The 142,409-nt window shown below is 30.3% G+C and overlaps 14 protein-coding genes across 24 annotated transcripts; 9 read left to right on the top strand and 5 right to left on the bottom strand.

Moving 5' to 3' along the window:
* The first annotated feature begins 11,203 nt into the window (after nt 1–11,203).
* Nucleotides 11,204–13,833, top strand: LOC126678150 (probable terpene synthase 6). Its single transcript, XM_050373042.1, has 6 exons — nt 11,204–11,551; nt 11,652–11,925; nt 12,017–12,389; nt 12,469–12,687; nt 12,811–12,949; nt 13,128–13,833. The coding sequence occupies exons 1-6, from the start codon at nt 11,294–11,296 to the stop codon at nt 13,677–13,679; spliced, it is 1,815 nt and encodes a 604-aa protein (XP_050228999.1). The 5' UTR covers nt 11,204–11,293; the 3' UTR covers nt 13,680–13,833.
* Nucleotides 13,834–21,215: 7,382 nt separating this feature from the next.
* LOC126664882 (uncharacterized) lies at nt 21,216–24,291 on the top strand. 2 transcript variants are annotated; one of them, XM_050357490.2, is made up of 4 exons: nt 21,216–21,608; nt 22,912–23,010; nt 23,133–23,284; nt 23,835–24,291. In XM_050357490.2, the coding sequence occupies exons 1-4, from the start codon at nt 21,399–21,401 to the stop codon at nt 24,217–24,219; spliced, it is 846 nt and encodes a 281-aa protein (XP_050213447.1). In that variant the 5' UTR covers nt 21,216–21,398; the 3' UTR covers nt 24,220–24,291. The 2 variants fall into 2 exon arrangements, with proteins under 2 accessions (XP_050213447.1, XP_050213448.1); XM_050357491.2 differs by having other exon boundaries at nt 21,219–21,587.
* A 5,788-nt stretch (nt 24,292–30,079) lies between these two features.
* On the top strand, nt 30,080–33,996 carry LOC126665063 (increased DNA methylation 1-like). 2 transcript variants are annotated; one of them, XM_050357759.2, is made up of 9 exons: nt 30,080–31,513; nt 31,605–31,746; nt 31,830–31,921; nt 32,152–32,375; nt 32,470–32,556; nt 33,001–33,100; nt 33,183–33,357; nt 33,496–33,628; nt 33,743–33,996. In XM_050357759.2, the coding sequence occupies exons 1-9, from the start codon at nt 30,149–30,151 to the stop codon at nt 33,903–33,905; spliced, it is 2,481 nt and encodes an 826-aa protein (XP_050213716.1). In that variant the 5' UTR covers nt 30,080–30,148; the 3' UTR covers nt 33,906–33,996. The 2 variants fall into 2 exon arrangements, with proteins under 2 accessions (XP_050213716.1, XP_050213714.1); XM_050357757.2 differs by having other exon boundaries at nt 33,183–33,390; nt 33,743–33,995.
* Nucleotides 33,997–35,660: 1,664 nt separating this feature from the next.
* Nucleotides 35,661–39,840, top strand: LOC126659772 (uncharacterized). The gene is made up of 10 exons (XM_050353110.2): nt 35,661–35,766; nt 36,029–37,002; nt 37,332–37,416; nt 37,525–37,620; nt 37,714–37,866; nt 37,988–38,095; nt 38,221–38,340; nt 38,758–38,883; nt 38,973–39,056; nt 39,502–39,840. The coding sequence occupies exons 2-10, from the start codon at nt 36,044–36,046 to the stop codon at nt 39,625–39,627; spliced, it is 1,857 nt and encodes a 618-aa protein (XP_050209067.1). The 5' UTR covers nt 35,661–35,766; nt 36,029–36,043; the 3' UTR covers nt 39,628–39,840.
* A 3,043-nt stretch (nt 39,841–42,883) lies between these two features.
* LOC126664914 (uncharacterized) lies at nt 42,884–44,890 on the top strand. Its single transcript, XM_050357536.2, has 2 exons — nt 42,884–44,296; nt 44,548–44,890. The coding sequence occupies exon 1, from the start codon at nt 43,140–43,142 to the stop codon at nt 44,256–44,258; it is 1,119 nt and encodes a 372-aa protein (XP_050213493.1). The 5' UTR covers nt 42,884–43,139; the 3' UTR covers nt 44,259–44,296; nt 44,548–44,890.
* A 3,722-nt stretch (nt 44,891–48,612) lies between these two features.
* LOC126653497 (probable cyclic nucleotide-gated ion channel 5) lies at nt 48,613–56,303 on the bottom strand. 2 transcript variants are annotated; one of them, XM_050347405.2, is made up of 8 exons: nt 56,160–56,303; nt 54,987–55,067; nt 54,090–54,678; nt 53,077–53,289; nt 52,114–52,418; nt 51,793–51,904; nt 50,050–50,286; nt 48,613–49,422 (listed from the first exon to the last, which is right to left on the bottom strand). In XM_050347405.2, exons 2-8 carry the CDS (start codon nt 55,037–55,039, stop codon nt 48,730–48,732), a joined length of 2,202 nt encoding a protein of 733 aa, XP_050203362.1. In that variant the 5' UTR covers nt 55,040–55,067; nt 56,160–56,303; the 3' UTR covers nt 48,613–48,729. The 2 variants fall into 2 exon arrangements, with proteins under 2 accessions (XP_050203362.1, XP_055960316.1); XM_056104341.1 differs by lacking the exon at nt 56,160–56,303 and adding an exon at nt 55,596–55,874.
* Nucleotides 56,304–56,813: 510 nt separating this feature from the next.
* Nucleotides 56,814–61,548, bottom strand: LOC126665937 (1-acyl-sn-glycerol-3-phosphate acyltransferase BAT2, chloroplastic). 2 transcript variants are annotated; one of them, XM_050358872.2, is made up of 7 exons: nt 61,427–61,548; nt 60,820–60,851; nt 59,483–59,549; nt 58,619–58,795; nt 58,130–58,536; nt 57,910–58,011; nt 56,814–57,618 (listed from the first exon to the last, which is right to left on the bottom strand). In XM_050358872.2, exons 3-7 carry the CDS (start codon nt 59,541–59,543, stop codon nt 57,403–57,405), a joined length of 963 nt encoding a protein of 320 aa, XP_050214829.1. In that variant the 5' UTR covers nt 59,544–59,549; nt 60,820–60,851; nt 61,427–61,548; the 3' UTR covers nt 56,814–57,402. The 2 variants fall into 2 exon arrangements, with proteins under 2 accessions (XP_050214829.1, XP_050214828.1); XM_050358871.2 differs by lacking the exon at nt 61,427–61,548 and adding an exon at nt 60,958–61,130.
* Nucleotides 61,549–64,814: 3,266 nt separating this feature from the next.
* Nucleotides 64,815–68,099, bottom strand: LOC126665693 (APO protein 2, chloroplastic). Of its 2 annotated transcripts, XM_050358571.2 has the most exons (4): nt 67,860–68,099; nt 66,842–67,203; nt 65,724–66,547; nt 64,815–65,111 (listed from the first exon to the last, which is right to left on the bottom strand). In XM_050358571.2, exons 1-3 carry the CDS (start codon nt 67,989–67,991, stop codon nt 65,725–65,727), a joined length of 1,317 nt encoding a protein of 438 aa, XP_050214528.1. In that variant the 5' UTR covers nt 67,992–68,099; the 3' UTR covers nt 64,815–65,111; nt 65,724. The 2 variants fall into 2 exon arrangements, with proteins under 2 accessions (XP_050214528.1, XP_050214527.1); XM_050358570.2 differs by lacking the exon at nt 64,815–65,111 and having other exon boundaries at nt 65,533–66,547.
* A 5,860-nt stretch (nt 68,100–73,959) lies between these two features.
* On the top strand, nt 73,960–81,038 carry LOC126664768 (NADP-dependent glyceraldehyde-3-phosphate dehydrogenase). The gene is made up of 8 exons (XM_050357312.2): nt 73,960–74,199; nt 74,757–74,950; nt 76,915–77,043; nt 78,094–78,213; nt 78,360–78,496; nt 79,221–79,755; nt 80,494–80,610; nt 80,721–81,038. Exons 1-8 carry the CDS (start codon nt 74,055–74,057, stop codon nt 80,832–80,834), a joined length of 1,491 nt encoding a protein of 496 aa, XP_050213269.1. The 5' UTR covers nt 73,960–74,054; the 3' UTR covers nt 80,835–81,038.
* Nucleotides 81,039–85,070: 4,032 nt separating this feature from the next.
* Nucleotides 85,071–88,989, top strand: LOC126674038 (sister chromatid cohesion protein PDS5 homolog C-like). Of its 3 annotated transcripts, XM_050368441.2 has the most exons (10): nt 85,071–85,194; nt 85,391–85,547; nt 86,026–86,229; nt 86,523–86,704; nt 86,964–87,090; nt 87,188–87,394; nt 87,596–87,796; nt 87,864–88,085; nt 88,158–88,280; nt 88,646–88,989. In XM_050368441.2, exons 2-10 carry the CDS (start codon nt 85,431–85,433, stop codon nt 88,679–88,681), a joined length of 1,419 nt encoding a protein of 472 aa, XP_050224398.1. In that variant the 5' UTR covers nt 85,071–85,194; nt 85,391–85,430; the 3' UTR covers nt 88,682–88,989. The 3 variants fall into 3 exon arrangements, with proteins under 3 accessions (XP_050224398.1, XP_050224536.1, XP_050224466.1); XM_050368579.2 differs by lacking the exon at nt 85,071–85,194 and having other exon boundaries at nt 85,244–85,547; nt 87,269–87,394; XM_050368509.2 differs by lacking the exon at nt 85,071–85,194 and having other exon boundaries at nt 85,244–85,547; nt 88,636–88,989.
* Nucleotides 88,990–102,936: 13,947 nt separating this feature from the next.
* On the top strand, nt 102,937–106,447 carry LOC126664815 (bHLH transcription factor RHL1). The gene is made up of 7 exons (XM_050357376.2): nt 102,937–103,594; nt 103,670–103,765; nt 103,845–103,997; nt 104,127–104,192; nt 104,543–104,608; nt 104,715–104,783; nt 105,729–106,447. Exons 1-7 carry the CDS (start codon nt 103,094–103,096, stop codon nt 106,104–106,106), a joined length of 1,329 nt encoding a protein of 442 aa, XP_050213333.1. The 5' UTR covers nt 102,937–103,093; the 3' UTR covers nt 106,107–106,447.
* Nucleotides 106,448–112,553: 6,106 nt separating this feature from the next.
* On the bottom strand, nt 112,554–113,377 carry LOC126677554 (uncharacterized). Of its 2 annotated transcripts, XR_007640544.2 has the most exons (4): nt 113,217–113,377; nt 112,982–113,119; nt 112,703–112,918; nt 112,554–112,584 (listed from the first exon to the last, which is right to left on the bottom strand). XR_007640544.2 is itself a non-coding variant. In XM_050372232.2 (3 exons), exons 1-3 carry the CDS (start codon nt 113,298–113,300, stop codon nt 112,793–112,795), a joined length of 348 nt encoding a protein of 115 aa, XP_050228189.1. In that variant the 5' UTR covers nt 113,301–113,377; the 3' UTR covers nt 112,611–112,792. The 2 variants fall into 2 exon arrangements, 1 of the variants encoding a protein (XP_050228189.1); XM_050372232.2 differs by lacking the exon at nt 112,554–112,584 and having other exon boundaries at nt 112,611–112,918.
* Nucleotides 113,378–116,976: 3,599 nt separating this feature from the next.
* LOC126661664 (AP2/ERF and B3 domain-containing transcription factor At1g50680-like) lies at nt 116,977–126,677 on the top strand. 3 transcript variants are annotated; one of them, XM_056104339.1, is made up of 4 exons: nt 116,977–117,628; nt 117,828–118,509; nt 118,632–118,684; nt 125,511–126,677. In XM_056104339.1, exons 2-4 carry the CDS (start codon nt 118,474–118,476, stop codon nt 126,568–126,570), a joined length of 1,149 nt encoding a protein of 382 aa, XP_055960314.1. In that variant the 5' UTR covers nt 116,977–117,628; nt 117,828–118,473; the 3' UTR covers nt 126,571–126,677. The 3 variants fall into 3 exon arrangements, with proteins under 3 accessions (XP_055960314.1, XP_050211484.1, XP_055960315.1); XM_050355527.2 differs by having other exon boundaries at nt 116,977–118,070; nt 118,360–118,509; XM_056104340.1 differs by having other exon boundaries at nt 116,977–118,509; nt 118,635–118,684.
* Nucleotides 126,678–137,975: 11,298 nt separating this feature from the next.
* On the bottom strand, nt 137,976–139,777 carry LOC126656362 (CBL-interacting serine/threonine-protein kinase 6). Its single transcript, XM_050350918.2, has one exon. It carries the CDS (start codon nt 139,414–139,416, stop codon nt 138,106–138,108), a length of 1,311 nt encoding a protein of 436 aa, XP_050206875.1. The 5' UTR covers nt 139,417–139,777; the 3' UTR covers nt 137,976–138,105.
* Nucleotides 139,778–142,409: the final 2,632 nt, after the last annotated feature.

The raw sequence follows: 142,409 nt of genomic DNA, 5'->3' as shown, positions 1-142,409 counted from the left end.
TTAATTAAACTAACCAAATATTTTTAATTATTTTATTTATATATGGGTTATTTGCATATTAAATCCCAACGTTTCATTCTTTTAGTAACTGAATCCCACTTTTAAAAATTTGCATTGTAAATCTTTTAATTTTTTGATATTTTATAGTTTATAGCCGAAACATCGCCGTTTTGTATGTATTTAATACTTTTATATTTGGTGAAAACGGTTAAAACTAGAAAATATTAAAAAATTAAAAGAGTAGTTGTGCGATGCAAATTTTAAAAGATAAAATTAAATCGCTAAAAAGATGTCAGATATGCAAAAATTCCTTTATGTTATTATCAATTTAATTTAATTAGTAAACTAATTTAGTCAGGTGTACCTAGAGAGAAAAAAAAATATCTAAAGACAAAAAGTCATTTTTCTTCGATTTCAAACGCAGGGGACGGTGATTTTCGGCTTTTAGCCGGATATCATCGTCTCTTAGCTTGTTTATTGCTTTATTTCTCTTGTTTTTTGAATAATTTGCTCCGCCCTTTGGAGTTTTATGTGATTTTTGTGAGTATTATTTGATAATTTGCGTTCTCTAAATCCTTGGATCGTTTAAATTTTTTTAGTGTTTGTTCAAATTTCAGATTCAAATTCTTAAAGATTCAAGCTGTTTTAATCGCTTGAAATATATTAGCAGCGAAGTAAGAGATGAATAGAAATTTTGAGGTGCAATTGGTGTTAGGGAATTTTCAACACTTGAATTTTTTCTGGATTATTTCACACTTGTGAACTTTGTGTCTTTCAATTTCTATTTTTATTTCGTTTCTTATCGTAGATTGATTATAATGTTTCAGTTTGTTTTTAATTTTTATAATACAATCTACAATATACTTTAATGATTTAGAATGTAATCCGTTTTTTTATCTTAATATATTAGTTTTGGTTTAAAAAAAAAACTAATTTAGTCAGCAAGACAGTGACATGCACGACTAAACGGAGTTGCCGTCTAAGACCATCTTATAAATCCATATATTCATGAAGGCTATCATATTTTGTCCCTAATTTCTTCATTCCATTGGTGGCATTCCACATATTAAACTCATGGTTATTGAACATCTGGGCTGCATCTAACAATAGATAACCAAGATCGTTGAGATTTTAGTTGAATTTAAAAAGAATTTCATATGTCTGTATGTCTGTTCGTCCGTTTACCGGATGACCTGACTTGATATGATTGGTTGGTTCGGTTCAAAACTATTATTATTTTTTTGTTACTCAATCCTTTTTATATAGGCAATTTTTCATTTTTGTAACTCTTATAACTCATATTATAATAGCTACATTTTCTATAAAAATGAATTTCATATTGATAGATATTTAAAACAATATCCTCTTGTTATCCCCTTATTCTCTTCTTATAAATATAACCTTTATTTTCATTAGCTAAACACACCGAAAACCAGAGCTCTCTGAGTTAAAAAAATATACGAACAACTTTTGCTGATAAATTGAACAACGTGCGCTGATTACTTTTTTACGATTTTCTGCTGGGAGTGTACTTCGAACAGTGATACACAGTGCAGTGATTATCGTTTATCATATTAAAATTTGAGTGGTTATTTTAATATAAGGACGACGTGGTTGATAGACTGTCTTACACCTCTGAACAGAGCCACACATGTTAAAGAGAGCGATTCAATCTGCGACTTAGTCAAATTATTTCATTGGTAATTGATTCCAATTTTCCATAAACCGTTTGAACAAATTATCTAATTATTATGTTATTTGTTTGAACAGTTACAATAATTTTAAGACGTTTTCAATCTGCCATGAATATCAATGGATCTACTGGCTTTCAATCTACCAGTGTTTTTAGCAACCGTGGTAAATCCCATGAACAACCTTTATCTTTGCCATGTTTAATTATTGTTTTATTAGCAATTTTAATTATTTATATTTATCATATTCGAATTGCTTTTAAATATTTTATCACTATTTTTTTATTATTTGTCCTTCATGGAAGGTATTGCATATTAACATTGTTGCTATTATTAATATTTTATTTACTGTTTTGGATTCTTTATGGAAGATTATTTTTATGATCTTTATTATATATATTAAAAGATCATTCATTGATTTTTTTATTATTTCGACTTTGTTTTGACAAAGAGGCCGCGAAACAAAATTTTAATTATGAAGTTTTTGCTATTTCATACAACAAAACTATTAGAAAGTTCAGCAGTAAATTGAATTTATATAAAAATATTGTGAAGTAGGAATCATATGTTAGAAATAACATTTAGCAATTTGTGAATTACAAATGTGATAAACCATATCATATAACACGCAAGTGTCGGAACAAACTTAGTTCTAAATCACACCCTGATAGAAAAGCCGTTCACGACTATGATAATATCTAAGGTCAACCTTATTTGTAGATCAGATGGGTATGTGGACAGACACTGGCGCTTCACGTCATTTCTGCCAAAACCGTGTTATGTTCAAAACATACATTTCTACTAAGAATAAGGAAGTGTTGCTGGATGATTACCACACCACTATCGTTGTCGGATTTGACGATATAGAACTGAAGTTTTCTTCATAAAATAATTTGATATTGAAGGATGTGTTACACACTCCTATGATGAGAAAATAATAATTTAGGCTTAGGTTTTCTCCTTAGTAAGGCGATATTTACTCAAACTATAGGAGATGATGTTTATACCATTATCAAAGATGATCTACTTATTGGAAAAGGTTTTGCGGATGACATGTTCAAATTAAATGTTGATTTAAATAAAAAAATTCCATTTGTTTATATGTTAGGTGATTTTAATATTTGGCATGTTAGACTCTATCACGTTAATAAAAGGTTTTATAGTAAGAGTTTTTTGGGTTTAATACCTAAAATGTCTTAAAATGATATTGAAAAATATGAATTTTGTAGTCAAGCAAAAATAACTAAAACGTCACATAAATCCGTTGTTAGAGAATCTGAACAGTTTGATTTGATACATTCTGATAGATGTGAACTTGATGGAATATGAACTAGAAATGGTAACATTATTTTATGTGTATCTAATGAAGAATATAAGTGATGCACTTGATATGCTTAACTTATTTGTAACTGAAATTCAAAATCAATTTAATAAGAAGTTTAAAAGATTTAAAGTGATAAAGGAACTGGATTGAATTGAGTAAGTTCATTGTATTTTATAAAAATCATATGACATTATATATGAAAGGATTGCAACTTATTCATTTTAAATGAACGGTTAAAAAAAAAACATATAAAACATTAATTGAACCTAGTTTCTATTTTATTAAATTATGGTGCTGTTTTTTATTGGCGGGGATAAAGTTTTATTGACCGTATGTTATGATAAAAGTCCTAAGTTTAATAGTAAAACTTCGCAGTATGAGATTTTGAATAATAGACAACCGAACTTGCTTTATATGAAAATTTGGGGCTGTTTAGCCTATCCTGATCTGAAAAAATAAAATTAACAAGTAGAGTTTATAATTTTTTTTTTATTAAATATGTAGTCAATAACAAAATTTATAGCACATGTGATATATTTTTTTGAAAATATTTAGTATATCTAAGTTCTTAAATAAATAATATAAACATTTGAAGACTTGGATTAGTAGTTAAGTTTTTATGATAACTTATGAGGTTGGGGTTCAATTCCCAACTCTCTCAAGCTGTATTGCCTGTTTAAAAAATGGCTAATAATAATAATTAACTCTTGTTAATAATTAAAGTAGGTATATTTTTGATATAAAAAAAAAGTAAACAATATAATAAAAATAATAAATTTAATTTTTTTTAATTTTTAAATAAATTCAATTTTGACAATGTTTATAGAACAAATAGCCGTGTTGCTTGTTTAAAATCTGGCTAACAATAATAATTAACTCTCGCTAACTCCCGTTAACAATTATAGTAGGTCTATTTTTGATAAAAAAAGAAAGGTAAACAATATAATAAAAATAATTTTTTTTAATTTTTGTATAAATTCAATTTTGACAACGGTTATAGAACAAATAAAGTATATATCTATGTATTTTTTTTATAATAATAATGATATTTCATTAATAGGTAAATAAAAGTACAACTTGATCTAAATTTAAGATAAACATTACATTCAAGAAGTACATAAAGAGTAGAACATCAGTAAAATAACAGAAATTTATACCTAAATTTTTCAAACGCGTTGACGGAGCTCTTTGGATGTGCAACTCGGCGATCCGCCCGCTACACTCGGTGATTATTTTAAACCACAAATTGACTCTTTGGTCTTTGTATGAGTCCGATTGATAGAATAATAGAAATAAAAGTTCTCTTGATAATACTTTAAATCTACACCCCAAGATAATTTTCATGAAGGATTAAAAAATCCCATAAAGGGTAATAACAACTCCACAAAGGGAGATAAAAACTCCATAAAGGAAGAGAAAAAACACAAAAAAAAAACTATGATTTAAAATTAGGCATAATGGCAAAAAAAACGCAAACCTTTACGAATTGTTGCAATTTTATCCAAATCTTTTAATTTTTGCAATAATATCTAAATTACATTATTTTATTGTAATAATATCCAAATTGCATTTTTTATGTGATTTTTTTTGAGTTTTTTTGCCATTTTTTAGAACTTTTACTATATTATTATACATCAAAAAATAATAATAGCATATTATCTTAATTGAAAACAACAAATTTAGCCATCAATTTGACTATTATTGTAACAAAAAATACAATTTGGATATTATTTCAACAAAAAAATGCAATTTGAATATTATTGCAAAAATTAAAAGGTTTGGATATAATTGCAACAAGTCGTAAGGTTTGGTTTTTTTACCATTAGGCCTTATTGAAAGCAAATACTATAATAAAAGAGATTTGAGAGTTAGGGATAGAGGTGGCCATGGAACCGGTCAAACCCGGAACCAGACTAAAACCGGCCCGGAACCGACAAATGGCGGTTCTGGGCCGGTTCCATATTTGTTTAACCGTGAACCGGCGGTTCCGAGTCGGAACCGGCGGTTCAAAGGTCGAACCCGTTAATAAAAAATATATATTCTATATTTAAAATATATACTATATCTTTATCATATAATATACTTACTTTTGCAATAAAATATATGTTATATTTGTTTTAGTTAAATTTTTGGTTAATAGTTTAATTTTAAAAAAAAATCTTTAATTTCTTGTAATACTATCTCCGTGAGTAATTTTATTGTTAAATTTTATTTTTTAGTAATTAAATTTTAATTTAATTTTTAATTTTTTTTCTAAACCATCCTAAACAGGAACCGTCCGGTTCCGAACCGTCATGAAACCGTCCCTTAGGCGGTTCCGAGCCGGTTCCACTTTTTCTTGAACCGTGACCCGGCGGTTCCGAACCGGAACCGCCGGGTTATGAACTGTGGCCACCTCTAGTTAGGGAGGTGATTTTAGACTAAAAAATGGCCAAAATCACCTCCCTTAAAAATATGCGGCTAGGATTTTTTTAAGTTGAGAGAGTTTGGGAAAAGAGACAACGCTTATATATCTATGTAATTTAACAAATTAGAATAGAACCCTATTTAAAAAATTAAAAACAACAGAAACAAAAATAAAAGCAGAACATGTTTAATCGACTATTAAAGTATTTGTTTTTTCAGAAGAAACACTATTAAAGTCTTAGTCGTGAGGTATAAGTCATTTTGGTGTACTGGTAGAAATGTCAATTAAATAATGATTAGAAGTAGTGTTGTTAAGTTAATCAAACTGTGGCCCCTAAATAAATCAACCGATGGGGTAAAGTTTTCAAAATAATTGAACTGAAAATGGGGGTACATGAGGGTGTAGCACTCCTCAACGTACATTTCTCGGAAGACAGGAGTTCGACCCTACTTTTTGTTAGTGGACTTTTTAAAAATATCATTTTAACTAATTTTTAATACTGATGCATAACACTAATTTTTAACGAATTTTAACTATAAGACGTCACTTTTAAAATTTTAATATTCAAATTAATTTCCACTTAAACCGTGTAGGTCCATTACAACTGTCAATAATTTTTTTGTTATATCATAATACAAGACTTCTTTGCGCTAAAATAAAATCTACCAACACAAATCCTATTAAAAAAAATGCTATACATCCTCATCTTTTTTTTTTTCACTCTTACCTTCATTAGTTCTTATATCTCTTATAGTTGCCACCTTCTATCTCAATCCGCTGCCGCTATTCGCTCCCGCTATCCGTCACCGCTATTTGAAAGTGTCAAAATAGATTGCCGATTGTATTCGTGTTGTGTCGATCACTCTACTAATATAATTAGTGTCAGTATGAACACGACTCATTCAACTAATTGTAAAAAAATCTCAACTCTAGCACAATAAAATTTTAAATGAATAATAAGACACGACATGATTAATATGTTAAAAGATAAAGGAATAACACGATTAGTACAAACTAACAAGACAGGACTAACACGACCCACTTAACCTGCACGGTTATGTAAACTATATAAAATATAATTTTAATCTCAAATTTATCAATTCATACTCAAGTTTTATATTTTAATATAATTAATTTTATATATATATATATATATATGTAATATATATATATATATATATGTGTGTATATATATATATATATGTGTGTGTATATATATATATATATAATATTAATATAATTGTATTTAATTTTTTATAAATATTAATCCTTTTATTCTATATTATTATAAATAATACTCCATAATATGTAAACGAGTCAGGCGGGTTCGCGAATCAATGGTGACATTACCATTTATTTCATGCATGTCATAAATGGATTGAAACATTTTTCGATATGAATTCGCTAAGCCTCAAACGGGATTGCCAAATTTACGTATTAGGTAAATCGGTTTACCGTGCCATGACACATTTTAACACACCGCCGTTAAATTTTGGTGAAAAAACTAAAAAAAAAGTCTTACCTCGGTCAGGGCGATGATCGATCAAAAAATATCTCAGTTCAAGGCTTAGCTCGATGAGCCGATCTTAGCTCCGCTAGCCAAAGGAGTTCTGTTCAACGATTGGAGCACAAACATGCTTAACTCGTCGAGCAGGTATGGTGCTCGATCCAAATCTCCAAGATTAAAGAGTCTGCTCGTCGAGCTGGCTGCAAGAAACAAGGCAAAAATATTTCTTCGCGCTATATCAAGTGAAGTTAGATCCGAGTTCAACTCGAACACCTGCTTGACACGTAAAAAAACCCTCGAAAAGTGAAGTTCAAACTTTAAAACTTCTATAAACAAATTCAAAGTCAAGGCTATTAATTTATGCTTTATTAGTTTTAGATTTTTGTTATTCTTATCTTAATTTTTTTTAGATTAGATAAGTATTTTATTCAAGCAATTTGTGGATACTTCTAGTTTAGTGGATTATTTTCAGCAAAATTCAAGTTTTATTTTGCATCATTCTCTCTTTAATAATACAATTCAATTTTATCATGCTTTAAAATTCTTTTAATCTAAAGTATTTTGAATAGTATGAGTAATTAAATTTATATTAAAATGTAATAATCTGTCTTTTTTTTATTTATGGAGTTATTGTTTTTAAATTTAATGCTAGTAATTAATTGATGCTAAATATTACTAATAAATAAGGAACAAAATTAATTAATTACAAAAGATACTAATAAACAGACAAGTAAATAGTTTGAGATGAAAGTACCATAACTTGCCTTTTGTGAATTTTATGGATAATTTAAGCCTAATGCTTTATTTATAAATAGCTAGTTATCACTATTTAATGGTGTTTAGTTCAAATTAAAAGTTAATATAGCTTTCTCCCATTAGTAAATTACATTTATACTCCATTACATGAAAATAATTAAAAAATTGATAGATATAGATTACGAATCAACTTGATTAAAAATCTCATATGAAACTAAAATTATAAATTGTTTATCATCATTGTTAGTTTTTTTAAAAGTTATTTGTGTTTTAATTAGATTAAATTAAATAAATTCTCAAACCCAAATTTGTTGCTAATAAATAATTGACTAATTGGTTAAATTATTAAATACAATCTCTATAAGATCGATATTCTATTTATATTATATCATTCCAATAGCAATTCATACACTTGTAAATTCGCTTATCGCTTTGGCGTTTCAAGAAGCTTTGAGCCGGAAAAAAAATGTAAGTTTGTGTTTATTTATATTAGCTTTTAAAGGAAAGACAAGGTTATTATTGTTATGTTGTTGATCAGATTATCTTAGTTTATTATTAAATGTATTGAATTATTTTTCTGTACAACAAATTTTAATGTCCGTTTTTTATGTTGGGTTACTGAATATGATATCCTCGTGGTAGGCTGGTTTCATCAAATCTAGAATATAGTTATAGCATTTGGGCAGGAAGTCTTTGCACCAGGGTTGCCCATTATCTTGGTAGAGGAGAGATTTCAAGTCTGCTCTATTTATATTCGATGTTTTTGTTTCTCAATGAAGTTTTTTAATTAAAAAAATAGCAAATTATTATAAAGCCCATCACATTTGGCATCATTCAAATTTTAGTCCCTCCCGTTTGAAAATTAAACTATGTGGCCCTTCACTTTTTCTTTCGTCAACATTTTAGTCACTCTATTCATTTTTAGTGTTAGTCAACGAAGTTAAAGGACTTATGGGTAAATTAATTATTAAAACTGAGGGACGGAATCGTTGATAAAAAACAAAAGTGAAAGGTGAAATCGTTGAGAAAAATAAAAATGGAAGACCATATAGTTTAATTTTTAAATAAGAGGGACTAAATTGTGAATTATGTCAAATATGAGGGGTGTCATAGTAATTTGCTCTTTAAAAATATAAAAGTAATACTCTATTTGCTCCAATTTGATTGAGATAATAATTTTTTTGAGTATTCTATTCTAAGTAATCATTTTAATTTATAAAATATGCTTATAATATTTTTTATTCTCTTCGATTAGTATATTTTTAATAACTTTATAAAAAATAATATATTTAATTTAATATAAAAATATAAAATTAAAATTAAATTCTCTCCCACAAAAATAAACAAAATTTGATTAGTATAACGATTAAAAAAAGTAATTAAATCTTTTTTATATTGTTAAGTTTTCATTAATATCAGTATTTTAAAAAACAAACTAGTTTTCAAATCGATGAAGCCACCTATTTTTAGTTCACTCTCTGGCTGAATCAATTAAATAAAATTATATGAAAAAATAATTTTTTAGCACAATTCGTAGCTCAAATGTCGGTTCAATTATCGGTTCAACCAGCTGTGAATATTACTAGAAAATCTGAATATAAAATTTTTAGTAAAATAAATATTCCCTTCATCCCATTCTAATTGAGAAATTCCAATTGTACATTATTTAAGAAATTTTAGTAATTTTATTTTTATATCCTCACATTATATTAAACGCATCATAATTTTTTAAAAATATATTTTTTAAATACATTAATTAAAAAGGGTAAAAAAAATAGTGTAAAAAATATTCTGTAAATAAAAATTATCGATTAGAATGGGACGTCCAAATAGAAAATATATTCAATTAGAATGGGACAGCGGGGGTATTGAATGCATATCCAGCAATCATACATTTATGGAGTCAAAGGTTTGAAATTTGGGATCGATTTCTTAGGATATTTGAGCAATGATTATGAATTGAGCAATAATTGTTATTGGTATGAACATTCAAGACAAACTTAGAGGGACAAATTCATCTTAAGATCCTATATTTTAAATTTTTATTTATCTGATCATTTTAAATTTTCAATCTTTATCTAGTCGTCGTATTGAATTTATTTTAAATTTTTAGGTCTCCTCAAAGATAAAAAAAATGAGTGTGCAAGACGCTCATCATAAGACGCGTGTGAGAAAATTTAATACTCGTCTACTTGATAGGTAATGATTGTTGTTCGTTTTGTGAAGTTCAAGAAACTCAAAATCATATTTTGCTTCATTGCTATCTTGCTTATTCTGTTTGGGTGGATTTTTTTTGGTATGCTTGGTGTTTCTTGGACAATGCCTAGCAATTACGAGGATTTCATGATCCAATGTCGTTCTATTATTTTGAAAGGCCTGTATAAAAAACTTTGATATTCTCTGTGAGACTTGGTTATTTGGGAATTGTGGAAAAAATAATTTTTTTTATAACGTGCATGCAAATCCGGATGATATGGTCTTCACTTGTTTTAATAAGGCAATTTTCAATTTCAAATGTTATAGTCCTAGTTTTTCCTATTTTAGTTTGGATTTCTATAGAACTCGAAGTGTATTATGTTTCATCGGTTGTAATTCCCCTTTTCAAAGTCGTAGTCTTTAATGTGCAATTTCGTGTGTCATTTTTTGTGTGTAAACTTTTGCATATGGCGTTTTTCTGTCACTTGTGACTTTTAATATAATTCTACATTCATCAAAAAAAAAATACTCACCTAATTGAATATGTTGGTAAAATATGTTACAACTTTAAATTTGAAGGAGAAATCAAGTAAATAAAAAAATCTAAAAGTACAAAAATTTATTTAAGTAAAACAATTAAAAGAGAAATCAGATAAATAAAATTTTGAAATATAAATAATGAATTATTTTTATATAAAAATTATTAATCATTTAACGGCGAAACGAGCGAATGTTCATAATTTATGTCCATAAAATAATCTATTAAATAAAAATGCATAGTACGCAAATTTATTGAATAAGTTTAATAATATATTTTTTAAAGAATTAGGTAAATAAAATTTGAAAGTAAAATGGAATTTTGGATGGATTAAGCCAACTTATAGAGTTTTTATTGTCTACTCAATTGTTAAATTATTTGCATCTGAAATTTCAGGGTGCATATGAATTGGTAAGGGGTTTTTCTGGTTTAAGCGAGGTCGCGGGTTCTAACCGCACTCATGTATGCATCCGTTTAAAATTTGGAATTAGAGTTTGCTTCCTACAAGAGAGCTACACTGCTCGAGTGAGGATTAGTCTAAATGTGAAAAATTTAAAAGTGCCGTCTCATATCCGTTCAAGAAACCTCACGAACTCTATAAAAAAAAAAATTGCATCCGTCATCAGTCAATAAAATCAACTATTATATGCCAGCTTCAACGGTCAACTAAATCCAACAAATTAGCCATGCTATGTTTCTTTACTATTTGCTCTTTAATTTCCACAGCGGCAAAGTTGATATTGTATTTCACATGCTATAAATAAGGCATCAGTATTGGTGCTGGTAATTAAGTTCAGACTGCAAGCATAGTTTATATTGCACCATTTTGCAAAACAAAACACAGCATTCAAAACCAAGTTTTTTTCTATCGAAAATGGCATTGCAGCAAGCAACTTCGTTCGCAAGCTTCAGAAACCAAATTTTCTATCCATCAAAAACCATTCACTCTGCAAAACTGGGTGTTTCAAGTTCACCATTATTTATCACTAAAATCAAATTATCTTCCTCTTCCTTGACTAGAAAATCAGTCATCAAGGCTCAACAAATATCCCACGAAGAAGATCGTCCACAAGTCAGTTTTCCGCCCACTATATGGGGCGATAGCTTCCGTTCCTTCTCTTTTAAACAATCGGTAAGCACCTGAGAAGTTCATTCATCGATATTTGTTCTTATAACAATTTAGTTCGCGATATCCTCAGCGTTTATTTGCTGATCACTGGTTGTGTGTGTAGGAGTACGAATCGTATAACGAGCAGATAGAAGTGTTAAAACCAGAAGTGAAGAGCAAGCTAATTTCTGGTGCAGATGATGCTTTTACAAAACTTATTTTCATCAACTTGTTAATTCGGCTCGGGTTATCATATCATTTTGAGGACGAAATAGAGCAGCAGCTAGATGAACATTTTGATGCTCTCGTGGCTCATGTTTCGGATGAAGAATGTGATTTACACACTGTTTCACTCGTCTTTCGAGTTCTCAGACAAAACGGTTACAAAATCACTTCTGGTAACATACACTAATAACAATCTTAGTTAATTATTACAATTTTAAGCTCATAAAGATTGAAATTAATTAACATTATGATGGATTTCGACAGACGTGTTTAACAAGTTCAAGGACAGTGATGGTAAGTTCAAGCAAAGCCTGGCGACGGACATAGGGGGCGTGCTGAGTTTGTACGAAGCTGCGTTTGTGAGCATAACGGGAGAAGATATTCTAGACGAAGCTATCGCTTTCACGAAACCCGTTTTGGAATCATACTCGAATACTAATGTTAATGTCTTCGAAAAGCATATAAGAAATGCATTGAAACACCCTTTCCATAGAGGCATGCCGAGAGTTGAAGCCAGACAGTTCATCTCTCTGTACGAAATGGACGAGTCTCGCGATGAAATCTTACTAAATTTTGCCAAGTTGGATTTCAATCGAGTACAATTAGTGCATCAACAAGAACTCAGCGACCTTTCAAGGTAAAATATTAATGCAGTTCTAACATTTTTTATGTTAGACATGAATATTATTTTAACCACACAATGAATTACATTTCAGATGGTGGAGTGATTTGGATTTGGTGTCAAAATACCCGTTTGCAAGAGACAGAATTGTGGAGCTCTACTTCTGGATGATGGGAGTATTTTTTGAACCTCAATATGGCGGTTCGAGAGTACTTGTTACACAAATTCTGATTTTGCTGTCAGTGGTGGATGATATATACGATGGATATGGTACACTTGATGAACTCAAATGTTTTACCCAAGGAATAGAGAGGTTTGTCCGATTAATTGAATTTTAATTCTATTTTTTGGATTGAAATATAGCTATTTGATACTTTTTAAAACTAAGTTAAAAATGCATGTCGTATTTAATTATTTTTTGATTAATATGTAACAGGTGGGGTACTAGTAGCCTTGATCTTCTACCTGAGTACATGAAAGTTCTTTATAAAGCTTTCATAGATCTTTTGGACCAATTTGAAAATGACATGAAACAAGAAGAAAGAGCCTTCACAGTTCCTTATGTGAAGAATGAGGTAACCTTTATAATTTTTGTTTTTTTTTTACTAAATTAACAAATAAATATATCTTTTTCATAGTATAGAGAAGATGATGGTTTGAAAGTTAATTTTTGGAATAAAGTTCGAATATTCTATAAAATATTTTTTGTGTTTTTTCACGTTATCTATTTGTTTGTAATTAATTTTTGAATAGGTAATTCAAATAATCAAAGCGTACATGAGTGAATCTCAATGGTACCATGACGGTTACGTTCCATCACTAGACGAGTACATGGAGGCAGCATCTTGTACGGGCGGTATCCCTATTATAATTGCAGGATGCTACGCAAGGATGGCACAAGTTAAAGGAACTAAAGAGTTCGAATGGTTAATAAAAAATCCGAAAATTATGAAAGCTTCGGGAGCCATTTCTCGTCTCATGGACGATCTTGTAACTCATAAGGACGAACAAGAAAGAGGTTCGGGACATGTTGCATCCTCCATCGAATGCTATATGAACCATCACGGAGTTTCCGAAGAGAAAGCCACCGAAGAGATTAAAGGGATGGTTGAAGCGTTATGGAAGGAAATGAACGAGGAATGTTTAAGGCCTACAGCTCTACCATTGTCCTTACTTATGCCCATTGTTAACATTATTCGTGTGGTAGAAGTTTGCTACAGATACTGTGATGGCTACACGAACCCAGAGTACGTCAAGGAATATATCAAATCGATGTTCGTCCAACCAATACCAATTCAACAATAGTTTTAAACTTTTTAATTTTTATGTTATTTAAGTTTTTATATTTTTCTGGAAGTTGAATTCAAATTGAATAAATTGATTGTATTAGTTCTTTGATTATCAAAAACATTAAGTGAAATTATTGGTATTTATGGAAATTGAAACATAAATTTAGTGATTTTTTTTGGTTTTTTGTGATGAATTAAACATTTTATAAATAAATTATTGTAGAACTATAATTTTTTTGTTTATAAAATTGTTCTATTATTATATAATTATTTTGTCTTTCTTTTATTCATAGATTTGTTTATTTATTTTAATACTACTGATTTTGTAAAGAACGAATTGATTTATGGTGTATTTGCAGTGTTTTTATTAATAAGTGAAAGAGTCTCTTATGAATATAAGAGCTCACTGCTGATATTTATATAGCAATACAAAGATATACAAATTACACTAGTATCCATATGATATCTATACATTGACTAAATATATATCTTATTATCCCCCCAAAATCTGTGCGTTGCAAACGCCCAGATTGGAACGCATAGTCTGAAAGCGAGCGGTACTGACGGCCTTTGTAAAAATATCAGCAAGCTGAGCATCGCCGGAGATGTGCAACACCTGAATACCACCCCACATAACCCGTTCACGAACAAAATGAAGGTCGATTTCAAGATGCTTGGTGCGAGCATGATTGACTGGATTTTGAGCGAGATATGTAGCTGATATATTATCACAAAACACTTCTATTGGAACATGAACAAAAATAGATAACTCCTGCAAAAGATATCGTAGCCAACATATGTCCGCTACAACAGCTGCCAAGGCTCTATATTCGGATTCTGCACTGCTACGAGATACCGTGTGTTGTTTCTTGGCTGTCCAAGAGATGAGATTATTGGCAAGGAAGACACAGTAACCAGTCGTTGATCTCCTTGTATCCGGACAACCGGCCCAGTCGGCGTCACTATATGCTGACATTGTATGCAAGGAACCAGGTGATAATTGTAAACCACAAGATAAAGTACCTTTTAAGTAGCGTAATATCCTCTTAACCCCTTGCCAATGAACTTCCAAAGGAGTGTGTGTAAACTGACATACTGAATTAACGGCATAGGTAATTTCAGGTCGGGTGAACGTCAAATATTGTAAGGCACCAACTGACATACTGAATTAACGGCATAGGTAATTTCAGGTAGGGTGTATTTATATTTTTGGAGTATTTCTGCCGTTTTTCTAATATATTTATGGTATATTTGCAGTATTTGTGGTGTATTTGCAGTGTTTTTATGATATCCACCATAAAAACACTACAAAAAGACCAAAAATACATTATATATATATACTATATAAACACCACAGTTACACTAACAAAAACATAATAGATGCACTATAATACATCATAGTTACATTAAAAACACGATAAAAAATAAAAAAAAACACCAGAAAAAAATATATAAAAAATAGAATAAAATATTAAAATGTGAAAAAAGGTATCAGTGTGAACTTAAAAAAACAAGGTATTTTTTGTAAACAAAAAATTAGAAAAATAAAAATAAAAAAATAATGTAAATTTATAAATAAAATAGAAAATAGAGTAGTGTAGGAAATTCCCTCTAAATATTATTCATTTATATTTTATTATTAATTACTTTTAAAGTTTTGATTCTACTCTTCATGGGAATATACGTTAGACCTAAAAAATTAAAAAGAGAAAACAACAACTTTTTCCCTATTTTAGAAGTTATATTTTATCTTACATAAAAATTCAAAAATCATTTATGTTAAGATATATTTTTTTACGTTATCCTTATTGATAGTAGAATTTTTGTAAGAATTATTTTAACCTTTTTTTATCAAATGGTAAACGACTCATAAAATCTCAATTATTAGTTATAAATTAGGGGGACAAAATTTGAACCTATAGCCTCTCAATGTATTTAGAGGTGGCTTAACCATTTAAATTAGGCCCACATTAGCTTATTTTAACCTAATTAAAAATAAAATAAAATTATTTTAAGAATAAAAATAAAACTTTTAAATGAAACATCGTGAAAAGAAAGAAACAAAGTATCAATTCATCAATTGCAGTTGACATAAAATATCAAAAAGATTATTTTTTTTTTAAAAAAAAACTGGATAAAAAAACCTCAACTTTTGGTGTTTCGTATCAAAAACATGCTCTCCAGTCGCACTCTCGGAGAGTGAAACACACTCTTCAATTCGAAATGATAAAATATTTTAAAAATATCTTTTATATTTGTTCAAGGTCTAACTATTTTGAAATGCAAACTTTCGCATTTTTTATCAACTATGATCAAGTTTTATAATTTTTACAATTATGTCCAATTTGACAGTTTTTTTTTTGCAATTATCACCAAAACCTTATATTTTATTTTTTAAATCCAAACTTTTTAAATTTTTATCAACTGTGACCAAACGTTTATATTAATCTTTTTTATAAGTTAGACAGTTTTTTAAAATTTAGGCGTACTTGATAAAAGATGCAAAAGTTTGAATTTTAAAAATAAAATTCAAAATTCTGGTTACAATTGCAAAAAAAAAAAGCATTCAACTTGGACATAAATAGAAAAATTTAAAAACTTGGTTGTAATTGATAAAAAATGCAAACATTTGGATTTTAAAAATGAGACTTTGTTTAATTCTTCAAATTTACACTTAAAAATGTTTAAATTTCAATTCTTCCCCTATAATTTTAAAAATTTAAATCAAGAACCGTTTTATTTAAATCTTTTTTGGGATAATTAGGCCTCACTTGGTTCATAAATGTATATTTTCTGGAAAGTAAACTTCCTTGAAAGTTAATTGCTGAGAAAATTAGTGTAAATGAAATGAATATTTTTTTTTACTTGGTTTACTTGCTAACTTCCCGGAAAATTACATTATAATTTTAGTTAGTTAAAATTTAATGACAATATTAGTCTCAATAACTAACTAGACTAATAAAATATAGAGAGATAATTGTACTTTTTATCAAGTTAACTAGGGAAATTCTATTTACCTAGCTAGGTTTATTTAGGAAAGTTACTTCTCTAATCCAACGGAAGTTAAAGTGCTAATTTTCCGAAAAGTAAACATATAAAGTGAATCAAGTAAGAATATTTTGCTATTTCCCGGAAAGTAAAATTTCCCTTTTCCATTTACCCTCAAACAAGCGAGGCCTTAGATTAAATAGGGTCTATTTAAGTTTTAATTAGGATGCTAATTAAAATTTTAATTAGAATTAATTTAGATTAATTAGAGTTAATTAGAATTAGTTAGAGTTTTAGTCAGATAACCCACCTTTTTTTTTGTTAGAGTTTTTTTTGAAACAATTTACTAAAATTTGGGCCTTTTTTATTTGATTTTTTTATAATTAACTTTTTTGATATTTTAATACTTTATACCAACTTTAAAAGAAGAATTTGATTATTTAAAAAAAAGTAAAACTTCTCATATGAATGGAAGGGATTACGATTGATTTAAGTAACAATTTGCTCTTTCAACTTTTAAATAATGGACAACTAACACATAAATTAATTTATAGATAATTAATTTCATTTTGACATTGTCCCTTTAATTTATAAGCTAATTGTTTTCAAAATTAACAATTTGCTCCTTTAATTTTTAAGTTAATTTATCAAAATAAAATTAATTATTTATAATTATTAAATTAGTTACTAATTCTTTTATAAATTAATCTATGTGTTAATTGTTTTAGAGGATAAAATTGCTACTTAAATAGAAGGGAAATTCTTACCTAGTTCCGGTACATGAATTTTCCATGCACCTATCCAATAAGGTGTTAGAAAATCTAACACAATTTTCTCTTTCTTTCTATTATTTTTCCTTTCTTCTCATTTTTCTAACACCTCATTGGATAGGTACATAAATTTTTCATATAACGGGTCTAGGTAAGAACTTCCAATGAGGGCAAAAGTGATATCATGGAGGGAAAAAAAGAAAGATAAATGGATAGAATTATGGACCAACACATGGATAGGTCCAAAGCAGTCTAAAACGAAGGAATAGGGGCAAAACTGACATTACAATAGAGCAGCATGCTCAGCTCAGGTGATATTTATTTGACCTACAAATAGATGTAAAGCCGTACAAGGAATCTTTTCCTAGTGACATATGCATATGAAACATCGTCCTACTTTTTGACCAACGAAATTTAAGAAATATTTATTTTTAGGATTAATTTCTAAAAAAATCACAAACTTTACACGAAATTTCATTTTAATCATTATTTTTAAAAATTATCATTTAAAGACACGGATTTTTATTTTATTTCAAATTTACTACCAAAATAATATTCGGTGTATTTTATCTGATTAAAAATTCCTAATTCTATATACTATGACTGAAAGATAATAAAATTTGATGTTAATTAATAATTTGGGTCTTTCATTAATGGTTTAGTGAAGATTTAGTCAATAAAAATACACTGAAATAATAAATTTAAAACAATATGAAAGTTCGTACCTTTAAATGGAAACTTTTAAAAATCATGATTAGAATGAAATTTCATGTAAAGTTCGTGAATTTTTTAAAAATTAACCATTATTTTTATAAGGATATATTTTTTTTTGCCAATAAAAATATTTTTTCATTTATGTCAAATAATTATAAATGTAAAAATTTAAAAATAGTATTAATCATTTGGGTCAATAAAATATCAAATGTTTGTAATTTTTAAAATAAGCCAATTTAACTCATTTTGAGACATTTAAAGAGAAAATTAGTCTGTTTTTTTAAAATAATAGTAAATTATACCTCAACAAAGAAAAAATAAAGAAAATACCTCATATATTTAGTATTTTTATTTATTTTATTCTATTTTTTTTTATTATAAGAATACTTATTTTTTATTATTTTTTACTTTTAACATTTTAATTTTATTCTAACATGTGTATCTTTTTTTCTTCAGATCTCTCTCTCTCTCTCTCTCTCTCTCTCTCTATTTTTTCTTCGTCTTTTTCTTCATTTATTTCTTTTTCTTTTTTGTCACGCCGTTGATGTTCCTTCAACGATCCATCATTACTTCGCCGTTGCTCCGCCTTCGCTTTGTCTTCACCTCGCCGTTGATTCGCCGTTCTTCCACATTTTGGCAAAATTTTCTTAACTCGTGGTAATTATTATAATTTATTTTAACTATCAGATCTAAAAATTTCCTCGAATTTTTTCAGTTTAAAACTTGAAAATCTGTATTAAAAACGATTTTATGATGAAAAAAAGGATTTTCTGCAGAAAACAGCGTCTGATTATCATATCGTTATCACTATGACGTTATCATAACACTGCAGAGAAAAACAATTTTTTATCAAAAAAAGTGCTTGATTATCATTTTGGTATCATTAAATTAGCATGTTTGTATCATTAACGTTAACATATCAATATTATAATATTATACGGTTATGGTAATAATATGATAAGGTTATGATAATAGTATGATAAAGTTATGATATAGATATGATAAAGTACGTCATGATAATATTTTTTGATATTGTTGTGATAAATTATATTGTGATAATGTTATGATAATAGTACATAAGTTTATAATAAAATGTTACGATATAGTTATGATAACGTACGTCATGATAATATTTTATGATAAAATATATTATGATAATGTTATGATAATTTTTATAAAAATAGGTTATGATAATAGTATGACAAAATTATTGATAATAGTATGATAATGCATGAAAAATAATTTTTTACAGAAAAATTATGATAGCGAGATGATAATACCACTGCTGCTTTTGTATTAATATTATGAAAAAATTCTGAATTTTTTTTACAGATCGTTTTTTATTTGCATATTTTTATATCAGAAGTTAAAATAATCAATTTTTAATTAATTGCAAGCTGAAATTAACATAAATTATTAAGAATATCTATTTTTGTCGAAAAAATAATTTTTTTTATGCATAAATTTTTTATTGTCATATTTTAGATCTAGATCTGAAATAGAAGAAAAAATAAATTGCGAGAAAAAATAATAATGAAACTGATTGTGAATATTAAAAATTAAATTTCAAAGACATTAGAAAAAGAAAAATGAGAGGAAGTAAAAAAAGTGCAGAGAAAGAGGAAAATAAAGAGAAGAGAAGCGGAGGAGAGAGAAAAAGAGAGAAAGAAAGAGAAAAAAGAAAAAATAACTGCCAGGTCACATGTTTTTATTTTATAGTAGAATCATTAATTTTTTTGACACTTGGAGTAAAAACATAAAATCATAAAAAAAAGTGATGTAATTTCTTTAACTTTTCCATGTTGAGGTATGAAATCCTATTATATTTTTATTTTAGGTAAATCTGTAAAACATATTTAAAACCTTTTCTAACTGATAGAGTCTGCTTTCTGAACCAGTGAATAAGACCTGCAAAACAGGGTAGAAGCTAACCGGACGGTGGTTGTCCGATTAACTCTCCGATGCTAAAGTCAGTTTAGAGTTTTGAGCAGCGTTTGAGTATATGAATATAATTGTGTTTCTAGGCATACCTCATGCTCCTTTTATAATAGATGAATGCATATCTTGTAGCGTCATAGTAGGTAAGTGAATCCTACTTGTAGGAATTGATTCTACTTTGTAGGGATTCACCCTGATTTGTCGTGATCTACCTTATTCAGACATGAGTCCTATTTAGGAACGTCCTCCTAAATAGTCTCGTCTTCCTAAAATAGAGCTTATCTTTTCATGTTGGAGACTGTATCCAAATGGGAAGATACTTTGAGATATTATATTAGATTTGGCGATCTATCCAAATTCTGGATTAACGCGCTTTGGGCGCATTCTAAGGGATTCGGTATTCGTCTTATTGAATGATATGTCGGCGGATCCTATGGATTCGGCCGTCTTTCTTATATATCCAGCTCTTCCATTGGGAGTCCGGTATCGCCTGAGAGTGGATCTCATGTAACTCGGCTCCATTGTAACTAGTGTAGGATTCGGTATCCATCGTTAGCTCCCCCGCAAGTGAGCTGAAGTAATTAGTATTCATGCCTTAGTAGATTTTGGCTCTTTTTGAAGTTGAGTCTTTTTGTATTCCGGGCGAGTCGCTTCATATGTTGGTGAGTCGCTTTTCTTCTCTAGTAAGACTCTTTTTCCTGCCACGTGTCACTATTTAATGATTTGACATAAATATTCCTCGTATTTAAACTCTTCATGTTTCTATTTTCTCTTTTCACTTTCATTTATCTTCGAAAGTATTCTCATTCTTCGATTATCTTCTCCTGACCTTTTAAGATTATTCCGTTTTTCGTTTGCTCATTTGCTTTTCCAGATTTCAGGTATGTTTCTTTTCGTTTGCTCGTTTGCTCATTTGCTTTTCCAGATTTCAGGTAGATATTTTCTCAATTTTTTTTTTCACATGTGTAACGCATAATTGGTTGGTGTAAAAACTACATGGCGCAACTTTTTCTTTTTCAAAACTATAAACCTAGTTTGGATTGATCTTTTGTGCTAAACTTGGAGGGCAAAGTGGACCTTTATTGATTTATACCAGACCTGCCATAATTCTTGTAGGAGCATTGGTTTTCGGACCATCAAATTGGCAGGTTATCCCATTCGATCTTTATGATAAATATAAAAAACAACAATTGACTTGTATTTGTCATCAATGAGAAGACTGAATATTTATGGGAGATGGCAACTTAATTTGGTGTGGGAGAGGGGTTATCTATTTTGAAGGCAAAACAAAGAGGTTTATTTGAATTCATTTCAGTTTCTTAAAAATGGTTCTAAAACTACATAACTCAGCTGCAGCAATGTATGAGAGCAATCATATGGAAATGTTAATCTCGCCATCGAAAGAAGCAGATGGTTTTGGAGAAGCAATATTAGGGTCAGATCTCATAAGAAGTGAATTGGGAGCTTATGGAGAAAAGCTTTTAGGATCAAGCTCAGCTTATTTGCATACCAATGTAACTCTCCATTATCACAACGTACCCATACCTTCTTCTTCTTCTTCTTCTTCTTCTTCTCTATATCGGTGTTAACGAAGCTTTTTTTGAAAAAATAAATTTGAGTTTTGATGTTTGTGGCAGGATTTGAGCCCATAATACCGTCTTACGTACAATATCTTTTGAACTATATTTTTAGAAATGTTTTTTGGCGTTTTTGTTTTCGTGTTACATTTGTGCTTCATTTTTCGTATTAGATTTTAATTTTAATTTTTTTTGCGTCCTACATATAGGTATTTCGTTTTTGTTTTTGAAATTCAATATTATAACTTTCTTTATAAATATCATTTTTGCCATTTTTATTAGGAGTAAGCAAAAATACCAAACGGCCAAATAATTTAATTCAACCGATGACTTTCTGCCGGTTGGGTTCGATTATAAGTTTGGATTCGGTCAGTTTGGTTTTGATAAAAAAATGTTGTTTTCGGTCATCGGTTTGGTTTGAGTTTTGGTTATCTAACCGAACTGACCAAATAAACCATAACTTGGTTTCTTTTTGGGGTAATGTCATAAAAATTTACTAATTTTACATGTTTTATCATTTTAATCACGGCATTTAAAAACCGTCATTTTCATACAACAACTACCAATTTTTCTCAAATCCATACACCGTTCAAAAATCCGACAAAAGTTGCTGACTTGTCACTATCTGCTTCGTTATGACCTGTCACTATTTGGTTGCCAACTCAACAATTTTCACCTGATTTTTGACGGTGTATGAATTTGAGAAAAATTAGTAGTTCGTGTATGAAAGTGATGATTTTTAAATGGCGTGATTAAAATGAGAAAACATGTAAAGTTGATGAATTTTATGACATCAACCCTTTATTTTTTTAAAGAATTTGATTTTTTTCAAATTTTCCCTATATTTTTATTGGTTTTAACCGAACCGATTAAATTTCCGACATATTTGATTTGTTTAGTTTTGAAGTTTTTTCTTTTTTTTTTATTTGCTCGGTTCGGTTTTGGTTAGGATTTCTTATTCTGTGGGGTTGGTTTTGATTAGGATTCGACATTTATAAATTTTCGGCTAAATTTTGATTGAACCGACCAAATGCTCACTCTTAATTGTTTTTTTGTTTTTGTTTTTTTACATTTTTGCTTCTTTTTACATTTTAGATTATAATTTCAAACTTTTTGTCTTACACATCCATATTTCTTATGTTTTAAAAATTCTTTTGAAACTCTATATTAATGATTTATTTGTCCAACAGAATTATTCTTTATAATTTTTCATCTTACATTTTTGCTTCACATATGTTTTAAATTGTAATTCCAATCACAGGTTAACAGGTATTTGTCCAATCCTAAGTATTATTTCCAAGTGAATGATCAGTATGTCATGAACAAGTTGAAGATAATCTTGTTCCCATTTCTACATAAGGTATGTAAAATTCTTTATTTTCGTTTTTGACCTAATTGTTGGAAATTGGAATTAATCAATCTTCTAATAAGCTATAGTAATTAATATAATTTTAAGCTTTTATAGAAGTTAAAGTAATGCAGGGACATTGGATTAGAAGCAGTGAGAAGGTTGGTGGTGAATTTTGTTTCAAGCCTCCAATTTATGATATTAATGCTCCTGATTTGTACATTCCATTCATGGCTTTTGGTACCTACTTGGTTCTTGTTGGCTTCTTTTTGGGCATCAATGGCAAGTAAGTTTTAGTTATCTATACTTATATATAAAAGCACGGATTGAGGACAGACACATTTATGTTAGTATCCTTTTCACTTATAAAAATTTAATTATTAATTAAAAATTATTAAAATAATCATTAAAATTGGAATACTAACTAAAATAAACTATTATATTAAGATAAATTAGAATACTAGACAAAATAAACTACTATATTAAAATAATTGTATAGAATACTAATTAAAATAGATTACTTTGACTATTTAATGATTATTATTTTAATTATTTTTTAATTGTATAGAATTTTAAATAAGGTAATCTATTTCAATGAACTAATATTTTAATTTTTACTTTATATTTTCTATTAAAATTATCTATAATTATCGTCAATAAACTTTTTAAAGCTTAAAGTTATATAAAAGCTTAAAATTATATTAATTAATATAATTTTTAAAATCGAGCTAAAATTAATGAAATTAAAAGTTTGAGAAATTTTAATGAGTAGGAATTTGTACTAGTAAAAAAATCATATAATTGTAACATCTCATTCAACTCTCCATGTCTTTCAGGTTTAGCCCCGAAGCTTTAAACGTGCAATTGACAAACGGTCTACTTTGTTGGTTATTCCAAATTCTCCTCCTTGAAGCAACAATACATACATTAGGCGACGGTTATGTGCCCTTACTTGATGTTGTCGCGTATAGTGGATACACTTTTGCGACGGGGTCGGTGGTCGTATTGGCAAGGTTCGCTTGTAGATACTGCTTTTATACGGTGACGATATGGGAATGCTTTTGTATGGGAATGTTCTTCGTGAAGATATTGAAAAGGATTCTGATTGCAGAGATGAGAAGCTTTGAGAAACACTCTAGCAAGCGTCACTATATCTTGCTTCTTGTTGCTATTGCTCAAATGCCATTGCTCTTTTGGCTTGGCTATGTTGATGGTGTTTGAACTTTTCCTCGCAAAAGCTTTTTAGTAAACCTAAATTTGTTTTAATATTAAGCTAATGGTGTTAAAGATTAATTTTAGTGTTATAAATCATAAATTAATCTGATTTGCTATTTTTATAAGTACGTATTTATTAATTACAAAAACTAATTAATTAGTTTTTAGTATATTTGGAATATAATACTAAGAGCATCTTCATTGCATATGTTATATTTTGTGCTATCTTTAGCGTAAATATAGCAAAATGCTAAATATAGCACAAATTTTAAATTTGTAAATACATATTGTTATATTAAATAACAAACTTTAAATTTTGTATTTATATTTATTTTATATGCAAGAAACGTAAAATATTTATAATTTCAATTTCAATTTAATATTTAATCTCATTAGTAATTACTGTTTAAATAATAGAATATACATTTTTAATACATAATTTTAATAGAAAAATATTATTTTTAAATTTAAATATTTATAATGAAGGCCAAATGACTAAAAAAATGTCAAACCTTTCATGAAAATTTCACAAAAGTCCAAACCTTTCAATTTTATCCAATTTGTCTTGAAACGCATGATTTCGTTTCAATTATCTCCAACTACACAATTTTACTTATGTGGCGCTGATGTGTGGCATGCCACATCAGCGCCACATAGGCGCCACATGAGCAAAATTGATTTGAATCGTATAAGCATTACTATTATTTAATTGTAGAATAATTGAGCTCTCCTCAAATAAATAGATTTGAGCATTAATGTCACAAATATTTTTGTTTCCAACTGTATTACTATCTTTAGTAAAAAAAATCATGATAAAATAAATTTTAAATGTATTAGCATGTGGGTCCTTAATTGTTTTTCCTTATTTACATCTTTTTTTATAAACGAGAAGTTTCCTTGTTCAGTCAGGAATCATTTAATTAACACAAAACAGGAAAATTATATCCCATTCAATATCAAACACTACTTAGCCTTAGAGTTAGATCATCTTTACTAGTGTATTCCATAAAAAAAAAATCTTTAATAGTATTTTCGAATAAATTTAGTTTTTTAGAATTAATTTTACATTTTCGGAATTAATCTATCTATATATTATATAATTGAGAGGACCAACGGAGCCTTCTCATTCATTCTCACCAAAAGAAGCATTCTTATTAGTTTCCAATTTTACTAAACCACTTATTTTAATTTAATTATTTTAACTAAATTATTATCATAATTTCTATTTTACCTGTTAAAAACACTATTTACTTTTACCACTTTAAATTTTCCATTTTATATCCAACTCTTAACCCCTAAATTACTATCATAATTTCTATTTTACCTGTTAAAAACACTATTTACTTTTACCACCTAAATTTTTCAATTTATGTCCAACTCTTAAACCCAAAAGAAAAATCGAAGTTAAAAATCTAGCAACTGGTGATTAAAAAAAGTAAAAATCATCCAATAAAGACTAAAACAGTTAGTCATAAATAACCCATAACATAGCATGTGAAATCTTTGAAATTAATCTATTTATGTCGTTTTATATTGCATGCTAGCAAAACTATTTATAGACCTGTGAATTTCGGCTTCCAATGGTACTCACAAACTACCAAACAATAAAACTCCAGGTAAACCTTTAATTAGACCATATTTGCTTGCATATTGAAACATTGAATTTATTATCTGTAAATGAATTCTCAATTTATTAACCATCATAAAATTACAGTGTCAAAGTTTCTTCTAACTGCATATCATAGTATTCTTTTTTTATTCACAATCCCCTTTTCTTGGCTGAATGTACATATTGGACCTTCACGTTTGGTTCGGTTTTCAATTTGGATAATAAGGAACTTTTTTTCCATAAAGGTACTTAACGTTAGTGACTGACCAACTCAGTGCTGACGTATTAGGTTCGATGGTTCACATTAGCCAGTCAATAACGGACATCTTGCATTTTAGGTTCGGAAGGTCCAACGTGAAATATTTTTATAACGTTAAGCACCTCCATCGAAAAAAAGAAGTTTATTAAGGTCCAAATTTAAAACCGAACAAAACGAGAGGGTCCAATCTATACATTTAGCCCTTTTTCTTTATTCCATGTGCGTCGGTCAATGAACTAAAATAAAGTAAAATAAACCAATATAATTTCTCATAACCAAACCGAAATTGAATTATATAAAAATTGAACTTAAATAATAATATATCAGTCGTTTATTTGAAATTTTCCTTCAATAGCTTCCTTCAGAAAAATTAAAAATTACATTAACCAACATGTCTTCAAGTTTAACTAAAATCATGTATCAAATTGTGTTAATGGCATTGCCCATCTTAGCAGGTCTTTTTCCAAAATGAAAATAAACTTTTAATATAATTTCCATTGCTACTCCGATGTAGTAGAACTAATCTGTGAACTTAAACATTATACATTTTGATCTGATAAAATTGCCAGTTTAGAACATGTTTCAGTTTTGGTTTGAAAATTTGCTTAAATAATACAACTATATGATTTGGTTTGGAAAAATGATTTCAGTTTATGTTGCCTTTTATATTATTTTTTACATTGTCTTGCTTATTAATTTAAAATTAGTGCGGAATCATTTCATGAACATGTTGGATGAGACAAGTAATTTATTGTGAGGCTTTAGATTTCTCATTTCCCTTATTTTGTAGATCATAATTGGAGTTGTGTTATATACGAAACTATCAATAATTATTTTTAGAAGAAGATAATTGATCTAATTGTAATAGCCTTTGAATAATCATTTTCAGAACGTCGGTAATTACTTTCGGAAACATTTGGGAGCTTTTTAAACATTTCACATAAATTATTTTCAACTAATTCTTACATGCTAATTTTCTTTGATTGTCGTTTATTCGGTCTCTTTAGATTTCTATTATAATTGTGATTTTTTCTTATATGAACGTAATCATTATTTTTTGATTAAGCTATTTTTGATATTATCTCAACCCATGTAACTAAAATCTGTAACTATATAATTGAGAGGACCAACGGAAACCTCACATTAATTCTCCCCAAAAAGAATTTTTTCATAAAAATTATTATTAAAAGAATGTTACTATTAGAGATCATCAATATTTTCGAATAATCTATTATTAACATTAAAAGAGATTTTTATTTTATTAGTCCACATATTATGAAATTTTTTCACATTTTTTATATATATTTTTTAATAAATTATTATTTAAATAAATTATTAATTTGATTCCGCGTAAATACGCGGGACTTACGTCTAGTCTATATCTATATCTATATATTATATAATTGAGAGGACCAACAGAGCTCTCTCATTGATTCTCACCAAATAGAGAATTCTTATGAGTTCCCATTTTTATTAAACTACTTATATAAATAATTTTTTTAATTGATTATATTATAATTTTAAAAGCAAAATCTTTGCCTAATAATTCTCTAAAAAAACAAATTATAAACAGTAAATACACATGTGAATCAGTAATTTTAACTGCTTATTTTTATTAGATTAGTTTTAAGAGTTTTGATTTATATAAACTCATTATATATACAAGCTATTTAGTTAAATGAGGTTTTAATTTTTATTAATAACCTTTTTACGGCAATAAACTACTGATATAATTTTGTACAGACTTTAAAGATATATACACTATTGATTTTTGAAAAAAAAAAATTATTAATGTATATTTTTATTGTAAATATTATAGATTAAGTAAAACTATCATCATCACTTTTCTATCTAAGTGATCAAATCTGAATTGGTAGTTTCCCTTATTGCATTAATTCTTAGAGTCCATTATAGAGATTCAATAAATTAAATCTCTAAAATGAGTCTCCAAAATTAATTCAAATTTAATTTTAAAATTGTCAAACTCTTTATTTAAAATAATTTTTAAATACCTACAAAAAACTTATAAAATATTAAATTTAAGAAAATAAAGAAAGATAGATATCGCCGAAGATTTTTTTGGTGGTTTTTAATATAAAATTAATTTAAATTTTTTTTCTTTTCATTTTGCTTACCGAGTTGTTGGATTAAAAAACAAATTGATAGTAAGTAATAACAATGAAAACGGCCGCAATCTATTGGGCCAAAATCATGTATTCAAGTCGAGTAGATAAACATCATACAAAACATCATACAAATAACATTCCATATATTTGTACTGTTAAATTCATCTTTCCTTTTTAATTTAGACATATCTGTACTATATTGCATTAACGAGGAAAGTTTATCATTAAGGTTCCTTTATTTATCTTATCTTATTCATTTTTTCCATTTTCACATTAATAATTAATACAGACTTTATGATATAAAATAATGAGTACCGTAAAGTATCATACATTGAAATCTTTGATTCATCTAATTTTTTCAATTTGATTATTACTAATTCACCTAAGCAAGCGAGTGTTGAGATTGTGGTGTATGTGTGTGTGTGTGTATATATATATATATATATATACCATATAATTTAATCCGCCTGAGTAAGCGAATTTAATTATGTAAGAAGAATTTTGATTCGTGCTTCTAGATATGTAAATTATATTAAAACTATAGAAACTCCAATATTATCTTTATTACAAATTTAATAATGTTCATATAGTTAAAAAAACATCATAAAAAATTATCACTTTAGACGTTTTGTCGTTTTAATCATGCCGTTTAAAAATCGTCATTTTCATACACCAACTGTCATTTTTTTCAAATCGATACACCGAGTGAAAATCCGGTGAAAATAGTTGAGTTGAAACCAGATAGTGACATGTCAGAACGAATCGGATAGTGACACGTCATCAATTTTCACCGGATTTTAAAACGATATATCGGTTTGAAAAAACCAGTAATTAGTGTATGAAAATGACAATCTTCTAAAGGCGTGATTAAAATAATAAACCGTGTAAAGTTTGTAAATTTTTATATTATCCTAAAGACCAATTTTTTTTATAGTTTTCATGTCATTTGAATCATATGTTACAATTAATAATTTAAAAGCTTACCCTTTACGATGTAAAAGAAATTTTGTTATCAATTGCAGAGAAGATAAACTTATTTAAAAATATTAAAAATATCATTTATTTACTTTTAACATGTTATTCGAATTCTACGTTAAAAGTCAAAACAAAAACTTGCCTTTTATAATATAAAATTGGATTTTATTATTAATTATATAAAAGAGAATGCTTCATCACAAGAAGAAATTGAAAAAAAAATACTGAGAAATACATAATGGTTTTTGGAGAGATCGGTCCAAATATCCAATTAATATATTTTATAGAAGTGAAAAATTTAAAAATAAATAAAATATAAATATGTTATTTCATTGAAATATCATATTAAACTAATTCAGGATCAAATATACCAAAGGTAAAAAAAGTATTTTGGAGAGATCAATCCAAAAATCTAACAAAAGAAATTTAGAAGTGATTTTTTTTTAAATATAGACATTTTATTTTATAAACATATCAATTATTAGAATTAATCTAAAACAGAATAAACAAAATACAAAAAAATTAAGAATTTTTATTATACAATTTTATTAGTTTTAAAGATAATGTAAAATTTTATTTTATTTTTAGATCCAATTTTATCTACAATTAGTTGTATTAATAATGTATAGAAAATAATCAATTACCATTCATGGTAGTTAAATTCCAAATAATATGTAATATAAAATATTTTTACCTAAATAAAATAAATATAAAATAAATTTTGATATAATTATTTTAATATAATAATATTATATTTATCGCGCGCAATTGCGCGGGTATTCGACTAGTTAAGTCATAATGTTCGGAAAAAGACATTTGTTTTGAACGATGAGGATATAAAATAATCATTGGACTCTAACTAAGTTGTTATAAAATTTACAATTGTTAACTCTAGACTTTGTTTGTTGTATCTTAAAGCTATATTGTAGCGCCATAAACCCTGCAATAACCTCCAAGCTTTCTTCCATGAAACCTCAAAAGCTTTCTTCCATGGAAGATGATTTAGTGTATATTGAATCTGAATACTGCCCTGAGGCAATCACAGAATGGTTCCAAGTTGGTTTATTTCAAGACAGAGCCAAGATTCTAAAGACCAATAGAAAAGGCGTTGTCGGAATTATGACCCTAAGAGCCAAAAAGCATCTCTCCGCTTTAGGTTGGACTTTCAAATTCGTTAATCACTGCGGCCGACGCGAGTTGCGGTATATATCCCCGCGAGGTAAACAGTATAATTCTCTTCGAGTCGCCTGTAAAGAGGTCATTAGTAAAACTGATAACCCTGACACGAAATCTGCAGAACGGACAAGTTTTTCGAGAAAAGAAGTTTCTTGCTTAGTTCGTCAAGAACCCAGATCAGATTCTGATAAAATGTTATCAAAGACGAAGAAAATAAGAAAAATAAGAGATTTTGATGGTCCTGACACGAAAATTGCAAAACAGATCATAGTTAGCGAGAAAGAGCCGTCAGGAGGTACAAGTTTGTTGAGAAAAGAAGTTTCTTGCTTAGTTCATCAAGAACCCAGATCTGATTTTGATAAATTATTGTCAAAGACGACAAAAATAAGGAAGACTAGAGGTTTTAATAATCCTGACACGAAAGCTGCGAAACGGATCATAGTTGGCAAAAAAGAGCAATCAGATACAAGTTTTTTGGGAAAAGAAGAAGTTTCTTGCATAGTTTATCAAGAACCCAGATCAGATTCTGAAAAACTATTGTCAAAGACGACGAGTAAAAGGCAAATTAGAGGTTTCGACAGGAAAACTGCGAAACAGATCATAGATGGCCAGCCAGAGCAATCAGGCAGAATTTCTTGCTTCGTTCATCAAGAACCCGTATCAGAATCTGAAAAATTCTGGAGGAAAACTAGGGGTTTTATTAAAAGAGTTCAGCATCAGAATGGGGTAACTGCTATCTCTTCGTGTCGAACAATCCTGACATGGCTGGTCGACAATAATGTCTTATCGGTAAGAGAAAACGTATACTACTATGGAAGATTGGATATGCCTGCAATGGCGAAAGGGTGTATAAGTGGCGGAGGGATTAAGTGTAATTGCTGTGGTAAAGTGTATACACTTAATGGTTTTGAATTTCATGTTACTGGCAAATATTACAAACCAGCTGCTAATATCTTTCTAGAAGATGGAAGATCTCTGCTACAATGCCAGATGAAACTAATACATGATGACGACGATGATGACTCACCCGAAAGATTGATGAGTAGGAATCGGAATGAGAATGATGACGTGTGTTCTGTTTGTCACTATGGTGGTGATCTCATTTTATGTGATCAATGTCCATCCTCTTTCCACCAAAAATGCCTCGGTTTAATGGTAACTCATTTATTTAAGACTTAATTGCAAGTAAAATTATGAATTACAGCGTGTTTTACAATTTTAATTTTGTTTTTCTGGAATTGTACAGGATGTTCCTGATGGAGATTGGTTTTGTCCGTCATGTTGCTGTGGAATTTGTCACCAGAACAAGCTAAAACCAGAAGATGAACATTCTGTGTATAACAATAATTATAACGGAGTTATGAATTGTGCTCAATGTGAGACTAAATGTTAGTCAACTTTCCATCCTGTTGAACTACTTATCAAACATTTGGTAATATCTGTCATAATCGCCTTTGCCTATTTGTTGCAGATCATATCGGATGCTTAACGAACGGATCAGCAGAAGTTAGCTCGGAAAAGTCAACTGAAGAAAATTGGTTTTGCAGCAAAAAGTGTGACCAGGTACCAAAAAATTCTACCTGATTAACTGATAAACTTAGTAATTAGCGTATATCTCTGAATCAGCTTCGATTTGCTAAATTATAGGCGCCGTAATTCCAACTCAGTCAAAAGTTATGACCTGTTAAAGTTTATTGCTCAGAATGAAGCCTATTTTCTATTTTGTCTTCCCATTTGCTCGTTCCAGGAAGATCTGCGAAAATAAAGTACTAATGATTGTGCAATTCGTGCAGATTTTTGCCGGCCTGCACGAGCTTTTAGGAAGACCAATTTCAGTGGGAATGAACAATCTTACATGGACATTGTTAAAAGCCAATAATCATAAACCTGACGATTCTGAAATCGACAACTATAGCAAGCTGAAAATCGCACTTGATATGGTGCACGAGTGTTTTGAACCAGTTCAAGAACCTTACACCAAGGGAGATATTCTTAAAAATGTTATTTTCAGTAAAAAGTAAGCCCTATTTTTACAGAAAATAATCGGTTTTTCTTTGGACAAATTTCCTTTCTGACAGGGAAACTAATTCTTGTTATTTCAACATTTTCAGGTCGGACCTACACCGTCTGAATTTCCGAGGTTTCTATACAGTTCTCCTGCAGAAAGATGATGAATTCATTACAGTGGCTACAGTAAGGTACTACAATCTGCTAGACATCAATTCTGCATTGCACTAAAACGGAAAATGCTCGAATGGAAAAAACGACTAAACTATATATTTCTATAACAATATGTTATAAATGTAAAGGTTCAGAATTTTAATAACATTTTCGTCTTTAAGAATGAAATGTCGAAATGTAGGACATGACAAGTTTCCGTACAACATATGTTATCATTACAATGTCATGAACTTGAGATTTCAAGGATTTATGTTGCACTAAAACGGATAATGTTTTAATTTAAATGGAGAATGACTAAACCACATTTTGTAATATTTTATAAATAGAAAGTTTCAGAATTTGGTTTTTATTTCTAAAAATGAAATGTCAAAATATAGGACTTGGACAAGTTTCCGTACAACATATGTTATCATTACAATGTCCTGAACTGGGGATTTGACTGTGTTTTTGGCTTGTTGAAGGGTCTATGGAGACAAGGTGGCAGAAATACCGCTCGTCGCCACTAGAATTCAGTACCGCCGACACGGAATGTGCGGAATACTAATGAACGTCCTGGAAAAGGTAATAACCTCCAGAAGTGTTTAATTTTCAGGAAGAGTGAAGTCTAATTTATATTCTAAATAATTGTTTTTTGTTAATTCAGAAGCTGAAGGAATTAGGAGTCCAGAGAATGATTTTACCAGCTGTTCGTAGCGTGTTAAACACATGGACTGGTTCTTTCGGATTTTCGAAATTGACAGAAGCGGAGAGATTGCAGCTTGTAAAGTACCCATTCTTGGATTTTCAGGATACTGTGATGTGCCACAAGCTGTTAATGGGTTTCCCTTCTACAGAATCAAGTTTATCACCAGGTTTATTCAATAACTTCATTTTAAAATAAGGCCTAATGACTTGGAAAATCTAAATATTTGCCGTTTCTTTATCAATGCTGACATGTTCTTGATTCCGTTTTACAGAAGCTGAGCCTGTATTATGCATTGATGCTAGTGGAAATGGTGATAACACAGAACTTGGTGTATTATGTGCTGTCTCTGAAGTATTTCAAGCACGAGAAATTGGAAGCGAAATTGCCAAATGCCAGGAATTAGAGTAAGTCTCTTGCTTCATTGTGACAAAATTTCCGTCACTAATCCGTGACATAATTTATATCTCTCGGAAATGTAATTACTGAATTCTGAATAGTGTGTATCTCTATTCCGGCAGGTTTTCTGCAATTCATACGAGCAATAGCAACGGAGGAGCAGCGCTTATTGACCCAGGAACCGATCCAGGTGAAGCCGGTCTAGATTGCACTACAGCTTACTTGGAAAAAGTATTTAAATGTTACAAACGAAGAAAAACAAAGATGATAGCATGTGGAAGCTGAGGTTTAAAGTTTATTCCAGGGTTGCCTACGAATTCTGATGATTGTACTGCAATGTGTCTCATTTTAACTCTCTTGTAGAATTTTTACTCATGTAAATAAATTTGTTTTGTCTATATAATAGGTTCAAAATTGATATGTATTTTGAGTGATTAACATGTGTCCGACTATGTAAATTATATTTTAAATTTGTATTTGGTTATCTATATCTAGGTAAAAAAATTAGCTAACTCTCTAAGATTTTATTAAAAATTATTATTTAACTCTGTTCATCAGTTATCTATTAATAAAATTATATAATAGCAATACTAAACTTTAGATTATTTATTGATATGGTATAATTTTATCGGTGTGGCGTGTAAATTAATTTGAATAAAATTTTCCTACAACCTTGGTTGTAGGAAACTCCTACAACTATTGACATGTCACTTATTAATTGGCTTCTTTCAATATATTTAATATATTTACAAAGTTACATTTTTAGTTCTTATATTTTGTTAGAAGTTATATTTTAATTATATAGAGTAATTTTATTTTTTTATTTTTCTAAATAATACTTCTAAAATTATAATTCTTATTAACATTTTATCATGAATGAAAGATTAAATTAATAAAAATTAACTCATATATTAATAATAATATAGTCTAAATTTTAATTGACTATTATAATAATTATTTAAAATCATTTAAGTGTAACTTATCATAATTTTAAAAAATAAAAATGGATGAAATATATGTTATTTTAAAAAAAAAATATTAATAAAAAATTTTAGTTAACTAATTTAACAATCTTTATTACTTCTATTTTTTAATTTCATCCCAACTATAATTTTATTATATGTAACACTATTGTCTAAAAAAATAAAAATATAGAGAAAGATTATCAATTGGAAATAAATAATCATATTATTGTCCAATTTACAATTTTAGAAGTCATAAGTTATGTGGACAGTTTTATATAAAATATAGGAACTAAAAATGTAACTTTTTAGATATATTAAATATATTGAAAGAGGCCAATCAATAAATGACATGTCAATGGTTGTAGGAAAATTTTATTTAATTTATAATGTCAATATCTATAACTTAATTTTGCTGTGTTGTGATTTTATTAACTAATACTACTAATATATATTTAGTATAAATAATCAATTTTATTAACAATTACATTTTATAATTTAATTATAAAATGGATTGTGAACTGTATAAAAAATAAATCAGTTAAGAAAATTAATTTAATAAATATTTTTTTATTAGGTATTATATTTTATAAATTTAAAGTTAAATAGTCAAATTAATTATTTTTAAAAAATGAAAAACTGAAAAAATTATTTTTATTAAAATTATAAATATATATTATTTTATTTGACATTACAATTTTATATATTAAAGTAAAATCAAAATAAATATTTGAATTCATTAAATATCAAATCTATAGAACTATTTTTTTATATATATACTCATATATCACAAAATAAGTTAGATAAATAAATGGTCTGATTATGTTTAGATTATTTTCTATAACAGAAAATTATTTTATTTTATTCATTATTGAACGTATATAAATTACTTTCATTAATAAAAAAAATTAAAAATTAAAAGGCAACCTCTGATTTCCAAAAAAGAAATTACAGTCTTAAAAAATAAAAACTACTGTATATGTAACCGCCCATGTTAAGAAATCGCGGATTAGTTAAAATTAGGTCAGCGGTCAATATTACCGGCCAAACACCTACATATAAATATCCAAAGCATTACCAATTCATATTTTTATTCTATTTTTTTTTCCTCTTTTGTAAATTAAAAAAAAAAAAAACCTTCTCTCAAATTTCAATTAAGAAAAGAAAAAGAAAAGGAAAAAAAGGTAATTATGTTTCATCTTAATTCTTCGCTATTTCCTAATTCCTTAACAAATCGTGATCTCTATATTCTTTTAATTCGTATATGCATATTGATAACGAATTTTCTATTTGATTATTCAGTAATCTAGTCTTGATTTGTGATTTCTGCATTTCTATTATCGATTGAAATTGGGGATTTTTTTAAATTGTTTAGGTTTATCGGTTAAAATTTTCAATTCTGCGAGTTTTTTTATTTAATTGCAGGTTGTTGTTGTTGTGTTTTAGGTGTAAAAATCAAAGATGTTAGAGCAGCTGTTAATTTTCACTAGAGGAGGGTTAATCCTTTGGACATGTAATGAGCTTGGAAATGCTCTAAAAGGATCGCCGATTGACACTCTGATCCGATCCTGTCTTTTAGAGGAACGATCCGGTGCTGCTTCTTTTAATTATGATGTTTCCGGTGCTTCTTATACCCTTAAATGGACTTTCCATAACGACCTTGGTCTTGTCTTTGTTGCTGTTTATCAAAAAATTCTCCATTTACTGTATGTCGATGAGTTGCTCGCTATGGTTAAGCTGGCGTTTTCGGATATTTATGATCCTAAACGCATGGAATATAATGATTTTGATGAAACTTTTAGGCAGCTTAGGAAAGAGGCAGAAGCTCGAGCTGAGGAGTTGAAGAAGTCGAAGCAAGTGGGTAAGGCTTTGAATGATAGCAAGAAGCAAGTGCAGGTGAGAAAAGGCGGATTTGATGGAGGAAATAAGAAGAGTGTATCGAATGATGCTGGTGATGGAGATGGGGATGGGAAAGGGAAAGCTTATAAATTGGAGAATGGTCACTCCAATGGTAATGTTGTTGATAATGAAAGGTCTAGAGCAGGTGTTGTTAGTGCTAACGGTAAAGAAAATGCGAGTTCTAATATTTCCGCTTTTGATGTAAGTAAGCTTCAGAAGCGGGGTAAAGGTGCAAAAAAAACTGATACTGTTATTAGTATGGGTCCTAAGGTTGACCCAAAGAAAAAGATAGCGAAAAAGAATAGAGTTTGGGATGATTCGCCCAAAGAGTCTAAATTGGACTTTACAGATCCTGTGGAGAATGGGCATGAGAATATGGAGGTTGTGGAAACTAATCATGGTGAAAGCATGATGGACAAAGAAGAAATTGTCAGCAGTGACAGTGAGTCTGAAGAGGAAATGGGAAAGGAGACCAAGCCTGATGCTAAGAAGAAGGGATGGTTTGCTTCCATGTTTCAGAGGTAATTTCTTACATTTTTCAAACTAAAGTTGTATGTTTCTTTGATCATCATGTGGTCGTTTTAATTTTTCCACTAATTATTCCATTATTGTTGTGGTTCTTACGCAACTCCTTTGGTGGAAAACACAGAGCCCTTCCCTTGATCCATGTATGAACTAAATCTATACATATAAGATTGCCGATGTTTTGAAGAGTTTTCTGTGAAATGATGAATTATTTCAGTATTCTACCAAATAATTAGCAGATGCCAGTAGGAACAGCTACTAGTGATATTTATTGATGAAATTTGTTGTTTTTCATCCGATTTGTTTTTTTTTTTTCTTGTCTCAGTATTGCTGGAAAGGCAAATTTGGAGAAGTCAGACCTGGAACCAGCTCTGAAAGCTCTCAAGGATAGGTTGATGACCAAGAATGTGGTATGTTTCCTTGTCAACTAGGTTTCCTGTGCATGATCTCCTTCTGTGCTAATTTTTATGAGCTGCACCCCATATGCTAATGAAGTTTTGTTCTTCTTCATATCATAGGCAGAGGAGATAGCTGAGAAGCTTTGTGAATCAGTCGCAGCTAGTCTTGAAGGTAAAAAGCTGGGATCTTTCACGAGGATATCTTCAACAGTACAGGTTAGTTAAATTGCAAATCAATTGTGTTTCTTTTTGCTTCTTAACATTTTGGAATTGGCAATAAGTTGACATCCCATGGAATTATGTATACAGACTGCAATGGAAGAAGCACTTGTTCGTATTTTAACTCCTAGGCGCTCTATTGACATACTGAGGGATGTTCATGCTGCTAAGGAACAAAAGAAACCATATGTTGTTGTTTTTGTTGGTGTCAACGGGGTTGGGAAATCCACCAATCTTGCTAAGGTTCATCTGATCTCTCTCTCTATACATACATACATATATATATATATATATATATATTTTGCTCATTTGAAGATTTTACCCATTAGCCTGTTTTCTCAACTTGTTAATTTTGCATTTGCAGGTTGCATACTGGCTTCAGCAGCATAATGTTAGCGTTATGATGGCTGCTTGTGATACATTTCGGTCAGGAGCTGTTGAGCAACTGCGTACTCATGCACGTAGACTTCAGGTACAAATTTGCCATTTTATCTTAACAGAAGCAAGGTCATCTGGGCTTTGTTCCCGTAGATTGTTTGCTTATATGATTTTTTGTTCAGAAACTGTAAGATAAACATGTAAATGTTTTTGTGGCAGATCCCTATATTTGAAAAGGGCTATGAAAAAGATCCTGCTATTGTAGCAAAGGAAGCAATTCAGGAGGCTACCCGCAATGGTTCTGATGTGGTTCTTGTTGATACTGCTGGTAGAATGCAGGTATGTTGTGGGATTAAATTTTAGCTCAGGTTGACCTGTAATTAGTATTTACAGGTGTATATTCTGGTTGATGTCCAACTGGCTCTCCAGCCAGTTCTTAAATTTGCTTGATGAGGAAGAAGATTTCAATTCTTTTTCCTCTTACAATTAGCAACTGAAGTTATTCTTAAAATGATGAAATTATACATGACTGGATGTGAATCTTTTAGCAGCAGCATGTTTATGGAAATATCCTGATCGTATAACATTATTAAATTTTATCCTCGTGGAAATCCCTAGTTAGTTGGGATTATAGTATGACTAATTGAGTTGAATTTAGGTAGGTAATGAGTATATACCTTTCATGCTCATATGCTTGTTCATTATTTTGTAACTGTTCTTATTTTTCTGATGATATGCATGTGCTGTTTGCTTTAGGACAATGAACCATTAATGAGAGCTCTCTCGAAGCTTATTTACCTCAACAATCCAGATTTGGTCTTGTTTGTTGGAGAGGCATTGGTTGGAAATGATGCTGTCGATCAACTGTCGAAGTTCAATCAGGTTCAGTCTTTAGTTTAATTTTAAAATATTTCATTTTCCAATACTTCTATTCATATCAAATTTAACAAGTGACCTTTGATTATCTGCAGAAATTAGCTGACCTTTCTACTTCACCTTTCCTAAGATTGATAGATGGGATTCTGCTAACCAAGTTTGATACGATTGACGATAAGGTATAGAATCCCATGAGTAACAGTCAACACTCCCTCCTTTTCATGCTTTGTTTTAAGGATTAAATGAAAAACAAATTACGAACTTCATCGTGTTTTGCAATTACAACACTAACTTCAAATCTTAGCTAAGTCAAATATAAACTATCAATTCCTTTGCAATTACCGAGCAATATTCTATCAAAACAATGCTGATTGAAACACCAACAACATATTATTATCAGCATCCACATCAATATTTTTTTGTCGTAAAATTATTCGGTGTTCCAAATGCAAACGATTGATAGTAGTTTGTGTCTGATATTGATAAGATTTACAGTTTTGTGTTGTAATTGCCAAACATGCTAAATTTTATGATTTAATTTGCATTTTACCCTTGTTTTAATATTCTTCTTTCTGCCGTGCCTCTCTGAACTTTTTGTCCATTATTCATTTTTGGGTAATGTAGGTTGGAGCAGCATTGTCAATGGTTTATACCTCCGGTGCACCGGTCATGTTTGTTGGGTGTGGACAATCCTACACGGATCTCAAGAAGCTGAATGTGAAATCAATTGTGAAGACGCTCCTCAAATGAATGGTGGTGTTTTACCATTAATCAATGTTTTCTTTTGGGTGAATGAAGTTGTTTCCATTGTCATGCTTTCAGTTCTGTTATGAACAGATTTCTGCCAAACTTCTGTGTTTGTTTGTTCCATTCTAATTTTCGGATTTGTTAAAAGGAGGCGAATCGGTCACTTGTCATTGTAAGATATAGCAGTTTTCAATAAATTTGGAACTTCTGTTTTAATTATCTTGTCTATTAGTTCATGTAATGTTTGATGGATCTGATGATAAAATTTTATATGCATAAAATATGTAATGATACAGCACTGAAAACTTGAAATAGGAAACTCTGAAATAAGAAACGGAAAAATAATACTATTTTTTTTATAAGAATTAAGTTATGAATATAGATATTTGTTGTTAATTTTTTTTCATAGATATGAACAATTATACTTTTAAATATGTCTTTGTAGAGAATTTGATAGGATAGAAAATTAGCAAAAACGGAATTAAAGAAACTGAAGGAAAAAAATAATAAAAATCATGTATTCGCATAGTTGCAAATGCATAATCCAATTGTTTAGTCATTGTACGGCAAAATGATGCTTTTCTTTTTTCTTTCAGATTTTTCACTAAATGAATCCGTTACAAAAGAAGATCTGTTTATAAACTGCAATGATTTGTAACTTTGCTCATCCACTCCGTTCAAACAGAAACTAATTGAAAGTAATTTTATATAAACACTGAAAGCAAACTGAAAAATTAAATACTTTTTATAATTCAATACCAAATTGAATTTATTGATTCAATTTACTTTTTTTTTTGATTTGGTTCGATATAAAAGAAAAGTAAAACAATCAAATATAGAAACATAATCCTTCACATCAATGCACTCAAAATCCACCCATAACTATCATATACCAAATTTAACATCTCATGATCTTCATCTTTTTATGGTATTAGATGATTTAGCACAAGTTACAAATATAAATCATAAATATACATGTTAGCTATAAATTTAGTAGCAACATTTTATAGCTTGTAGTGCCTTATTCTCTACAACTTTCATCATTTTTTTCCATTTGATTTCAAGTTAAAGTTATGGTTAGGCTGAGAATTTTGATAGCATTTTTGCCTTTCATGTTGATGCTATTTGCTTTCTCTGAAGCAAACAGAATTATCCTAGTTGGAGGGAAACAAAATGCATGGACGATCCCATCATCTTCTCATGACACCCTTAATATTTGGGCAGAGAAAACTCGTTTCAAAGTTGGAGATACTCTCTGTAATTTTCTTCTCTCTAATTTTATTTTCATTTACTTGTTTTCTTTTTCGTAATCAACATTATAAATGGCGGCAGAAATTAAAAATAAAAGAAAGAGTAGAAAAACGTTTAGTCACTCTAAAAATAAGGCTCTATGAGATGATTAAAGAAAATAATAATGTCGAAAAGGATAGAAAACAGTTGAAAACATCCGTGATTGATAATGATCGGCGGCCAGAAGAGTGGCCGCTCCGCCCTTTTGATTCCACCTGTGCTTATAGACTATTAAAAATCTCAATCGACATATTTTAAATTTTATAAGTTCCAATTAATTGTATTTGGAATTAAATTTTAAAAAATCTTTTTGGAATGCAAGAAATTAGTATTGTCACTAAGCTATTAAATTTAAATTGTGCATGATAAATTGTCGCCCCTTTATGAATTTTTTTTATTTTTGTTTTAATATCATTAAATTTTATTTTTATTTGATTACAAATTTAAATTCGTCCCTAATTCCATTTTTTATAACCTCTTATCAATCTAACTTTCTATTGTTGTTTTTTCTAGTGTGGAAATACAACCCTAAAATAGACTCAGTGCTACAAGTTACAAAGGAGGATTATGAAAATTGCAAAATTTCAAATCCAATGAAAGAAGACAAAGAAGGGCATACAATGATTGAATTGGACCATTCAGGACCATTTTATTTCATTAGTGGAGCTCAAGGAAATTGTGAGAAAGGAGAAAAATTAATTATAATTGTTCTTTCTGAACATCATTGGCCTAAACATAACACTTCAACAGAAACCACACCAGCAATTGCACCAGCTCCCAGAAGTGAAGTTCGTGGATTGAGAAGTGATGGAATTTTATTGGGTGCTTCATTGATGATTGGTTTAGGGTTGATATTAGTTTTTTAAACTTCTTTTTTTTTGGAAAAAGGTGCAAAAATGACCTTCATGTATACCTCATGTATCTTATTGGCACTTCATGTATTTCAGATCTCAAATATGACCCCAACGTTGCGAAAAAGTATCAAAAAAACACAAAACATGGACGACGTTAAACATAAATGTGTACGGCCTTAAACGGAAATGTTAACGGAAGGGTCATTTTTGACACTTTTTCAAGACGTTAGGGTCCTTTATGAGATCCGAAATACATGAGGTGCCAACATGAGACACGGGCTATACATTAGGGTCATTTTTGCACCTTTTCCCTTTTTTTTTTTGATAAAAAGTGATGGATGCATTTATATTTCAAGAATTGTGCTTTGCATATGCATATATTGGAATTTATGGTTTGTATTTGATTTGGCTTTTATCTATATGAATTATGGTTATGAAGTGTTTTAATTTAAATAAGATTTATTTGTAATTATTATACTAATTTTGATAAAAATAATTATATTTCTATTAATGAATTAATAAAATAAATTTTAAAATATGACCGAAAGAAATAACGTGTTAGGAATTGTCCATATAAAATATTTTTAAAAATATATTTTATCTTAGTTTAGGGGGTTATGTTTTAGCGTTTAGAATTTAGAGGGGTGGCTGGAGTTTATGACCGGAAGCGGGGGTCGCCTCCAGTAGTCGACGGTGAGCGGTGGCCCATGGTGATGGACGGATATATATAATGTGTGAATATTATATATGGGTGCTGGTGTAGGACTAATAAGATATTGACACGTGTCAATATATTATGAAATTGGTTGCATACAAATAATTATATGAATGCACGTGTATGATTAATAAAATGTTGACACGTGTTAATGAATTTAAAATTTTACAAATATTTTAGAGGAGCAAAGTAAATCGAAAATAAATTAAAAATAAACTAAAAATAAACCAAATTTATTAAATATTTTAGAATATCTGAAAATATTGAATGTAGTTTAATTAAAGTTGTACCGAAAATAAACTCTTATAAACCAAAATAAACTAATTGAGACGTAAATCAAATTTAGTACTAGTAAAAATATAATTCATTATAATCGTAGCTCTTTCAAAAAAAAAAATTCTACGTAGCCGGTCTAGATAAATTAGTCCGGTGACTCACCTTTCTGCAAGTGCTGGGAAAATCGGAACTACGTCGTCGTTTTAATTAGGAGGAGTGAACCTTGGGATCTAGCTGGTTCAGGTTCGTTAACAAAGTCGGCGACGTTCCCGATCCCACCAGCTTTAAAATCAAATCAAACCTAAAATTCCCCAAAATCAAAAACTCAGAGCCACCAATTTCACAAATCCACAAAAACCCACTTGCTTTCACACAACAAAATGCAACAAATCTTCCTTCAATTCCCAAACTCTGCTCTACAAACCCTAACCCTAAATAGCACACAAACCCCAACTCTCCAAGATCTCAAGCTCTCTCTTTTCCCCGATGACAATCAAAATCTCTCATCTTTCTACTTCACTATCAATGGAAAACCTCTCTGCGATTCAACCCTTATCCCAAATCCCCAGATTACCCCTCTTTCCACCCTAATTTTACACTCCCGTCTCCTGGGCGGCGGTGGCGATGGCGGCGCAACGGGTGCCGAGTCACGTGACTGTTATCTTAATATGTATGCAGAGAAAAAACCTGATAAAGTTGACCCAAATGAGCAAAGACTCTCGAAGTGGCTTAATTGTGCTTTATCCAATGAGCCCTTAAAGCAGCCATGTGTAATTGATAAGCTTGGTAATGTTTTTAATAAGGAAGCTTTAGTAGAGGCTTTGATTGGTAAGAAATTGCCTAAGGAGTTTTGGTATATAAAGGGTTTGAAGGATATGATCAATATTAAGTTGGAACCAATTCCTGGTGAGAAGGAGGGGTTGTATAATGCTAGGTTTCATTGTCCCGTAACGGATTTAGAGTTTCATGGGAAGTATAAATTTTTCGCTTTGAAGAAATGTGGCCATGTTCTGAGTGCTAAGGCATTGAAGGAGGTGAAATCATCCGCTTGTTTGGTTTGTTATAAGGAATTCGAGGAATGTGATAAGATTGTGATAAATGGAAGCGATGAGGAGGTGTCGGTTTTGAGGGAGAGATTGGATGAGGAGAGGTTGAAAGTTAAAGATAAGAAGTCAAAGAAGGTGAAGAATGGGGAATTGGGTGTTAATGGAGGAGATGACTATGTTGGTTTGGATTCGTCGCGGTTGATAGGTAAGAAGCATGGGATTGCTGATAGCAAGGGTGTTGAGAAGGCTGTTGGTAAAGTTGAAGGGAATGACAAGGTTGAGAAGGTGAAAGGGGCGACCAATGCCGGTGGTGCTCTAAAGAAATTTAAGGCATCTGATATAGCGCCTGCTAATGCAAATAAAGAGGTGTATGCATCCATTTTTACTTCTTCCAAAAAGAAGGATTTTAAGGAGACATATATGTGTCGGTCACTCCCACTCGGTAGGAACTGATTGTTGAAGGTTCATAAGTGCATAGTTCCCTTTATGAGGTGATGCTTTTGCTTGTCCTTTTTGAATTGTATTTTTAGTTTTATCATTTGAAATAGAAAGCGATATTCTCACGTCTAAAACCTACTGTTGGTGTACTGGCAAGTAAAATTAATTACATGTAATTGTGTTGCTGTAATGAATTATTACATGATAAATTTCTCTCTCTTATTGCTGGCTCATGTCAGTTTGATTGCAATTGGTTATATATATCTCTATCTGAAACTACTTTTCTATGATCAACTGTATTTAGGAAGAAGTGACTCAGAAAATTGGATGTCGATCACATATGCTGAGGAAAATATAGACAACTGCTTTGATTTGATTTTTTTTCTCTTTTGCTGATGTTGGAAGGCCTGTTCTCGAATTGTGTTTAAACAAAGAAAGCATTTATTCAAAAGAGGTTAGAAGGCAATAAAAATGTATTATATGTGAAAATAGTATTGAAACATAAGAGTCCTTAAAAACTTTTGGTGCGAATAAATGATGTGCTAATTTGTATGTACTTAAATGGGCATGTTATTGCATGCACCTTTCAATTTAATGATAGAGCTAGATTCTCTGGAAGAATTTCGAGAGCTATTTAGTTTGCTGGACCTTCTCTGTAGCACACTATTTGCACATTCTGTGATGGATGAATTTCTCCTGCAATCATTTGCTTCTTTCTTGGACTAACTCTAAATGGACCTGCCAGCTGATATCTCATATTTTGAGATCCATGGGGTTTTGTATCAAATTTCTGTTCTGAATATTGGCGAGAGCCGTAGATTCCCTCTTTTAAGATTGTCATACATTCAGATGTCTAGTAAAATTTCAAAACATCACCTTTCTAATTACATGTGTAACTTGCTGATTCTTTCGGTTAATTATTTCACTTTTGAAATATTTTGTTACATTCAGTCCTAGTCGGTGCATTGGTTACGGACCAGTTATATAAATGTCTCTGATATTCAAACAACCTTTATTTGTTTTCTTTTTATATATAGAAATCAGTAATTTGTTTAATTGTTTAAGGATAAGGGTGATTTGTTCAAGTATAAGGATATTGGCAAGTCTCTGCTGTACTTTTGTTGCTGATTTCTTAAATGAATCGATTAGTTGATCAATGGATCGTAGCAGCAATAGATTATCTTTGAAAATAAAAATATCTTATGGAAAGAATGCAATTGCAAGATTTGTTTCACTTTGGTTTCTCTTCTCCTGTTTTTCCTTCAACTATGAGACCTACAATTTTTCAATGCACGACGGGTTAGATATTCCTAATAGGTAGTTATTTTCTCCCCAGCAGATGGCAAGTGAAATTAGTCTATTTGCAGTGCTGGGTGGTCTCATGCGTGTGCTGACGGCATATATGAGAGGGTATCTGTTTATGAATTGTTCATCAGTTGTCTCTCTTCTGCATAATTATGGTGGTTTGCTTTCTGTTATCCAGTTTCACCAAAACATTTGCTTGGTCTTTCCTTTTTTAAGTAATGTTTACCCTTTGTTTTTGTTTGGACTTTGGTTAGATAGTTCCATTAGTTTTCTAGATTATGTTCTGGATGCAAATTTGATTCTTGATATCCTAAAGGTTTAATCTTCCTTCTTGTGGATACCACTAGGGTGAAGATTCAAATGTAGCACGGAAATTTTTTTTAGTTCTAGTTTTGTTTTCATTTCTACAAATGCTTTTGAAATTTTTATATTTAAGCCATTCTTGTATAAAAATTGAAACATAAAACGGTGATGTTTTGTTTTAGCACGAGTAGCTAGCTTATAATTATAAAGTTTGGAAGTTTCACAAGTGTTTTCGAGAAAAAAAATAAACTTCTGAAATGAACAAAAATGAACTTTCGAAATGTAGAACTCAAAAGATTCTCGTGCAACATACCTTCATTATAGTAAGTTTCCAAAACAACCACCTTGCATACAAAAAGATATCACTTCTATACGCGGACATGAATAGAATCGCAAATAATTAAACTAGAATAAGATATCACTTTTATTACACGGACATGAATAGAATCGACAAATAATTAAATTAGAGATAAGTTTAGTGCTTTCATAAAAAGAATAATGAAAACTCGAAATTGAAATCTCGAAATTCAAAAGGGAGATGCTATTAGTTTTTCTTGATCTTGTTCCATGGAAAGCATATGTCATATTCTTCTGTATCAGCATTCAAGGCACAAGGACCTTCTTGTTTTACTATCCAGAAACAATCTTGGCATGAATCATCATCTCTGTCAGCTATGTAAATATCAAACCAATTAACCCCTGGAGATCCTTTCCATTCAAATCCACAGAAATACCAAGTGTATAAAAATGGATGAAACCGAAACTCAAAAGATTGCCCCGAGCGTAGAAATTGATCCTTTAAATCGTCGTCTTTGGATTTGCAATGAAGGTTGAGATCCAACTTTCCATCTAAATTATTAGTTATACGAACTCGAGTTTTCGTTATGAAAGGGAGGGCATTGCTCGTCAAGATTAGCAATACGAACATCAATAGAGTATACTGTCTGCTGAAAGAATTCATTATTTGTACGATATTATTACAAACTATAATGAATTTTATTTTATTATTCAGATTTTATAGGTGATGTACTTTTTCTTTTTGTGCTGTCTTAAATGGTATATATAATTTTCATTAATGAATGGTGATACATTATTTGCTTAGTAGATTTCTTTTTTGATATCATTACTTAATTCTGGCCAAGTAAAACTAACATTTTCATTCTTTAAGGATCAAACATAATGTTTAATAACAACTCATAATCTAAATGATTGATAAACTGCTTTATTAATTTAACAAATTTTTACCAGAATTTGATATCATTGGCATGGATTAACCTATATTTAAGGTTTTATTTTTAAATGTAATGGCATTTATTATAACTCAGTGAGGCTTCTCAAGAGTTCTTGCACTATCTTTGGATGAAGTGAGAAAGAATGTAAAATTAAAACATTTTTGTTTGATTTTCATAAATTAACAATTGCAAACTGACAAGAAAAATAGTCTCAAAATTGACTCTCTTTAATGAATCGATATATGCAACTTTACTTCAAATTAGTCGAAGTTTAAAATGACATTTTAAAAAAGTCCCTTTCGAATACAATCGAAGGGAAAAAATGAACATTTCGTGAGATTATATATTTTTTTTGTCAAACGTGAGACTATACTTAGAAAGTAAGTTTATTATTTGTTTTTCTCGATAGGCAACGAAAAATAAAGAATTTTTTTTGAATAAAGAGTCAATCCGGTCTTTGAACTTATAATCCAATATTAAATAATTTATTCTCATCCATTTTAATTAATTAAGAACTATAATTTCTATTTGGCCTAATCACTCAAAAACCCCTCACCTTTAAACTTTTTTTCAATTCTACCCCGACGTTGAAAATTTGTCAATTTTACCCACTTTTAAATTTTCCGTTTTCAATTGTACCCCAATATTTTAATTTTTGTTAATTTTTTTACTTAAATGATGAAATCATTCAATTAATTAAGTCTAAACATGAAATTAAATTCTTTTTTATTCAAAAAAGTACAAATAAGCCCTTTATTTTTAAAAACTAACTAAAAACCATAATCAAATTAACACTAATTTAAATTCTTATTTAATTTAACTAAATTTACATAAATTTTAAAAATATACAATTAATATATGCGAGACATGTAGAATATTTTAAACAAATTTCCAAACGCAAAAGACGTTAATTTAATTTTTCAGGGTACAATTGAAACACAAAAATGCAAAATAGGGTAAAATTGACAAATTTGCAACGTCAGGGTATGATTGAAAAGGGGCTAAAAGGTCGGGGTTTTTTAAGACATTAGGCCTTTCTATTTCTATGTCAATTAAGGATAAACTTATACAATATGAACAAGTTTAGAGATCAAATGATCAAATTTTGTCCTTGATCAACCAATAAATATAAAATAATGTTCTAGCTAAAGAAAAATATTTTCTTAAATGATAACCTGAATTATAAATTTAAGGACTAAATTGACCATTTGCTCGAAAACTTTTCTTACATATAATATATAATATTTCTTTGGTTAAAAAAATTTGTCTACATAATGACAAACATGAGGAAAGTATATTAAAATCTGTGCTATAAATAATATATTGTATAATTGGAGGAAACTAATAGAAGAAGAAGCATCAGGTTCAATTTAAAATTTTCGTATTTAAATAATAAAACACTAAATTTTATATAATGTGCATACAATGACTGAAATAGCGGGAGTTCAAATGTACAAAATATTTGATTAGCACATTTTGCAATATGAGTTAAGAAAATAAAATTCCATCTACAGAAAGATCAAAGAGCCTAATAAATAAAGTCACTAAAATTAACAATCTGATTCACAATATAGAATATGTATTTTACGTAGTATTTGGCCATGCAAGCACATGTAATAAGATTATGAACTTCCATAAATTTAAAATCAATCAGCATCTTCAACACTAAAATCCGGCTCAGGCGGTTTCTGCAACTTCACCAATTCCCTAGCAGTCTTTGCATTCCTATTACGATGAACACCGCGAAGAGCATTGGCTGCGAATCTGGTAGCCAAAAAGGTGGCACCTATACTATATCCGCTAGAAGTGCTCCGAGTTTCATCTGCTTCTACTTCGTCCTCTTCTTCTTTCCGACGAAGCTCCAAAGTCTTCCTTTTGGAATAGCGTCGCCATGCAGCTTGAATAAAGCAAGCGGCCCAAGTTCTCCACTGCTGTGAGTAAAATCGGAACGTGTGCTGAACCTGCCTGCTGTGAAGACGCCTGAACTGACTAGCCACAAACTTTAACTCTTCCGCTATGAGTGCAAAAGCCTCCACTTCCGTTAATGCCTTCACTGTGCGCGTAGAAGATGGCAGATTGGCACCGGATTTAGGATCCAATGCCCAGGTCAAAAGCTCCTCTCCACAGAAATCACCTTCCTTTAGCAAACTACGGTTAAAGAAGCCGCTCCTTCCACCATCTGTGGTTACACTCTCAAGTCGACCACGTATTATAAAAAGCATTTCATCAACTGGGTCTCCTTCTCGAACTATGTAAGTATGCTCTGTAAATAAGCACGGTTTCAACCGCTCACAAATGGCATCAAGCAACCTCTCATCCATATTATCAAAGAGAGGAACCTGTAAATGTCAAGATGCAATTAACAACTATGAAAACAGTATGCAGCAAGCACCAACTATAATCCAAAGGATCTTTGGTCCAAAAAGGGAATGGGCAAGAGTGAGCTTAGCGCTTGCTCTGAGAAAAGATTGTCATTTCGGTGTACAAATTTATATGGTACGACCAATTAGACCTAGTTTCATCCATTACGTCAAATAGATCCAAAAGTTTATAATTTCAGGTCACATGGATTCAATTTTAATTACTATTCCATCTCGATTTGGAGCAATTTAACATGATTTCAAAGGTTCATCATCTTTATGAGATGACCTTTGTTTTTATATATTTATATATTGTTATCTTTGGCAAGAAAAAAACATGATTTTAAAAAGTTTTGGGTCTATTTGATCTTAGTTGACAAATTGAATTATTTAATTTTGTGACACAAATCTGTGAACCGGAGGAATGATCCTTATTTTGCAAAAAAGGCATATATAAGAGGAATTCTTTTCCTGTTTCTTCCATTTTATTTGTTCCTCCAAGAGAATTTTGACTTAAAGCTTCCATGAAAGATGAACTGAAAAAATCTGGAAGCTCAAGTACAAATAGGCAACAAATAAAGGGCAACAAATATCAAGAGAACTTACCCTCCTCACCAACGCCAAACAAAGATGCCGTTTAATATCCCTTCTAAGATCCTTTGGTAGGCTCTGAACCAAATTCTCTTCGTCTACACCCCGTGTTTCTAACCACTTGTATTGGTCATATCGCCTTACCCGTTCCCTAAGGTCTTGCGGAAGCAGTCGATGATGCATCCATTGTTCTGAGTCACGCCTTTTCACTCTCATTTCTTCCAATCTAATTGTAAGCGACTGAAGATAGGTCTGTAACAATCGCAGAACATTGGAAATATTAGCCCTGCTCAACGTACTTCAGGATTCATAATTTTTTATTAAATTCAGGATGAGTTCACAACAATTTTGCAACTCATTCCAATCCGAAATAAGTAACACAAAAAAGAAATCAAATGAAATAGTTTTCCCTTCATCTCCCCAGTTTCCCATGTCATCTAAGTTTACAAAGACACAATAGGATTATTTCAAGAATTTCTATTGTTTAAATTTAGTTGTCTAGATTACTTGGATATACATTGTGTTCTTCGGAATAGAATTATATGAGCCACTCTAGACATTTCAGATAAGACCTGAATGCTGGTATACTAGCTTAATCCCTACATAATTGGTGTAACAGCAGATGAAGAAGAAATTAACAGCATGCCTTTGCTAACTTTCAGATAGAATAGAGTTGAATTCCCATCCTAGAAATCTAATAGTAATAACATCTGCAAAGTGAAGACATATCTATACAGCTTATAAAGCTGGCTATGAGGATATAAATCGTTATATGAAAAAACAGGACATTGTTTATCTTATTAAGACTCGGCAAATCTACATCGATCAAGAATTTTAAATTTAAACCAATGAATAGATTTTAATTCAAACATAGTTTTTTTATTTGATAGGTAATATCAAATCAAAATCAACTTTTTAAAATTTCCTCAAATCTATGTAAGCACTTTCGCACAACATCAATTTAACTTTTATCTTTTTATTGATACTCTCTTAACTGATTTTCTGAAAGTTCTATCCTTACAATTTCTTTCATTTTTCAGAACTTTAGATATCTAATACATTATTTAGTATTTGATATAAATGATTAAATTTATCATCTTCCCAAAACTCTTCATTTTTGGTAAGTTGTACTATTTTTTTTTTCACTTTAAAGTTTAATTTAGTTTATTATATAGTAATAAAAGTTTAAAATTTTGTTCTAAAAAAGTTTAAATTATAGAATATCAATTTACATATGTAAGAGCATACATCTTAAAAAAACAATTATGTAATAAGTCCTGCACTGCACTATTACGTTGCAATGATTATGCTAAATTATTACATGCCAGATCACTAGTGGAGATCCCAAGTAAAGCATGTGACACTTGGAGTATTTATAGAAGGGGTAATGTCATAAAAATTCACGAACTTTACATGTTTTCTCATTTTAATCATGCACTTTAAATTTTCTCATTTTCATACACGAACTACCACTTTTTCTCAAATTCATGCACGGTGCTGAGGTGCCACGGCTCAGTTGGTGTAATTCATTGAGGTGGAGGTCATTTTACACCAATGAATGAGTGCCACCTCAGCACCGTGTATGAATTTGAGAAAAAGTGGTAGTTCGTGTATGAAAATGAGAAAATTTAAACTTCATGATTAAAATGAGAAAACGTGTAAAGTTCGTGATTTTTTTTAACATTAACCCTTTATAGAAAGAAAGCTGACACTGGAGTTTCCATATTAGAAACACAACCAAAAATAGTCCCAATTTACCTGCATGTTCCCAATCAGAAGTGCAAAAAGGATTAGCCCAAGAATAGCTAATCCTATGGAAAATATAACCTCTCCTGGATACGTGCTGGTTTGAAGCCCCTGGCCAAGTGTGCTGTGAATCAGACAAGGAAAATGTATTGAAGAGTCAAAACATCAAATTGTCACTATGAGAAAATTTTCAATTCGTTAAATTTCTCAAAATGCTTGTAATACCGGCAAAAGGCCCGTGCACACAATTTTAAAACATTATCAGTAAGGACATGCAGTTTAGATAAGGAATAATGCATGTCCAATAAATTAACAATAACATAAAAAATTTACCTCAGATTCTGGAGTCCCCACCATAAGCAGTAGCAATACTTGGAGACGAACTTCATTGACGATGCAACTCCAGATGTTAAAGCATTAGTATATATTCCATAATCAAATGGTCCATTATCATCTTTTGCTTCACAGCTTAACTTAAGAACGCTACTACTGATGTTGGCCCAGGAACCATAACCATCCATGAATTGATTGCCACAATACAGATATTTTTTATTGCACTGATCAGTACGATTGCAAGCCTTTTGCCAGCATGTGTCCTGTCGCTCTACAGCTAACAAATACCAGAATGCACCAACTATCTGCAGAAGTGCATAGAATTATTGTTGAACGAACATAAAGTAGGGAAAAAAAGGATGTAGACCATAAGAAAGCACACAGTCCATGTAACCAAGAGAAGAAAAACAGATTAATGTTCAAAAATTACAACAAAAAACGTTAAAATAAAATGACATCCTGGCATTTGATTCAAACTCAAAAGCAAAAGTTTTCATCATCTTAGTTGTTTCTCAGCCTATATCCTTTGAGAGCAAGAAATTAGTTGATATTCATTAATTCTCTGACAGATAAGTAGGGATCTTCTAGTTCGCTTGGGTGAAGTTGCAGTAAAAAAGAAAAATATTGCACGTAGCTATCTAGGTCGAGTAACTCTCCAGTCTCCAAATGCACTTGATAAGTAAATAAATGACAAACAGGTATAAAACAATACAAACATAAGAGAAGAGTGGCTATATCCATACTACAACATATCACAACAATACGATTTAACATAACACTGCATAAGTGATAAGACATAGCAAGGCCATTCAATGGTACACCACAATGGCAATGCATATAAATAGTGAAAAACACAACGAGAACTACATTAAAGCCCACATCCGAGAAAAAGAACAAGCCATTGAATAACTAAAGAAAAAGTTTCAGCGATGAGACGAGGCTATCCAATCAAACAGGACTTACATGACTAGCAAGCATGTACATTAGCAAATAACAGGCGGCACCTGCCCAAGCCGTTTCAGCAAACACTCCAGTTGTCCTTTTCATTTCTGTAAACAATGGGAAAACTCGAGAAAACCTAGGAATGTATTGAAGCAAGATAATCAAAAGCAACGCCTGTTTAGTTGGCAGGACATCTGAGCCTTTTGACCTCTGAAGAAATCTCCAAACGACAATCTGCACATGAGGAGAAAAATAGATAACAGAAGTCTTGCAACTAAGATACATCTGAATGCCAGCACAACAAAATTATAAAGCTCTTTTCCTAACACTGTCACCTTCTGACTCAACAATAGAAATGTTCCAAATGCATTATGCATGAATGTTGGACATAGAAAAGCATGCCAAGAAGTTCTCGTCAGGTCATCCGACACTAGCCTCCATTACAGGCAAGTATAATTGGATGGGAAATTGTGATTGCATTGTGCCACCAGAGCTCCCAAAACATAAAAAATAAAACCCTCGGGAAAAGCATACCAAAATATGTTAAAAGATTATAAAATGACTATTATGAAACCAGGCTTTAAGCCTCAGATGAAAATCAGAGTTAAACCAGGCGTCCAACAGTAAAAACATAATCCTCCAATCCCAAAATTAGTGCTGTCTGAACATTAGGAACATATGGAGAAAGTAAAGGTCATATAATAACACCAACTCCGAAAATTATTCCTAACTTAATTTAGGTAAAAAGGAGGAAACTGCTTCTGAATTTGAATCTTGAATTAGCGTGTTCATGTGATTCTGATGGCCACTTGGAATTTAAACAATCATTAGAAAAAGATAGATAGTGACATAGCAGATGTTTTCCATATGATTTTAGTTCCTAAACAGTTCTGCCTCTGCAACTAAATCAACTATAATCATCACACAAACACACAAAACGAGAGAGAGAAAAAGGATGCACACATACAAAGAAACACATAAATTATAGAATGTATGCTGTGCAAAAAGATAAACAGGTAGTACAATTATTAAACCTGTGGTAGGGGAAGGATAGAAAGAAAATCAATGATGAAATACTGACGCAAGTATCTCTTGGCTATTTGTGCAGGATCTATCACAAGTTCACCTCGCCCGAATACACGAGAAGACGGAGCTATATAAGCTGTCCGAAACTGAAGGGCCATACGAATAAGATAGAAAGCATCAATAACAGTTCTCAAAGTAGATGCTGTAATTGCTAATTTTCTATCTATTCCAAGACAGTTTGATGGATCATTAAAAACCGGAAGATAAAAGAAAAGAGGGTCCACCGACACTCCCAAAATACATGATATGACGAATAATCTGTTGCACAAAAGGAGAAATTTGTCTTGAGGATCAAAAATCTTCTTCTCGGAAACCTTAAGATCTTCTGGAAATACTGCCCTAGACACCCCAAATCTAAGTGACCGACCAATAGACTTAAGTCCTTCGGACCCTTTTCTAATTCCTTTCTTAAAAGATCTGGAGGTTGTTGTTGTACCGGTTCCCTGACCAGCACGCCCAAATCCTTCTATGCCAAATCCACATTTTTTACCTCTTGCATCAGAAGGTGATGATAATCTAGAGTCCAAGTCGTCCAACCTAAAATATAGGAAAGCAACACAACTCAAACACTTTCACACTCTAAAGCACATTAGATGAAAAACAAAAAAATCCCTGATGAGTTTGCAATGAAATCATAAAAAAAGCATGCGCCCCTAAATGAACTTGGTAAAAAATCATCATCTGTCATATGTGTTCACCATTTAGGTCTTATTGAACCAGTAGAGAGCAATCAAATTGACAAAACGGTAACAAAAGCAACCTTTTTGGCAATCGGCCATAAAGTTTTCATTGCTTTGCTTCCAATACTACCAAAGTAAAAACGAAATGGAAGGTGCCTCCATTACCTAACAAACTTCTCCCTCTGGCCACTCAAGTATTGGGACTTGTAATCGAACATTTTACGCAACTGAATGTTTAAACATTACCTGCAGATATCAAAAGCAAAGTTAGAATAGAGTGCTAAAAAGGGGGAGAAAATATCATCAATTTCAGCTACGATGCTAATGACCAGGCTACTGACAAACAAAAATCAGACTCAACCTCTTGATCGCCAAATGATCATGGTAATGAGATGCAAAGTTCACAAGCCTTCTCAACAAAACATCCAATAATCAACAAATAATAGAACATAATTATTTAGGCCAAACTAAAAATTGGCAAATGGTTGACCGTATCATGCACCATAGTTATGAAACAGGAAGACAGCTGCTACAGGCTATATATGACTCCCAAACTTATAGACCACCAACCAGAATGTTAAAATTTCCTCCTTAATCCGCTAAAAAATATTTAAACTAGGTTTAGTTTATCATTATACGTAAAACTGTCATGCACAATAGGATCACATATCAGCCAGTAGGCAAGAACTATAGCACCAACTCAAGAGAAATCAATCCTTGAATGCAACACCAACAGGAGAAGTGGTCATACATTCTTCAAGTAAATCAACTTACAATTAAAACCTTCTCGTGAATGAAGCACATGCTAAGAATGTAATCACAACTTATCCTCGATGGACCAACAGTTACAGCCACATACAGGGGCAGAACTACCCTTAGGCTAGGGTAGGCTTCAACCCAGACTAGGACCGATTTTGTTTTTTAAATAAATACATTTATAGTGAATTCAGGGCTAGATGGAGGTTAAGCCCGGGCTGCCAGAAAAACTAAGTTCACCTGCTGCACTAGATCTTCAAAAAGATAAACTCAAAGTAAATTCTCTACCTTTTACTACAGAATCTCAGAAACAACATGTAAATTCATAGGAAAACAGAAAATACCGCAGCAAAAAAAACAGCAGCAAACTTTCCTTCAAAAATTACAATAATTAATCCAAAAACTTTAAAATTTCAAAGCAACAAAAGCCACCAAAATCACCAAATATACTTAACATCCAATAAAAATAACTTAAAGCAAGAATAAGCAAATAAACACAAAACCCAGATGAGAAACACAGAAATATGCAGATAAAGAGCTTGATTATAGATTGATCAAGTGAATAAGATAGAATGAACTTACAGTGAGGAATTTGCGCAGGGATTTAGTCAATTAATTGATTCATGAACTAAGTTAAAAAAAGAAGAGATGGTAATTAAGGAATAAAAATAAGTACATAAAAGAGTAAAGATATGTATTAAAGTGGATGAAAATAAACTGAAAGTAGTAAATGCGGAGAAAAAGTACTTTCTTATTTTACCCGAAATATACGTGCAAGAGTCAAATATTGTCTGATAATTCATCAAATTACGTTATTAGGCCTTTAAATTTGGCTGCTACCCAAACAACTCCCTTTTCTTCAAAAGTTTTAAGCTTTTCTGTATTTTTATTTGATTGACTTGCATATTTTTAGAATAAATTTTAAAAATATTAAAACTTTGCAATGTTCATATTTCATCAATTATAAATTGATTATATTTGTTTACATTATAATAAAAATGGTGAAATTTCTATGTAAATTTTAGAGTATGAAGTGTTTTTGGATAGAAAAAACATTAATTAATTAAATTAAAATATTTTTTAAGAATACATTTTCTCTTCAAATTAAGATTATTTTAAATACAACATATTTTTTGACAAGTTTTAAATACAACATCCACTTCAGTTTATCTGAACAAATTTAAAATTTATATATACAAAATTCATTTCAATGAATATTATAATCTAAAATATATATTACCATACAAAAGCTTTGCATTTAAGAAAAATACATATACATCTATTATTTTTCTGTCAGTGTAACTATATCTACACCTAGAAAGATCTAGTTGATATTCTGATATATGTGAAATTTACCTGTACATCCATCACTAAAATGAGGAGCTTATTTGAACAAAATTATCAGTTATAATCCAAAACCTATAATGTGTATTCCAGTCCTTTTTCAAAATGTCTGTGATTCTAAACAACTTTTTTATTTACATGTTCATGAAACTCTACAGGCTGAAGCCACATAGAACTGATCTCAAGATTCCTGCCAAACCCAAAATGCTCATTTCGTCCATAGAGTGACAAAATGAACTCATGTTTTATCAGTAACCGGCTTTTGATTGATTTTATGCTCTGCGTCATAACCAAGTCCAACAAGATCTATGGCTCACAGCCCGGAAGCATTCTGTTCAGTAACAGCCGCTTCATAACCAAATGTAGCGGAAACAGAAGTTTCAATCTTAAGAAAAAGCTTCAGACAGTTTCATGCAAATTTTCTTGGAGCCTAATCACTTCATGCCATTTTGAATCAGGCAGGACTGCATCAAGATGATTTTCAACTTTGCTGATCAAGCACACTTGCAATTGTATTCCTGACTTGGTTGCATAAAATTTCAGAATTGCTTCCTTCTATTGGCTTGTGGATAACAACTTTAACAGACCCTGGATTCACGATACTCTCCATTCCCACAGGCATGATTTTTCCAGTCCCCACAAGAGTAATAGGGACTACAGGCACTCTCGTTTTTGCAGCAACCGTAAATGCGCCTTTCTTCACATCAATAGATACCAATACAAAACAAAAGAGAAGAACTTCGGTAAAATAAATTTCTAATATTTACCAATATGATTAAAAATTACACAAAATCAGTTTCATCCTTTGTACACGTGCATCCGATCAAACCTTAAAAACATATGTTTAATTTGGTTATGAAGAAAAAGAGAGTGAGTTCCTTTCTGTTTCTTGTTTGCCATTTTAAAGGATTAGCAAAACTAGCCAACTTTTGTTTAGAAAATCCTCCAACCCAAAACAATAACAATCAGAATCCTAACATGAATTTACCTTGAAAACGCCCAATTTACCATCTATACTACGCGTCCCCTCAGGAAAGAAAAATACAGAGGCCCCTTTCTTTACTAAATCCATGCACCTTTTGAAACATTCCTACACATACAGAGTCATTCAAGAGTTAAAATTTCGAATGCAAGTCAAACAGCATAAATACATCAGCACGAAGAATTCAACTAAGTCTACAAAAATGGGAGAAGGGGAAGTAGCTTACCAACTGACTTCTGCTATCCATTCGCTTCAAAGGAACAACACCCATCATAAGCATGGCCCACCCAATAATAGGAAATAGAAATATCCCTGTTTTGCTGATGAACTTAAAGCTTCTTCCAAGGGTGAGAAGTGCATATATGTCTAGAAAGCTCTGATGATTTGAAACATACACGGCAGGAGCATCAGGTGAAGGTAGATTCTCCAATCCTTCAAACTCAATTTTACAAAATGGAGCTACAGTTATCGTTGCCCAGAGTTTGGCAATGAAAAATTGTGCTTTTCTTTGATATCGATCCACCAAGAGCACAATAGGGTGTTGCACCAACATCAGAATAAACAGAAAAATGGCAGAAATTGCAGTGACAGCATAAAAGCATATTCCCCTAACTTTTGACCCTAATTTAATTTCTGCACTTTACATAAATGTTAAAATTAGCATAAGGTTGAAAGGGCAAGAAGGAAAATTTCTAAAGTGACTCATAGCACAGACCTGATAATGGATAGGCAGACTCAGGGATCGCACTTCCCACAAGCTCAGATCTCACAACTGTGTTTCTTGCCAGCTTATTCTTTTTACGTTTACAGTCAAAATGTGACCAACTGAGCTTCTCTTCCCATGGTACTCTCACATGCTTCCTTACAATGCATGAAGAAGCATCAAGAAAAGCTGGAAAAACACGGAAATCGATTTTTTAAATGATTAAAAACTGATCAATCCAAGGGATTAAAGGACTGCAGGCATGAAAGGTAACAAAAACAAGCAGCATTTGACTGTTAAACAATCACTAAACAACCGTGGAAAGATATTACTTTAGAGATTCTAAACTTATCTGCAAAATATTTTCAGACAATCATTTATTTGCAGACTAAATTAAATTGTTGTCTTCTTTTGAATTCAAATATCATATCAAGATAAATGAACATATGTGTATGACCATGACAATGTTGTCACCACCACAACTAACATAATCCCATGACATCATCTTCCAAAATTAACCACCAATACCTAATCCAGAAAATAATCAAGGGAACAAGGACATACACGCATACAAAATAAACAATAAATTCATATTAAGAAGGGATAAAAAGTAGTCCTCAAAAAGAGCATAGAAAATAAACCTTCTTAGATAGAGCAGTACATACTAATAAATAGTCCAATCACATTTCATGGTATTATTACCAAGTAACAAAAACAGTATTAAATTGCTCCCTAAAACAAATAAGCAAGCAACAAGAACCAAAAATGAATTATCTCGGAAAACAGGTTGAAACTTGACTTAATCAATTGCAGAAGATCAGGCGGTGGAAAACTGTAAAAGCTCATGCAATTACAAATATAATGATTTACAGCTACCTGATTTTCTCAGAGTTACCCGCTCAGTTGATGAATATCCAACATATAGTCCTTTATGCATAGAGAACTGCAATTAATAAGATGCAAACAACTAAATCAAGGAGCAAAGTGCAAGAGTACAAAAGGACAAGATAAGTTGGTAACCTGTAAGATATCACCAATCCATGACACCAATAAGACATACAAGCAAGACCATAAAGCATATAAACAAATACAACAAAGAGAGAAAAGAGAAGCCAATTGTACTTTATATGGCATAAGGTGTTGATGTATTCAACGAATGTTAAACAATAAAAAATTAGAAGCGGAATAGAAGGTTGATTAGGTGTTAGAAGACATGTTATGCTCTTCCTTTCTAGCCCCATTCCCCTATCCCCTTAAGAACCGATCATCCCCATCTTCACCCGCAAAGAAGATAGAGATTGATAAGAAAGCTTGTTTTATTTTAGTTGATATGTCCTCCGTATGTCTTTTAGATGATTAATTGTCTAAACAAGTTCTTAAACAGTTCCATTGAACTTTATTCAAAACAGAACATCTGAATCACTTTCGCTCAGAGTAACCAAAACAACAATGACATACCAACCATTAACCATGATGCCTCCACAAAATGCAAAATAAATATCATCTCCGAATTCATTAAGCAAGGCATCCGGAGTTGAACATATTCCTCCACTCACCCCATATCAGAAAAGGAAAAAATAGAAAAGGAGCAGAAGAAGAATGTTTCCATGAGACAACAAGTATCAAAGAAGCAAAAAAAGAAAGAACAGGATAAGTCTGACCAGACAGCACTACACAAGCAACTATGAAAAAAAGATTTAAAAATAAAGTCTTGAGCCTAATCACAATTATTCTACTTAACCAAACCTCATGTAGTTCCTCAAGATTTTTTCTTTCTGATGGTAGTTATTCAAATGAATGAAAAAAAAAATCAACATATCAGAATCACAGCCCTACTAGTTCATGTATATACAACTAATACATACATTAATTTCCCAAAATTTTACTTCATTTTTTGTCTAAAACTCTAAACCAAAGAATACAAACTTATAAAGAAACTGCACCAAAAAAAATACTAATATTGCAATCATGATCATGAGGTAATACAGGCAGCCATTATTTCATATTAATACAAAGTTATACAAAATAGAAAAAAAAATTCAAACTTGTAACCAGTACAAACTTACATAAGTATTAATGAACAAGCCACCAACTAAATTGACATGTAAAAACACCAGAAATCCAGCTAACCAATCCAAAACAGAATATAAAAAAGAAAACCCATTTCCCTCCAATTCCCAAAATTAAAAAAAATGCGGGTTAAAGAGAAATACCAGTACTGAAGATGACAAAGGTCTTCCATAACCTGCAAAAACAGATATTTCTTGGATCAAAACAAATTAAAAGAAGAAATGAATCGAAGAACAAAATCAACTATAAAATGAAAAGGAATAAATATACAGAGAAATTACTTGGAGAAAGAAGATTGTTGTAATAATGGTGGACTGGGTAAGAACTGATTTCCATTTGCAATTTTGAATGCAATATTTAGAGAAAAACTAAAATTTCTAAATAGATGAGTAAATTGTTTTATTTATCAAAAGAAAACTGTATAGATGATAAAGAAAGACTGCAGGTTTCGAGGTGATTCGGTTTCTTTTTATGAAGGGAAAAGGTTTAAATATGCCCCTCGTGTTTAGCTCGAAGTCTGAATTAGCCCCTCGCAACAAATTCGGCTATTAAGCACCCTTTAAACACCTTTATTTAACGAAATATTGAACAGAACTGTATAACTAACGTTGAACCTTTCAAAATTTTGTCCATTTAAATTAAAACTACCAACATATTATCAAAAGTTTAAATTAGTCTAAGTGAAGTTGAGATAAGCTATTTAAAGGCATTTAAATTGGATTACAGCGCTGAGAATGTCTTCTCCGATACCTGGTAATCTGAAGCTGTCGACTGTTGTTTCTATGGAGTAGTGGTGAAGGAGATGAAGCTGTGACGGAGGAGATGCAGCGGTGATGGTGGGGTGAGGGAGCTGCCAGTTGTTTTTATTTTGTAGTTTATTATTTTTATTAGGCCTAATGTTTTAAAAAAAACTCGACCTTTTATCCCCTTTTCAATCATACCCTGACGTTGAAAATTTGTCAATTTTACCTTATTTTGCATTTTTGTGTTTCAATTGTACCCTGAAAAATTAAATTAACATCTTTTGCGTTTGAAAATTTGTTTAAAACATTCTCCATGTCTCGCATATATTGATTGCATATTTTTAAAATTTATTTAAATTTAGTTAAATTAATTAAGAATTTAAATTAATGTTAATTTGATTATGGTTTTTAGTTAGTTTTTAAAAATAAAGGACAATTTGTACTTTTTTGAATAAAAAAGAATTTAATTTCATGTTTAGACTTAATTAATTGAATGATTTCATCATTTAAGTAAAAAAATTAACAAAAATTAAAATATTGGGGTACAATTGAAAACGGAAAATTCAAAAGTGGGTAAAATTGACAAATTTTCAACGTCGGGATGGAATTGAAAAAAAAAATTAAAGGTGAGGGGTTCTTGAGTGATTAGGCCTTTTTATTATGCTTAAAAACATTAATATTAGATGCCAATGCCAATACATTTCATTCATGTCAGCCTAAGAATCACGGAAACTTTGATAAAGTTGTGTGTTCCGTTTCGAAAACGTTTCAAAAACCGGAAACTCTCAGAAGCTCCCGAAAACTCAAAAGGAAACGTTTCGAGACGTTTCGGTAAATAAAAAAAATTAAGCACTTGTGACAAATCTAAAAAATTCTCGAACAAATAATTATTTTAATCAATTAACCACAATTTCTATTATTCACATTATACACAATAAAATTTATCTTTTTATTTTGAATTGGTTTAATTATGTTTGCTTTATTTTATTAACTGACATAAATATATAAATAAAATTTAATGTATATATATAGCATTTTATATTTTATAATATTATAAATATAACCCTATGTTTTTATTATTTACACGTTTTTCTGACATTTCGTGTCTTTCATTTTAGAAAAATGTCGTTTTCTTGTGTCTATTTCGTATCGTCTCCGTTTTTGTTTCCGTGCTACATAGATGTCAGAATTTGTTTGGCCACATAATCTTAATTACACGGTTCTTTTCAATATTTTTAACACCGTTTATTAGAGGTGTTTAATTTGGTCTCTTTTAAAACGTGAAGGGTATTCTTTAGCCAAATTTCCCATGAGGGGCTAATCCAAACTCCAGGGTAAACATAAAGGGCATTATTTAAACCTTTTCCCTTTTATAAATTTATCCTTTCAGAATCTGCAACTGCCACTACTTTTCGCAGCGAAATTGTTTTGTATCGTCGTTTTCTCTATACGCATGTGTGCATTTTTTTTTGGAATTTTCTAGAATAATTATTTACCTTTCATCTCCTTTTTTTTTTGCTTTAACGTTCGCACCCGCACTATATTTAGCACAACAAGTCAATTAGTATATGCGATAGAATTTTTTTAATTATTATTTATTTTTTTATCATTAAATAATCCACATAGTTAACACAATTATTTACTTGTACGAATAATATGACGCAATGGTTATGTTATACAAATTTTTTCATGTAAAGTGATTGGGATGAAGGTTATTTTTCCTCTACAGTTAGCAAAAATAAATAAATAAAAAAGTTCAAACTTATACTAATATCTATATAAACTGTTATTTGTTATATCCAAATCTACTCTATATAAAAACATACGAATAAATAAAATACATTTAGTTTAATATTTTTTGAAAAACAAAATAATTTATTCAAAATACTAACATGAAGGTTATGTCGGGTGGTTAAATTAGATGTCATAGCAATAGATTCTGATATAACAAATTAGTTTGCAGGTTGTAGATTGATCAGTGAGAGTATTTTATTAGCGAAACACTTTTATATTATTAATAGATTAATAGATCAAAATGTTTCATGTCAGATCATCGAATTTAGTTTTTAAATATTTTTTTAATATAATTGTAAGTGTTTCGGATTCGATTTTATGCAATTTGATGAATTTAAAAAAAAAAAGTTGAACAACTAGGTAGGATTTGTTGTGGTTTTCATCCCACCAAAGATGCTCTGAATCATAAAAAAGTGATAGATAATTCAACTTTTCAAGTATGTACTTTAGCTAATGAATTAATCAGTCACCTTCTAGCTGGGTGTTGGATAGCTAAGGATTGTTGGAATCGATTTAGTTTTGCTCAAATTCTTAATGACGATGGTGATATAAAGGTTTGGTATTGCAATTTGCAGTCTGCCGCGATATTTATCCTGGCCTAAACAATACGCGTAGTAATGCTATCCGGAATGCCCCTCCGACTGGATGGATCAAAGCCAATGTCGATGCGGCTGTTTTTCCAATGGCAGTAAATGGAGCCATCAATTTATACAAACTCGAACAAGAAGGATTCATGGTTTTTTTCAAGCTAGAAAAGCAGAATCAGTTGCTATTAAGGAAGCACTAAGTTGGTTTGAAAGTTCATTTCAGATATTACTCAACCATTCAAGCATGGAATTGATATTATCATATATGAGTGTGTTATAGTTTGCCTAAGCAATTTTTTTATTTTATTTTTTTTATTTTATAAGACGATATGCAAACTTTGCTATGCATTTGTTAGCTCAAACAACCCATTCAATGACAAATTAATAGGAATGGTGCAATAATGTTTTCTCTATTTTCTACAACCGTAATTGCTTTGGACTTGATTTAATAAAATTGCTTGTTTCATAAAAAAAAAATCAACAAAACATATTGTAAACCCTAAACCAAACATTACAATTTTCATGAATTGTCATCATTGGGTCAAGAGATATGTATTGAAACCAAATATGTGTACAAATCAATACAACATAAAACAATAACAATAATGTTCTATACACTAAAAAATCTAATAATATAAATATAAAAAATTCAGAAATTTCAATTTTTTCCCATCCTCCCTTATAGTTAAAACAATATATATAATCCACTAGATGAAGAAAACTGTAACAAAATAAAGGATTAATCACAAAATAACAAAAAATTCTAGCATATTTAACATGAAATTAAATTTTAACAATTTAAAACACGAACTATCAATTTCTTATAATATATATCATCGAACAATTTTTTGATAAAAAATAATGGTGTAGACTATATATATATGTGTGTATATCATATAACTGTTTCATCTTCCACGTCAATATTTTTTATCAAAAAATTATTCGTTGTTTAAAATTCATAAAAAATTGACAGTTTGTGATTTACATTGCTAAAAACAAACATTTATGTTAAAATTGTAAAAAACACAAAAAATTATGATTTATTTTGGAATAATAAAAAAATAACAATAAAGATAAAAAAAAGAATAATTTTGAAGGTGGTGTTCTATTTGGTAGGATTGATGTTAGAAGTAGTAGCAACTTTGGCAACATCTAATGCAGAAGCTTCAGGTTTTTTCTTGGAATATAAAGTAAAATAACCAATAGTAGCAACAAAAATAAAACCTCCCATGGCCATTCTTATTGGACATTTTGGTAAACTCTTGCGTTGATGAAGCACCCCTGTTGGATGTTGAGCTGCTTGATCTGGACCTGCCATTTTCTCTCAGCTTTTGTTTTATTGAAGATGTTTTTATTATTTACTTTTTAGATGTGTATGTAAAGAAAGATTGTGAATTTTTAAGCATGGAGAAACAGTAATTTAAAATAAATAATATATATATATATATATATATATAAGGCTAGCAAGAGAAATAGGAGGTGAGTTTGAAAGTTTCAGAGTTGACTAGTTATAAGAGTTTTTCATCCACAAATGAAAATATCATTAACTCAATCATTGTAGCTTAATTGGTACTAGAGTTGTTTTCGGACATATAAAATTAATTTTATACTCCAAAAGTCAAAGATAAATTGACATTAACATTTTTATATTTTGATAAACTATCTTCGAGTTTGGCATTTTTAATGTTGACGGTCCGCGCAGCTAAAAGCTTGCTAGCCATGAGTTTAGGTGTATGAGGAACTCGAGAATTTCATGTTAATGCTTCAGAACTGTATTTTCACTCACATGCCATAGACAGGTGAAACATACAGCTAAATCAGGTTAAATAAACCACATTCTAATGCTACAGCCCATCTATTGCAAAAATGTGTATATTCTACATACAGTTTACTATCAAATTACAAGGAGGTGAAGAAAAATACCTCAAACAACCATATCGGCTTCGCTAACACTGGAGGGTATCCCAATATCCAACCGCATGGTTGATTTGTACTCTTCTGGCACAACTGCACCAGCTTGAATGCAGATCTCCACAACAGCAGGGGCTTGTCCGTAGAAGTTCCTGAGCTCCCGTTGCAATGGCTCATTTACATTAGGAACATGCCACACATATCTAGGTGGTATCAAGTCGTTAAGCACAGCCGCCTGCCAACCATGTTGCCCATTTCGCTGTTGGTGCTTGTGGGCCCCGCAGTTCTGCGCCTTGTGCCCGCTGGGTCCGACATGCACCTCCGGACAATATCCACAAACCCTCACAAAGTATATCCCCATTAGCCTCTTGGCTGTTTTCCTCATCTTCTCCCATGCTCGTATTGTTTCATCAGCAATGAATTTTACTTCTTCATCAGATGGAACTACTATTTCTGATTTGGGTATTTCCATTAGTAGCGGCTTTTCATACTCTGGAACAGGGTCCGGTAAATCGCTTTCATCCGCGTCCACAAATTCATGCTTACTGATGCGGATGATAGGCTTTCTTCTCCTCTTCGTGGGATATTCAGGAATATTGACACCAGCTTGGATGCAAAGCTCTAATACAGCGGGAATTCGAGGGATTGAAAACCTCTCCTCATGAGTAATACGCTTCTGTAGGCGGTCAAAGAGGTGGTAGGCTTCTATAGGCACAAGTACATCTTCAATAGCTGCCTTTATCCACTCATGATTGCCCTTGCGAAGGGTAGCATATTTACCTTTACATGACTTGAATGGATGTCCCAAAGGTCCCACATGGATTTCATTACACCACCTGCAAATGATAAACAGTAGCCGCTCTATGACTCTTAACTTTCATTTAAATTAGCAGGTTCAAGCCTCAATTTCGTGCCAAACAAATATTGCAAAGAAGTATCTCATAATAATGTGATCATTACAATACTAGGCAGATTTTGTTTCATTATGATGCTAGAATACGGTATAATAGCAAGAGGTGATCATAGGAAGTTCCACTTGAGCAAAATCATATAATGATAGGTTAAGATGAGATCATAATCCCGAGCCAAATAATAATGTTGAGCAAGACAGAGTGAAGGACGAAAATTACCCGCAAGCATGAACAGGAACCACTTCCAACAATTTTTTGAGATTGTTAATCAGTATAATCCTTGAATTGTACAAATCATAAGCAACTGGTACAAGACTCTTAATAACCATGCCATTCTTCGGAGGAGGGACTCGCCCTCTTGGTTGGCCTTTCTTGTTCTTGAGCCTCTCCTTGAGTCTCTGCCTAGCAGCTCGTCTTAATTCCACTATCGGTACAGGAAAAGGTTTCTTCTCCTTCCTTGAATAATAACGCGGAAAATCAGAATTTTGAGGTTGTTCACTTGCAATGACCAATGCATGTGGTTGCCAGAACTTTCTTCTCGAGATAATTACAGACTTCAGTTTGTGTTTAAGTTTGATGCTCTGCAAGCCGACAGATTGAGAATTAAAGAGCACAAGTAATTTAGAAAATGTATAACATATCACAAATTTCTGAAAAATTTTAATCAACATTCCCCAGCAACACCAATAAGCTCAAACTTAAATTAAGCTACTTTCATATTCAAATTGCAATATCCATTATCTTAACTTTAAAAGCGCCTAGCAAGAAGCATAATGGAACACAACAAACACTAACAAGATTCAACTTGTGCTTTCTTGCACTAAAAGACTGGGTAGCACGGACACTTCATTCAATCAATTCCCGTTTTAGAAACGTGTCGGAAACTTGGCCTTTCAACTACATTTTTTTACATATAAACCTTAAAATAACACCGTTCCGCAACATCCATGTCCAAGTATCCTGTTTTCCCGTGTCCGTATCAGTGCTACCTAGCTAAATGAATATATAAACCTTGACAACTTTCTTTTACCAGAACCAATCCATTAATAAGTTCAACTTCATTCACATGTGAAATTGTATTACCAAATTAACACATCAATTTAAAACTGAATTTAAAATAGTGTATCCACTTCTTCATTCTCCCATGAGTCATACTTGGATACGGAAATTCTCACATAATCCGATACTATTAATTACAATTTACAACAAAATTAAATGGAACTAAAAGATTAAGTACCTGGAAAAAATCAAGAGAGCTGAGAGCTGGGTAGAGATTAAATTGGAGAAATTGCGATTTGGGTGTGCATGAAACCATACAAGCTTCCATATTTGAATGTGAAACCGTCAATTTACTGCCCAACAAAGGCATAATGCACCCGGGGAGGGGAAGTAGTTATATAGCAAATTAGTAGTAAATTAATTATTTTTTAGAGAGAAAAAAAAATATGAGAGTTGAGTTCATTAGCCAGTATTCTGGGAAGATAGAATGAAGGCTAAAGTTGCATAAGGCCATCCAACTTTTTGGTAATGATAAAAAATATCCCTAAAGAATAATGTCAATTGACTCAATTTCCTTCTTTCTTTTTGGTTAAGAATGGGAATACAGGGCCATTTTAATGAGCCTGAACCCTTCTTCCAATCTAGCCTGCCTGCCCCACCATAATTTGGATTGGGCCTGCTTTTTAAGTTAGGCCCAGTAACCAATATTTGATGGAAAAATCACAAATCCAAAACAAAACTAGGAAATTTTACCCAACTATCGGAGGAAAAAAATACAAAAATAATAACACGGAAAATAATTTTTAAAATACCTAAAAGTATTTACAAGAATATTGAATTAAAAAAACTACCACAGAAGTTAGACGATGAAGATTTTTGATGATTTTTTTAATTCAAATAACATCATAATTAAAAATTAATGTTAATCTGATGAATCAGATGTTGAGTTTGGTAGATTTCATACTGTTGCGTTTATGTGATATGAATTTGAGATGGATTTATGTAATATATTTTAGATGCATCTAAATAGATATTATATTATTATATTCATGTCAAATAAAAAAAATCAAATGATTTTACTCGGAATTTATGAAAATTTGAGAGGATTCGGTTTTAAATTTAAATGAAATAATATTTGATCAAACTAGTCTAACTGGGTAATATACAATTCGCAATGAGAAAGGTGGGCAAGTTGGCGGCCAACAAATATGTGCCTTCCATGACATGAGAAATGTTTTTTGACACAACAACGTCGGACAACCTAATAGTTCAAAAAATAATTACAATAAGACACAAATATAAAAAAATCAAAAATACGAACTTGGGAAAAGAATTTTTACGGATGGCGCCAAGTGATAATCACTGAGTGACAATGGCGGTCTATAAGTTGGGTCTGATTTAAAAGAGATCAACAAACGTCCGGAAAATACCATAAGAAAATTTTATTTTTTTGTTTCGACGTTCAAGTTAATATAGAGAAGAGAACGGAGAAAGAAGAGAAAGAGATAATAAATGAGAAAAGAATGTACCTAGGGCTTTACTCTAAAAGAAATACAAGAGATCGGGTGATATGTAAGATTTTTCTTGTAAATCCTTATAGTGATGGTAAGTTGTATTTTTCTATTATAATTTGAAAAATGTGTCAGATGTGTGTTACATGAAAGATATTTGTTTGTTTAAAAATATTTGTGATCATCTACCTTTTTATTTAAACATTGTCCAAACTATTCCTAGCTCGTGTCAAAATATTTATTTTGGACCGGGTTATCTTTAATACGGATCTTAATTTTACAACGATCTCAGCTATTCTTTACTCCTGTTTTTATATTTTTTTTTATCGTGAGTTTATTTTTAGTTTAGTTATTGATATGGATTTAGTTTTTTTTTACGAAGATATGGATTTAGTTTATTTTAAAGGTTTAGTGTCAATTTTAATATTGTCATTTATATTAAATTATTTTTATTTAAATTCTTGTAAAATAATTATTATAAAATGTTAAATATATTTTATCTATATTTAAGCTAATATAGATTGAAAATAATATAAATGAATAAATTGTATTTTATTATATCAATTAACATCTTCAATTCAACTAATTTTATTATTAAGTGTATGATGTCAAATTGCTTTTTTTTTATTTAAATGATTTAAAGATGGAGTTAACGAGATAGTAAAATGAATGTATCTTAATAAAAAGGAAAATGTTATTCAACCCATCATTTTGTACCATCTTTTTTAACCCATTTCACGTGGCAGTATTTAATTTGTCCAATTCTCCTGCAAAAGTGAATATGTCAAAAAACAACTTTAAATGCATTCACTATTTAATTGTCACGTCAGACGGATTAAGTAAGGTGGGTTAATAAGAACTAAAAAGTGTTATATAGCATTACTTAAGAAAAAAAAGTAAACGGATTTACATTATAGCTTCATTTTTTTATAAAACTAAAGTAAAAGCCAAAGTTAATATGTGGTGGAGAGATGGAGAGTTTACGAGCATGGTGAGATATTTGTAGCAGTAGACTGTATGAAATGGTGCAGCGTGGTCCATAAATAAAAGTTCAATTTGTTGCTCATTTCCATAGTTAAGTAAGGTGTGGTCCAAAAAATTAAAGACGAAGAGACATCCATCAATATGTTTGTGGCTCTCCATCACTGCCTTAGCCACCACCACCGCCACCTACTTTCCCATGTTTTAGCTAACCTTTACATCTTTTGAATTCTAGCCAACTTTTTTATATTTTATATGTAATTATCTTTTTTTTAAGGGTTAATGTCATAAAAATTAATCAATTTTAGACGTTTTCTCATTTTAATCACGTAGTTTAAATTTTTTCATTTTCATACACGGACTATCACTTTTTCTCAAATTCATACACGGTGCAGAAGTGTCACTGCTCCATTGGTGTAATTCGCTGAGGTGGAGGTTATTTTAGACCAATGAATGAGTGTCACCTCAGCATCGTGCATGAATTTGAGAAAAAGTGGTAGTTCGTGCATGAAAATGAGAAAATTTAAACTGCGTGATTAAAATGAGAAAACATGTAAAGTTCGTGATTTTTTTTGACATTAACCCTTTTTTTAATATATATACTTTTTATATGTAATTGGAGAGGAAGAGCGTGTGCAAGGATTTGAACTCACAACCTTGATAATTTACTGTCCAGCACTTATAGTGTTTGATATACAACTCGTTTGTCTTAATATATGTTATTTGGTCCAAGCAATTGCCAGGGGCATAGCATTTTACCAGTTTCGTGAAAATAAATGCTTTGTTACAAATTTATATTTTTTTTTAAGTTTTATCTGAATAATACTTAAATTTATAAATTCAAATTCGGTGTAACTCAGATTCTTTAAATACTAAATCTAATGCACATATATTTTAAAATTCAAATAATATAATTTTTTAAGCCCTGTATGTGGGATTAGTAGAGAAATTGAGAGAGTTAGCTAAAAGAGTAAATTTATACTATCGTTTATAATTTTAAATAATTAGAATATGTATAGGTATAGGTATATTTGGAGGAAATTAGTTAGACTATATTTCAAGTAGACAGGGTCCAACATTATCTTTGACACCCATCAATTGGTTAAAAAAAAGGTTTGGCCCACATATTCATCACGTTTTTGGATTGGTATTTTTTTTGTAAAGTAAGGAAGGAGGATACATTAGAATAGTGGCACAACATTTTATGTGGAATGGTAGTAATAAAAGGTTATGGTTTTGGTTAGATTTTAGTCACATATACCAACACTACCACAACTTTGGGGATAAGGAATTTTTGGTATTCATACGAGTCATGCCCTCTAAATGAGATGCCCACAACGAAATCATCACAATCTAATCTAATCTTGTGTATACATTAATGTGGTATGTTCATCTAAGTTTGGAAGTTCCAATTATCTTTGAATATCAATGATGAAGTGGGGTGCAACAAGCTCCTATCTAATTCACATGTAAGATGGGAATTTACGCCATGCCTATGTATTTAGGATGCGTAAAATCGAATCAAATCGAATAATTAAATAAACAGATAAAATCAGTTCAGTTTGATTTGATAATATGAAAAAATAGTTTTTTTTATTTGATTTGATTTTAAAAGTAGAGGAAAAGTTAAATTTTGATATAAACCGAACTGAAAAAACTAAATAAATTTTTTAAAATAAATTGATTATTTTATGGTAGTTTAACATTGATTAAGTAATTAAAAAGGAATTTGCTATTTATAAAAAGAAACATATGTATGTTTGTTTTCACGAGAAATCTATATAAAAACTAAACAAGAAAAAAAAACAATCAACAACATAAATGAGATGTGATTCGATCAATGGAATTTACGTTTACGAGCAAAGAGAGTTTGATTCTATCATGGAAAAGGTAGAGTTATAATGACATAATATTTATGCTAAAGCTCTTAATAACACACTTCACCCGTTCTCAAACTGATTTAAACCTTAAAAATGTTTATACTAGGAATTATAGTCAAACCCGCTTCTTAGAACTGACTAAGGGAACACTTATCTATCTAATAGCCCGTTTGAAAGTCGGCCCTTTTTGGGTCACCCAGCAGTAGAGATAATCATCTTTTCTCAACAATTTTCATCTCGACAAACATATTCAATGTAATCGAGTCTTGAAATCTTTTCAACAATCGCATAGGCCACGTAGTACATCAAAAATAAATTCTCCATTTTAACTTGTAATTTTTTCAAATAATTAATAACAGATCTATAAATGTTCCATTCCCTTATTTTTTTTTGCTACAGGGTACATGAGGTTTCCTGAACGGGTTTCAACTATGAGACGACACCTTAAAGCCTTCCACATTCAGACTAATCCCCACTCGAGCCGTGTAGGTCTCTCGCGGGAGGCAAACTCTGATCCCAAATTTTAAACGGCTGCATACTCTGATCCATTCCCTTTAGGGCCTCATGGAATGCAAGTATTTATTAAGTTCAAAATGTTTAAAACTTTTTAATAGGCGACGATTTTGTCAGCATATTTGATGTATTAACTAATGGGGATATCTTCTATATAAGAAATTGTTGAGTGCCTTGTCAAAGAAATTGCTAAACCAGCTAGAGATGCAGTCTCTGAGGTATTGTGTGAAACCTTATAAAACTAATTCAAATTCACTGTTTGTACAAAACTTTTTAAAATAAAGTGAAGACATATAAAACTTTTAAAAACTTTGTAAATAAATTTAAAACTAAATCGCAATTAACTCTTATGAATTTGAAACGAATTAAAATCGTATGAAATCTAATGAAACTAATTGGAATTAACTTCTATGTATCTTAATGAGACATTGTAGAAATAAGTGCGAAACTTATGAACATATGAAACCATTTGAGATTTAACTTCTAATAACTAAATAAAATTTTAAAAAAGCATTTAGATTGTATGTAATTAAATTATGTATATACAAACAAATATCAAATAAAAAAATATAAACAAATCAGTTTACGACGTTTACTGTTAGCACCAAGAAGAAATATCACACCACATATTAATTCATAAGCAACCAATAACAAAATTGGAAGTCTAACCTAATAAATCTAAAATCAAACCATAAAATTGAAAATAAATTGTAAATTTTAATATGTAAATTTTTTTAAAAAAATGCACAAAAAGAGAAAAAAAAAATTGATGTCGCGTCATCATCTTGAATGTATCTTCTTCAGTAATAGAATTAAAAGTGACAAAAATAGCATATACAATATTTAAATATAAAAAGATGTGTGGCTTTAGCAAAAAAGAAGAAAAGATAGAATATGAGAATTGAAAAGAAACAGAAAAAGAGAGAGAAAAAACAGACTTTGAAATAAATAAAAATAAACAAATTAAAAAGATAAAAATAAATGAGGATGCAGGAGTTGAATAATTATCTTTTGTGATAAACATGATCAAATTATTAATTTTTTTAAAAAGATAATAAGAAAATGATAGAGAAAATAATCGAACTATAGCCTTCTCATTTTTTATTTCTTTCAATTATTATTTTTTTTATTAAAAAAAAAAAACATCCCACAGTATTAGTATTATATTTTTCATTTTATTTATCTATATTTTTTTGTTTTTGAGAAACAATAAAATATTTGGACAACAATGGATGGAGAATTATCCACTTGTAATGCCAATACGTACAAGTAAGTCATGTCATTTTGAACTTGTTTTTTTTCTCGAAATATGACAATAATAAAATAAAACAAGAAGAGTGTAAAACGACAAAGCAAATAACAATGAAACGCAAAGCTAACATGGCACGTTTAGAACCACCAACTAACAAACTTTCTTACAATCCAAACAATGGCTCACCTTCTCCTTATATAAACTCACACCACACACTCCCTTTTACTACTTCACCACTACCGATCTGCTCCTTCACCATTTTTGTTCTTTAAACTCGTCCATCCTCTACTTAAAACATGGCTGGGACTGGAGTTTTTGCCGAGATTTTTGATGGAGAAGTGTATAAATATTATTCTGATGGAGAATGGAACTACTCAGCTTCTAAAAAAACTGTTGCCATTATCAATCCTACCACCAGAAAAACTCACTACAAGGTTCAAGGTATATCTTTAATATGTTGCATGGAATTTTTCTGAATTTTACGTTTTGGAATTTCGAGGTAATTGATCCTGGAGGTACATTATCTTTCTCTTTTTTTTTTGCAATTTCGTCATTAAACTTTAAGTCGTTTCAGTTTAGTTAATTTATAATTTTATCTTTAAGAGGTTTTCGTCCAAAAATGCATATATAATAGCCGGATTTTACTTTCTTTTACTTAAAAACTTGTCTTGTATGTATAATTTAACCTAAAAACTCTTATCTAAAAAAATTCATAAATGACGGATTATTAAGAAAAATCTAATAAAATTCAGTTGTCATATATGCATTTTAGCTAAAAAAATCTAATTTAAAATAAAATCAAAATTTAAAAATCAAAATAAAAGAAATTAAAGTTTAGTCATAAAAAATGCAAAACATTTAATAATTTAGATACCTTCATAATCAATTTCTGCATTATTTTTTTCCGGTTATTGTGGGAGTTCTTTACAAATTCTTATGTTTACAAGTTCTTTTTGTAAAAAAAAAAAAGTATAATATGGTGACTGTGGTTTTGTTAGCTTGCTCTCAAGAAGAGGTAAACAAGGTGATGGAATTAGCAAAAAGTGCACAAAAAAGTTGGGCGAGAACTCCTCTTTGGAAAAGAGCAGAGCTGCTTCACAAGGCAGCAGCTATTCTGAAGGAGCATAAGGCTCCAATTGCTGAGTGCCTTGTCAAAGAAATTGCTAAACCAGCTAAAGATGCAGTCTCTGAGGTACTATGTTTCCCACATTTTCTTTTATATTTCCTAATCAAATCCGAACCAAAATGATCGGTATTAGCGGTGGAGCTAGCCGCTCAGAGAGGGAGTTGCGCGCCTGCCATGATTAGAGTTGATTTAGAATTTCCTCGGTTATAGTTTGCCATAGGTGTGGGCAAAAAAACCGGTCAAACCGATTAACCGAACCGAAACCAAAAAATCGAACCGGAAAATGTTATTAACCGATCCAACGGTTTAGGTTTTGGATTTCTAAAAACCGTGGTTAACCGGTTAACCGGTTTATATATATATTCATATATTTTTAATAATTAATAAGATATATTTTATGATCTATAAAATAATATGGATTTTATAATATACATGATGGATACCGAATCCTATTGAAAGTATAATGGAGCCGAGTTACAGGAGATCCACTCTCAGGTGATACCGGACTCCCCCTGAAGATCCGAAGATATGAAGGAAATGCCGAATCTCTTTAGATTCAGCGACATAAAGACCGAATCCCACGTGATCCGCCGAGAGCGCATCAAGTCCGGGATTCGGATAAACGACTAAATATGGAAATATTGTCCTATTTGGACACAAACACTACATATGGAAGGATAAGCTCTACTTTAGGAAGATACGACTATTTAGGAAGACGTTCCTAAATAGGACTCTTATCAGATTAAGGTAGATCACGACAAATCAGGAGAATCCCTACGATATTGCCGAATCCCTATAAAGTAGGATTCACTTGCCTAATACAACTCTACTAGGTATATTCGACTACTATAAAAGGAGCACGAGGTATGCCTAGAATCACAATTACATTCATATACTAAAAACGCTGCTCAAAGCTCTAGACTGACTTTAGCATCGGAGAGTTAATCGGACAACCACCGTCCGGTTAGCTTCTACCCTGTTTTGCAGGTTCACTCACCGGTTCAGAAGGCAGACTCCATCAATACACAATAAAATCTAAATATAAAAATATATTGACAAATATTTTATTTAGGAATATTTATATATTTTAAGAGAATTTATATATAAAAATATTTTAAAAGAAAAATGTTTTTCTTATTAAAATATTTACTTAACAGAAATAGTAATATTTAAGTCTATAAATAGTAGAAAGTGGACGTGAACAACACCACAAACAATTCAAAAAATACAAACCTAACTTTAATATTACTCATAAATTATTTGTAAATAATAATAGTTTTAAATATTTGCATTGACTCAACTATTCATTCATAAGATAGTTTAGATTTATATTTTTAATATAATTTGAATTTATATAGTTTTTTTTTGTTTGCTAAAAAATCAAATAGAATTAAAAAATTTATCTTTTTTTAATGGTTATATGGTTAAAAACCGCAAAACCGAACCATTTTTTATGGTTAACTAATTTACCGGTTAACCATTTAAAATTTTAGGTTTAGGTTTTTAATGTTAAAAACCGTATTACAATAGACCGGTTTACAAATTACCCTCATGGACCGGTTAACCGGTCCATGCCCACCCCTAGTTTGCCACCCCAATTACATTTTCTAGCTATGCCACTGATCGGTTCGGTTTATTTATATAATTTTTTTAAAAAATATCAGTTCATTGCATTTTAAATTTTAATTAAAAAAAGTACTTTTTATAGTAATATAATTTTTCATGTGTTTAAATGCTAAAATGTATGTTTCAGAAAAAATGCTAAAATATATATAATCATTAAAAATAATCCAATATTTAATTTCTTAATTTACTATTTTTAAGTTTATAATTTTTTATTTTTTATTTTGAAATATTAATACTATTTTATATTTCGATAAAATTAAAAACCAAACCTAACCGAACTGAATTGAACTGCCGAATGCGCTTTCTCAGCTAGTTTCATTGTGTTATTAGTGTATTTTTCTTGAATTTTGCATAATCATGAGAGGAAATACAAATAGTTGTTGAAATGTTGTGATTTGTTGTAGGTTGTGAGATCGGGAGATCTAATTTCCTACACAGCTGAAGAGGGAGTGAGGATTCTTGGAGAAGGCAAATTCTTGGTTTCTGATAGTTTTCCTGGAAATGACAGAACAAAGTATTGTCTCACTTCTAAGGTATAACAGCACTATTTACATTTACTTATTTGAGTCTTTTTTGTTATGGTCAGTTTTAAAATTGATGAGTTATGGGGATGATGATGAAAAATGAATGGATGAACAAAACAAAAAAGATTAATGTCCATTGTATTCATAAGGTAGATAGTGCCAAATTAATTGGTTAATGATGTAAGCCTTACAATTTCCACACTTGCTAAAATAAACAAATCTAACAAATTTTGCACCTAAATTTACTCCATATATGACCCTCATCATTACGGGTGTGCTCTCCGTTTGTCCTTAATCGAAAAGTTTATTTATTTTTTAATTCAAATCAAATTAATTTTTTAAAAATTAGAAAGATTTAAACTAAATTGAACCAAACTAGTCGATTGGGTTGATTTTTCCGATTTGACCATATCTCTTCAGCTGGTATTCAAACTTAATTGAATTTTTTCATGTCCAAAATTAAACAATCAAACTATACTGAATTTGACAATTCGACGTGAATTGATTTCCATACATCTATAAAATGTTATTAGACTGGTTCATAGTCAACTCAGATCAATCCAAGGTGGACTAATTTCAACAAATATTTTCTATGGAACAATTTGAATTTTATAATGTAAAATTTCTGACCGAACTATATAAATCCAGTTATTAAGTAAAATTTAAATAATACTAATAAAAATCCTTTCAAATTGAGCTGGATTTGAACTTACCTTAAAAACTTACAAGACCAATTAGTTTTAGTTCTAATCCATCCAACTTCGGCTCATGAATATGTATATATATAGGATATGAAAGTTGCAAGATGTAGTGCAAAATTAGTATAATAAGACTAACCTAAAATGGTAATCATCAAATGAGTAATGCTTAACCATCCTCTTTAATTCATCTTTTTTAATCCACCTGATATGAATTAAAAGTTGGTTTTGAAATATACATTTCTGAAAGGGATTGGACGAATGAAATACTATTACAGTAGGGACATTTAAGGTGATACAAAATGGTGAATTAAATAGCATCTTCTTTATCAAATTAATTATGATTGAATTAAAAATTCAGGTACCCCTTGGAGTGGTGTTAGCCATTCCACCCTTTAACTATCCAGTCAATCTTGCTGTTTCAAAAATTGGTCCTGCATTGATTGCTGGAAACTCCATTGTCCTCAAGCCTCCAACTCAGGTAACTTATTTACAGGATAAATGATTCACAGAGCCACTAAACTTTTAAATTAATTCATTTTAGTCATTAAAAATTTAATTTGTTTCATTTTAGTGACCGGAATTTAACATATTCTGAATTAAATGATTAAGTTATTTTAATTATAGGGTGCTGTATCTTGCCTGCATATGGTACACTGCTTTCACTTGGCTGGTTTCCCCAAAGGATTAATCAGCTGTGTGACTGGTAAAGGCTCTGAGATCGGTGACTTCCTTACTATGCATCCTGGTGTTAACTGTATTAGGTAATTACATTTCTTTATTTCTTCATCCTTTTCTTATTAAGGAGTATCCTTGTTCTACATTGAACCTAACGAAATGCTTAAGCGTCAGAAATTAGTACATCAAAATTATATTTTGAAATATTTAATTATCTTTTTGTTTTCATTTCGGGAACATTTCTAAAGCACGGAAACGCCTGGTGGCCATGTTTCATCCGTTCCGGTTGTTTCGGAAACGGAAATGCTGGGAGATCGACACAAAACATGTTGGGGCGCTTCTGCAATTTTAAAAAAATGGATATTTGTTTCTAATTCAGAAATGAATTTCCTTTACACAGTGAGATTTTAAATATAATATATCATTACATAGGCAACAGTCTTAATATGAATTTAATAGCATAATTTTGTCCATTTCAAATTAAAAAATTAAATCTCCCTTCTTAAATTTTTTATTTTACCTTTTTAAAATAGCTATAAAATGTTTAGTAGTACTACTTTATATTTTTCCCACCTTATGAAAAATTTATAAATCTGCCACTAATTTTTTCGATCATTCTTTCCTTCTCGAGCACTATTCTTCTCATCTACATTTTTCAATATTCGCAAATTTTTCTGCATTTCGTATCCTTTATTATCGAAAATACCATTTTTTGGTGTCAGTTTTATTTTGTTTCCGTTTCTATTTCCGTATCACTTAGTTTAATATTGTCAACTAGAATGTAAACTTCAATTATTACATTTTGCTCAGTTTCACCGGTGGAGACACAGGCATCTCAATATCAAAAAAAGCTGGCATGATCCCACTTCAAATGGAGCTCGGAGGGAAAGACGCCTGCATCGTCCTGGACGATGCAGATCTCGACTTGGTAGCATCAAACATTATAAAAGGAGGATTTTCATACAGTGGACAAAGATGCACTGCAGTCAAAGTTGTTTTAGTAATCGACTCAGTTGCTGATGCTCTAGTAGAGAAAGTCAATAGTAAAGTCGCAAAATTAAGAGTCGGACCGCCGGAAGACGACTGCGATATTACTCCGGTAGTTACGGAATCATCTGCCAATTTCATTGAAGGGCTTGTTAAAGATGCTAAAGAGAAAGGAGCTACATTTTGTCAAGAGTATAAGAGAGAAGGCAATCTTATTTGGCCTTTGTTGTTGGATAATGTTAGACCGGATATGAGGATTGCTTGGGAAGAACCGTTCGGTCCGGTTCTTCCGGTTATCAGAATCAATTCTGTTGAAGAAGGAATTCACCATTGCAATGCTAGCAATTTTGGACTTCAGGTATGTTAAATTATGCTTATTCAGATTTACCCCTTTCTCAATCCTCTAGGCCTTATTTTATTGGGAGAGTGTTGTGTCGTCCGTCTTATCTCTGGAGTTTGAATTAGGGGACCGAATGAAACTGATACATTTAATTTGGTTCGGGTTAAAAAATGATTTTTTGGTCCGGTCCATTTTAAAAGTTAAAAAATGGTTGAATTAAGTTTTGGTGCAAAATCAATAAAAAAAAGTGAACTCATTTAAAAGAATCACCAAATTAACTAGTTTGTATATTTAAGCTCTGTTTGGTTTGTATTTAAAAGGGAAAACATTTGATTTGATTCGAATCTGTTCGATTTGAATTAAGAGCGCAAATGAGCTGAGCCGAATCCGAATTAGGTCAAGCTGGAGTGTGTTGCTCGAATGATCATTATGCCAAAAATAGAAAGTCACCTTATAAATTTAAATGTAAATAAAATAATTATTCTTTTATTACTTATTTAATATCGAATCGAATTAAACTAAATTAAATGTAATAAAATAAAAGGAATGTATATTTTTTAATATAATTTTAGGTATATATTAATTTTGATTTCAGATAAAATTTAAATCGAATCTATTATTATTTATTCATTTTTACTAAAAATAATAAAATAATTTCATAAATTATATTATTTAAAATTATAGAATCCATTAGGCCAAAAAATAGGCACCCTCTTTCTCCAAGTTTGATTCTAATACATTATAATGGAACAACAGGGCTGTGTATTCACAAGAGACATCAACAAAGCTATAATGATTAGTGATGCAATGGAAACCGGCACAGTTCAGATCAACTCTGCACCGGCTCGCGGGCCGGATCATTTTCCTTTCCAGGTCGGTCATTCATACTTTTAACTAAAAATATGATTTCGATTTCGATTTCAATATGAGATTTTAGACAAATCGTTGTAATTAGAAGTAAGTGAATGATTTGTTGATGACAGGGTTTGAAAGATAGTGGGATTGGATCACAAGGCATTACCAACAGCATTAACATGATGGTTAAGGTGAAGAGCACTGTTATTAACTTACCAAGCCCTTCTTACACCATGGGTTAGTACTTAGTACTTAGTATTATCCATTTATTAGACACTCAATAATCACAAGTGTTATTTGTAGCTAATTAGTATGCTTTTCGGACCAAATTTGTCTTCAGACTTGTACTTGTGTGCTGTTTTCATTAAATATCAAATAGCTAAGAGTACATTTGTGAACTAATGGTCTTATATACATCAAGTGTGGGACATCTTACCTGGCTGGAATTCTTATCTACAATGGGTCTATAACGGACCTCTCTTGCAACAACTCCGCTTTTCTTGAAATGTGGAGTTCACTCGTCTCAGAGCGGTGCATTATAAAAAGATCTTACTTGATCTCTTCTGGCAATATTGAAATTTTTACATTTTGCCTCCAAAAAATTACTTAAAATTGCTAAAATTTCATTAAGGTGAGGCAATATAATTTGTCAGGATTCTAACAATATTGAGGACTTCGCTAATTAGAGTTTTTTTGTTATAATGGAAAAGAAATCGAATTTTGGACTTGAATTATAATGTTCCTACCACTGGACTATATTCAATTACTTATTAGACTTGATATATAGTCTGTCTAATAGGAAGAATACTAGCGTTAGATGGCGAGTTATGAATTCAATTTTTGCCAGTTCCTACGATCTAAATAAATAAATAACATGTGGGTGACTATGAATCAATTGATTTATGAAATGATTGTTAAAGAGTTTAAAATTACTCTTGGTTGGAGGAACTTTTAAATCCTTATTTTATGAGTTGACATTTGTCTTCAGGTTTCTCTTTAAAAAGTAAAATCTGAAGAGCAAGCAAAGGGAAAACAGTAGCGGTTAATCAGTTTAATTATCTATATATAGTCCCATGCTTGAGGTAAAAATACGGCCTCCTTGTTCTGTTCTGTTTTTACCTTTTCTGTGTAGAAGAGTGACAGAAGCTGAGGATATGTTTTTTTACTATTCATTTGGAGGCATAATAAGTCTTTGTAAGCTACACAATTAGGACTAATATAATTATATTCACCGCAAAAAAAAGATATTTTTTTTATCTAAAAAGATGATGTCATGGTACAAGACCGATCAAGATGGTTTGAAATTGGTAATCGGATCTCTTATCCAATTATGATTCATCATAATGTTACAAAATGAATGTTTGTCATGAGAAAATACCATCATAATATTGTAAAATGGACCTCGCCATGATAAAGTGCCCATCAATGTGATTTAAAAGTGTCTTTTTCAATTAAAAACGATCAACTTAATTTAGAAGCAGTAAGAAAAAAAGATTGATCGGCCATAATATTTCTCAGGGGAGAACGATTTTAGGACATTTTGACAAAATGACAATATTTTCTTTTGATTGGCAATGATCTTATACATATACTGATATACATAGTATAAATAGAACAAAAAATATACTACAGTCGACCCTCTAATAGTTAATATTTTATAAATTAATAATTCTAATAATTAATAGAAAATTAAGAGAACCAACTTCGTTCCACGTCGGATAATTAATAATTCTATTATTTAATAATTAATAAAATTTAAAATATATTATACATGAATATTAATTATTAGAGAGATTTTTTTAAAAGAATATATAACAATTGATTATTTATTTGAGGCAATACTAATCTTAATTATAAAGTGGAAGTTAAAATACCATCAGATTATGACTTTCTTATTCTTTTGAGAAATTTTAAAAGAAGTTATTAGATAAAAAAATTAAAGTAAGTAAAGTATCTCTAATATAAAAAATAATAAAATTATTTTACTTTATGAATACAACTTCTTAATAATTATTTTTTGGTTTGATATCAATTGATATTTTTTAAATTGAATATAAAATTGTTTCTTTTAAATTGAGTGATTGTAAAGTGTATTTGGTTAGTTTTTTTATAATATAATATTAATATTAGGTCTATTAATGTAGATGCTTTAAAATATCTTTTATGATTTTTTTATACAAATTCAATAAATTAATAATTCTAATAATTAATAAATTTTTGATCCACCATGTGTATTAATTATTAGAGGGTCGACTGTATATTGAACAATATTTTTTAATTTTATTTTGGTAAAAAATACAAAATTCGTAGTTTTTTTTAAGTGCACATGAATCCTTAAACTTTTTTCAGACACAATAGAACCTCTGTTGTTTCAAAACTGAACAATTAAACCCTCTAAAAATTTAAAATGGGACAAATAAATTCTTTCATTAAATATGAAAGTTAACAGTGCTAGACTTATTAAGAAAAAAGTTCAGAAATGACCTTAAAATTTATAATATATCTCAGATTAATCCTTCAAAGGTTTTTTTATTGATAAAAAATTTAAATTATAGACTCAATTAATATTTTTTTCCCTTTTTGATTAAAAAAATTAAAAAAACGACCTCTGGTGAGCAGAGGTCGTCTGAGAAACCCAGTTCTCTGATGAGAAAATTTTTCTCTCCTCCGATATGTTCTCTAAGAGAAAGATCGGTATGTTCTCCAAGAGAATATATCTGATCTGTACTCTTTGAGAACAGACGAACCGTTTATTTTTAAAAAGACGAAGGTCTATTCTGGTAAAAAAGAGCGGAGGTCTATTCTAAAACAAATAACAAAGGTCTGTTATGAGGACAAACATCAAAGGTCTATTATGAGAACAAACAGTGAAGGTCTGTTCTAAATATATCTTTGTCTATTTTGAGAAATGACCCAATTGCACATTTCAAAATACGTATCCATGGATTCACTTTAATTTTTTTGACAACATTTCAGCTAACACTCCAATATTCCATGAAGAACCATGCATATTGAATTGGATTGTCATTCTAATTATAAGAGGATTAAAGGAGGCATCTTCAAGTTCAAACCATATGTTCCGTTTAATCAGCATCAATAAAGCATTGAGTCCGCAATCGTTTAATTAATTGCTAAGTAAGATTAGCATCTACAATATCAATACTCGTCATGAAGGGGAGTGTGAAGAGAGGAATTCTTTGACTATTTAATACAGAGTTAGTATTTGTTAAAATTTTAGTTAGCTTGTTTTGCCCTTTATTTCAGTTAAACTAAGTTTAACTCGAAAAGACTTAATTCTAATTTAAATTCGGCTCGGTCTGTTTACGTCTCTAAATACACTAAAGAAGAAGTATTTCTTCGACTTCTTAATTCTCAGCACAAAACGATACGTCTTTACTCAGGAGCAGACCATGTCCTTTCGGCTGAGACAGCGATCACAAGCTTTGATTTTTTTTCAAAATATATGATTATTACTATTAACCCCTTTAAAAATAATTTCGTACAAATTAGCTATTATATATCACAATTCTAAGTTCTGCTAGTAAAGGCATGCCTTCCATTGAAAACAATGTTTGTAAGTCTAAAAATGTTTGTATAAATCTAATTCGTCATGCAGGATTATAAACTATCTACTCCCTCCGTCCCGTTTAAGAAGTCCCATATTCTATTTTGGGATGTCCCATTTAAAAAGTCTCATTACTATTTTTAGAATGTTTTTCCATTGAATACCCTATTTTACCCTTCTTTTAGTCATCTTAAGAGAATAATTTGAAAAATTCTACTATAATTAATAGGGGCAAAACATGAAAAAACATGAAAAGACAAGAATAATAAATGTTTTCTTAATTTGTGTGTAAAAGCAAATGGGACTTCTTAAGTGGGACGGAGGGAGTATTAAATATAGGGTTAATTTCTAAAAGAATCACGAACTTTATACGAAGTTTCATTTTAATCATGACCTTTAAAAATTGTCATTTAAAGGCACGGACTTTCATTTTGTTTCAAATCTATCATTTCAGTGTATTTTTGTTGACTACATTCTTCAATAAACCATTAATGAAAGACCCAAATTATAAATCGACATTAAATTTTATTATCTTTTAGTTAGAGTATATAAGATTAGGAATTTTCGGTTCGATAAACTACACCGGATTTTATTTTGGCGATAGATTTGAAACAAAATGAAAGTTCGTGCCTTTAAATGACAACTTTTAAAATTCATGATTAAAATGAAACTTCGTGTAAAGTTCGTGATTTTTTTAGAAATTAACCCTTAAATATATGATATGTGGTGTAACTAAGTATCATATTCACTTAATAATCAGTAATATTTTAGTTAGAACTAAATATTCTTTGTTAATTATACATGATATTTAATTTGTGGCATGCATTAAATGGATAATAGTCGGTCATACTTTGGCTAATTAAGTGTACCAAAAAATTTCTCAGGCCATTAGAAACTCTGACACAACTCGCTTACCGAATTCCAAATTTCAAACTTAATTTTTGTTAAACTCTACTGGGAGGGATCCGTATTTTCCTTTTTTTTTTCCATTTTTCACCAATAACAAAAATACCTGTCACCTCAAACAAATTAAACTGGTAGTATTATTAGTAATTACATTTTTGTTTATATTTTTTTAATTTCTGTAAATTCACGTGTTCCTTTTTTACCAGTTTCTAGGAAGTTGAAAAAGAAAGTAGATTAATTTTCTTTTAGAGTTTACTTGCAGAGCAAGAAAAACAATTAGGACTACTCTAATCAACGCTATAATTGTTCTTGACTTTGTTTTCACAGAGTCCATTGCTTTCGTTGATCAAAAATTGTGTGGCGGAAAATGACGGCATTAACGGAGGAGGAGAAAAAGCTGGCGGAAAAAGTTGAAGCGGCTGTAAATCCGTTTATTTCACCGCCAATTTCAACTTCTGTTGATGATCTTCTTCTTTTGCTTCATGTAATCAACCTCCAAACTCAATCTTTTCTTCTTCTTTTTTACAGTAGCGGTCATTATGTCAAGGGTTATGAGATTTTGAGTTCAAAGTCAAACCCTAGTCAATTTTATTTTAAAATGTCAATTTATTTTGTTATAGTTTAATTTAATTAACATCTTTCTTGTTTTTTTTTTTTTTGTTATTTGCATATAAAATATCCAGTTTTGGCAATTGTAGCAATTTAAGCACAATTTAAAATTTGGCATAAAAAAATCCAATCTTTTATTTTTCGGCACTTCACGTTCCAAATTATATGTCGTTTTAGTCATTGGAAACCGTCAAAATAACACTGTTTTGTGGAAAAACTGTACATTGGTGCCGGAAAATGCCAAGGAATAAAAGTTTAGACATTTTTGTGCCAAATTTTCAAAGTTGCGCTTAAATTGCTACAAACGTGGAAGGTTTATATTTTCATGCAATTTTTTTTTTTTTTGAATTTAGAAACTTGAAAGTTGTTTATCAGCAGTGGAACAGTCACCATCCAACTGTGTGCAAAAGGCATTGAACCCTGCAATAAAGGTATTGACAACTAAAAAGCTTATAAATCATTCAAATGTGGATGTTAAAGTTGGTGTTGCAGCTTGTATATGTGAGATTCTGAGAATTACAGCGCCGGATGCTCCTTATGGTGATGAACAAATGAAGGTATTGTCATTCAATACCACCATTATATGATTTCTAATTGGCATAACTGTGCTATGAATTTTATAAGATTGTGCACTGTTTTAGGTAGCTTGGACACTCCATTCAATTAACGTTTCCTGATTTTGAAACATATTGGAAACTTGTTATTTAGACATGAATTCCATTTTTAACATAGGAAGCCTTAAAAAAAAGGTTTCCCCGCATCATTGTCGTGTTTTCCTATGTCCATGACCGTGCTACCTGGCTAAGGTTATGGAGATTTAACTTTGGAATGTTTGATTGCTCCCACACAGGAAATATGTAAGTTGATTGTAGCGGCTTTTGATAATTTATCTGATATTTCAAGCCCCTCATACAGAAGAAGAGTTAGCATTCTCGAAACGTTTTCAAAAATCAGGTTATGGATTGTGATGCTGGATCTTGAATGTAATTCTTTGATATTGGAGATGTTTGAGCTTTTTCTCAGAAATGTGAGGTGAGACAATTATAGTAATGGCCATTCTAGTTTCTCAAAACTATCTCATAAATACAAATTGTTTTACATGGTAGACTTATTGTTTTAGCTAGTGAACCGTCAGTTCTGAAATCATTTCTTATGTTCGAGTAAAAGCTCATATTTGATGTTTCGTCCATAGCGGACTTTTTTTTTCCCTCTTTTTTTGCTTGGTTTCTTTTCATGTGGTTGTGTAATTGAAAGTATGCTGATTCATGAGAGGGATGTGCACCATTTTCAGGGAAAACCATCCTGAAGTTGTTTTTTTGTCCATGGGGCTAATTATGATCATGGTCTTGGAGGAAGCTGAAGATATTTCACCAGAGCTTCTATCCCCTATTTTAAGCAGTGTAAGAAAGGGGAACCAGGTGATTAGCGTAATTTCTTGTTCATATTATCTTTTCTTTACAATCTTGTTTTGACGTAATGATCAGATAATTTAGTTTCTTTTGCTACACCATCCAGAGTGTTCTGCCTATAGCTCAGAAATTAGGCGAGAGAGTGATCGAAAATTGTGTTTCAGAACTTGTACCTTACATGTCTCAGGCAGTGGAATATATGGGCTTTCCTTTAGATGATTATGATAAAGTAATTGCTTATATTTGTGCCCAAAATCACGAGACTCTGAATCGCAATAATGTCTTTCGAGATAGCAGGGCTCTGAAACATCAGGTATGCATCTTGTCATGGCTTGCATAGAATAATCTTTCATGATCCTTGTTACTTATCTTCTTCTTCAAATACAACTGAAATTTTTGATTGGACAATTCTTGGATTTCTCAGACAGAACCTAATATCTGCTTCGTTGAAAACCTTTTAGTTTAGTTCCATACCAACTTTTGGTTCTTATAACTTCAAATTTCTGATATGTAGGTGAGCCAGTATGGAGAACTGGTTGATCAGGATTTAGGTCCTCCATGGTTGGAACCAATGCTAAGAGCAAGCTACTTTGTACCTTGTTCATTTCATAAGGGTTCAAGTAAAAATAAATGCAATCTGTTTTGTTTGGATTGTATGGGCAATGCACTTTGTTCTTGTTGTTCGATCAATCACAAGGATCACCGCATTATCGAGGTATCTCCAAACTATCGTCTTTTTATGTTTGGCGTACAGAAATGAACTGATTGATGAACTGGTGCAGATAATGCAATCTTCAAACCACAATGCCGTAAGAGTAAATGAAATACAGAAGTATATGGATATATCACGTGTGCAGACTTGTATTACTGGTAGATCCAAATTTGTGTATCTGAATGAGCAGCCTCAACCAAGATTTGTAAAGGGTGTCACTGCTACCTGTGAGATTTGTTGCAGAAGCCTGCTTCTGCTTGATTGCTTCAGATTCTGTTCTATTGCTTGCAAGGTAATTTCTATTTATCATTGTACATTATACAAGCTTTTTTTTCCCCCAATTTAATTTAGTGTAGCTTTCTAGGCTAAGAAGAGTTTTGATCAAGAGATTAGCAATCCATCTTCAGTCAACAAATCTCCCAAGTCTGAACTTATTAAGAGAAGTCCCACAAAAAGATCCAAGAATGGTAGCGATAATGAGGATAAGGTAAACTTTTCAGCCTTCGGTATTATAAATTTGCGGTCCAAAACATTTTTTCTTCACCAAATGACGCCTGTTTTAACTGTTTTTAATGAATGTTTAATGAATGAAACAACACCGAACAATGCTTTTGGCCAGATATGTCGTAATATAAAAAGTTGAATCTTTTTGTGCCATGTTATAAAATACGTGTTTAACCCCTATGTTCATAATTATAAATTATAATTATGAAACATTTTTGCAAATAGAAATAAAACCTCGAGATCGTAGGACTCGAGAAGTTTCCGTGCAATATTATATGATTGTGATGCAGCCTGCTTCTAGTTTTGATGCCTCTGATATTATGATTCACAAATTGTAGTACGTTGCAGAAAGCTGAAGGATTTTCTGATTCCGAAGACATTTAGGACTCGTAGAAGTGAAGAACATCGGATGTTGAAGGTTGAAAGCATGAGCCAAGGGTCAGTGGTTAACTAGTAACAAACTGAATGTGTTCTTTAATTTTTTGGTAAATCAGCAGCAACTCTAATGAAAATAGAGTATTCTGGCACTGCAGCCTAAAAACCAATTAGGCTTTTTGGCAACCACTAGCCTCATTTCAATTTTTTTGTATTCTGTTTGAATGAAAATTCTACAGGTTTTTCGGCTCATGATTGAGATGTATCCTCACTTTTAATTAGATGTTTAATATTAAATTTTACAGCTTCATTAACCATTTTGATTTTTTGTATTATATGTAATTGTTATGTTGCTTATTTCTATTTGAATTATAGTAAATAAATTTGTATTAATTAAATAAGTTCAATGCACCACATTAAATAGGTTAATCCAATAACACTTTTAAATGAACATACTTAATCGTGTAACTCCTGTTAAAACTATATCATCTTTGAGTTTTATATATCAAATACAATTTTTAATCATGTCATGCTTGTATTAGGCTAATCATGTTATAAAAGCAAATTGACGTGACTTATAAATGATACACATACACGAAAAATTGTATATGCATAAAAATACTCCATTCGTTTCTATAGAATACTTCACTTTCTCTATTTCGCAAAATTCTTGTTCGTTTTAGTAAATAACAATTTTATAATTAATTTTTTTACATAGTTTTCATTTAAAATCTATTAATGAACTAGTATTTATTACTCCCTCCGTCCCGTAAAGATAGAAAAAGCACTCATTTTACAAGAATTAAGAAAGTAGTTACTTATAGGTAACTTGTGATAGTTTGTCTAAATTACCTTTTGTAATCAATTAGTTATGTACATTTTCCAAAGCCACTTTACTAAATATAACACTTACAACTTCTTTTTGTTATCTTTTTAAAATATGTATTTAATGTTTTATGATAAGCATGTAGGGGTATTTTGATAATTTTTGACTTAACTAACTCCACTTTTTCTATTTTTATGGGACAAAAAAAGGTGGTACTTTTTCTATCTTTACGGGACGGAGGGAGTACTATATATTAAAATATGTAAGAAAACAAAAATTAGTGACTATATTAACTAAGGTTACGGTAGAAAAAGTAAAAATAAAATTAAAAAGATTAATTTACTAATTGTGTTTTTTTAAACCGTCTTACAGATGAAAAAATTTGACGACTCTATAAGAATAGGCAAGTAACTATATAATATTTCAACGCTTGCATAATTTTGGATTATAAAGGGATATTATAACTAGACACTCATATTTTAACATTATATTTTTATTATTATCTAATGCCTATAACATTAGTAGACAGGTCTTTAAATTAGTACTCCTTCCGTCCCAATAGAGTTGTCCACTTTGAGAAATATTTTTGTTCCAAAACTCTTGTCCACTTTGAAAAGGTAACTAACTTTTTCACTCAATTTTTCTATATTACCCCTATTTAAAATCCACTAATGAATAAAGTGAAAGTAAATTGCAAGTGGACCCTATATTAAATAGGGGTATGACAAGAAAAGTAAGAAATGTTTTACAAAATCCATAAGTAATAATTGCTTTTCTTAAACTGTATGATAAAGGCAAAGTGGACAACTCTATTGGGACAGAGGGAGTATTATCTAAGACATACCTAACTCTTATACAATATCTCATCGTATTTCATTGTTTAACAATCTTAATTGTCTTTAGTTGTAGGTTTAAAGGTGAGTAATTTTATATTTAAAATTGCACTTTTGCTTTAAGTTTTATATGTAGGAGAAGTCAATTTGTGGAACCCATTTTGGTGGCTATGTCAAAGTGAAAACTTATGCCTTAGTTTTATTTATTACTCTTATCAACCTAATCCCAAACCCATTTTATGGCCCCTCTTAATTAAAAACTCTTAATAAGTTAATATTTTTCTAAAATAATGCATCCAAAGTTCTTGATAAACTCTTGATTATTTAATGTTATAATTGATCCCTAAAAAAATCTAAGTCTAATGATAATAAAAAAATCCAAATCTTTATAACTTGTTGTAATTTAATATAAAACCTTTAATTTTTGTATTAATAGCTAAATTAGTGCCCAAACTTGTTATTTTCAATTAGAATGTAAGACTATTATTATTATTTTGATGAATAATGATACATTAAAAGTCATAAAAAGTGGCAAAAAAACTCAAAACTACTCAAAAGATTTCGCACAAAAAGTACAATTTGACTATTATAATAAAAAATTATAATTTGGCTATTATTATAAGAATTAAAAGATTTGAATTAAATTATAACAAGTTTTTAAAATTTGGATTTTTTCACTATAAAGCCAAAAATCTACCATGCATAGTGATATTTAATTTAATATGTTTTATTACATCGTATGGTAATACTAATAAGCTACATTTGATCAATATTATTTATATAATAGAATTATAAAATCAAAAAAGTTTAATAAATAAGTAATATTTGTGGAAAAATTTTCTAACTTAAATTCTACACACAGACTCTATCAAATTATAACACATCACTAATTAAATGACGTCCTTAAAATGATATAATTAATTGAATGTTTAACTATTAATGATGTAGTATAGTTTAAAGTAAAATTAAAACTTTCTCAAGTTCGTTTCGGGAAGTCAAGTTTATTGAATTTACATTATTTTTATAAAATAAAAAATACAGATTAAAGAGTCTAAAATAATTTAAATAAATTCATACGAATGACCATTAATTCATAGAAAGTAAGACTTAAGAGGACCATTATCTAGATATTTTTTATTTGACCTCGTACACTTAATTGGTGTATAACTGTTAAGTTCGATAATACTCTCTCCATCATAAAAGGAGTTGACTATCTTTTTATTTTCAAAAATTTTGCTATTTTTAATAAATCATAATTTTCAAAATTAATCGTCCTATATTTTTCTTATTTATAATTTATTAATGAGCTAATATTCATTATTATGATTATATTAAATAAGAGTATAATAGAAAAAAAAATTGAAAATTGAAAATTTAAATATATTGGTGCCAAAATTTCAAACTTTTACATGGTTTTGTAATTTAAACCAAACATAATTTTTATAACGTTGTCCCAATTTATCTTTCTTCTATTCAATTTTTTAACATCGATTTAATTTCACCCATGTTAAATTTAATGGTGCCAAAATTTCAAATTTTTAAGTGTTTTTGTAATTAAAAGCAAACATTATTTTTGTAATGTTATCCCATTTCATCTTTCTTCTATCCAATTTTTTAACATCGATTTAATTTCGCCCATATGAAGTGTCACACTGAAATTTCCAATTATGTGGTTTACTGGTGCCAAAAAACCAAATGTTTTCAACATTTTGCAAATTTAATTCAAATTGATAATTTTGTTGTAATTTATCCAATTTTTTCTAATCAATTTAATTGTTTCAATATTCAGTTTAATTTATATACTAACTCCGTAATTAGCAAAATTTATTTTTTAAAAATTTCAAAATTCAACTCCTAATCTAAAAAAGTCAAAATCTAATTTTAAATCTAATTTTCAGTGATTGAAGCAAAAAAAAACAGTTTTAAACTTAAAAATGGACAAAAAAGTCAAATAATACAAATATGTATGTCCTGAGGGTAAATCTGTTTACGGGCGTGGGTACCGGCCCGGTCCGTCCAGGTCCGTTCGCCTTGAGCCGGATTTAGACAATGATTTTTGTTCTCAAGTCCGGCAAGAACCCGAGCCCGAAAAAGGCCTGTCATATTATGGGCAGGCTTAGAACAAATATTGTAAGCCCGTTCAAATCCGGTCCGATCGTAAAAATAGTACTTTTTTTATCCGATATATGGTTAACGGGAGTTAGTTATAGTGTTAGTATTACTTTTTAGAAAAGCATTTTTAATTCAGCCCACTGGCTGCAGAGGGGTGGGTGAACCCACACCCCCTCTGGAAGTGCAAATCAAGTGATACCAACTGGGCTATCACTTGTTTGCAAGGTCAGGTTTATGTGGTATATTTACTGGATTACTAAATACCACCTCTTTTTACTACCCGTCGTCCATACACTTTACCGTTTTGCCATTTTTCCTATTTCTATACAAAACTAAAACCTCTCAATCCATTCAAACTAAAACCATATTCTACGTGACTGTTTCCGGCTGCGATCGAAAACGTCGGAGCCGGGTTTTTACAAAATAAATAAATAAATATATAATTAATTATTTTTTTGTAATTTTAATTATTTTAAAAACTTAATCGATTTAATATTCACTGAATATTAGTAGTATGCCTTAATATTTTTTCATACGACGGGTAACGACTATCGACATTCGGAAACATATTTTTCCGATTTTTCCAAAATAAAAAATATTTTTTTTTAGTTTTTTAAGGGGGACGTCTCGGAGGGACATCCCTCCCACAAGAAGGGACTTTCCATATGGGAAGTCCCTCTTTGTATGGGAAGTCCCTCCGTAACGTCCCCCATAGAAAATAAAAAAAACGTTTTTTTATTTCGGAAAAATCGGAAAAATTTATTTCCGAACGTCGATAATCGTTACCCGACGAATTGTAATTGTTGTCCGTCATTTTAATCGACTTTTTGCGTATTTGTTCGAATGAGTTGAGAGAATATTTTGGTTTTGGTTTTGCTAGAAGGGCGAAAATGTTTTTTGTAGGGGCGGTTTTAAAGTAAAAAAGGGCGGCGAATAGTAAAACCCTATATTTAAAGTCCAAACCGGACTCGGACTGTGCTCAAGTTTGCCTGTAAAAAAGTCAAGCGGGCTCAAATCCGACGAATGAACAGGTCTAACTGAGGGGGAAAGATTGGCATAAGTAAATTGATTAGAAAAAAAAAATACTATAATGAAAACATCAAATTAGATAAATTTACAAACTTTGAAAATTTTGAATGAATTTATAAAATGTTAAAATGTTGGCTGCACCTTTAGACCTTTAAATGGAATGCCACATAATTATTTTTACATTAAATGCTAGCATATCATGTCATGTTGGTAAAATTAAATTAATTTTGTAAAATTAGATAAAATTACAACGAAAAGTTAAAATTGGAATAGTATTATAAAGATCAAAACTTTAGTTTAAATTATAAAAATACGCATAATATTTTAATTTTTAGCACCAATTAATTTAATGTTAATTATATATTTTTAAAACTGTTCTAAACTGAAAATAAGCAATTCTAATAGAGGGAGTTGTCGTATTGTTATTTTGCCAGATCATAAATTTATTGTTGAGCATATTACGCTGTCTGAGGTATAACATAATTAACAGTTTGATATTTTTTCTTTTTAAAATCCTACTTAATCGTCCCTTATTTTCAATTCCGTTAACTACTAATCTCCTTTATCAATTTCAACACTCACGTTCAAACGATCTGATACCCACCTTTAATTTTGTGAATGATTTGATCCCTCACTTTAAATTTTATAAACGATTTGATACCTCACTTTTAAACAATTTGATATCTCAGTTTTAATTTCGTCAAATAATTTAGTCCCTCAAATTAACAAAAGAGTCTCAGTTAACAAAATTAAAACTAAAAAATTATTAAATATACTTTTTAAATAAAAAATATCAAACTGTTAATTATAATTTACCTCATGAATCTCAGCGTATTTTTCTCTTTATTGTTTAATAAACTTGTCCTTTCTCAACCTACTCTTGTTGCTAACCAAACATTATATTCTATTATTGATTTTAATAGTAATATTTTTTAGATTACCAAATTCCAAATTGATTTTGTGAATATGATAAGAAGATTGAGCTGATTTTGCAATTATTAAGTGGGGTTTACAGGTTGTAGAATTAACTACTCTTATTATAAAGACCCACATCAAATTCTCTCTTCATCCTCTTTGTCTTTAAAATTAATGACACAAATTATTAATAATACAAACCATAGAGTTGACTTTAGTTTCACTTATTTATTTACAAATAGGATGTATGGGTAAGTATTTGCTGCTGTCACCCCCACCAAATATAATTGTCATTTTATTGATTAAAAACAAAACTCTATCCGTTTTAAATTTAGAGTTAGAATTTTACCTCACGCAAGAAATTTATCTGACTTGAGTGGGGAATAATTTGAATGTAAAAGGTTTAAAGGAGCCGTCTTATAGTTGAGACCCGTTCAGAATACCTCATGATAAATCTAAATATAAAAAAATAGTCCCTTTTTTAAAGAAATTTTCTATTATTTTTTAAATATTTTATTTGATCCTCCATTACCATTTTAGATTAAATTTTCTAAATAAGTTACTAATATTTTAGATAAAAATTACTGGATAATTATTAATAAATATAAATATAAATTTGTATTCTACTAAAATATGTGTAAAATATGATAATCCTCTAAAATTGGTCAAAGAAAGTGACCGTGAATGTATATGTTAGTTTCTTTCATATAAGATTCAATGATCGTTACTTTATGTGATAAAAAAATCATTTAATTTTTTTTTTCAAAAAGCTTATAAAATGCTAAAAAAAATTCATAATACATATTGTGCAAAATTATTGTGTTTATGAATACTATCACTTTTTTTCTATCACTTTTAAAAAAAATTAGTATGAAATGAATAAAAAGATGAATTGTAGAATCAATCAAATTAACATGGGGAAATAGCAAAGGGTATGATGCATACATGTGACAAGAAATGTAAAAAAATAATTCTGATTCTATCTTAGCCATTTTTGGAGTTGGCATAGAATAGTTTTTAATATGATTGATTGACTAAAATGGAATTGGAATTGTAATCTTTGTTCTGGCATTTGGAACAATTATGAAACCAAATCAAATTGAGGTGATCTTGTAAGAATTAAATTCATTTGCATTCTTGTAAACAGTTTTCCTTGTAATAAAATTATTTATGATTCTTTTAAGGGTATTGGCGAGATAAATCCCAACGTTTTACCTTTTTAGCGATTTAAGCTTAACGTTTAAAATTTTACGAAACAAATCCTAATCTTTTTAATTTTTGCAAATTGTAGTCCAAGTTCTAATTTTAACCATTTTGTCATTTCTTTAGGCTACAATTTGTAAAAATCTGAAACATTGGGATTTTATTTGCAAAAATTTAAAATGTTAGAATTTAATATACCAATAATATGGCTGTCACATAAGCAATTAATGGGCTTCGGCTACAAAATGCAATTGAAAAGGTTATAATTTATTTCATAAAATTAGAAACTTTGGGCTTAAATTGTAAAAAAAGTGAAACGTTTAGATTTATTTTACCAATACCCCTTCTTTTAAATTAACATTATGCATAACTAAAAAAGTTAATGCACTAAAGATAAACAACATCATCAAAACATCCAAAAAGATAGAAATATATAAGACTTTTTTATCATTTGGAAAGGGGAGAATTTAAAATTTGATCGTAAAAGAATAATACCTAACGCTTATAACATTTGACCTATAACTGATTTATATAAATATAAAAAACTTAAATGCAAATAAAATTATAAGATACAACATATTTTATAATTTCAACACAAATGATTAATTGTAATAATTTAGAATATAAACTTTTAAATTTTTATAATTTGAAGCGTTGATGAAACATTAATCAGTATTGATATGTACCGTCAGAATTCAAAAGCGAAAGGCATCATAAGCTGAGATATGACGTTCACTTCAACAACAATTTGTTATATTTTAAACTAGTGATTCGAATTTAAAAAAAGTAAATTATGAATTATGAATTTTCGAAATATATAAAAAGTTACAAAATACACTATATTTTATAATTTTGTTTTCATTTAAACTAATGCATAATTATAAAGCTCTTAGCTTTATTCTTATGCAACAAAGTTTAGATATTATGATAAGGATGGATTATGTGTCTATGCTTGTGCATTTTGTAGATATTAAAAATCTTATATGAAAATAAGCAAACTCCTACTAAGATGTCATTTTCAATCCAAATTTTAGGCATTAGTATAGCTTAGATTTAATTAAATTAGCTATATATCTTTATAAAGAATTAACCCATACTAAAAATTGATTAAACACAGAAGATAATCATGTTTATAAATTGATTAATGGAATAGTAAATCATATGTGTTATTTTGAGGTGTAAAGAGAGGCCTATTATAAGAAGGAAAAAGTGGAGAGGTAATTGGTACAAGACAAAGACTTGTACCTACAATTAATCCTTTTGCTTTGCTTACATATATTATGTTGTTTAACTTCTTTCACTAAACCTATCTCTAATCACATCCAAAACAAATTTAATGATCAAAATATTTATGATAATTTCATTTTGGAATTGTCTTTATCTCCTTTAAATCAATCAACTCTCTTGGTCAGTGATGTAGATTAGTAAGTTTATTGTATTAACATAGGAAATGAATGGAAAAGATAAAATATTAGTTATTAATGTAAAGTTAATGGTGTTTCTCTCTAACTTTAATGTTAACTCTAATTTATTTTAAAATTCATGTCATTTCTAAACAATTAATTGTTATATATACTTTGGACTAAAAAAATTTAGTAATATTCGAGAAATGTTTCCCATAATAAGAATGAATGTTTGATCAATGGTAGAGAATTTAGAATGTAATACTGCAATTACTTTTTAAACAAATCAACTGTAATTAGTGTTAGTTAAAGATAAGTTTTATAACATTTTACAAAGTTTAGCTATACAACACATTAGCTTTTTCTCTAAAAGAAAAACTCCAACCACCTCCATATCACTCTTTTTTTTGCTTCAAATTTTTTAAAGGGGCATCCATGATTATTTTATGGATCGGCGATGATTTTTTTCGTCACTTTAGTATTTTGTTATTTTTATTCAATAAAAATAAATTTAAATCTGTTACTTTTTTTTGTGGATTTTTTCTTCTTCATGGTTGTTATGCTTTCTTTTATAAAATCTTTTATATTATTCTTAATGAATTTTGTAAATTTTGTTCATGGATATATTTTTTTTTTTTGGTACAAGGGAAAGAGGCAAACGCCTAAGACGGACTAAAAGTTAATGCTTCTACTATAAGAAGTGCCATATAAATCATGCAAGATCCAAGGCACCAGACTAGAAGGAGGGCTATCATGATACGTGCAACCTATAATATAATCATCGCTCAGCGACGCCAAATGATCTGCCGCGAAGTTGGCCTCTCGAAAGATATGGCTAAGCTTAACTTCCCAATCTCTAGAAATAAGCTCCCGAATAGCATTGACAATATTCGAAAAGTGAGCAGCCTCATCCATACTGTAAACTTTATCCACAGCCGATTTACTATCAACTTCCATGATGACTTTCTTCAGACCCATGTTCCAGGCCAGCTGAAGACCCAGAAGCATCCCTCTATACTCAGCCTCCAAAACCGATCCTTCTCCTATGGTAGCTGAAAAGCTCGCCAGCCACACTCCCATGCAACTCCTAAGTTAAGTGGAGATATGAATTATTAATTATATATTTTTATTTGTGATACTCTTTTAATTGAACTCATTTAAAGACCAACTCATCTATTTATGTTTGAAATATCATTTGATTAGTATAGCAGATAGATCGTCAAGTTGCACATTCAAAAATTATCAATGTCTTTCAAAAATATAGATATAAACTTTCATTATTTGTATAAAATTTTCATTTTCGTTCTCCTTTTTGAATTGTTTTTCTGCATAATTACTGGTCAAGTTGTACTTCTATTACCAATGGGGGTTGGTCCAAGTGGTAAGCTGTTTGATATCGCTTAAATAAGGTCTCGGTTTCGAGTCTTGTGAATGCAGAAAATTCCCACTGGCAGACTCACCCACCATGCCAGGTGCGTGATACGGGTCGGCTCCGGATTAGTCAGGGAGGAGTTATGAAAACCGGATGGGCTTACCAAAAAAAAAGTTGTACTTTTATTTTTGTATTAGTGAAATATTCATTATAATAAATAAGGAAATGACATAAATGAATAAAACTGAAACGAAAGTCACTGTAGCGATAGTGATGCAGTGAAACTAATTAGAAGACCTTAAAAATACTACTATTAAACTTTATGAGTCACATTAAAAATATTATGAAATCCTCCTTAAATCATTAAAGATAAAACAAATGTACTTATATTTTATCATCAATTCATTAACTGTACCAACTAAATGAAATTAACAGCTCAGATATCTTATAAAAAAATTTAATATTGAAGTTAAATTAGAATTTTCTTGGGAAAGTTCTTGTAGGATATCAACATATCATCAAATCTTTCTACCTCTCATCTAGTTGGCAGAGCTGAATTAATTAATTTAAGTAATTTTTTAATGAGGGAGAAAGAATTTGCTGAAATTATAAAATTAATTTTAGAGATTCTCTAAATTGTGAATTGATCATAAGATTATGATACAATGTACATAGTTTGTAAACACTTTAGATCTCTTTGTGCTTCTTCTGTCTTAGTTTCAGCAAACACAATTTCAAGCACATATAATGGAACAAGTAACAAATTATTTTAATTAAACAATAGAGGTCTAATGGATCCTGAGTTATACGATTGCAAATCGCTTATATTTATTACAAAAGTGATAAATTTTAGCTAAATAGATGAGTGTGATTGTGTGGATACTCGAATTTAAAATTTACACAATTAAATCAATTTTTAGATAGTCTATTTTTTTTTTAAATGCTATGATTTCAAAAAATAAAAGCGTTTTTTTACTTGTAAAGATATTCTCTAACCATGCATATGTCATACCTTATTTTTCTTTCATTTTCTTCGAGATTTTGGATCATTTGATTATATTTAATGAGATTTTTTTTATATGGTTATTTAATGTTTGTGCTAAGTTTTCCTTTGCATTTACTTAGTTGTTACATTAAATATATTTATAAATGCAAGTGTATAGTGGGGCAGGCTATGGGCTGATGTAATAAACTACTATAAACTAAACAGTTTTTCATTGGATAATCAATCGAATCAAATTAATGAGTTTGATTGCTGTATGTATGACTAAAAGTTTATACTATAAGACAAATATTCCACATATGCAATTACAAGTCAATAAAAATTAATAGGCGAAATAAATTTAAATATTTAAAATTATGATAAAATTAATGAATATTATCACATCCTAAATTAAAATTAGGATATATCAAAAAAATAGCTTTTCAAATTATAGTGTATATTGCCGTGTTTTGGATGGATCTCGACTCTGAATGACGCGTGTAAAACTTACACATTCAGATTAATCTTCAATCGAGTTAGGTAGGTTTTTTACAAGACAAAATTATAATTTTGAATTTTAAACGATTGTATATATGAACATAATTTGAATCCATAATTTTATCTAAGTTATGAGAATAGTTTGAACTTGTAATTTTATTTTAAATCAAAAACTCTTAATTATTATGTAAATGATCAAACGCACACAAATATATACATAACTGAAATCTACAATTATTGTGTTTGGTGTAGTAAATCCATAATTCATATAGTTTTTTTTGTTTGGTTAAATTTATATAGGTTATAACACTTGAAGGCTTGACCCAGCTGGCCAAGTTCTAATGATATGTGTATGAGGTTGAAGGTTCGACCCTCAACACTCACGGATAGTGTGTCTATTTAAAAAATGTCTAACATTAACTCCCGCTAACCCCCGTTAACAATTAGAGTAGGCTATCTTTGACAAAAAAAAAATCATATAAATTATATAAATAGAAAAAAAAATCTAATCAATAATAAACAAAATATATTTTCATTTAACCTAATTTATGATAAATTGATTTACATTTGGAAAAAAATCATTACAATATCTATCTAATTTTATCAATATATTTAATATGTTTAACACATTTTTTTAATATTTGCTAATTTATCAAAAACAAATTTAAAATATTATTTTATTTATATTTTTTTTAATTTTTATTTGTTGATTGGTTATAAGACTTAATTTTAAGAATATTTCTATTGCAATGCTAAATCTATGACAATATTAAGATTTAGTATTTAGAATAAAATTAATATTTTTATTATAATATTATATCGTATATTAAATTTAGTGTCATCATCTAAAATAATTATAAAATTATCATCAATAATTGCAAGAAGTTATAAAATTAAAAATGTATCATTCAATATAGTATTTTATATCAAAGTTAAAATTTTAAATATGTGTTATATTTAATATTTTATTATTTTTATGTTAATAATAGAACAAAATATAATGTAAAAAATGGTCTAAGAATCAAAGTTTCAATTATAAGAACAAGACTGTAATCATAAATTTAATTATTTTTCATTTGATTTTTTATTTTTTTAATAAATATTTTTTTAATTTAGAAAATTTGATGAATTTTAAAAAAATTATTGTAAATTGTGAGATTTGCATAATTTGGGTATTATATTAGAAATATGTTTTATAGTAATTCATTTTTTTAATTCATCTTCTATTATTCTCCTTACGTGGCGGTATTTCGTTCGTCCAATTCACTCTTAAAAGTGTATAATTTAAAAATCACCTTTTAATTTTTTTGATAATTGAGGAGGAAAAAGCGTTTTTTGGGAGATTGAGTGCACGACCTAACAATTTATTGTTTAACATTTATCCCATGATCTGTCTATAGCTCATTGATAAGTTACCTTTTAATACATGCACCTTTTTATTATCACATTATGTGAATTTAAAAAGATTTGAATAGCAATTTGCCTCTTCAATTTATAAGTAACGAGCAATTAGCATTTTTTTTATGAATAAATCAGTTATAAAATTAGTAGTTATGGTAATTATGACAAATTAGTTTACAAGTTGAGAGGATAAATTGTCAACTTAGGAAACTATTAATTTATAAATTGAGGAAATAAATTACAAAATTGAGATTAATTAACTATAATTATTATTTTTATGATTGATTTATCTACTAAATTAATTAAATTTTTAATTATTTATTGTTTATAAGTTAAAAAAGCAAATTGCTATTTAAATCATTTTAAAAATATGAATTATATAGCATTTCTCGTTACATCATTCGCTTAAAAAGCTTTGAAAGTGAAACTTACTTGAATTGGCCGACCACGCTAGACTTTGGACTTCATTTTGAAAATTGGTACCCTTCCGCTCCGTAAGCTCCTGCGTGGACTGCACTTAATATTTTGTTGCTGTTGTTGTACCTATTTATATAAAATATTTATCAAAGTTTTCCATGAGGAATTATAGAGAATTTTATTTTTTTAATTTCAAACTCAGAAAATGACAAATCTATAAATATAATTTACAAAACCACAATTAGGAATTATAGAGAATTTTATTTTTTTAATTTCAAACTCAGAAAATGACAAATCTATAAATATAATTTACAAAACCACAATTAGGAATTATAGAGAATTTTATTTTTTTAATTTCAAACTCAGAAAATGACAAATCTATAAATATAATTTATAAAACCACAATTAGTAGAAATAGAATAAAAAATAATTTTTTTAATTTATATGTAAAAGAATTGTGTTGAAAGAGATATATATATATAACACTTGAAGGTTTGGCCAGTTGGCCAAGTTTTAATGACATGTGTATGAGGTTGAGAGTTCGACCCTCAACACTCACGGACAGTGTGTCTATTTAAAAAATGTCTAACATTAACTTTCGCTAACACCCGCTAACAATTAGAGTAATTTTTGACCAAAAGAAAAGAAAAGAAAAGAAAAGGATATATATATATATAATTTTTTTTGCATTAAATTAAATCATTGTAAAATTTATTATTTAATTGAATCTAATATCCAACTTTTTCTATTTTAAAAAGTCGCGGTTTTATCAAAAAAATTATTTAAGTCTATAGAGTTCATTTAATAATAAATGATAAATATTTTATATAAATAAAATATGCTGAATTGTCTTTTAATTCATAGATAAAATTATTTTTTAATTTTTTAAATTCAATTATTAGCTTGTTTACTAAATTATAAGTTATAACTGAGTAAAATTATTTAAATTTGTGGATTGAATTCCTTCTATAAAAGTTTTTCTTTCCAATAATTAAAAGAAAATGTCGAAAATAATAAAAACTTAATCTTATAAGCAAATTACTACGATTTATTTTTCTTGAAATTTTTTAAAATCAGAGGAAAGAAAACAAAATAGTAGCTGAAGGTCACAACAAGAGAGGTCACACAGAAAGTGGGGAGGACGCGCCTTATGTTTTTGACTAGAATGAAAGAAGAAAACTGCAAAAAGAAAGGAAAAAGACTTTAATAACCCTGCTACGCCAATACACAAAGCTACAAAAGGAACCCAAAGGAAACAAACAAATTTAGCTGAAGAAGTTGTTTAATTATACAAAACAATTCAAATTCTTCTTCTTCTTCTTCTTTTGCCATTTCTACTTAAAATAAAATTGAAGAATGAAAATTTATATATAATCAAACTCCTCAGCTTCTTCTTCTTCTTGTTCCTCAGTTACAAAAAGTCAATAGAAATGCAAGGAATAAACTCTTTACTAAACCAATCATCGCCTTCATCAACGACATCAACCTCTCAAATCCCTTTTCATTATCAAGACCTGCAAAATCAACAGATCCAAACCCCTCATTTTCATCCTTCTTCTTCTTCTTCAAATGATGATTTTCTTGAACAAATCCTCTCTACTATTCCTTCTTGCTCTTGGCCCGACCTTAAGTCTCCATGGGACCTAATTAACCCTACCACCACCTTGCCGCCCAAACCTAGAGGCTTATCCGACGAAACCCCGCCTCCTAATTCTATGGCGGACGCTACTAATGGGGGTTTTCATAACTTTGACGACTCTGTAATTTTGGCGTCCAAGCTTAGACAGCACCAGATCAGCGGCGGAGGACCTTCTCCTGCAGCTGCTGCTAAGCTGATGCTTCAGCAGCAACTGATGATGGCCGCCTCTAGAGGTGGCGGGCTGGGTCAAAACGACATCGTGGATGGGTCCTCCTTCAAGTCTCCCAGTCAGGTAACTAATTTTCTTCATGAACAAACAAGTTTTTGTTGTAATTTTTCTTATTATAATATTGAATTTGTTGTTTAGGGTGGAGATGGAGTGTTTAGTGGGTTTAATGCTGGATCTATGCATGGAAACGGGCAATCGTCTAATCAATCTCACCAGCATTTTCATCATCCTCAGGTTTCTATTTTGCATTCATTTGGTCACTAAAAAAAGATTCAGCGTCAGGTAATAACTAATTCATGATTTTATGCTCCAGGCACAGAATTTTGGCACTAGTTCAGCAGGAGGAGCCACTGGTATGAACCACCCTCAAGCTAGTGGGTCAACCGGTGGTGCACCAGCTCAACCCAAACAGAGGGTTAGGGCTAGAAGAGGTCAAGCCACTGACCCACATAGCATAGCTGAGAGAGTATACTTTTTTTCTTTTCCTTCTACTTTTTTTTCTCTTTACACTTTCTTGGCAACCAAACAAAAAGTATGACTTTGTGGGTTCCACTTTGATTCCATCATTTAATTTTATTTTTCTTTGGATGGACAGTTACGAAGAGAAAGAATTGCAGAGAGAATGAAAGCTCTGCAGGAACTAGTTCCCAATGCCAACAAGGTAAACCCTAATTATTTTATTTTAGCAGTGATCCTCTATAAACTAAAACTGGTACACATTTAAGTAGAGGAGCACGTGTCAAAATATTATTAGTCTAGTGTAACAAAGAGAGTGGACAGGTGTCCATGAGGGAGAGGATATAATTTAGATTAGGGCCATTAGGCGACTGAGCTGTAGGACTTGGAAGAAAGAAAAACGGTACTTTTATAATGGTCCGTAATAACTGGCTTATATATCGGGATATTTTGATAAATAGTTAACAGATAATTACATTAATTTATGATAAATTTACGTGATTAACAGATAATTTCTCTAATTAATGATAATTTTACATTGGTGGAATATGACAGACAGACAAGGCCTCAATGCTAGATGAGATCATCGACTATGTCAAATTCCTCCAGCTTCAAGTCAAGGTTCTTACTTAATTTAAGAAATTAAATAATAATAAAAATTATGGAGCAATTCATATTTTTATACTAATAATTATTTACGTAAAAATGATTAATTTGGAAACTACAGGTTCTAAGCATGAGCAGATTAGGCGGTGCAGGTGCCGTGGCTCCTCTAGTTGCTGATATCTCTTCTGAGGTACTACTCATTTCTAGTTACTAATTTTTGAGTTCCATAAAAACTAATTTAATTCATTGTTATAATCTTCAATACGATATAGGTTAATTTACTAATCACTATATCTAAGCTAAACTATATGCGACAGTTAAAAACTATGTAGTCAATTAATTTTATTATTTTTGTATTATTGTATTATTGTAGTACTATAAATTTATAAGCTATATATATTTTTATAATTTGATTACTTTTTATAAAAGTTGATAAAATTATATACCAGATAATGCTTTTTAACAATTCGATGAGAATTTATTGAAAATTGATGATGTGAAAGTTGGAGTTGATCATATCATCCGCACGTAAAAGTTGGGTGTTTTGAAATGATCCTTCCACATCATTTAGAAAAATTATTAATCCATATATCAATTATTCATAAAAAAAATCCATATATCAATATGTCCCTTCTCCTTGTTCTACTATCTTCTCTATCTTGGAAAAGAAAAAGAAAAAAGAGAAGGTAATTGGTGTGTGTATTTATTAATTTTTATGAACTTACTTAGATTGTAAAACTGTATATAATTTGTGAATTTAAGCGTAAATAGCTTTTAATTTATATAAGAAAAGAAAGAAAGTTGTAGTATTTAAAATGAATTTAGTTTGATTAAAAAATGTGAAACATTCCATAAGAAGAAAGTAGAGTGAATGACAAATTGATACATGTGAAAAACGTAAGCATCATCACAATTCCAAAAATCCCAACCTCATCCCTAATCCATCATTTGAAAACAAAACCCTAATCTCAATCACAAAAATAAATAAATATAAAACATTAAACGACAAACAAAAAGCAGCACGCGTGCTCACTTTTCCAGATTCCTCCCTTCTCTGCACCAAACAACTTTTATCTGAACATACCAAAAGGATGTCGTTTATTAATTTTGTCTCTTCATCTTTGTCGTTTTACAGGGAGGTGGCGACTGCGTTCAAGCCGCCGCCACTGGGTCCCATCCCCGTAACAACCAAACGCCGTCTTCTAACGACAGCTTAACGGTGACGGAACACCAAGTGGCTAAACTAATGGAAGAAGACATGGGTTCAGCTATGCAGTATTTACAAGGAAAAGGACTCTGCCTTATGCCTATATCGCTTGCTACTGCTATTTCTACTGCCACGTGTCACACCAGGAACAACAACACTAGCAGATTGCTCAATCAATCCAACGCTGAAGGACCTTCCTCACCCAGTGTCTCTGTTTTGACCGTCCAGTCAGCTACTATGGGTAACGGCGGCGGTGGTGGTGTTGACCCTTCTGTTAAAGATGCCGCCTCTATTTCCAAGCCGTGAGATAACGGAATATGCTGACTCGTCCCTTTTCTTTTTAATACTATAAATTTCAATTGCATTTTAGTAAATAATGAACAAAGAGTGTGACGTGTAGGATTCAACGGCCTTTTCAAAGTCTACGAAAATAAGGGGTCTATTTTCGTTTCTCTTTTTAATAGTATAAATTTCGAAAGAAATAATGCTCGGTACGACGCCGTATTTCCGTAGACTTTGAGTTGAAAGCTGTTAAGCTAACACTACCCACCACCAAGACGAAGAAAGAAACAATATCACCCAAAAATCCGATAAATATTGTTATTTTTATTGTTCTTTTTTTAATATAGTAATTTTATCGGTTGTTAGGTTCTCTTTTTATGCTGCAATTTATTATAGTAATATTAATAAATTTTTAATATTATCTGTCATGATGTTAGCTCTTAAAGAGAATCATTTATATAAAAAATTAACTTTAATAATTGTTAAATTATTATGGATCGAATTGGGTGTTTTTTCTGAAAAAGGTTGGTAGATTTCCCTTTCTGTGTATAAAATTAACATTTATGCTTTTTTAGTTTGATGAATTTTGTTTTGCTTGTCGAAAGTTAATTGCTTTGTGTTTAAATATTAATTTAATCAGACTATTATTATAATTAATAAAATAAGATGAAACAAGTGGATTAGATTACAAGTCTGACGGTTTTGGGGTTTTCTTTTTGTTTTCTATTAAAATAGATGAATAATTTGGTTAAAATTGTCTGTTTTTATATGTGGTTCGTAATATGAGTACTATTATGTTAGCCGTATGAGGAGAATTCTGAGGTAGACCGAGTCTAATACGTCAACCGTAGACTAAACCATTCATAATACAACACCTCATTAAAATGATGGCAATATCGTAATATCACCATTAAGATTTAAATGCATTTATTGCACAGTTATTACGATATTGCCATCATTTTGATGAGGTGTTGTATTATGAGTGGCTTAGTCTACGGATAACGTGATAGACTCGGTCTATTTAAGAATTTCTTCTGGATGAGTTAAATAATTGGCATTAACACTCTTTTCAATGAATTTAACAAGATGCAATTTGAGAGAATTTCTAGTAGAAATTATTCTTTGTTTTTTGATGAAATGTAGAAATTATTTTTAATAAAAGGGCAAAAGTCGAAATTATATAATTTAGCATTAATATTTCAATTTATTAATTAATCGGTTCAAGTGTTTGATAAATTCTGACAAAATGTATTTATATGCTCACAACTATTGTATGTTTGTCAAATATACCACGATTTCAAAATCATGTCGGTTTGATCTATCATTTATTTGATACCTGCCAAATCTAAACTCTTATGAAGTATCAAAATGTCACCGTCTTAGGATGATCTATATTATCATTTGAAGATTTAAATTATATTTTAAAATAGTTATGAGTATAGTTGACATATGTTAGATAAATATTGAATCAAACTTGGTACGATTTAAAACCGTGATATACTTTGCAAATGGATCATAGTTTTGGATTTATAGAACATTTTTGCCTAATTTTTTTATGTGAATTTGGTTTGAATTGTTCTCTAGATAATCAACAATTTTGGTGGTTTGAATAACGGAATGAAATCGATCAATCGTTCACCTCCTCTTTCCCATTTTTTCACAATTTTCATGAAAATCTAATGAAAGCTTTAGTCTAATTTGTGCAAAGTGCCTCTCACTCATCACTAGTTCACTACCCTTAAAAATTGAGATTAATGACCAATTCAGCTGATGAAAAAAAGTGGGTAGTCTAATCCTCATCATCTTAAACACTACTTTGACTAGTTGTTACATAATTGCTTATACTATATGTTATTAATAGACATTTTAAAAAAATCATAGTATATCCATATAATGAAAAAGTTATAGTTAAAATAGTGGTCTTACTAATATATTTAGAGTTCCGTTTTGATTAAGTTACAATTTTAAAGTGTTAAATGACGTTTCAAGCAATTATCTTAATTTTAGTACAATAATAATGCTCAAGTTTGATGTTTAAAGTTAGGTAAAGAAACGTTAATGACCAGATAAAAATATAATTCAGTCATAATAATCCAATTAAGATGTGACTTAAAGAAGTGGGCAGCGACTAAGAGACCTATTGCATGACATACTCAAGTCAGCCTTTGGTCTTTTCTTTTATTATAAACTACTACTAGTATTCAATTATTAAATTAAGATTTAATCACCAAAAAAAACCCTTTCCTTTTATACCCTTTTCAATTGCACCATGACGTTACAATTTTATCAGTTGCACCCTAATTCGCACCTTTGGATTTCAATTCCACCCTCAAAATCAAATTGGACTTTTTTTCACTCGGAAAAAATTTCATAAAAACCTTTATAAAATACTCGTTTGAACATAAAAAGTTAAAAATGGATGACTTATTTTATCTTTTTTTCAAATGAAAAAGAGATCAATTTAGTACTTGAGGGTGGAATTGAAAACCAAAGGTGTGAATTAGGGTGCAACTGACAAAATTGCAACGTCAGGGTGCATTTGAAAAGGGGCTAAAAGGTGGGTTTTTTTTTTATGATTAAGCCTTAAATTAAATATCAATTAATTTTTAAATTTAAACATAAAAAAATTATAAAAACGCGAGGCTTTTTCTTACTTCATTTATACTTTTTTTTCTAAACAAATTTATTTATAATATTTTTCAATACCGCAATCAAATAAAAGAAATTATTTTATTCTATTTGAATAAAAATAATTAGAAAATAATTCACAGAGAAAATAAATCTCAAGAATAAATAGAGCATGAGTGTCTATTTTTTTAAATCCCTGTGATCCTAAGAATCATAAATAGATTATAATACGAGAAACAAAAAAAAAAACATAAAAAGAATTACACTTGATATTATTTGAGATGACAAAAACAGTATAGCAGAATTATGGACCAAGTGTTTTAACTGACCAAACCGGTGACTTTTGGTCGGTTCGATTAAAACTAAGATCGGTTCATTTTTTTTATGTTATTTGGCGGTTTTAACTAGAAAACTGAAACTAACATAACCAACTAAATAACTGGATTCTTTAATTTTTCTTTATATTTTTGTCGGTTTTTCCTAACTTACTGATATTTCACAAAAATAATGATTTTTGGTTCGGTTCTGTCTTGAATATTGTTTTTATGTTGATTTCAGTTAAAGAATAACTTCAGTGGGTTTTGGTTTTGAGCTGGAGGGTTTTTGGTTTGGGAGACTTCAGTTTGATTTTAACCGAACAAACCGAATGCTCACCCACCCCTAAATACAAGAAGAAAACAAATAATAATTTAGCAAGATAAAAGGAGATGCAAGTCCTAAGCTGACACACAATGAACTAAAACTAAAACAGATGAACATTGAAAACAAATTTTTATCAGATCTTCAAAGTATCAAAATACAATTATAACGCATTGACATACAATACCAAGCACATGGTTGTATCAACATACTTGTTGCCCACTACTTATTGTCAATTCATAACACCATTAATCAACCCTAATATATTGTAACTAGTAAACTGTTGCTAGAAAAAAAATATTATGCCCATACATATACACTACTGTTTTATAACAGATCTGGTGATCAAACCAGATGGATCGTCAGTTTATAGTTCAACAGATCGAACGGTTGATTAACAAATAGATTTTTTTGATCGATTTACTCGATACATACTTCAGTCATAGAAATCAAAACCGGTCAAAACTCGATCTAAATTTCTGTTAAGTCTAGTTTTTAAAACACTAATATACCCCCGGGACATAATGACCTTTTAGGTTAGATAGGATAGGCTCCAAACCGGGCTGATTTCAGATTTTTAAAAAAAAAAAAAGGTAGAATTTAAATTGAGAAAAAGTTTTTAGTCAAGATGTGTTAGTTTGAGAGTAGAGGGACAGACAGTTTGGAAGCACTTAAACTATATTATCAGAACTAAATAATGTCTTCTTACATTCTTTAATGTAATTGGTGACTGCTGATCGGCATTAAAGACCAACTCTGAACTTGATTCTTCTGTCTTCATCATGTGTTTTTACTGATTCATGTTCAATGAAGCTCATAAGTTCAAACAATAAACTAATGAACAGACCATGTGTCAAATATCTTTTTTCCCTTTCTAAATAGGAGAATTAAAGAAATTGAAGAATGCCAAAATTTAAACTAAGTAAAGGGTCAATATGGTATGTGAGCTTGCGATTCAGGGTCAAATAACTCACTTTCGGTCAGTATGATCAATTCAAAACAATAATCTATATTTGCAGATCAATTAAGGACAAATTATACTATATGAACAAATTCAGGGACATGGATGACTCAATTTTTTTCTTAATTGACCTCAAAATAGAGAATAACGTCCTTAATTGACCTACAAAAAAAATACGGTCCTTAATTGATTAAAATAACTGAAAGTGAGTTAATTGACCCAATCTATAAGTTTAAGGACCCTTCACTCAAATTCAAACTGCAGGATGTAAATTCATCCCCTGGGTTTGAATTAGTCACTTCAATTTTCAACCACCTTACAACTAATGACCACATTTTTATGGTTTTCGTGCATCTTCAATTCATGAGGATGTTACATACTATACATGTAAAAGGATAGGGAAAATGCGAAAAAACTCCTAATATTTCAAAATTTTAAAAACGGCTTAATCATGCCCTCATGTACAACAGTGTTAACGCTTCGTTTGACAGAGTATGAGAATACAAATAATTCAAATTGAAGCAATTGGATGTCCGACTCGTACCTAAATGACTCGAGACAGAAAAATTCAAAAGGGATTTCATTGTTCCCCAAGGTAAACTTTATGGGCCATATTTGCACTTTTTCTGGAAAAAAAATCTATTTGCCTGCTTTATCCAAGACAGTTTTTAAAACTAAAAAGAAAACGATGAAGTTTCGGAAAATGGATTTTTCCAAACACCCACATTAAGACAATCAATAGAACTGGGCTCTGCTTGAAGCTATAGAAATTTCCTTGATCCAAATGAGCTGCACAACTCCATCATTTGAAACAAACAAATTTCATGATATTTCAACTGCAGAAGAATTAGATATCAGTTTAGTTTGCTAAATGATCCTATTCATCACTCAAATATAATGTTACCACCCTGAGGATAGAAGTTCCGTATAAATGTATAGGCAATAAGGCATATTATGCAACATCACCATCGAGTTTGCAACCACTGTGAGACAATATTTGTCAGTAGAAAATTTCATAGCATCCATTTTATCAAGGAACTTGATTATGAACTCTCACCTGAAATATCATGTGCTTAATCCTCACTAATCTAATGAAGTCAAGCTGACAAGTATACATGCTGCATAATCCTCGACACAGCACAAGTATGCAACAATCTCAAGTAATTTCTAAATCAATAATATATCCGAGTTAGAGGGAAAAAATTGAAGCATTTAAACATCAAACTCGAGCAAAAGCTAAAAGATTTCCAACCTATCTGCCCTTGATCTATTATTTCCTGCATCCTTTTCTTTCCCCATCCTATCAGTCTAATTTCACTCTGACAATCTCTCTACTCAGCTTAAAAGTTACATTGGACATTCATGAGGTACGGAAAAAAAACATCAACATGGTAATCATGCTCTAAAACAAGTGAACTTATAGCAAACAGAAATTGAAACGACAATTGGTAGGTGGTAACACTCAAAATGTAGAAAGTGATAAAACATACCTTTTCTTTCTTTAATGGCTTCCCTAAAATATGTATCGCATCCTAAGACAAGAGAAAAAGATAAAGTATGGAAAGCTTAACAGTATACAAACCCGGAAGACCAATTTTACCTAACATTCGGAGTATGACAATAAGCATCTCTTGCATGTCACGATTTGTTTATAACGCCTCTGTTAGAATCATTGAATATACAGCTAGCATACATTTGTTTGTTCCACCAGTTCTTGGTCTTACTAGATGGCCATTATGCTAGCTTTCATCTTCAGCCTGACCTAGTCAGCCTTTCTATGTAACCATGAAGATACTATCCTCAAACAGACATATGCAACTATTTCCAATCAGAGAGTTTTAACAATCAAATGGTTGTATTAACAAAACAAAAGAGCCTATCAGCCTCAAAAACGAGAAATCCAAGTCATTTCTAAACACTGAGATGGTCAATGTTATGTAGTCAAGTATGCAACAATTTCAAGTACTATCTAGACCTTTTATGCTAGCTAGGCCAAGAGGAGAAAATGTAATTGAAGCAGTTTAGCATTGAATCAATGTAAAACGTAAAAGCTTCATTTTTTTCCCTGATCCTACTAAGTCTCACAGATCTTCTTCTGACTTAAAAGTTATTCAAGGAACCAAAACGACAGCATTATGCGAAGTGCAAGCATATTTCTAACCCGTTCTAATAAAAAATGCCAATTCACCGTTTTTCTTTTCAGCATTTTCATTTCCATACTACATAGCTCACATGTTCAACAATTTCCGTTCAAAATGTTTGAGCAATGCATTGCTGCAATCAAATAAATACAAAGAAAGTACTCAAACAATCAGAAATCAACATCTAAATACCAAAGTGACATAATGTATGTAGTCAAGAAGCAAATTCCAAGTTCAAAGATATATCTCACCAGTAACTAACTATACAACTTTCAAAACTCATCAACTAACCACATAGCCAAGAGCTTTAAAAACAGCCGAAAAATCGAAATATAAAAAAATTAAGTGGAGGTAGGCTTAAATGTGTAAGGCTGTGGAAGTGACAATGGACCTCTCCTTGAATCTTTATCATCTAACAACCTCTGAACCCTCTTGTTCTTCGAATACAATCGATCAAAATGTTTCACCTACACACAAAATATCACTTAACCACTATAAATTTAAATGTCAAGAGAGGAAAAAAAATTTACCCAAGTAGGTCGGCAATTGTTCTCAAATTTAGCTCTTGCAGCTTTACACTCCACAGGATAGAGAAGTCCCACTGACCCAATTTCTGTTGGTCTCTTCCCTGATTCTTTCTCCAAACAGGCGTAAAAAGCGTCACGGGCCTTTATAAAAAGAAGATATAGAATTAATGAAAATGCTTAATCAAGAAATTGAGTTAAAAACAATAATGAAGAGATTATGAAAAGGTAGGGAAAATACTTTATAGCAAGCATCTCTGGCTTTAAAGAGAACATCAGTGTGAATCTTATCAGGGTTTCTTGATGCGTAGGTTTCCATAGCCATGATTTTTAGAAGCTCTTTGCTTGTAAGTTGTAAGTACAGACTGAAGCGAGCATTTCTTGATTTTCAGAAGCTATTTTGTTTCCTTTGTTAATTTTACACCAGTTGGACCGGGCTGGTTTGTGTAATTTAGGGTACGGATATATTTGCTAAGCCTGAAGCAGAATGGCCCATATAAGTGAAACAAATTGAAAGGCTTTTTATAAGGACTCACTTGGTTTATTATAAAGTAGTTTTTTGAAAGTTAACTTTCCGGAAAGTACATTTTTCGGAAAATTAACTTTCCCGGAAATACTTTATAAGTTTTTTGTTTCAAGTCTTATACTTTAGTAAGTGTAAAATTAAATTTTTAATATAATATAGTATTTTTTATCAAAAAGATCCAAGTATCTTGCTCTATATACATCTAATTAACAATAATTATAGGCAAACATTTATTTACATGCTGTGTCATATGTGTATACATCTGAAAATGCATAAAAGTAGAAGATAGAAAGTAAACATGAACAAAAATATTTGTGATAAAAGTTTTGACAAAATTCATCTGAAGAAAATTAATCTAACAAATTTAAAGCAGACACAACAATTTAAGAATTTAATGAAAAACGAAAACACATAGCAAAACCATTCTTCTTGGAAGTATTTCAATTGTTCGGATTGGAATTCTCTCAAGTTCATTTTGAAATTGAGGGGGTCATGTTCACAATCTACATCATTCATTGTAAAATGAACGGTGTAGATCAACAAAGTACAATTTTAATCAAATTAATCTACACCGTTCATTGTACAATGAACGGTGTAGATCGTGAACATAACCCCCTCAAGTTCATTTGAACTTGAGAGAATCTCAATCCGAATTTCGACTTTATAATTGAAATGGAAATAGCAAGAGAGCAGCTAAAGCTAAATAATATCGGACAATAACACGCCAGCATAATTTTTTAACAATTTTTCGAATAATAAAAAATTTATCAGTTTTAAAAGAATTAAGTGCAATTTTTCTTCAGACTTTAATTATTTAATCTTGTGTTACCCCTTTGATTTTCATAAATTCTTCATTAATAGCAAATTTCATGTCCAGTGATTGATACTCATACTTAAAACACTTAGCAAGCGTTCTAATATGTTCTCCAACTGTTTTCATTATACTATCTAATTTATCCATATGTCCAAAACATTCTTTAACAACTTTTATTGTTTCGTTTCTTTACTTTTATGTCCCGTTGGTGGTGGTGGATTATTATTTATATGAACATAATGTTGATTGATTTCGGGTCAAAGGAGGTGTTACCTCATTCTCATTGTTTCTGTCTTCGCTGTTATTTTTTTTGTAGTAAATGACTCACAGCGTTCCTCCTCTTTATCAATTTCTTCAACCGCATCAGCTAGATTTTCTGCACCGTCTTCTATAGCTCCATCTTTTCCATATACATAATCTAACTCGTCGTAATAAAGAAAAAGTTTGAACCTCAATCTCATTGTATTTAGATAACTCTATAAAAAAAATTAAATATGAGTGATAATTAGTTTATTAATATAATACATACACTATATGTATAATTAAAAAATTACCTTAACTCAATTCTCACAACACATCATGTCACATATAATACATTTATTTTTTTTATCATACTAGCTGAATCTACTAATCTGAGGATAGATTTGGAAAAAAATGAAAGTTCAATAATTTTATATGGCAGCTTTTAAAAGTCGTAATTAAAATGAAAATGCGTATGAAGGTCATAATTTTATATGCAATTAGCTTTATAAATTATCGCAAAGGGACTTAATGATAGTACATCAACCCAACCAACAACTTTAAATTATATTTCAATTTCTTTATTTAATATTATTACTATAAATAAAAAACTTTTATTGATATTAAATCCTTAGTTTGATTAAACACTCATCATTGATTCATTATAGAGTTAATCAAGTACTAAGTAGAGAGTTTCAAAAAAAAAAAAGGTAGTTAGTAGAGAATTTATAAACTATGAAACTGAAAAGCAAAAAAAAGGAGGAAAAGTGCCTTATCTTGTCCCCTTCTTCCATCCACAAACGCACAACCCGACAAATATGATAATCAAACGGATCAAAATTTCTAAACAGAGCTTGTCAAATCAGAAGAGTCGTCGATAGCAGTAATACTTATGATAAGATCAAATATTAAAAATCCCTCAACAAAAATTAGGCTTAATCACAACAAAATAATCCATCTTCTCATTTAGTTTATTACACGAATAACGTGACGTAACCATTGCATTGTATAATTATTCATCATTTAACTCTTTTTCAGTTACACCCAACATTAGAATTTTATATAATTCACCAAAATTAGCACATTTAAACTTCAATTTTACAGAAAAACTAAATTGATCCTTTTTTACTAAAAATTATATTAATTTAATTTTTTATTTTAATTTATTTTCTGCAAAATATTTAATGTTATAAAATAAATAAAAGTCCCTCTTATCCACAAATTAAAAAATTAATAATACACTTTTTATTCGATTTTTATTTAAATATATAAAATAATATACCGCCACACAATTTCTACATCGACACTTTTTTTCAGCTCCGACATATATGCAAAACAATTAATATTTTCTAATTAATAAATTAATATATTCAGAATTTTAATTAATATACATTATTTAATAAATAATATAATTAATTTTTTTAAAAAAATTGACAACCCGCTCGTCTTTCTCGTGACGAAACCGTTCGTCACGAGGAAGACAAATCAGATCTGGTTCATTTTTCTTGTGACGAACCTGCTTCAGGTTCGTCACAAGAAAGACGAATAAGTTTTTTGAAAATAATTTTTATTTTAAGAAAATATTGTCATTATAAAAAAATTATTTAAATTTAATAAAATTAATTAAACTTTTGCGTATATTAATTCATTAATTAGAAAAATATTAATTATTTTAAATATACGTCGAAGTCGTAAAAAAGACAGTGAGATCGAAAGAATGTTGCAGTAGATTTTTTTTAATATTATAATATTTAAATAAAAAAATTATATTAATTTTTTAATTTACAGAGAATAGCGTTTTTTTTCTTTTTTTTTATAACATTAAGTGCTTTTTAAAAATTATACTAAAATAAAGGATTAAATTGGCATTTTTTTTTGAAGTGAAAAGGGTCAATTTGATATTTAAGGTGAAATTGAAAACTAAAGGTACAAATTTGGGTGAATTGGACACAATTCCTTATTAATAGCAGAAGTTATAAAAAAATCCTCAATTTTTTTAAAAGTACTGATAAACCCTTTTATTTTTTTGAAACACAATTAAACCTTCATGTTTTTAAAATGGAACAATTAAACCCTCATTATTTTAAAATCGAACAAATAAGCCTTTTTTATTTTATTTTTGAGACACTTACCCTCTCAAATTTTGGTAAATATTTTAAACATTAATTTTTTTTAAAAAACTTTTTTATTATATGATTATGAGATACATGTGAGCTATTAACGAGCGTTTCTAATGGTGTTAGACGGAAGGGGTTATTTGATCAAAGAGGGATTAATTATACTAAAAAGATTGATACTAAAATTGTTTTGTACCTTTTGGCATTATTAATTTTGATTTGAAAGTCAATCCCCTCCACAAGTACTTAAAAGTAAAACAAGTGGCGTCGGCACCACCATCATCTTTTCCTCTCCCCGTTTTTTTTTTAATTTACATAAAAGAGGGAAGATATTTGTTATAGATCCAAAAGAGGCGGGGGTGTAAGAATGGCCTTTTGCTGTACTGGCCTTTATACTGTAATTGATTTATCCTGGTTTTAAGCAACCCAAATAATAAAAAATAAAACATTTTTTTAGCTAGAAAAAGAAGTAAAACTGAAGAAAATAGTTCTTTCTTTTGCAGTCTCATCTGGTTTTGCAGGCCTGAGAGTGGAGAGAAAAATACGATATAGAGAGCTATTGTTTGTTTTGGAGTAATTAGAATTGGGGAAGCTTTAAAAGAAACAAAAAAACCCTAAAAATGGTGAAAGTTTGTTTCTTGATTAGGTGACATTTTCATTTTCAGATCTAGGTCATGGATGACAAGAGAAGGGAGAGTGAGAGAAAGTGACAGAAGAGAGTGAGCACAGGCAGGCATTTCCTATGGAAGGCCATAGCATTGCAGTGTTTGTGCTCACCTCTCTTTCTGTCAGCTTCCATTTTCATTCAGCTCTTTCCTTTCTCATTTCTCCATTCTAACAATTATTTTCTGTCTCTGCATCAGAAACATAAGATTCGAATTTTGTATAGAAAAAACTTATACACATGTCTTTCACTACTAGTAGTACCCCTTTCAGATTTGAAGTGTAGCTTTCAGGTATTGACACATCATCTTCTTCGGGTCTTTCTTTTCATTTTCTTTGTCTTATCATTACTTTATTATAGTACTAAGTATGGCTGAAGGTAAGCAAGGACGCAGAATGTTCATCAGGATAAAAAATTAACAAGTAGTACTTGTGTTTTTGTTTGTATTAATTACTGTTTTATTTGTTTAATAATTTATTACTAATTACTAGTGATGGAGCTTGAAAGCGTGGTTTTCCATGGTACTATATTTCTCCAAGGAAAAAGGACACTCGCCGTATGTATTTGTGGTTCTTCTTTGAAGGGACGCCTGGTTGTTACTATTCAATTTTTAACGGAAAACCGTATTTTCAAATCTAATCACCGTCACCATCATCATCATGTTCAATTCGTTTTCTTTACTCATCTTCATCTTGCTCTCTTTTTTCAGATATATATATCATGCAAAGCTAAAGGTACCAACTTTAATGTAATGGGTGTTTTTTTTTTGTACTTTCTCCTTTGGTTCGTCTCTGATTTAGGGTTCTTATGCCCTAACCTCAATTGGGTTTCCATAAAATAACCTGATTTTTATCTGGTTCAGTTCTTCTTTAATTATTTTGGTTATAAAATATATATATGTATGTTCTATGGTTCAGTTCTTCTTTATTTTGGTTATAAAATATATATATATATGTACAGATTTATTTGTTGTTTGTTTGATTCTTCTATTTCTGTATATTTTCTGGTGTATCTGCCTAATAGAGGAAAATTGGGCGGACCCTTTTTGAAAAAAATGAGTCAGTGTTTAAAGGTACCAAATATGGCAAGGATTTGTTGTTTCCATCAGTGGGTGAATATGCAGTACGCTGTCTCTAAATGGGAAGTTTTTGGAGGGAATTGCCATGTTTACAGGTTAGTGTCAGCTAATTTGTAGTTCCTTTTCCTTTTATGCAACATCTTTGCTTCTTTGCCAAGGCCTTTCTCTTCCACTATTTAAACTAAACTACTAAATATTTGCTCTTGTTTTTCTACAGCAGTACTTATTGTTGTTTTGGCTTTGGAACTGCTTCTATTTCCTCTATTCAAGGTTTCTTCTTTTTTCCTTTTTGGCTTTGTTAATGGATTCTCTATTTGCTGTTTCTTCTAATTTTATGTGCTTGTCCATTGTCTTTTGTATATATAAATCTCTGGGATATTTGATTGCTTATCAGTTAGTTTTTCAAACAAAGATTTCCCATTAAAGAGTGACTTAAGAAATTAGATTAGATATATATATGTTTCTTTGCTGTGTTGATCAAGGTCAATAAAGAAAGTTAATCTCCAGAAGAAATCATTAGTATAGTAACAGATTGCAGATTGCTATTAGTGGCATCTCTTCTTTTAAGCAATTAAGTCATCTTTCTCCTACAATGGTAATTAGTACATCAATAACTTTATCTAAATACTTTCTCCTATCAGAAATTGATAATAAAGTAACTATCAGTTCTTTACTGACATGATACTAATTAGATAGCAATTCTGGAATGTCTGTTGTTTTTTTTTCTAGAAGTAGAGTAGTTTGCATGAATAATGAGATATTGATGTTTGTTTTTCCTTTTTGTATATTGGTCATGATTTTTTGCTATATGCTTTAATATGTACATTTTGAAGTTTTGCGCAGAACATTGTTCAGCCGGGTATGGCTGCCTATAGGTTGGATGATTGAATGTATCTTTTATTGTATGAGCCACGTTAATTGCTTTATGTTGTGTTCATTTTACTATTTTAGTCTATAAGGCATACAATAAGCATTGGACTTAACTTAAGGTTGCTTCCTTTATTTTCTGGTATTGAGGTTGCTTTCTTATGGGATTGAAATATATTTGTTGATAGGGCTAAGTAAAAATCGAATAAAACTGGTTATCCTAAGTAAACTAAACAAATATTTATTGTGGTTTAGTTAAAATGGTTAAAAATGATTGAACTGGATATAAATGAGTTAAAAGTTTGTTTCTGGTTTTTGTTTGATTTCTACCATTAGATAACCAGACCGATCAGAGAACCGAACTTCAAAACAATTTTTTTATTAATGTAAACATTTATATATATATTTTTGTGTGTGCGTCTGTGTATTTAAATAGTATATATAAAAATTAATATGTATTACTTTCTCAACTGAATGTTATTTTGATCTAAATTTAAATTAACTGAATCAAACTGAAGCATATCAAGGAAAATTTTAAATTTTGGCTAACTGAATCAAACCAAACCAAACCATGTGCACGCTCCTCGTCTATTTGTATGGTTCAACTTCATACTTATAGTTTTTGATTTAGAAGGGAATAGACAACATATATATATACACTAATTATATTATGAAAGCATGAAGTTTGACTTAAGGGAATTTTAAAATTTTGAAGATATTAATCAAATTAATATTAAATTTACTGAAAATGAAGTTGCTATCTTTATGGTAGTGTGACACAGTTCAAGCATTTGGGGGCATCATGATAGATTTTAAACATTTGAGATTTCATTTATCAAATTGGATAAGAGTTTGTTGCTAAGTTGACGAGAGAGAGATTTATATTTCTAGCAAAAACTACAATTTATGTTATAATATTTTTTGTTATTGAAGAGATAAATAAATTTGATAAAATGATTAATTAACTTGACTTGAAAATCCGTGTTTGAACAAATAAAATATTTATCTTTTGGATTATTATAACTTTGGATTACTATACATAGAGTTTTACGTGCTCTCTTTATGTTTTCTGTTACATTGTGAAATTGACGATTTGGACCAATTTCTGCTGTATTATTACCATTTTCTAGTCAATGCTATTTTGAAATCGTCTTCACCAATCTATTATCTGAAAGTTAACTTTTTACAGATCGAGATGTTTGTTTCAACTTAGCAGCTAATCTTAGTATAAGTATGAAACCAATGTGGTTGTAATAGATTTTACCGTGTAATACTCGATATTTTTAAACATCCCAATTCTGACTTCTTTGCTCATTTCTTTTGCGATATTCCTGTTTAGGTAATCTTCTTTAGAGCTCATATACTTAAGGCTTATTAGTTAGTGATGATGGCAACATGTATTATTTGACTTTTGTCACCTAAGAAGGAACTTGACAGAATTGCATACCAAACTGAGTTTAGCTATAATATAACTATGGGTTTAACTTCTTTTTCTTTAACTTAACCATGGCCTTGACATCTTTTGCTAGCTTTAGTTTCTTCTTTGCAAAACTTTGTGTTTGTACGGTGTACCTGATTTGACCGTGGGACACTGGGACTGAATAGGCTGTATTTAAATTAATGCTAGTTAACTGAATTGACTTTTATTCTTGATCTTGTTTGAATAGAAAACCATAGCCCTATTGCTACAAAGTTTATGTATCTAAGCTTCCAAATGATAGTAACATTGTTCAGTTTTTACAATGATATCCAATCTGTGCAATTTCTTGGTTTTTTTTTTAACTTTTTGCGAGTGTTCTAGTTGTTTGGATTAGCAATGCCCCTAAATATACAAACATGCTCTTAAAGATCATCCATTTGAGGAGAAATTGATGTTATAAAAAGGAGTCATTAGGGTATCAAAGAATTGTCAGTTTTGCTACAGTGAAATTGAATTTCAGTGGTTCTGCTATGCTAGCTATAATGGAAATTATTAAAAATGACGTTTGAGGTTTAATGTTTTGATAGTTAGGTAACCTGGGTTCTATTTGGTTTTGTTAGTTTAATCTTTTGCAATCTTTATGGTTCTTTGCTCGTTTTGTTGTACTATTGCAGCATCAGTTGTTTTTCGCATCATAGAGTAGTTTAGTATAATATGTGGTTCTACTGGGAAGAATAAGTCTGGACATTAGGACAATAAGACCAACTCAGTTTATTTCATCTTACTTAAGAAGAGGAAAGCATCACCTGCGATGTGGGATAAAGTAATTGGACAGAAAAATAGAGTACAATACAATTACGCATAGCGTTTCAGTACATAAGAGTGATTGAATTCAAGTAGAAGGATTCTCAGCCTTTGAGCAATAGTTTCTTATGATAACATTGAGATGATCTTGTGTTCCAATTGGTTTTATCCTTTATATCAGAGTTGGGTTAAAAAAAATTGCGGTTAATGAACTATAGTTCTTTTACAGAACGGTAAACGTCCTTCTGTTTGTTATATGTTTGCAATTGCATTTTTATTTTTATATCAACGAAGGTTACTATAGTAATTCAGGTCAATAATTGCTCACGTGGTAACAGGAAATAGTGTGGTTATCCAACTTTTCCGTTGCCTTACAAGCAATTATTGACTGGAATTGCTATAGTAACCTCTCGTTGATGTAAACATGAAAGCTCAGTTACCATGAACGATAATAACTGTTCTGTAAAAAGCCTATAGTTTAGTATTTGCAAAAAACTTTAACCCCCGTTAGAATACTTTGCTGTTCTTTTCAGTTTTTTAATTCATCATTTCTTACATTTCACTGTGTTGTGTACCAGCTTTTTTGAGTTGGATGTAACTTATATTCTTTAGTTTCTTTGCAGACGTTACTAATATTTATCAGATGTTTAAGGAGCTATATTTTGCTAGGCATGTTTTTGTAGTGAATCTAGCTCTGAAATAGATTGAACTATTATAGCCTTACAAGACAAACTCAATATATTTATCTTTGTTAATTTCATTTTGGTTGATAATGTGACTGATCTTTTTCACTAAAACAAAAATCAATGCTCTATAATTACTTCAATTCATGTATGTTATCTGTGCATCAAAGTTGTTCTTCTTTTTCCTATTTCTTGAATCCTCATCATGTTCTATACAAGTTCTATCACTCTCTCTTTTCCTTTTCACTGAACCGAGACAGTATCCACACTTTTTAATTAGATCAGACTGTCCAGTATATAACATTTTTTAGTGTATTCACCATTTTTGTAGGACCATAATTTATCAATTTTTTTGTTGCTAGTATAAGTTCTACTTATCAGTAGATTCGGTAAGCCCATATCATATCTTTTACAGGTTCTTCCAATGGTATTGCATTAATTTGGCAATCCAAAAATAATTCAAATATTCTATCAGTTTATGGGTGCATGAATCTAATTGTTTATTTCCATTGGAATAATTATATATTCAGAATCAGCAATTATTTGGCTTGAAGGTTATGTGTACAACGAACACGAACAGTTTTGCATGTTTGTATATTTAGGGGCATCACTAATCCATATTAGGGTTTTAGATACTTGTAGTATATATAGTAGGTGGATCTCATTTTATTGAGGTAGAGGGTGGAGATCATAGAAATGACTGGGCCAATTCACCATGTTCTATGCTAATGCTTTATTTCTAGCTCTATTCAGCATATTCTAAAATGTTCTACACATTTTTCTTGCATTCATGTTGTTTGAGGTATGCATCTTTTCTTTTTATGCCTGAACTTCCATATTGACAATTTCCAATGAATAATGTTAGCTTACATGACAATTTCATGTATATGGTACATTTAAACATATATATACTTTAATTTGCATGGCTCTATAATTGGAGTATATTTGTGCCTTATGTGAAATTTCCATATAGTTTTTGATTAGGATTTGGGAAAAAGATTATCCTTACGGATCTGGTTGGAAATTTCGCAAGTTTTTATCTAGAAATTAGCACAGGTTTTGAATAATTGTTGCCAAAGGTTTCGGAGGTTTTGGCTGAAATATAATGTTACTAGCTGCTGGCTCCATTTACTTTACAAACTTTATTGCTAAGGCCTAATGAAAATGGAATTAGCAGCTATTTGTTGGAGTCTAGAAATTGCTCATTTGGAAATTTTTTCCTATGTTTTGATATTTATGTTTGGGATTTTTATTTTAGAATGTACGTATTTCATGATCAAATTGTATCTGATTGATGACAGTGATATATTGTTGTTGAAAAGCATGTAATGCTTGTATGACTAACTGCTACATCAACACTCTGAAGCAAAACTATAATTAGAGACATCTTATAAAATGATAATATATTAAATTAATAACTAATGAAAAGAGAACCAGTAAAAAATGCATTAAAGTTCAGAAATGTAAGTTTCTTATTGGTAGGCTGACAATGGAAATTATCGACCAAATATTATCAGCAACATTAAAGTAAACACCAAGCCAATTGTAGATAATTTTTTTAGATTGTGAGCTCATTTCAATTTCTTTGTTACGTAGGCGACATTGGTTACATATTGTAGAGGTTTTAAACATATTGAAGCCTTAATTGAAATTATTTTCAGTTAAAACATGAATCAGCATATACCCGGACCTTAGAAGTTGAGGAGCTTTTTTACTCCTGAAAAATAAGTTTCTTTTCTCCCTTTAGCTCTTTAAGTTCTTTGGTTTTTATTTTCTGTTGATCATGTGACTTTTGATTTGTTTTAGTCTATTGAAAGTTATCGAAGGCACTAACAAGTTTTTCCTTTTAGCTATCTTTACAAATTTAGAAGCATAGCAAAATTGGATGTGGTGATTTCTTAACTAAGTTTTCTGAAGTAGGTCGTTTCTGACAAGAAATTCAAGTGATTGCACCGTCTTTATCATTCAATATCAGAATCTATGACCTGCTCTTTTGTTTAATAGATTTGCTTTCTGTTAGAGGATATAATTAATAATGAACTCATGTTATGTGGCTTGCATGCAGATAATCTTAAAAATATATGTGAGATGTAAAGCATTTATTAGAGTTGCGTTTTGTTTTTCATTTTTCTCTGACTCTGCATGGGCATGTGCATTTTTGGCCTTCTTTTAAAATTACTAGGCTAGTAGAGGCTCTGATATTCGTGATCGTAATTCTTAACATCTCAAGGCATGAAGCAGTTTCTCTTTGCGTGGTATAGTGTTCTGATTTTCACAAGAAATGAATAATTATGAAGTTCGATTAGATATTTATTGTGCTGGCGAATCGGCTAGCCATTCTGCTGTTTATTCTGTTTTTCCTTCACATACACACCACTGAGAAGAGAGAAGCTGCCTTGGCTTATATGTGAAAAACAACTTCAGCTCTTCTCTGCTTCTTGTTACTTGTTAGTATTATTGCATTGTGGTTAGTCCTTGGAAGTGGTTTTTTGGCCTTTCTCTTGGTTTGAATGATCTAAACTTTAAAGTAACTAAAAACATTATCAAAAAAAAATGTAACTAAAGACGAAGTGTTTATGTTACTCTCTCTCAATCAGTAACTGCCATTATATATATTTTTCTGGGTTAACTTTAACCATTTTTTTCAGGGATGTTGACCACTTTTATCTTGAAATATTGAACTTGTCATCATTGAGACTGCAACATACTTCTGTCAGGACTCTGGAATATCCACCCTGAAATGCATTCAAAAAGCCTTACACACACTAGACTGAACCATTATTTATCATAGATAACTACAGGAATCATATCTTGTTCATAAATAACAAATATCCTGCATGATATAGTTCTCTATGTGCATTTGAAATTTGCCTTTTCTACTTTCGTTTTCTGATTCATACTTTTATATTGTTTTGCTTTTTTCACTTTGTGTTATGATTTATGTTGACCTTGGTAATATCAGGTACTAATTTAGACCATAGAAAGGCTTGTGATTTTCTGCTTCTGTTTCTTACACATCCCTTAGGGAAACGACTAATGAGTCGACGAATTAGCTGTACTGTAACCTATTTTATGTTGATGCATCTGGGCATTTCTTATTTTTAGATAGCAATTTTTAAATTAGCGTCTCGAAACTACTTGTACTTCCTATGTCAACGCTGTGTCAGAATGTTGCCGTACTTCGGAAAGCATGGAATATCTCTTCATATATTTTAAGTCACAATTTTGATTTTAAGTTTCCTGTTATTTGCTAAGTATAAAACTTTTCATGTTTTACTTTAATTCTTGTCTTTGTTAATATTTCACTAAAACAAATTCGCAGGGACATGACTGGAGAAGAAACTGTGAGCGTCATTTCAAATGGTGAAACAGCTGCGGTTGAAGAAGTTTCCGATTCAGTTAGCAGCACTTATTCTTCCCTATCATGCAAACATGCTAGGTACGCTAGCAATATGTGCACTTCGAGATTCAGAGGTGTTGTCCCCCATCAAAATGGCCACTGGGGCTGCCAGATATACGTGAATCATCAGCGGATTTGGCTTGGAACCTTCAAGTCTGAGAATGAGGCAGCAAGGGCTTATGACAGCGCAGCATTAAAGCTTCGCAATGGAGAATGTCGAAGAAATTTTGCATTAACTAATGTCACTGTTGAAGAGCCGAACTTCCAGAGTTATTATAGTACTGAGGCAGTTCTCATTATGATAAAGGATGGTACCTACCAATCGAAGTTTGCTGACTTCTTAATGAATAATTTACATAGTGTGGAAACCGAACTTAGCCTTAAAATTATGAAGAAGCAGAGTGATAGAAGTCTGACATGCAAGCAATTATTCCAAAAGGAGCTTACGCCAAGCGACGTTGGCAAGCTGAATAGACTTGTCATCCCAAAGAAATTTGCCATTCAGTTTTTCTCGCAAATTTCTGACTGCGACGAAGAAAATGTGGGTGACAACAAGGTGAACAATGGGCTGCTAGCATTCTACGACAAATCGATGAAGTTGTGGAAATTCCGGTATTGTTACTGGAAGAGCAGTCAGAGTTATGTCTTCACAAGAGGGTGGAACCGATTTGTAAAGGAAAAACAGTTAAAGGCTAATGACACCATTGCTTTTTTCTTATGCAAATGCAATGAAAACTCACAAGTTACTCAGTCTTACTACATGATCGATGTCAACCACAACAACGAAGGCGACTTCAGTTCCTTGTCCGAGTCCGGCAACCATTGCGTTCCCACAAAAACGGAGGTGCGACTTCGCCTGGGGCAATGTACTGCTCGTGATTACGTCAAGAAGAATGTTGAAGGAGAGGGGTTTCTGGGAATAACGCCTTTGGATGATGGGAACAGAAAGGGTTTTAGACTTTTTGGAACTGATATAATCTGAAAGTTGAAAATAAAGTTTTATACTGTTATCTTAAACATATTACTGATAGCATAGCATATTTTGGCTGTTAAGGTATAGAAATGAAATTTAAGTGGGTTTCTTTGGTACATTACTTGCATTGATGTTCAAAGTTGGGGAAATTTTTGTAGGCCAACTCTGATCAAATCATTCTGCAATTTTTTTGGGTGTATTATGTGTAATTTTTTATTTTTTTTATTTTATAGGCTTTTTCAATAGCCATGTAAGCTAATAAATATAATTTCTTTCCCTCAAATATTGCGTTTTAGAGTTCCGAGTTGTGTGCATTATTTTCTATTTAAAAATGGTTATTATTTTAATATGTTGGTGTTCAGTTTAAAGCTATATTAATGTGATGTGGAGATTAAAAAAGGTTGAAAGTTGATCAAACGGGTGTAATAAGAATATTTATTTCAGTCTGATAAATATTCTATCCAACTTAAACAATTTATACACTAATGATATGTGTATGAGGTTGAGGTTTCGACTCTCAACACTTACGGGCAGTGTGCCTATTTAAAAATGTCTAACATTAACTCCCGCTAACCCCCGCTAACAATTAGAGTAGACTATCTTTGACAAAAAAAAAAAACTTTTATTACCGCAATTTGTGTAAATTACTATATTATCATATATCCGAATATGCATTCAATTAATCTCTTATAAGAGTGATAAAGATAATCACGACAAATCATTCCATCTTTGTTATAAATTCCATATATCATGATAACGTATTTGAGATGCAGAGATGTCTTGTTAGTAAAATAATAGACACACAAGATTTAAAATCATGTGCTAAAAAGCGTGCGTATTCGAGTTTTCTTTAAGACATAATAACTGAATAAATAATTCAATAAGAAATTTCAGATCAAAATTATACGAATACAAATATTTTGTTGTACAATAATCATAAAGAAAAGTCGAAAAATCACGATTAACGGAAGGTATTTTTGCTCGGCCATGGAATTTCATAATCCCATCTTTGAGCATTCTCATCAAAAGCATACAAACCATAAATACCAACACCCCACATACAATGCTTATTACAATTTCTTCTTCTAATCTTTTTTCTATTATCATAAACCACAAAATGTCCTCTATTCACACTGCTTCCGTTCTTATACTCCAAATTACATTCAAATTTCGTATGTCCGAACAAATATTGATCGTAAAATTCCCATTCGAAATCTTCCTTGAATCTCAGATTTTGCGTTCCTAATGAATTATCTTTTGACCAGCATTGAATCATCAACCACCCTTCGGTTTCTAGCCAATTTACGATGTGTAGATGCTTTTCTTCGAACAAAAATCCTTCGCACTCTCCGGAGATTGCAATTATAATTACGAGAGTTTTTAATATAGAGGTTAGGTTAATTGTATAGTACATGTCAAAAACTTTTCATGCAAATTTCAGATTTTGTATATAATCTCCAAAGGGTTGAGTTGTTTTTTCATTTTGTATTTTCGGCTAAAATTAGAAATTCCTTATTGGATATCAAAAATGCTATGCCCATATCTTAATTCTTATTTTAGGAATTTGATTTTCATTTCTTTCTAATTTTAGTTATGCTGTTCCTTTAATATAGGCAAATTTTAGTTATGTATTTTCCATGGTTGTCAAATTGTCACCAAGATGTAGGGTGTCTGTGGACCGATTGATTATATCTATATATATATATATTTTATTATATGATATTAAAATAATAAAATATTTTGTAGAATTATGTTTGATAAAATATAGTATCTTAATTAAATAATTAAATGTGGGATAATCTCTTTATTATAGCGTCGTAACAAGTGATATGATATGGTAACAATATGGAGAATGGACTTTTCTCACCAAGTTCTTTTTTTTATTACATATATTTTTATGGGTTAATGTCAAAAAAAAATCACGAACTTTACACGTTTTCTCATTTTAATCACGCAATTTAAATCTTTTCATTTTCATGCATGAACTATCACTTTTTCTCAAATTCATGCACAGTGTTGAGGTGTCATTCATTCATTGGTGTAAAATGACCTCCACCTTAGCGAATTCCACCAATAAAGCCGTGACACCTCAGCACCATTCATGAATTTGAGAAAAATTGGTAGTTCGTGTATGAAAATGAGAAAATTTAAACTGCGTGATTAAAATGAGAAAACGTGTAAAGTTCGTGAATTTTTATGATATTAACCCTATTTTTATTGGTAAGTTTACAATATTTAGGATTTCTATGGTTAATTATTTTATTTTTAGTCTATTTTATTATTGAATGAAAGTCGTTATTATGCATTCAAAGGTGAAACAGAAAAATTCATATTTATTTTATAAAAAAACAAAATAAACGTAAAAAAATATTATATTTGATGGCAAAATAATTTCATTTTAATTAGGTCATATGGCGTTTTGTTATAGTGAAACTAATTGTTGTGGAGACAATAAAACTGTAACTAAAAATGAGAGAACTAAAATTTATAATTAACCTATACGTTAACAAAATTAAATATTCGTTATAGATTTAAGATAAAAGCTATAAAAAAATCCTCATACTTAAAATAAACAAATACCACTCACGATTTTCATATTTCATACTCTTTTTCATAATTGTTTCTAAATTTTAAGTTCTAATTTTATACTGTTACGCCAAATAATACAAAACTCTTTTTTCATCTTTCTGATAATTTTGTTGACATGACAGAAAATAAATAAATCCAATAAAATTTAAAAAAGTACATAAATCGAATTTCTCAACAACTAAATAAGCGGATTGGTATCGCTTAAGTAACGTCTGGAATTCGAGTATTGAGAATGCATAAAAATCCCTATTGGCAGACTCATCCGCCATGCCAGGTGCGCGACGCGGGTCGGATCCGGTTAGTCAGGGATGGGCAACCAAAAAAAAGGGGAAAAGTGCAAAAATAACCCTCATGTATACCCCGTGTCTCTTGTTGACACCTCATATATTTCAGATTTCAAATATGACCCTAAAATTGCAAAAAAATATCAAAAAAATACAAAAAGTGGACGGCGTTAAACAGATATGAGTACGGCGTTAAACGGAAATATTAACGCAAGAGTCATCTTTGATATTTTTTTAAGACGTTAGGGTCATTTTTGAGATTCGAAATACATGAGGTGCCAACATGAAACGCGGGCTATACATTAGGGTCATTTATGCAACTTTTTCCCAAAAAAAAAGATCGGTTTTTCTCGAGACACCACCACACCGTCGCTCCACCACTGTCGCCAAATCTCCGTCACTGTCAAGTCCTCCTGCAGAAAGAACAACAGCGAAACACAATTTTGTCTTCTTTAACAATCATTAAAAACACCTGGCTATATTTTCATGAATAATGTTGATAAAATTAGACTTATATATCAATCATCGTAATTTCTAAATATTTATTGCTATAATTAATTCATTAGTTGAACAAATATGCGTCGTCCATTCCATTTTTTATGACCCACAGAGTATATTATATAATTTAATTAAAGTTTATGATTACGTGTGCTAATGAAAACTAAATAAGTCGAATAGATGCATGAGGAAGGCAGGAAGAAGGGAATACAGATAATTGGCATGTGTGTTGTCTACCAGTATTTGTTTGATTACATATATAATTTGTTAAATTATATCATAATATATATATATATATATATATATATATATATATATATATATACAGTTTTTAAATGATTATTATATTGAGTGCGATGTATATTTGCTAATTACAGCATAATTTTGGTCTTCACTTGTTAAATAATGGTTCAATTGCTTCACTTTTCACTATCTATTTACTTATTCTTTTATTCTTCTGGAAAAATAATTTGTTGATAAAATTTTATCATTAATCTGTATATAATTAAAGTGGTTTGTTAAATCTTGCAATAAATCATGAATTAATTTTGAATAAAGTATATTTAAATATATTTTTTCAAGTTAGTAGACTTTGTCATATAATTACATATGAATCAACTTGAATTCCATTATAGTTGCTGGGCCAATAAAAAGTTCTTTAGAAAAAAGTTATTTACTTTTTTAAAAAATATTATTTGGAAAATTACAGGATTTTATATTGAATTTTTCAAGTTTTTTTTTCTTTTAATAGAACTAGCTTCTATTCACCTACCATGCTCATAAATATTATTTATTTAATTCGCTATTATTTATTTATTTTATAACTATTTTTTATTTGAATGAATATTTAATTTATCTTAATTATATATAAATTTTTATAAGCATTTTAATACTTCTAGAATACATAAACAATTAAAATATCATTAATAATTGATAATATTGATAATAATAGTTTCTAATATTTTTTATTTAATTGTAAATAATTTTACTATTTTAATTTTTATAGAGATAATTGTAATGATGCATGTTATTTATTTGATTAGTTATTATTTAATTATTTCTATAGCTATTTATAATTTGATTAGAACTTATTTTTGTATAATTATAAGAATTTTATTAGTTTTAGTATTAATATAGTAATTCAGTCTCATTAAATTTCAGTAATAATAATAGCAATAACAAAATTATAGAATTAAGCTATCTTGCTTGGTCAATTTTGAATTTATTCAATCATGTTATAAAATAAATAAAAGTTTATTTAGGAATTCTTTAGTTTTGGTGTGGTCAATCAGTCCCTTACCGTGTATATAAACTATGATATTCACAAAATAAAAAGTGAGTAAATATGATAGATTTGCAAACATATGATTGGTTTGATCTATATATTTTTTATGGGAGTGTTGGTAAGAAATTTCCATAAACTATATATTAGAAAAAGAAAAATGCAATGATTTAAACCCAAATTATTATCTTGTTATGAATCATAAATAAAATCCAAAAGACTAATAATTTGCTTAATTAATAGTAAACGTGGCTCTATTTCAATGAACAATGTTAATTAGATTAAACTTATCGATCACATTATGCTTTCTTAAATATAAATGGATATTAATTATAAGTGTTAATTATATGTTAGTTGACAACCCGAGTTGAGCAAATATGCATCGTTCATTTTTTGACCCACCAAAGTATATTATATGCTTTCAGTTGAAGTTTATGATGACGCTAATGAGGAATAATGGAGTCAAATATACCTAAATCTAAATAATTACATGTCTCTTGTCCATAGATATTTGTTTGATTCCATTTTTTTTTAATTTCGTCATAAAATATGTACTACTATTTTCTATATAATTATTGTATTGAGTACGAGGTATGTTTACTTAATATAGCCAATTTTGGAATTGAATTGTTAATTAATGGTCCATTATTTCTATGTTTATTTCCTTTTTGAGACAATTTTCTCATCAGTACTTTTTTTTATTTCAGTAAATGATACGTCAATTACTGATGGGACCTTCTTCTCAACAAATAACCCACAAGCAAAACAATATGCCCATAAAAAATTGCAGAGTCATCCATTAACGGTAATAGAATTCTGTATAAAGTTTCCGTTGATCGGACGGTGGTTGTTCGATAAGCATTCCAATAATAAAGGCAATTTAAACTTGAACAAAATTTTCCTGCTATAGCTATTGTAGGAGTTTCCTGCAACATGAGTGTAGAAACTGGCACGTTACTATATCTCCTTTAATTAAATGGTTAAATAACTATTTGATTTTATGGTTAATTAACCATTTGATTCTAACTTATTAACCAACTTAATTCAGGTACATAATTGATTAATTGATCAAATTTTCATACATCTTCAAAATTATAGCCCCATCTCCTTATAATTTAACAATTTTAATTTGGTGTTTACAGCAATGATATTATAAATTCAATATACATATACGTGATTAGAAATAAATAAATTAAGCGAACCCTTTCATTCTGAATTAAAGAATTCGGAATGAGTCCAATCTCCCCAATAAGAACTCGATTTAAATTGTCGAATAATTTTACATTTGAACATAATTTAATAAAAAAATAAATGTTGAATTAATATGTTAAAAAAAACAATGAAATAAGTTTAATTTGATTTTGAATTCATTCAATCCTAACTTTTTGGAATCTGCAATTGCATCCTATAAAAACATATAATTATAATTATAAATATAAACTAAATAATATAAAAATTGTAATTTTGTAAAGGATCAATTATCTGAAAAAGGTTGAGTATATGATAATTTTTTTTTTTTGAATTATTGAATATATGTGATTTTTATAGGTGATTTGTAAATTAGTGTGTTTTCATAGTATTCAAAATCATAAATCTTAATAATTCTAAAAGAAATCATATATCCTAATAATAGTTGGATTTGTACCAATAAAGAAAACAAATGGCACCAATACGTAAAAATAAAATTTTGGTTATTTGTTAGTGCCTCAGTGCATGGACTAAACGAGTCAATTAGCAAAAATGGAATGATTAGTTAACTTACTAGTGCCTCAGTGCATGGACTAAACAAGTCAATTAGCAAAAATTGAATGATTAGTTAACTAATTTACAGATGATAAAAGATTTGTCAATTAACCAGTTCAACACCTAAACTGAACTGGTTATTTAATTAGGATCAAATGGTTAATTAACCATTTGATCAAAGAAAAAGTAGTAACGTGGCAATTTAATTAGAATCAAATGGTAAATTAACAATTTGATCAAAGAAAAAGTAGTAACGTGGCAGCTTCTACACTCTTGTTGCAGGAAACTCCTAAAATAATTATTGCAGGAAAATTTTGTTCTTTAAACTTTACGAATATGTTAAAAACTTTTAGAATAATGATAATAATGTTTGTGAATAGACATTATCTCGAATTCTTTACATAGTGGTAGATCTAGAGTTTATATAGTAAAGTGCAAATAGGATTAAGTTTTCTATCTTTTAGAGAATAGTTAAGGTTCTATTTGATTTAACTGTTTCTTATAATTGATAATTGTTAGCTGTTATTGATAACTGTTAGCTGATAGACAATAGGTGTATGGTAAGACCTAATTAACAGTTACTGTCAATACGTAAAATGACCATATCAGATTTGTTCTCCTTCGCCCTCTTCTTCTACTTTATCTTTTTTGCCAATCTCTTCTCCACCATATCCATTCTATAATTGCTCCCACCCCAAACTCGTCTAACTGTAAACTTCTTTTGCACTCTATTCCATTTTAACAAATTCAAATTATTATTATATATCTATTTATGTTATATTTAATTTGTAAATAAAAAAAAACAAATAATTACTCTCGCACTTTACTCTCACACTTTAAAATAATTTTTTTAAATAATAATTGTTTAATAATTAATTTTTAACATATTTTTTAAAAAATATTTCAAAATAATTAATTTTTTAAATAATTATTCGTAAAAGTATTTTTAATTAATAATTTTTTTAAATAAATAGCGCCGGATTGTAAAGTTCTTTGATAATCCATTGCTAATTATAATTAATGATAAATAATCGAATATGTTGCTATTTTTTGCTAAAAAATTTGGCGCCACGTTTCCTGCCCAATTAGCGACAGATCTGTCGCTAAAATTCATCAGTAATTTTTGGCGCCTCGCTTTCCACCAAATTTCCGTCGGTAATCTAGCGACATATTTGCAGATTTAGCGACAGAATTCCGTCGATTATCTGTAGTTTTCTAATAGTGTTAGATATTTTGTCTAAATTGATTAAATTCTTTAAAAATATATAATATATAAAATATAATATATATTTTTTTTCATTAAACGCAAGCGGCGTCCGACTTTAAGAACTTAAACTCATTCAAGTTTAAATTCAATTTCAAACTTGTATCGAGCTCATTTTCCAGATTGGTCTATTCCGGATTCGGCTTTTTATATTTAAATATGAATTATTTAAATTTTATTTTATTAAAAATTATACATAATAATTTAGTCATAATTTAACCATTTTAAAATTTATGTCTACATTTGCCACTGCATGCTCTTCCATTGAGAAATCTTTAGGTAGATTTAGTCCACTATATTATCCGTGAACTAAACTTATTATATTATGACACGTTATTAAAATAGTGGCATTATCATAATATCACTATTCAAATGTATTAAAAATTACTGAATATTGATATCAAGTTGGAATTTGTCTATTAAGGTAATATACCCTCTTATTGAAGTTGGAATCTTTCTATTTAAAACTTATTCTAGATCTACCAATCCAATGATTAAATGAAATAGAAGTGACTGTAAATTTTTTACTCTCAAGTCATTGGTTTTTCCGGTTGCACTTCTTCATTAACAGCTCTTTTTGTTTTCATCTCAAATTGCTTTTTTATTATATTCCAACAATAATCGAGTGTCGACATTTGATTGATCAAGAGTTGAAGTATTCATATGATAGCCAGTTACGACCTACAATTATTGCTATTATTGACAAGAAAAATATTATCTTCGACTGACCGAAAAATAACAATATTATCTTCAGAGATGCGAATCAAGAGAATTAAAACTAGTCTTGGCCAACCATCTACTCAATTTTAATTATTGGAGATTCCTTTCTTAATAAAGGGATAATTAATGAGTGAAGGTTCAAAAAACCCCCCGAACTTGGCACGAAATATCAAATAAGCCCAACCTCGCAAAACCGGATCAAATCACCCCACAATTTGGCAAAACCGGATCGGTTTCACCCTTTTGACTAAAAAAGAGAGTGGAATAAGCTGATTTTAAAAATTAATCCTAATTAACTCTAATTAATCTTAATTAAAACACTAATTAATCAACTAAAATTAAGAACAACTAAAATTAACTAAAATTAATCTTTTTTTCTAATCACTCTCATAATCAACTAAAATTAACCCTAATTAAACATTAAAAATACTAAACCAGCCGCCAACCACCTCCGGAATCAATTCCGGCCACCTCCCCGAACCACCTCCGGATTCAAATGAAGAACAGATCCACCTGGGTTCTGTTCTTCATTTTGTTCTTCAAATGACCTGGGATCTGTTCTTCAAAAACGAAGAACAGATCCCATGGGTCTGTTCTTCAAATTCAAAGAACAGATCCCGTCGCGGGATCTTTTCTTCAAAAACGAAGAATAGATCCCGGCGGGGATCTGTTCTTCGTTTTTGAGAGCAGCGACGACAGAATCTGGAGCGGCGGCGGAGTACCGGCGGCGGCGGGTAGGTGGTTGATTGGAGAAGAAGAAGTTGATGAAAAAGGCATAAAAAAATCCCTTAATTTTTATTTTAAAATTAATTAGATTTTTAAAGTATTAAAATGTAATAGTTATAAAAGTATATTAAATGTTAATTTTGTGAATGATACAAATATTAAGGACTATTTTAATCTTTTAACCCTCTAAAACCACCTAAAGTCATTTAAAACCGGAGAGTGTGTTCACTTTCTAGGGTGAGAGTGGGGAAGGGGGTATTTGATACATTTTTGCATAGTTATGGGTTAGTTTGATCCACTTTTGCGAGGTTGGGCTTATTTGATACTTCGTGCCAAGTTCAGGGGGGGTTTTTGAACCTTCACTCGATAATTAATTTTGAAAGCTTTTAAATTATTATTTTTTAATCATAAAACTTTGAGTTATTTTATGTTAGTAATTTAACTTTAATTTTATTTAAAAAAAAAATATTGTCACTGAACACATATATACTAAATTGAATTTTGAGTACTTATATGTTTAACTAAAACAATAAAATATAATTTAAATTTAATTTTTTTGTTCGTAACGAGAAAAAGAATGAAGTTCTTCACGAAGTTCAAGACAAAAGAATAAAAAAGAGTTTCTCCATAGTTTTCTTGTTTTGAGACATTATGGCTCTAGGGGCGACTCTAGTAATAAAGAAGAAATCTATAATAACTTAGGATTTGACAACATGATAAACTACTACCATCAAACACCGGTCACACATTTCTCAAAAAAAAAAAAAAAAACACCGGTCACACATAATTTAACTTGATGTTAAAAAAAAATTCCGTTCAAATGAAATAACTCAAAAGTCTAGCGACTTTCCGATTCAATTATCCATACATAAAACAGTAATTTTTTAAAAACAGCTTTTTGTTTCAATACCAGAAATTATCCTAGCAGTATCTCAAAGTCAAGAGTACATGTGGCTGGAAAGGAAAAATTAAAAGAAATAGTTGATAATATTGTTTAATTACATACAAGAGTTAATTTCCATTCTATTCCCACATTAACCAATCAATCTAAAGCTAAATATTGGTATGAAGTTCTTATGAATTTTTCATTAATGGCCAAACAGACAAGAAGAATTTAGGTGTCCATTGTCTACCTTCTAAAAGGAATCTTTCAACTAAAAACATGCATAAAGCTATAAATAAAAAAAATTCAAACCAATCAAGTCAAATCAATTTAATCAAACCAAATTAAAAGTTATGATTAAATAACATTATGATTTGTCCAATTTCTAAAATTTGATTTTCCATATAAAATACATGTTGCGATTTAACTCTTATAATGTGGAACTTCTAACTCCGTCATTATATGAAGATGACCTAATATCTCATACTAGTTCAATGGATCTGCCATGTAATTATTGTTGATCATGTGATTGCAAATTGATATGAAAGATTAAGAATAGACTAATTGAATTGGTTTATAAAAATTGTGATAATTAAAAAGTGCAAGAAGATAAGTAGAAGGAATAAAAGACCAAAAAAGGAGGATGTTCCAACTCCAAGACAGTGACAATAATTGAGAGAAGATGGAAAGTGATAAAATTAATTTCCATCTACTCCTTTGCAATAAGTGACAAATTATAAATATAGTAATGATTCATCAGCCTTATGTGATGGCACTTTTATAATTATACAGATACAGGATAAGATGAACAAGTTGAGCTTTTATTTCATTTTGTGATGGGCTGAGGACAATAATTGAACAATTCTTTTTCCTAACTTCACTATACAAACCCACCTAAGCCTCTCATATTACAAATAAAAGGCTCATTCCCATCCCTGCATTTGATTTGTAATTTGCCAAAAAAAATACATAAATTTTTATTACATAAAGGAGAAATTCTTATGTAGACTCGGTCTATCACGTCATCCGCAGACTAACCTATCACATTATTACACGTCATTAAAATGATGGCAATTTTATAAATTCGTTTTTTACTTATTTACACCTTTAAATAGTAATATTATAAGATTGCCATCATTTTAATGACGTGTCATAATGTGATAGGTTTAGTCTACGGATGACGTGGTAGACCGAGTCTACCTAAGAATTTCTCTACATAAAGATAGAAAAACCCTTGGCTGAATTGTTATTCTACACAAGAAAATAATTCGCGTGACTGGTTGAATGCAGACAGCAATAATGGACCCAACAACAAATTCCATCACATGCTTCAACTTATCATCAATGAAAAGACAATAATTGAATAAGCAAGATTCAAATCATCAATCAAAAAACAAACACAAAACCAACCATACCCACAATCAATCAATCATCCAATTTTGTACACACCACTTAATTTCAATTCAAATTCAATAATAGTAACATACAACAAGCAATTAAAATTATAAACAATCCGATCATCATCATCATCATCATCATCATCTCAATGTTCAATTTAAACAAGCGTAGGATTATCAGCATGAGATGTCCATACAATGTCCTTAAGCGCCGGTCTCAGCTCATTGCTGCAGAATTGATTATATTCCAAAGTATCACCGTTATCTTTCCTCACCTCCACCACTAAAAACGCCGGCGTCACCGCAAATATCTCCGCCGCTATACCCAATTTCCCTTTCCTTCCACTCTCTTGACCCTGCATCCTCACCTTCGTTTCGCTCTTCTTCACGCTGAATTTCCCGGCCTTCGCCACCTCCTCCAGTCTCGAAATCACGCTGCTCGCCGGCCTCATCGTCGCGAATCTCAGCTCTTCTTTCTCCTCCCTCTTTTTCTCCTCGAACAACGGCGACAAATCGAACCCTTCCGATAAAGATATGATATGAAACGCATTCAGAGTCTCCGACTGTTTTAGTTTATCTCCGGTTTTCATACCGTCGAAAGCGTCGAATTCCATTTCCTGCTTACTCCGAACAGATTTAAGCACTGATTTTTTAAACCAGGATGAATCCATAACCTTATTGATTGTAATACGGGTATTCGGATTCGGATCCAGCAACTTCGTCACCAATCTGCGAGCTTCAGGTGAAAACCAAGGCGGACATTTGAAATCACCGCGGTAAATCTTTCTATACATAGAAACAATATTATCATCTTGAAACGGCAAAAAACCGGCGAGAAGAACATAAAGAATAACACCGCAAGACCAGAGATCTGCTTTAGCTCCATCATAACCCTTCTTTCCGATGACCTCCGGCGCCACATACGCCGGAGTACCGCAAGTCGTATGCAGTAACCCATCTTGCCGTAAATGCTCAGCAAAAGCACTCAGACCAAAATCGGTAACTTTCAATTTACCCTCTTCGTCCAGGAGGAGATTTTCCGGCTTCAAATCGCGGTGGTAAACGCCACGGCTATGGCAGAAATCAATTGCGGAAATCAACTGTTGGAAATAAACTCGAGCAACATCTTCCCTCAATCTTCCTTTAGCAATCTTTGAAAATAACTCGCCGCCTCGAACCAGTTCCATGGCGAAATAGATTTTAGATTTACTCGCCATGACTTCGTGTAATTCCACGATGTTGGGATGCTTCACCATCTTCATCACTGCGATTTCTCGTTTAACCTGCTCCATCATTCCGACTTTTATAACCTTCTCCTTCCCGACAACTTTCATGGCCACGCTCCTCCCCGTCTGTAAATTACGCGCGTGGTAGACCTTCGCAAAAGTTCCGTGGCCGAGTAACCGGCCCAGGTCGTATCTACCGTTGAGGAGGTTATTGTTACCGCTGCTTGTTCTTTCGACAGACATTGCTGAAATATAGGAACCAACTATTTTATAAACAAAGAGAGATTAGAATACAGAATTGGGAGATTATTATTGTAATGGAAGACGGCGGTGAATGGATCAACCGTCCTCTACGTGTTTCCGGTGGCAATTTCTGCCGCCGATACACCGTTTAGCACGGCAACACAATTCACCCTTTGTTTCCCAAGCTCCTCTCATCTCTCTGCATTCCCTACAAAAACCCAGTTCCCCAAATGAATAAAAGAAAAAAATTAGGGTTTTCAGTGAATCACACAAAAAATTTCCCGTTTCCTACCTCAAGAGGTAGAGAGAGAGAGAAAAGAAGAGTTTTTGGTTTTTGGTTTTCTTTTGTTCTAATCTTATTACTGGTTATTATATAGCGGTTTTTGCAGACCCATATATTACTGTTTTGTCCTTTAACATCTTGGTTTTCCCAAGCAAGAACCGTGATCTGACGGTTAAAAATAAAGTTCATGGTTGGCACTTGTCGTCATCTTGGTGGGCTTCTGTTCAGCTCGACGTCATCAGTTACTGACACGTTTAACTGTGTTATTGGTCTTGGAATTGTGCAGCTTTGCAACCGCCCTGTATATGGTTGTGGAATTACGATTATGGGACTGGTTTTGTTTGGTTGTCAATAATTCTCTGTGGAACTGACTATATTTTAAATTTTAAATTTAAAGAAATGATTATAGGCTAGCAATATGGGTGTGCATTTGGCTTAATTCGGTAAATTCGACTGAAAAATAATTAAAATTAAACAAGTTATTAAAAAGTATAATTATTTAAAATTAAAAGAGAGTATTATATGAATAGTATAAATATATTAGTTTAATTTGTTTGAATATTAAAATTAAAAAGCAAACATAATCAAGTAAGCTTCATTCGTGTCGGATAACACATGTTATAAACATATTGTGTTTGGATTTAATATATCAGATATAATTATTAACTGTATCGTATTTCATGTTTAGTCAGATATAATTTACATATATTGTGAGCGGAGCGGGTTTCAGGGACCGCTCGTTCAATCTTATGACTGACTTCGAATCTCATTAGGTTTTGAAAATGGAGTCGCCACCTAACTAAATTAGAAAATGTTTTTTATACCGATTAGACAACCTCACTCGTTTACGGGTGAGATCATCGTACATCAGACTAATAGACCGAATTCGATGGACACTATTAAAATTATTGTACTTAAATTATCGATTACATTTCATTTACATGGCATATCTGGTATATCTCATCTTTATCTTATATGCAATACAAAGGCTAATATGCCGGAAAGTAAAACCAATTTAGAAAGTTGGTAAATCATGTGAGACGCGCATATGATTCAATCTGCACTAGCATGTGAGCATGTAGCAAATACTCCTAAACAAGCATCTTATTTAGGGATTTCTATAACGTAGCAGACATACGTAAGTCGTAGTCACTTTGCATGCACAAAGTTTAAATTGGATGTATATGTGAGATTGATTTTAATTTAATCATCTTGAATGCCTATACAACCTATAATTATTTTTTCATGGCAGTCATAAGATTTTTAAGTGATTTGCTGGATTTAGAGCTAATTAACGTGATTAAGTTATTAAGCCCATTAATAATAGACTGGACATGATTAGCAAAGCGGTAAACAATTTAAACATGCCCATTTACAGTCTATATACATGCAAGGTTAGAGATACATTTTAACCTTGAAGAACCGGAGTGTCTAACACTCGTCTGTCGTTTAGCTGTCTTTGCAGACGGAATCTAGATTCGGTTAGAATATGGAAATTCTTTGTCTGGTTGATACTAGTTTGTTAGTTCAAACCGAGGTTGATTCTGAGTTCAAACAAATCTGGAATCACATTTGGAAGTTGCTGATCTCTAAAGGGCTTGGACTTCAAGACCAGTATGATGTCGCAGCCCATAATTATGATGCGACAAGACAATGCTAACTTGTAAATGTCCATTACAATACAAAATAAAGTCCTACATATGATTATAAATCCTTAGGTTCAAACGGGCCTCAATGAGCTCAAACGAGCCCGGAAACACAAAAAAATGATTACAATTGGAAACGAAGATTTGGATGTGTCTGCGTATGAAGAATAATGGCGCCAGATAAACCCTTGTCAGAACGATTCGGTTTTGACCCAAAAAACATGCAAAAATAGAAACATATAATTAAAGGTTTGGAATAACATATAATATGAATATGTACATAAAAACAGTAAAAACTGTTAGATTCCATCTTAAAACCAATTGGTATCAAGTGTAGGTGTCCAACTAATATTTAAACACATGTCCATTCACACACACAATTATTGTGGGATTTCCCACTTCAACATTCCCCTTCACGCGTAGCGTGTCCGGGCTGAGTAACCAATCCCTCCTCACGCGCAACTCACGTGGGCCGGGTCAAATTCAAATTGTGTGAATGGACAAGTCTTTGATACCATGTTAGATTCCATCTTAAAACCAATTGGTATCAAGGGGAGGTGCCTAACTAATATTTAAACACATGTTCATTCACACACACAAACATACAACCAATATGGGATTTCCCACTTCAACAAAAACAACCCTAGATCATGTTTCTAAGATCAACGCATGTTAATCATGACAAAACAACAGTTACAACAGTTTATGGCTAAACATGCAACCTAAACAACAGAATCAAAACATAATTGACACACACACGCGCGCGCATACACACATATATATGATAGCAATGAAATTGAGTCCTAAAAAATACCTCTCTGTGGCCTTGGTTTGTTTTCTTGCGGCCCCGAATAAAGAATCTAGTTTCAGATTGATAGGCAGCAGGGCGTTTTTGATTAATTAAAGCGTAGTTAGCTTGTTTTATTGACTGGAATTGACTATTACATGCATGTGGTTCGACATAAATATGTATAAATTAGGATTTGGTGTTTGATTTGTCTGTATAATTCGCCCTCCTCTAATTTGTTGTGTTAAGGTTATTTACATACAGTTAGATAGAGTTT

Source organism: Mercurialis annua, linkage group LG1-X (genome assembly GCF_937616625.2).
Source record: "Mercurialis annua linkage group LG1-X, ddMerAnnu1.2, whole genome shotgun sequence".
Taxonomy (NCBI): domain Eukaryota; kingdom Viridiplantae; phylum Streptophyta; class Magnoliopsida; order Malpighiales; family Euphorbiaceae; genus Mercurialis; species Mercurialis annua.
Note: the sequence above shows the minus strand (reverse complement) of the source record. Positions and strands in the feature narration are given on the sequence as shown.

Excerpts from the sequence above, each read along its gene's own strand:
- LOC126678150 (XM_050373042.1), top strand. The coding sequence starts at position 11,294 with ATGGCATTGCAGCAAGCAACTTCGTTCGCAAGCTTCAGAAACCAAATT. Across the intron at positions 11,926-12,016 it reads CGGTTACAAAATCACTTCTG|ACGTGTTTAACAAGTTCAAG; the intron begins GTAACATACACT and ends GGATTTCGACAG. Across the intron at positions 12,688-12,810 it reads TTTACCCAAGGAATAGAGAG|GTGGGGTACTAGTAGCCTTG; the intron begins GTTTGTCCGATT and ends AATATGTAACAG.
- LOC126664882 (XM_050357490.2), top strand. The coding sequence starts at position 21,399 with ATGGTTCTAAAACTACATAACTCAGCTGCAGCAATGTATGAGAGCAAT. Across the intron at positions 23,011-23,132 it reads TGTTCCCATTTCTACATAAG|GGACATTGGATTAGAAGCAG; the intron begins GTATGTAAAATT and ends AAAGTAATGCAG. Across the intron at positions 23,285-23,834 it reads TTTTTGGGCATCAATGGCAA|GTTTAGCCCCGAAGCTTTAA; the intron begins GTAAGTTTTAGT and ends CATGTCTTTCAG.
- LOC126665063 (XM_050357757.2), top strand. The coding sequence starts at position 30,149 with ATGAAACCTCAAAAGCTTTCTTCCATGGAAGATGATTTAGTGTATATT. Across the intron at positions 31,514-31,604 it reads AAAAATGCCTCGGTTTAATG|GATGTTCCTGATGGAGATTG; the intron begins GTAACTCATTTA and ends GGAATTGTACAG. Across the intron at positions 33,629-33,742 it reads GCCAAATGCCAGGAATTAGA|GTTTTCTGCAATTCATACGA; the intron begins GTAAGTCTCTTG and ends CTATTCCGGCAG.
- LOC126659772 (XM_050353110.2), top strand. The coding sequence starts at position 36,044 with ATGTTAGAGCAGCTGTTAATTTTCACTAGAGGAGGGTTAATCCTTTGG. Across the intron at positions 37,417-37,524 it reads GGTTGATGACCAAGAATGTG|GCAGAGGAGATAGCTGAGAA; the intron begins GTATGTTTCCTT and ends TTCATATCATAG. Across the intron at positions 37,621-37,713 it reads GGATATCTTCAACAGTACAG|ACTGCAATGGAAGAAGCACT; the intron begins GTTAGTTAAATT and ends TTATGTATACAG.
- LOC126664914 (XM_050357536.2), top strand. The coding sequence starts at position 43,140 with ATGCAACAAATCTTCCTTCAATTCCCAAACTCTGCTCTACAAACCCTA.
- LOC126653497 (XM_050347405.2), bottom strand. The coding sequence starts at position 55,039 with ATGTTCGATTACAAGTCCCAATACTTGAGTGGCCAGAGGGAGAAGTTT. Across the intron at positions 54,679-54,986 it reads CAGAGGGAGAAGTTTGTTAG|GTTGGACGACTTGGACTCTA; the intron begins GTAATGGAGGCA and ends CCTATATTTTAG. Across the intron at positions 53,290-54,089 it reads CTATCCTTCCCCTACCACAG|ATTGTCGTTTGGAGATTTCT; the intron begins GTTTAATAATTG and ends CCTCATGTGCAG.
- LOC126665937 (XM_050358871.2), bottom strand. The coding sequence starts at position 61,012 with ATGGAAATCAGTTCTTACCCAGTCCACCATTATTACAACAATCTTCTT. Across the intron at positions 59,550-60,819 it reads CTTTGTCATCTTCAGTACTG|TTCTCTATGCATAAAGGACT; the intron begins GTATTTCTCTTT and ends TATTAATTGCAG. Across the intron at positions 58,537-58,618 it reads GTCTGCCTATCCATTATCAG|AAATTAAATTAGGGTCAAAA; the intron begins GTCTGTGCTATG and ends TGTAAAGTGCAG.
- LOC126665693 (XM_050358571.2), bottom strand. The coding sequence starts at position 67,991 with ATGCCTTTGTTGGGCAGTAAATTGACGGTTTCACATTCAAATATGGAA. Across the intron at positions 67,204-67,859 it reads GCTCTCTTGATTTTTTCCAG|AGCATCAAACTTAAACACAA; the intron begins GTACTTAATCTT and ends GTCGGCTTGCAG. Across the intron at positions 66,548-66,841 it reads GTTCCTGTTCATGCTTGCGG|GTGGTGTAATGAAATCCATG; the intron begins GTAATTTTCGTC and ends TATCATTTGCAG.
- LOC126664768 (XM_050357312.2), top strand. The coding sequence starts at position 74,055 with ATGGCTGGGACTGGAGTTTTTGCCGAGATTTTTGATGGAGAAGTGTAT. Across the intron at positions 78,214-78,359 it reads TCCTCAAGCCTCCAACTCAG|GGTGCTGTATCTTGCCTGCA; the intron begins GTAACTTATTTA and ends TTTTAATTATAG. Across the intron at positions 79,756-80,493 it reads CTAGCAATTTTGGACTTCAG|GGCTGTGTATTCACAAGAGA; the intron begins GTATGTTAAATT and ends ATGGAACAACAG.
- LOC126674038 (XM_050368441.2), top strand. The coding sequence starts at position 85,431 with ATGACGGCATTAACGGAGGAGGAGAAAAAGCTGGCGGAAAAAGTTGAA. Across the intron at positions 87,797-87,863 it reads AGGATCACCGCATTATCGAG|ATAATGCAATCTTCAAACCA; the intron begins GTATCTCCAAAC and ends GAACTGGTGCAG. Across the intron at positions 88,281-88,645 it reads GTAGCGATAATGAGGATAAG|AAAGCTGAAGGATTTTCTGA; the intron begins GTAAACTTTTCA and ends AGTACGTTGCAG.
- LOC126664815 (XM_050357376.2), top strand. The coding sequence starts at position 103,094 with ATGCAAGGAATAAACTCTTTACTAAACCAATCATCGCCTTCATCAACG. Across the intron at positions 103,766-103,844 it reads AGCATTTTCATCATCCTCAG|GCACAGAATTTTGGCACTAG; the intron begins GTTTCTATTTTG and ends TTTATGCTCCAG. Across the intron at positions 103,998-104,126 it reads CACATAGCATAGCTGAGAGA|TTACGAAGAGAAAGAATTGC; the intron begins GTATACTTTTTT and ends TTGGATGGACAG.
- LOC126677554 (XM_050372232.2), bottom strand. The coding sequence starts at position 113,300 with ATGGCTATGGAAACCTACGCATCAAGAAACCCTGATAAGATTCACACT. Across the intron at positions 113,120-113,216 it reads CCAGAGATGCTTGCTATAAA|GCCCGTGACGCTTTTTACGC; the intron begins GTATTTTCCCTA and ends CTTTTTATAAAG. Across the intron at positions 112,919-112,981 it reads ACAATTGCCGACCTACTTGG|GTGAAACATTTTGATCGATT; the intron begins GTAAATTTTTTT and ends TTTTGTGTGTAG.
- LOC126661664 (XM_056104339.1), top strand. The coding sequence starts at position 118,474 with ATGGGAAGTTTTTGGAGGGAATTGCCATGTTTACAG. Across the intron at positions 118,510-118,631 it reads GGGAATTGCCATGTTTACAG|CAGTACTTATTGTTGTTTTG; the intron begins GTTAGTGTCAGC and ends GTTTTTCTACAG. Across the intron at positions 118,685-125,510 it reads TTCTATTTCCTCTATTCAAG|GGACATGACTGGAGAAGAAA; the intron begins GTTTCTTCTTTT and ends ACAAATTCGCAG.
- LOC126656362 (XM_050350918.2), bottom strand. The coding sequence starts at position 139,416 with ATGTCTGTCGAAAGAACAAGCAGCGGTAACAATAACCTCCTCAACGGT.